General features: G+C 36.3%; 1 pseudogene; it reads right to left on the reverse strand.

Moving 5' to 3' along the window:
• Window positions 1-98,064: 98,064 nt before the first annotated feature.
• LOC111750984 (cytochrome c oxidase subunit 6A1, mitochondrial-like) lies at window positions 98,065-99,542 on the reverse strand (annotated as a pseudogene).
• Window positions 99,543-144,179: the final 44,637 nt, after the last annotated feature.

A 144,179-nucleotide genomic window follows, 5' to 3' on the forward strand; every position in this document is an offset into this window, starting at 1 on the left:
AATGTAAACAACGATAGTGAAGTCAGACCCTTTGATTTATTAACCAAAAACCAAACAAACCCACTGCCGTCGAGTTGATTCTGACTCATAGTGACTCTATAGGACAGAGTAGAACTGCCCTGTAGAGTTTCCAAGGAGTGCCTGGTGGATTTGAACTGCCGACCTCTTGGTTAGCAGCTGTAGCACTTAACCACTACATCGCCAGGGTTTCCGATTTATTAACATTTATCATAAATATCTAACAACAGTAAAAAGCTTGAATGAATGTAAAAGAAATATTCTTGAGCCATGAATACCAATTTTTGGAGGACATAACAACACAGAATAATACCATGATATTAAGGGGAAAATATATATATATTTATTCTTTGTCATTATATATGATATAAAATGCTTGCATATATATAGATAGATATATATAGACCCTTTATATGACCATAATAATAACCTTTACTATCTTGGGTATTGAGATTATAGGCCATTTTTATATTTTTTTAAGAATAAACTATTCTATTTTGGAATAAAAAGTGTTATTTTCAAAGATAAATTTTATAATGTTAAGGATGGAAGAGATATGACTTGGGGTGAAGTAGTTAAAAAAAAAATTCCCGTTAACTAAATAATAGTCAGCAATCACCCAATAGCTAACAGTCTGTGGTGGCCCTTTAAAAATGAATATAATTTTAGTACACATTAATAGGGAAATATTTGTGGTGATTATAAATAATAATAATAAGGCCAGTTATATTGCTCTGGCTCATTGCTGTGGAGTTTGAATATCTGGATATCACGGGATCAGAGTCATTTTCACAAATATATGTTCGCTGAAAGCCTAGATTGAAAATAAAGCACATGGCAAGCATATCCTCGAAGGAATGACTGATGGAGCTGTCTATGATATTTTAGGTATACAAGAATAAATTCAAGGAATATTAAAAGACCTAGTTGGAAAATTTTAAGGATACAAAGTTTTCAGAAAGAGAGGAGAAGAAATCTGTTTTTTGCTATATTTTATTTTCTTGTATTTGCCTATATTTTGCTGAAATTTGCGTATATTTTCATTTTCACTTAGAGGTAGCTAAAACAGTGATTAAGAGTATGAGGATTTGAAACCAAGTTTGGTACAAAAATTAGAAAGACAGAGATATCAACAACGTACATTTCTAGTACAATTCTCAAGACAGGGAAAAATCATCTGAAGTAGAAGTCTATCATCTTCTTGATCTATAACATAATGATGTGTCTATATGTAGTTATTAATTTATCATATGCTACATAATTCCAGACTTAGGCATAAATCCCTTCAAGTCTAATTCAGCTGTCTGGATTTCCTTAAACAAATCTAAATCTCCTATCTAAATGTTATACTAAGAAGCAATTCCAATTCTACGTTATTTGTGTTAGGATACAATGGTGTTATGAGATTTTAGCTTAATAACACATATACCCGTATGTATATATTCAACTTCCTATTCCTGCTTCTGCATCTTTCTTATGTATCCTAATACCTTTTTGTCATGTATGGCATTAGAGGCAGAACAAAATCTTTTTTTTCTTTAATTTTTTTAAGAACTATTGCAATAAAAATTAATCCACCTTAGGTTTCCCCAGTCTATAGCCATAAAGGAATTTACCAGAATTTTGTGAGCTTTTTATTTTTTGAAATACATAACGTGTTCTGCGGACCACACCCTCTACATAAAATTATCATCTGAACATATAAAAAAGATGTAAGCTAAGAACATATAAATTCTATCTCAATGAAAAATAGTATCTATGACAAATATACAACAAACATACCATCTACTTAAAATCTATGTGCAAATTGTATGAATCATGAAATATAAGACATGACAATATGTTTGATTCTAATTTATTAATCCTATTTTTTATATTTAAGACTTTATAAAATCTATAATAGCTAAAATTTTTCCCCATGACTCAAAATTGGCAAAATATGGGATTATACTAAGAAGAAACATTTCTTATTTAAAAAAAAAAAAAAGTTTCTTTTATTTCCTTCCCCCCACCTTGAGGATATAAGGGGATCGTCATTAGATGATTTATTTTATGGAGCTGGTAGCAATGACCTGATAGAACATAATCATTAAATTCTGGTTCACCTTTAAATATTTCAATTGACTTGCCATTCGTATTTTTCATAAAATATTGTATAATAGATTAAACTCAATTGGGAATTTTAATACATATTTCAGAAGTACCAATAGCTACAGGAGACAGAAATGGATGAGCAATTCAAATTCAGAGCATTCTAAATCATTTGCGGGGGGAGGTTGGAGTCCCTAGGAGATGTACATGGTTTAAGTACTTGACAACCAGAAAAAGGCTTGGCAGTTCAAACCCACCCAGAGGAAGACAGGCCAAGCAATCTGCTTTTGAAAGGTCACAACCTTAAAAACCATATGCAGTGGTTATACTCTGCCCACACTAAGTCACTATGAGTCGAAATTGACTAGACAGCAACTAACAACAACAGGTACGAACATACGCAATGTATTTAGCATGCACTGAATAATGAGACTGGATGATGTCAAAATCAGAATGGGCATCAACTCAAAACCACCTGCATACATGAACCAGTGTAGCTGGCAGAATATCAGCCTTTTCATTTAGGCAATATTTTCACATTGTTATTCACCAAACTCTCCCCACAGTAACAGACAATACAACAAAACCAATTAATTTCAAGTTCATGGAATACTAAACGAGATGATTAAGTTGGAGGTGGAGCCAGGAAAGAGAATTAAGGGGCTGCTGATTATGACAAATGCCCAGATAGCTACAGTTCAGTCTAAATTTCAACACAAAAATGACTCATCATTAATTTTGATTTTGTTGTATTTTTACCATTCTTTTAGCTTTCATTTTTTTCTCTCTTTCTTGTATTTGGTCTGTATTTTCAATAAAATATTATTTTGCTCTGCATTATTTCTGCAAAGAGGTTGTAAGATGTAGTTAATCTTTTTTTTTTTTCTCTTACCCAAGAAGAAAAAAAATTCAACATAGCTGTTGTTAAATCTAAAATAAATAGTTCCACAAACCTCTTGCATGAATGTACTTCTTATATGGTATTGTATTACATTTGTGCAAAGAAATAAGAATCTAAATGAAAATTAGTAAGTTACTTCTTTTTAATTTAGGTTTTCAAATTGTCAGTGGGAGCACTGTGTGAAATCTTTTAGCTAACTAAGAACAAGTAGCAATGATTGATGAAGTTGTCTTGGTGGCAATGGGGTAAAATAAATTTACATATTTTCTTTGTTGCTTTAGTTTATTGACTACAAAGGAAAATAAAACTGGAAATTTGAATCGTCATAATCCCACCATCACTGTTCCATTAATGCCTTCAGACTGTAGCACTTTAACACATTACTTAGAAATAGCTACGCCCTGGACAAAACTAGCCTTGCTTTGCTTGTCTTCAACAACGTTGCTACTCTAAATGTGGTCTGTAGCCCAGCTGAATAGAAATGCAAACACCCAGGCCTCATTAAAAAAATATATATATATATATATTTTTTTTTTATGTAGGATCTGAATTTCTACAAGATCCACAGGTGGTTCACAAGAACGAAAAAAAAAATGTTAAATTGAAAAGGGCTCAGTTTAGAAGAACTGTTCTACGATAACAACACTAATTAAATTTTCATGAGCAAGTCTAAAATGCTTAAAAGTTGTCACTTTTTTTTGTGTTACATTCAAAATAATATTTGCAAAGTAAACTAGTATCCCTCATGTAGTAAGGAGAAATGTAACTGTGAACACGTCCACCCCTCATATTTCAGTGCCCACAAACGGAATTGCCTGTCCATGGCCCTTTCCCCTTTTTCTATATGTGGCTCTGTCCTTATCCATGAAGGTTATTTGCACTTCCTTGTGGACTCCTCAGTGTGAATGTCCAAGCTCCATCCATAACAGCCCAATGGCCACCTTTGCAAGTACAGGTGCATGGTCCAATGGAAAGGCAAGATGCAACTCTGGAAAATAGCTCTGGTCTCTCCTTCTGGAACTGAGTGTATGGATCCAGACAAGTATGAGGTCTAGAGGAGATATGCTCCTGGCTTCATAGACTAAACAGTTAAGAGAGGATCAGAGCAGGGTCCTGGATTTTTGTGAAAATTGTGTAACATTTTGAACCAATGCCTTAGTGTTTATTTGGGGGAAAAAAAAAAAAGAAATCCTTCTCTATCTGGAAGAGATTCAAGGGGGGGGGAACTTTCCCAAGTGTATGCAAGTTAGTGTTACAATTTTACAAAGAAATCATGAGCAAATTATTTTTCTAAGAGAAAAGGAAAGAAAATTCCCTTTAGCGTAGAGCAGTATTAAGTCTACATGGTACACCTTTTAATTTGGATAGAACCTAGGTATCTTCTTCCCTTGTTAAAACCAAAAAAAGCCAAACCCACTGCCGTCGAGTTGATTCCGACTCATAGCGACCCTATAGGACAGAGTAGAACTGCCTCATAGAGTTTCCAAGGAACGCCTGGTGGATTCAAACCGCGGACTTCTCAGAAGCTATAGCACTTAACCACTACACCACCAGGGTGTCCCTCTTGCCTTGTTAGTTTTGGTAATTTACAAAAGCTCTTAAATCCTTTTATTTATTTTTATTTTAAAAATTATTTTAACCTGAGTTTCCTTTTCCACAAACATCCTGGTCTATACTGTGTTTCACATTTATATTAACAGATACCCCTCATACCTAACAACCATGGTTTGCATAAATATACTTTTAATCTTAAAGTTTGTAGTTAAACACTGGAATCTAAGCATAAGAGAAGCAATCACTGAGGAAAATAAACGATGTTTCATAAAAGAACAATAACACAACAATAACAGAACACCAAAAACCTCTTCTCCCTTAGATAAAAAAAAAAAAAATAGGATACTTTAATTCTGAGCTCAACGTTTATCATTTCTTTCCTAGAACGTTAGGATAAAACACACACCCATCTAGATCTGAATATTAACATTCAGTAAATATTTAAATTAGTGCTGAAGAGAGGGTATTCTGCAAACCCAATAGATTGTGATCACTCATTCATAACTACTTTCAGCTCTTTGCTTTGCGTCTTAAGTCTGAACACCAATTTCTATAACTATTAATATATTTACAATAAATGAAAAACCTGGGTAAATAATTCTCTTTTTCTACAGGGCTGAAATTAATTTTAGTTTGCCAGAAGGAATATGAAGTGTTTTAGACTTTTTTGAAAAAGCATGCAAAGGCATAATGCTAATCAAAATTTTAACTGTATCAAAACACAAAACAGCTATTTTCATAATATATTCAATTGGTAATTGAAACTGAACATCTTTAAAATATTATAAATTTTAGACTCTGTGATTGCTTAAATGACCTTTTATACATTATACGTTAAATATTTGCATTAAAATTTTAACTGATTTGTTTTAAACCACTTAGACACATACTCAGCAAATATCTTCATAAGCCAAATAAGAAACTTACAAAATATTGTATCGACAAGTAAAAATCACCTGTAGAAATTCTTGGGAGCAGTATCTGACCTCCTCTAACTTCACAAGGGGAGAGAAGAATCAAGATCAACAGCCCAAGGCTGATACCTAGGAGGCGGAGGTCAGACCTGCTTCTTCTCTCCACCACCTTTACCAATTCTGACACCAACCATCCCTCCCACAGCACTCTCTCCTTCTCTGTTGGGTTCTACCATTCATTGCATTGTCCACATAGAACTCCCAGACCATACTCACGGTTATGAGGTTTTTTAGGGAAGTAACAGGTTGCAATTCAGGTTCAAGAACACTGAAGTATACAGTTTTTCCATCACGACAGCCTTTTCCCAGCTGTGCTAGCAGGCACACCTCTCCCTGGTCCTAGGTCTCTGGCCAAAGGCACTCAGCTTTCTGGCTCTATCTTCCACCTCCGGGTCTCTGCCTCTGGGTCTCTTCTTCCTTGGTGGTGGTGGGCTCTTCTCTTTTCCTACCTTTGGGGTGGCTTATTTCAAGCCCAACAAGAAGGCAAAACTGACCAATTTCCTTAGTAGGCCACAATTACCCTATCACACATTCCCACCCAATCACCTGGGTGGGAGTTACAAAATCATGGCTAGAAAGGCCACACAAAAGGAAGCAATCACACAAGACCATCAGTATCTCCACAGGCATCATCATCCCTCCACTTCAAAAGTTAATAACTCAAATATTTTGGTTGATACTTTAAATCCTCCCTACCTTTTCCCCAAGCCTTTCATATAGTGGAAATCTTTAATCTCATGAATATTTACCACTGAGTCCCTTAACTGTGCTCTTTCTACCTGTCTAATTTATGGTCTAAACATATGCACCTTGATTATAGAACTAGGTTATGGCCTCGAGTCCTTAAGGGTCAAGTTCATGGTTGATAGTTGTTCCTTGAAAGTGTGTTAGTCATACTGATACAGGATTACAAGAAGTTCTTTCCACAGTATTGTTAGACTTTGACTGTGAGCATGTTCATTTTTTAATAACCATTTATTTTAGAGCAGTTTTAGATTTATAGACAAATTGCAAGGACATTGCAGAGTTTCTATATACCTTTGACCCAATTTCTCCTATTTTTATAAAAAAAATAGGATTATTTCTTACAACCAATAAACCAGTATTATTTACTAAATTCATACCTTATTTAGATTTTCTTAGCTTTTACCTAATGTCCTTTTTCCTTTTTTTTTCCTCTCTTACCCTTCACCAAAGCTACCACTTATCTATTGTCTATTTAGTGTCCTTTTTCCATTACAGAGTCCCATCCAGTATGCCACATTAGATTGACTAGTCATGTCTCCTTAGTCCCCTCTTAACTGACATTTTCTCAGACTTGCCTTGTTTTTTACAAGTATTGAGGAGTCTTTGGGTGACACGAAGGGTTAAGCTCTTGACTACCAACCAAAAATTTGGCTGTTCAAATCCACCTAGAGTCACCTCGGAAGAAAGACCTGGCAATTTGCTACCAAAAAAAGTCACAGACTTGAAAACCCTATGGAGCACAGTTCTACTCGGAAACACATGGAGTCACCATGAGTTGTAATGGACTAGACAGCAACTGGATTGTTTTTAACTGGTTTTGCAGTTTTGTGAAGTACTTGGAACACTGGTGGCGCAGGGGTTAAGAGGTATGGTTGCTGACCAAAAGATCTAAAGTTTGAATTCACCAAACACTCCTTGGAAAACCTATGGGGAAATTCTACTCTGTCCTATAGGGTCGCTAGGAGTCAGAATCAACTCAACGGCAACAGGTTTGGTTTTGGTTTTTGGTTTAGCCAAGTATTTTGCAGAATGTGATTCAGCTGACATTTACCTGATGTTTTCCTCATAATTAGGTTAAGGTTATGGGAGGAAGATCGCAGAGGCAAAGTGCCACTTAATCACTTCGTAACAAAGGTACAAACTATCAGCCTGACTTATCACTGTTAAATTGATCTTAATCACCTGGCTGATGTAGTGTTTGTCAGGTTTCTCCACTATAACGTTATTTATTTCTGTCTTTTAATGCTGTGCTCTTTGGAGGGAAGACACTATATGCATCCCACACTTATGGATGGGGAGTTATGCTCAATCTCCTTGAGGACAGAACATCAACATAAATTATTTGGGATTCTTCTGCACAGGGGATTTATTGCTTCTCCCCATTTATTTATTCAACCTTTTACTTATATCAATATGGACTCATAGATATTTCTTTTAAACTTCTTATCTTATTATCCAATACTACTTTATTTTGTTGATTTTAATTATTTCATATGTGGTCATTGGGAACCCTTTCAGTTGACCCCGTGTCCCTTTGACATACCCCCATCAATGTGCTGTTGTTTTGTTTTTGTTTTTTAAGCAGCTTCCTACTTTCTGTCACAACAAGATGTCCCAGGCTCATCTTCTATGTTCTTGTCTCAGTCCCAGAATCAGCCACTTCTCCAGGGAGCCCTGGCTTCTTTTATTGGAGAATAGTCTTAGAAACCAAGACCTGGGTGTTAGGTGTACTAGTGTTACTGGAGTTTTATTGCTTCCGGGCCTTCTCAGCTGACAGAGCAAAGAATTAAATGTGTGCATGCTAACTGGTGCATGTTCATGTATCTATAAATATTTCTGAATATAGCAACCTGTCTATAACAAGCTAACCATGAGTTAATGTTGATGTCTCTGATTGTAACCCATCACCATGTGGATTTTTTAGCCTCTTCCTCTTGCTTATCTGTAAAGTCTCACTCCAATTGTGGGATAAACCTGGTTACCACTATTCACCATCTACCACCCATTTAGTTAGTTGTTTAATTCCAATACTGATGTATAGCAGTATCAGAATGTGTAACCCCTACCTCTGTGGGAAATAATTTTATCACCTACAGTTCAGTGCGTAAATACAGTTACTTTTGCCTTTTGCCCTGCAACCTCAGTTTTCCAATCATTCCAGTAAAAGTCACTGATTTACAGTTTTTTTCATCTTTTTTCTTTTTGTAGGGATAGGTGTGACAAGGCCCATGTAAGAGCTGAAAAGACCATTTAAAAAATTATATTTATTTTCTTTCCAAATCAAATGTTAGAAAGAATGGAAGATTTCATGGGACATGCCCGCACTCAGAGTATGTGCATTTTAACTAACATTCATTCCAAGGTGAAGAGAATGAACCTACAGTGTGGAAATTTAGACATACACATTATAACGGAGGAATTTTTAAGTAGCCTGAAAACAGGCACTGAAATAATTTCTTTGAACTGTGTCTAGATGGCAGAAAAAAAATGCTGGGGTGTATTAATTAAATTATTCAATTAATCAATTATTCATTGTTTATTAAATGCTTATTTACTCCTCATAACTCACAAATTGAAATATGGAATTTCCTGTGAACTTACTTCTTTTTCTCTTTCTATATTAAAGGAAGTTATTTGATAAGATGTTTCTGTTTTCTAATTAACGGGAATAGTTTTCTTAGAAAAAATACACACCCTTTGGGGGGAAGAAAAATTATTTTTCATGATATGATGATCCAAGGTTAAGGATAGAAAGCTATGGATGCAAGAATTCCAAAGAGAGAAAGGGTGAACTTCATTTCAGGCAATTTATACTCGAAACAGTCAAGCCAACTGGCCATAGGAAACACTAAGGAATAAATATACTTTGGCCAAACCACACAGTAAAACATGGGAATTACATATGAAGAAAGACTTGTAGAATATGTCTTATTACATAATGGGTACTCTCTATTTAAACATGTATGTGAGTGTATGTGTGTGTATTTGTGTGTGTTTAATTGAATTAAATTCTGTGCCTCAACCTTAGAGAAAATTTAGAACAAATTTAAATGTGGACCATATTCCTATTATACCAGTATTTCTACTTTGTGAGCACAATCAGACTCTTTCCAGCACCATAATGTCAAACGAGCAGGCAGTTAATGAATTTATACCAGATAAAGCAGAAATCTAAAAAAAAAAGCAGAAATCTCTAAGATCTAAAATATTCAATGGCCAATCCATCATGGCCATTTTCAAGATTTCCCAAATATTAATAAAGACTAAACTCCATATTCTGTTGCTTGTATTTCAAGAGTCTTAAAGAACTAGAAATATCTGAGCTTTAGAAATATTTCAATCAAACTGATTCTGCCATGATCAAGTACAGCAAACAATGAACGTGGAATATTTCACAAAGACATTGAGGGACGTGATGACGTGAGTTGTCATGTTGATATGGTTTTGGTTTTCTATTCTCCTTCAATTTTTCTCAGTTTATAAACACTAAACCTTTCTAAGTAATGATGACAAGAATGTTTAACATATTATTATTGCAAGAGTATTTGTGGCAAAGTATATAGAATTGAATATTTTAAAAATTGAAATAAAAGTAAATGTATTTTTGAGGATTATCAAAGGTACAGCAAAGTTCAAAGGTTACAATTTGGTGACAGAACATACTGCTTCAAAGTGAAAGTAATAGACTTTTCATTTATGGCTGTATTAATGGTTTCATTCTTTTCCAACATATTTCTATTCACTTTAGAAAAGAAGGTAACAGTGAGAGCCAGAGATATAGGGGAGAGTTTCCTCATAATATAACACTAAGAAACTTGGTCTTTAGTGCGGTTTATGAAAAAGTTGAGAGATTTTTGTCTTTTTTTTTTTTTACTTCAGGGAATTTAGCTTTAAGTTAAAAGCCTTTTTCACTGGTGAAAATTGATTTTTTCTTAATCTAGAGGAAACAGAATACATGTGGCCCAGCAGAGGAGGGAGAGGGGGGAGAGGAGGTCAAGGGGTAAACAGTTTGATGTGGCACATCTTCTTGAGCTCAGTCCTGGGCATATGATCTCTAACACTTATGTCCTCCCAACAGGGAGAATCCAGCAGTGGCTTAGGCTTAAAATGCTTGAGAGAAACTTCAAACAAATATCTGAGAGACTCTCTAGAACATTTAGACTTTTCTGTCACAGTCTTTGCTGTTCAATTATTTTTCTTTTTAACAGGACAGAAGGATCTGGCAACACAGCTAAAATTTCCTTTCAGGGTAACTCCATCTTTGTGGATTGAGGCGGTCTTTAATTAAACTCTGTATGTGATCAAGTCATACTTTTCCATTTGAGAGGGCACCAAATACCAAGTGGAGAAACCTTTCCTTTATTTTATTCCTGTCCAAAGATTAAAGTGGACACCATGGCTCTATAAGCCCTACATAGCCCTTCATGGCTAAAAGTTAATATTTCAAACTGATTGCTTTGAGATTCCATATATGTGCTCTAGAAATGGAGCCCTTCTCCCCATGTTGAAAAATGTTCACGTTAAAAAATTAATTATAGCCCTCTCCCTAGGATTTAGAATTTTAAAACAGGATGCAGATTAGTCCTCTTTGTTTGCTTTTCCCCCAATTTGTTGCTATCCTAATACTGTGTTATCTGCATTGGCGGTTATAATTTTGGAGGGACCTCACATTAGGCATAATTCTGAAATTAAGGTGACATTAATGTTGACTGGAAACATTTCGTTTTGCCCAAAATTATCCTGTTTATCACTTTTAAAATGTGTATTTTGTCACTGTTATTGTTTTCATTTTAGTCCATTGGAGTTAACATCTGCCAGAAAAAGCCAAAGGTTCTGCCATTCAACATCTGACCACAAACAAACAAAAATCAAGCATTAAACAATTCTTCTAGGTGACATCCTCTCTCTGGTTTTCTAAAATGCTAGGTTGTCAGAAAAAAAATTTCCAATTTCCATCCAGATGTTTTGCACTTTTTTTGCCTATAGATGAAGGTTACTTAAAAGCATTTACTACCAAATATAGATTGCTGAAATTTCAAGTAGGAAACTGCTGTAAACACTTTAATCAACAAACCCCTTGTAGTAAAATGAATTAAGATATTTAATTAAAAGAGACTCACTGGGCAAAATGCATCCTAGGTTTGTCTTTGTGAATTATTATAAGTCAACATAGGTTCTTTCACAGTTTTTCTCTCCAGCTTTTTTTTCCCCTAAGTCTATGAATTAACATATTAATGGCTAAAACTATGTCTGAGGTTTATTCTTGCTTTCTCCCTGAAACCATTATCTTTTGTTGGCTCTTCTCGTCTCCTTTCCCATTTTTATTACTGATTTTTCTTCATCATTATAAGCAATATTTGTGTATTCCATCATTTATTCTTCCACAGTGTTAGAAAATCAAAATTGATTTTATAGAAATCATGTAATGCAGAGGTGTTAAATAGAAATGCAAATAACCAATATGTTTCAGTTTGCATCAATTGTGCCTCCACGTAGCCTAGGCGTCAGTTGGCTCACAGTCTCAGTGATGTTTTCCTATCACTAATCCAAGGAGTTATAACACAGTTCTTCTTACCCCTTCTACTATTTTAGTATTTGGGGGTCTAGGAGTGCAGATGGAAAATTAATGTAAAAGGATTCTATAAAGCATAAATATTCATTATTGTTCCCAATATGCTGCTTATTTTTCAGATCCTGCTGGGTCCTGCCAGAAGAACAGAGGGCGTTCACTGAGGGCACACACTTAACGGAAAATTCGTTGCATTTTTACTAATGCTCAAGTTGGCAGTCTGAAATTCATATACATGCATAGGGCAGTTCAACACAATCTGGGAAAATTCCATAAATTTGATTTTCATATGTATTTAATATCTGATAGGCAAGAACAAAGGGAATACATCTTTTCATAAATAATTGGATCCAGTAAGATTAATGATGTGTGCATGTTACATATTTATATATACACGCACATACATATGTATTTGTAAATTGTGTGAATATATTCCATTTGTTTAATAGGACATTTATTTAGAATCTAAAAATAAGCTGAAGCATATATTAATAATCAAACACATTTCTAAAAATTTTTATTCAATTTTTACTTAGATTTTAAATAGAATAAGTATGTTTGACCAACTTACTATTCTCATAATACAGCTTTGACTATTGTTCTCTACTAATAATAATAAATACAAGAAACGTTTTACTTCTCCTTTATAATTGGCCTCAATTATATGCTGAGCTACAAGCTTAAACTACCTTACAAACCAAAAGATGAATTTTTACATACAGAAAAGAAATACTTATTTCTGAGAAAATTAGTGCTATTACTATAGAATTAAAGAGCTAAAAAAATGTTACCAAGACTGAGTTCAGCTTCATTAAATATCATTACCTGTTGCATATGTTTCACAAATACATCTCACATACATTATTCTACTTATTGAGAAACAGAAATGAGAAAGATAAACTGCTACTTCATTCTGAATATCTCATTTTTGATAGCTTTGATTAGACAGTAATCAAGTGTGTATGAAAATCTCAATACAGAGTTTCTTCTTGAATCTCATCTTCAGTAAAGATGTGTAAAATGGATAAAAAAATTGCAGGAGGTTAATTCAGAATGCATATTTTTTAAGTGTAAAAGAAAATACCAAGAAAATGTGAAATCTAAAAGAAAAAGAAGTCAAATAAATATCAAAATCAAGGGAAGCTAATAAGTACCTTTCAATAAGAAGCTTCTGTCAATGACTTATGGTTAAACAGTGGCTCTCAATGGCAAGGAGAGAGAGATTTGCCCCCCTCCCCCAGTGGATATTTGGCAACATCTGGAGCTATTTTTAGTTATAACTGAGGACAGGTGCTACTGAAATCTAGTAGGTAGATGCTGGTAACCATTCTACAATGCCAAGACAGTCTCCCATAACAAAGAACTATCCAGCTCAAAATGTTATTAGTGACAAGACTGAGAAACCATAGTTTAAAGTAAGAGATGACTACGGTGATGAAATTTGATATTGAAATTAGAGTGAAGATTTTGATTGTGTTAAACCAAAGAGGGGTTACAAATCTGATTTAGACTATGGCATTTGAATCTGGTTTGATAAGTAAGGGATGCCCACATTCCTGAATATTTTAACAATTACCTGAAAATAGATACTAAGAAAAACTCCTTTTGTAGCTAAATGTCAGTTGGACTATTGCAGGAGAAATAAGAGTTAAGAAGGCAGGAAAGATATTGCTGTAAAAAATTAGTGCAAAAGTGATAGATAAACTCTGGGTTAAAATGTTCGAAAAAATTAAATATGATATTTAAGGAAAGGAAGGAATTAATAAATTTAAGAACAAAATGTATAGATACGCCAAATGAATATAAAATTCCTAAGCTCTTTGTAGTTTTCTTGGATCATAGTAGGGCCAAGTTGGTAATAATGACTAATTGCAGCAGAATATGATCGATTTTTGCCTCTCTAAGACTTTCATGTGGAGAACCTAGACTGAAGAGATGATAGGAGATAGAATGTAATATGTCCACATATTAAACGAAAATTATAAGTCATCTTTCTGAAAAAAAAAAAAAAAAAAACGGGGGTGATATTAAGCCCTAAGTCGAGACTTTAAGTCACAATACAGAAGACTAAAAAATAAAAGGAGTTTCAGCAAGGAAGAGATCAACAGGATCAAATGTAACAAAGAGTCAGGATAGAAGGGAAGCACAGAAAAGCACACAGGCACCCGCAGGGTGGACTTAGGTAGATCCTGAAGCTTACACAATTTGAAGGGCAGACCCTTAAGAAAAAAAAATAGATATAAATTAGACGCAGGGTTCGAAGGGGCCCTGTGAGAGCCTTGACATTTATTATTTATTTATTTATAATAAATATGCCTCTACTTTTGAAATAATTCCAATTTACTAAATAAATAATAAATTCCAATTTACTATCGGGGGAAAAAGTGCAATTCCAGGGTCGGAGTAGAAGGAATCATATTTTCCTAATGAAAAGTCAGAGCACATGGTTTTTGATAGAAAGGAATATCTGATGCTCTAGATTTATACCGTTTCAGAAAATACGGTATATATAATTATTCATGATATTTGAACATGGGAGTTAAGAGAAAACTAGACAATTACTAGAAAGGGTTGTAAGATAAAGGGAACAGAGAAAGTCTTTTCAGGAAGAGTCAGAATTGAAAACTATCAGCAATCACACATCAGAGTGGGATTACTGATGTGGGAGCTCTTTCTCAGTGAGGAGAGAAACATTTGGGGCACTGTCGACTTAACAGGTCAAGATGAGTACCACAACTGGGGGAGGGTTTCTGAGCCAGCAGGGTCAAATTAAAGAAAGCAGTTAGCTGAAAAGATGAAAGCTAAGAAAGGTATGGTAGGACAAGGGAGACAAAATAATTTCATAATTTTAATCGTAATTAATCCTGATAGCAATTGAGAAATAATGATGCTCAATCACTATTTTAATTGGTAAAGATGCTTCTTAGTTAATCGCACAGATATTCAGTACGTCTACTACCTGTTAGATACAGTGCTTACCACTGGAAATACTGTAAAGAATAAGCACAAGCCCAGCTGTCAGGGAGAGTAGAGTAGAATAGATCTAGACATAAACATGTAACCAAGTATAAGATACAAAGTATTAGAAGAAAAGATGAGAATATTTGTACAACTTTGGAATGAGAGAGAACCCTTAAACAAGACAGAAGTTCTCAGAGCCATAAAGAGGAACACAGCATATTTACATATTGCCATGGATTGAGTTGTGTCCCCCCAAAATATCTGTCGACTTGGCTAGGTCATAATTCCCTTGTATGAGCGTACAATTGTCTACCATTTTACCTTCTGATACGGTTTCCCTATATGTTGTAAATTCCATCAATATGACGTAATAAAATGGATTAGCAGCAATTATACTGATGAGGTCTACATGATTAAAAAAAACATGATTAGGTAGTGTCTTAAGCCAATCTCTTCTGAGATATAAAAGAAAGAAGCGAGGAGAGAAAATGGGGACTTCATATTACCACAAAAGCCGTGCCGGGAGCAGTGCACAACATTTGGACCTGAGGTTCCTGTGCTGAGATGCTCCAGGACCAGGGTAAGACTGATCACAAGGACCTTCCTCCAGAGCGGACAGAGAGAGATAGCCTTCCCTTGGAGCTGGCATCACGAATTTGGACTTCTAGCCTACCGTCCTGTGAAAAAATAAATTTCTCTTCGTTAAAGCCATCTACTTGCGGAATTTCTGTTAAAGCAGCGCTAGATGACTGGGACACATGTTATTTTTTAAAAAGAACACCAAAACAAGAGTAAAATAATTACAGGTGATTTTTAGAAAAAAACTACCCAAATGGCTAATAAACATTTTTTTTTAAGTACAATATTCACCAGGGAATATGCATGAAAATGGTGGAATACAATTTTTTTGTTCCATTAAGTTATACAACGAAATAAATAAGGACACTGAAATCATCCAGTGATGGCAGAAATGTGATGGCAGACATGTTGGGATATGACTATTCTTTTATACTCTTGGTGGGATTATAATTTACCATATTTCTGGGGCAAATTCTGCCAATACATATTAAAATAAAAAGCAGCCATCCTTTAAGTCAGATTTTCTACTTTTAGGAATTCAATCATAAAATATAAAAAAAGATAAATGTCCAAGGATATTTATTGCAGCAATCAGCTAGAAACAACATGAATTCCTGTCAACAATTGAGTGATTAAATTAATATTGGTATGCTCATGCTTTGAAATACAATGCCACTATAAAATATAGTACATGTACTAACTGGGAAGGACATCCACAAAATACTACAATGCAAAATAAAAATACAAAATAACATACTTACATATGTGAGTATAACATTTCTCTTTTGTTAAAACAAAAGCTTCTCAATATGCATGTATAGTTTTAAATTAAAACTAAAATTAGAAACTGTAAAAAATCAAATTGTTACCAATGATTAATTCAAGGAATAGGATTGAAAGAGGGAAGAGGAAGTTATTACTTTTGATTACATTCTTCATTAATAATTGAATTTACCCAAAGCATTTATTTTATTTAGTAATTGAAGTTATTGAAAAGAGAAGAGTAAGTTCATGAGGTAAGTTATTGGTGTGAGTACAGATGATCTTAACCATGCTTGTGGGTTGGCCTATCCTTCCCTGAGCAAGTTAGTGGGAAGCTCAATCTGGAGAATGTGTAGTGGTTACTGAGCAGAAGGGGGCTATAGGGGGCTATAGGGACAGAGGGAGAGAGGAATAGTCCATTGTTCAGGCAAGGAGCCCTGGTGGTGCAATGGTTAAGTGTTCGGCTGATAATCAAACGTTGAAGGTTGGAACCCACCCTGCAGCTCCATGGGAGAAAGATCTGGCAATGTGCTCCCATAAAGATTAAAGCCTAGGAAATCCTATTGGGCAGTTCTACTCTGTCACATGGACTATCAGTTAAAATTGATACAAGGGTACCTAACTGGAGTGTTCAGGCAGGTTCCAATTTCTGTTTTTTTTCAAGTGCGTAGTAGAAAAGAATTCAGCATGGATGGAATGGGGATAGAAAGAAAAAATGGGGATAGGAGGGGTGCAAATAAGAAAACGTGATAAGAGGACACATTAGAGGACAGAAGACACAACAAGTGAGAACTGATTTAGGAGTTGTCAAAAAAAATCAAATCCACAGCTGTTTTGAGTTCGATTCTTGACTCTGCCACATTAGATATTTTTTAAAACCTCTCTAGGCTTCAATTTTCTCATCTACAAAATGAGTGTTATAACGCCTGTCTCACTGTTTTTGTGAGGAGTAAATTATGTAAATTAAGTAAGTAACGTGATGCCTTTTTGATATTAGACACTTAGTTGGTAGCAGCGAATATTAGAATTTTCTTTGTTGCAGATCATTGTTAAGATTGCATTGGATTTGATGTTAGGTTATTTATCACGTATTTTGGTTGGTCTACTTCATGAAGCAACTTATAATGGGGTGTTTGTGTTTAGCAATAGGCACCATCCATGAAACTAGGTGCTCTGTTTCAACCTCAGCTAACTGAACAAGGCAGAAACAAAACAGAAGCAATGCCAGTGATTGCTAAAATGTTACAAGGAGACATTTTTCCTAATTCTTGCAATAGTTCAATAAAGGCAGACAAATAAGCAATGCAAGAAATGTCACTAAATCTAAACTGAGAAAAAAAAATGAGAGTTTACTGCAAATCAGGGTTTGCAGAATCTTTCTATTGATTGCTGTGCAATTGCTATACATTGTTCCCCTTAACAACATCCTTTAAAGAACAGCTAATTTTTTTTTTTTTTTTCTGGATGAACTATACATTTTAGAAACTAAAAAGTGCAAGGCAGAAAAATCCTTTCTTTCGACTGAGGGAAAATCGCAGAGGATGATATAAATATTTCTATATCTTCCACTGCACATATAGAAATGTGTCAGTATCTTGGAGGCCTTGACAGTCCAGACAAAGACCTTCCCTGTGATGAGCTTGAATAGCCAAAGCAGGATGAATACAATGCTTGTGCTCAAACCAGAAGCCAAACAAACAATATAAGGCTAAACATAGTTTATTAAATTTAGAGAGATGGTCATTGGTGATCTTTCCTGGAGAAGCTATGTTCGAAAATTGCAGAAGCCATAATGGAATGGTGTAGTAGACACTGAGAATTGCTGTCCAGATCTCCTTTCAAGGAAGGATTTTCTACCCAGCAATGGGAAGTGCAGTCAGCAGATAGCCTCAAGCTGTCAGTCCCTTCAGGGTGAGCCTTAACTTCAGGGAGATGCCTAGCCCAAGGCCACACCCTTCCAGGGCTGAGCAATCCCAGGCATTCAACCCAATGTGGAATATCTACAAGGGCAATAAAACCCATTGCAGTCATGGAGTCAATTTCAACTCATAGTGACCCTGTAGGACAGAGTAGAACTGCCCCATAGGGTTTCGAAGGCTGTAAATATTTGTGGAAAAAGATTGACACATCTTTCTCCTGTAGAGCCACTGGCGGTTCCAACTGCTGACCTTTCAGTTAGCAGCCAAGTGCTTAACCACTGTGGCACCAGGGCTCTGCAAGGGCAATAGGTCTTCCAATTTTCCCCTGTTTGGCTGAGGTTTCGGCAGGCCAGCATCCAGTTCAATTTCTCCCTGTGCCCAATACTGCTTTTTCTCCTTTCTTTTCCCTGGTTTTAATCCCTAACTGATATCTTATATCACAAACTTCATCTCAGCATCACCTCTGGAGGTCCCAAACCATGATAAATAGGTTGAAGAATGAGTGAGTTAGTGAAGAAAAGGGAGATGAGTTTAGAAATCTATTTCATTTCAAAGTTTTTCTATAATTGGAAAGATCTGGAATGTAGTAGTTGCAGGATGAAATGGCATTGAGAGAGAGATTTTATTATTTTAATTTTTTTGAAGGATATGGTATGTGTTTAAAGATGGAAAAGACTTGAGAGGCTATAAACGTTAATGGAAAATATTCAATATATGGAAGTAGATAAACTAGCATATTTAAATTAGCTGACTCTTTTTTGTGGGGAGAGGTCAGATTTTGGAGAAGAGAGAACAGTGCTTATTTAATGGATTGGAATTGAGAATGAGATCTACAGATTTTTTTTTTTTTTTACCCATTCTGTTGACTTTTAATATCTGTGATTCATGCGTGTGTGTGCAGAATCCCTTGAAGGTGATGGGAATTCCAGCTATCAGGTTCACAAACAAAAATAAACATTCCACTTTACTTTCAAAAAAAGGATTTGTTTGATTTCCTCTAGAAGGAAAATTCAATTCAAAATGGAAATATCAGAATTAATGTCATTTATAAATTTTTGTTCAGTCTTTTTTTATAAAAGAGAATTAACTTCCTAAAGTATTATTCATGAATAATGATACAACTAGAAGAAAACCTAGGACAATATGGCGTCACTAAAAGGATAAAAAAATGTGGTACATACATATAATGGAATACTATGCATGAGTTCTCAAAATATAATGTGGATGAATCTGGAAGACATTATGTTGAGTGAAATAAGTCAATCACAAAAGGACAAATATTGTATGATCACACTTATTAGAAGACAAGAATAGGTATACATACAGAAATAATGTTCACTGGTGGTTATTGGGGATGAGATGGGGAGAAAAGGGGAATCACTCTCTAGACAGTATTCATCTGTTATTTTTGGTGATGGGAAAGGCAATATTTAATATGGGTGAAGTCTGCACAACTTGACCAAGGTAAATGATGACACTAAGAAGCAATGATGGTGAGACTCTGAATCATATACTTTTGACATGTTATCAGGAGGGACCAGTCCCTGGAGAAAGTCATCATGCTGGTTAAAGTGGAGAGTCAGAGAAAAACAGGAAGAACCTCGATGAAATAGATTGACACAGTGGTTGCAACATTGAGCTAAAGCATAGCAAAGATTGTGAGGATGGCACAGGACCGGGCAGTGTTTCATCCTGCTGTACATAGGGTCACTATGACTTGGAACCAACTCGATGGCACCTAACAACAACAATAATAAGTATATAAGAATAAGGGACATTTTTCTAAATGCTATAATATATACAATTTTGTAATAACAAACAAAAATATGTTCATGGTTACACAGGTAGGTATGTATACATATATCTGTGTGTATATATGGGTGCACATATAGGCATATCTGTAGGCATATGAATATACCCGCATGTGTATGCTGCATCTATATTCATACGTATGATAAAACACACAGCAGGCACAGTTACAAATACTTCCTAAACATAACCAAACAGCTGGAGGATTGGTCTACGGAATTTGAAGGCTTATGATCATTGTCTTGGGCAACAACTCAGTCAATTTGCATGACATAGTTCCTAAAGTTTATGCTCTACATCTTAGTTTGATGAGTTGTGTCTGGGGTCTTAAAAGCTGGTGAGCAGCCATCTAAGATACAACTATTGGTCTCTACTCATCTGGAGCAAAAGAGAAAGAAGGAAACCAAAGACTCAAAGTGGAAACTAGTCTATAGGTTTAATAGCCTAGTCTATATGAACCATGGCCTCATCTATCCTGAGACCAGAAGAACTAGATGGTTTCCGGCTACCACTACTGACCTTTCTGACCAGGGGAGAGTAGAGAGTAGAAGAAAAATGTAGTACAAAACTCAAGTTCTTAAAAAAAGGCCAGACATACTGGACTGATAGAAGCTAGAGAAACCCCCAAGACTACTCCCCTGAGATACCTTTTAAACTATATACTGAAACCACACCAGGAGGTCACCATTCAGCTAAATAACAGATAGGTGCATAAAATAAACAATATCACCTGTGAGTACTGCGTGCCTTTAAAAAAATCACCCATGCGAGATCAAATGGTTACTGTTTACCCTAAGGCAATAATGAGAAGGTGGGGGGCGGGGGGAGAGGCAGGGAAGCTAGACTAATGGAAACAAAACAACCAGAAGGGCAATAATGAGAATGTTGACATATTGTGAAAAATGTAACCAACGTCACAGAACAATGTGCATAAAAATTGTTAAATGGAAGCCTAATTTACTGTCTAAACTTTCACCGAAACACAATAAAATACTATAATTAAGCAATATAGCATTACTAATTGTTTTATGCCCCTTAATAACAGTATTCTGATAATGATGCTGTTGAATTGTCAACTTTTTGGTTAGCAGCCATAGTTCCTAACCACTGCACCACCAGGGCTGCTTGATGTTGTTAGACAATCTAAAATAATTGATTCTTGACCTGGAGGTTAAAATAGGTTCCTTTTGAGTAGAAGTCAAATAGGCAATAGATAAAATGCTTTTTTCCAATAATAAGAAAATCACCTACTCAATGACAAATATACGTAATGTTAAAAAGGCATTGTGAGCATGAACACAAGTGATAAGAAATTAGCACTTCATGAAAAAAAGTTTTTATTTATGTGTGCTTTTGCGAAAGTCAATAAAATTTTAGCTTTGTTAGGAACTTTTGCTGTGATGTAGGTATCATGTTTCTCTTTTTATTTCATTTTTAGCGATCCCTAGGAAATTGCCTAGAAAATAGAAAGCCTAGACATTTTGTACTTATTTCTTGAAACTGAAGCATCATCTCATGCTAATATCATTAATGAATGTAATTTACTAACAATACCTCTGTTCTAATGATCTAATTGATTATTATAATGGAGGCTAGAATTGGAGCCAGGGTTCTATTTAACACTTCTTTCAAACTTAAGTCCTGAGTTCTGCTTCAGTCCTGAAAATAAACATATGCGTGCATGTAGAGCTGGCACATAACTGGCTGTTTCCCTCTAGTATTTCACAGCAATATTATTTCTACCTTTGCTCTTATAGCCAGGCTAGAGCACCTTGTCATTACTTACAGAGCATATAATTGGTTAACAGGGGCAGGCTATGATTCAGGGACTCTGCAAAGAATACCACTTTGGGACTAGCTACGTGCACTGCTACCCTGTTGCATGAATCCATAAAAGCCATTAAAAAGTTGAGCATTTTCATAAATTCACAAGTCTGGGGAAATATTGAAAACAGGTTGGCATTTTTCAGACACGTTATTGCAATTGACAATTAATCTGATATAGCACATGAAGATGGAAAAAAAAATGACAAGTCCCTAGCTGTTGCAGTCTATCAAGTTTTTATTTGTATAGCATGATGACAGTAAAATAATCTACATCATAAACACATTAAAATGCCTTGCATCATATTCACTGTTTGTAGTAACCCCAAATTCCTTATTTACCGATGTATAGACAAGGATGCTTTCATCAGTGCACATGTTAGTAGTAGCAGATAAACAGAGGATCAAATATTCTAGAACTAGTAACATCATCAACAGCTACCTAAGCATCTTTTTTCCCCTAGCAGGGCTTTTCGCAGAGCTGTGGCAAAGAATCCATATGCTGTATGTGAGTATACATACCATATGCATGTGTATATGTATGTATACAAATTCCCATTTACGTCTATCTGCACCTATAGAGTATGAATCATTTTCTTATTATATACAGCCACATTGCCATCCTCCCACTGTGTACTTCAGGAAGATTCTTCTCTGGCTTATGAAAGCAGATGTTATTTACGTATTCTGCTTGTGTTTGCAGCTCTGCGTCAGAGGCCACCACAGCCACTAAATCTACTATGTTCATGATATTTTCATTGCTATTTACACTTCTACTTTCTTCACAATTGATTAGATCGGCTGTGAAATGAATCCAAAGAGTTCCTTAAGGTGTCAGCAACACTTGTATTTTTTTAATTCAGTGTTCAAATATGGTGTTTTTGATTATATACATACAAAAGCCAACTTATTTCATTGACTTTACTTAAAAGAAAAATTATATTTGATTAACATCAGTAGGTTGAATTTTGGCTCCTTCTTGCAGATTAGAAAAATGAACACAATATGTGAAACTTTGCATTTGTGTGGTTTGTATATGCTGAGATCTCTAACATTAGATCATGAGCATTTTTAGAATTTCAGCTCCTTGACATTTTCTCCTATTGTCATTTACCCACTTGTTATGTGGCTATATTTTACTTTTTGTTTCTTCTTATTATTTCTTTGCTTTTTTTTTAAATCAGTGGTAAACAAAACCACTATATCCTTGAGGCCTAGCACATTGATTTGGCATATAATATCCTCAGTAAATGTTTGTTGATTAAATAGTTATATTGTCAATCTACAGTCTTAAATATCTTACCTGCTTTATTATCAACATTCTAGGTAAATTTCATGATTGATTTCAAAATATTTACTTAGACTCATCTTTCTGGACATAGTTACTTTTCTACCTTTCTATTGTTAGACTGGAATTCCCAACTGAAAAACCTTAACCTTACTTATGAACACGTGAAAAGAATATAGAAGCAGGAAGGGAGAAGATCCATAATCTTTTTTTTGTGAACTCGGAATTTTCTAACCTGGAAACATGTAGATTCTTGGCAACCTAACCACTTCCTTTCACTTAGGTCAATGATTTCATGTGATATGGGATCAAACTCAGTTTCAGAGATAAAACTACCACAAACAGCCAACTTGATCTTGTAGACACATATAGAACACTTCACGCAAGGGCAGAAAATACACATTCTTTTCCAATGCACACGGAACATTCTCCAGAACAGACCACATTAGGCCACAAAACAACCCTCAAAAAAATCCAAAGCCTTGAGATAATACAAAGTATCTCTTCTGATCACAATATCATAAAAGTAGAAATTAATAACAGAAAGAGAAAGGAAAAAATCAAATACATGGGAACGAAATAATACTTTGCTTAAAAACCACTGGGTAATAGAAGAAATCAAAGGTGGAATAAAAAATTTCCTAGAATCAAACTGGAAAAATACAACATACCAAAACCTTTGGAACACATCAAAGGCAGTGCTCAGAGGTCAATTTATAGCAATAGATGCACACATCGAAAAAGAAGACAGGGACAAAATCAAAACATTAGCTATACAACTCAAACTAATAGAAAGAGAACAGCAAAGGAAGCCGACAGCTACCAGAAGAGAGGAAATAATAATAATCAGAGAACTCAGTGAAATAGAGAGTAGAAAAACAACAGAAAATCAACAAAATCAAAGGATCAACAAAGTCGACAAACCATTGACCAAAATGACAAAGGAAAAACAGGAGAGGATACCAAACCCAAAAAACCAAACCCATTACTGTTGAGTCAATTCTGACTCATAGCCACCCTAAAGGACAGAGTAGAACTGCCCCATATGATTCCCAAGAAGTGCCTTGTGGATTCGAACTGCTGGCCTTTTGGTTAGCAGCCATAGCTCTTAACCATTATTTCACCAGGTTTCTTGAACAAGACAGATGCTCTTTATCATCACTCCTATTTGACATTGTGCTGGAAGTCCTAGCTAGAGCAGTAAGGCAAGAAAGAGAAATAAAGGGCATACAAATTGGCAAGGAAGAAGTAAAACTATCCCTATTTGCAGATGACATAATACTGTACATCGAGAACCCAAAATACTCCACCAAGAAAACTACTGGAACTAATAGAAAGATTCAACAGATTAGCAGGATACAAGATAAGCATACCATAATCATTTGTATTCCTATACACTCATAAAGTGAATGATGAAAAAAAAAAAAAAAGATCAGGAAAGGAATACCATCTATAATAGCCCCTAAAAAAATAAAATACGAATAAATCTAACCAGGGACATAAAGACCTATACAAAAAAACTACAAAACACTGCTGCAAGAAACCAAAAGAGACCTACATAAAAGGAAAAACATTCCATGCTTATGGATAGGTAGATGCAACATTGTGAAAATGACAATTCTACTCAAACCAATCTACAAATACAATGCAATCTCCATCCAAATACCAACAGCATTCTTTAATGAGACACAAAAACTAATCACTAACTTTATATGGAAAGGAAAGAGCCCCTGGATAAGTAAAGCACTATTGAAAAAGAATAAAGTAGGAGGACCTGTACTACCTGACCTAAGAATATACTACACAGCTACCACAGTCAAAACAGCCTGGCACTGGTACAATGACAGACACAGTGACCAATGGAATAGAGAATACAGATGTAAATCTACCCACTTATTGTCACCTGATCTTTGACAAAGGCCCAAAGTCCATTAAAAAGGGAAAAGATGGTCTTTTTTAACAAATGGTGCTAGCAAAACTGGATGTCCATATGTGAAAAAATGAAACAGGGCCATACCTTACACTATACACAAAAATTAACTCAAAATGAATCAAAGACCTAAATATAAAGCCAAAAACTATAAAGATCAAGGAGAAAAAATAGGGTCAAAACCAGAAGCCCTAAGACACAGCATAAATAGGACACAAGCTGTAACTAACAACACACAAAAACCAGAAGATAAGATCAATAACTGGAATCTTCTAAAAATTAAACACTTAAGCTCCTCAAAAGATTTCACCAAAAGAGTAAAAAGAGAAACTACAGACCAGGAAAAAAATTTTGGCTATAACAAATCTGACAAAGTTCTAATCTCTAAAATCTATTGGAAAATACAATCCCTCTACAACAAAAGACAAATAACCCAATTAAAGAATGGGCAAAGGATATGAACAGACACATCATCAAGGAAGACATTCAAGCAGCTAACAGATGCATGAGGAAATGTTCTCGATCACTAGCTGTTAGAGAAATGCAAATCAAAACCACAGTGAGATACCATCTCACCCTGACATTGCTGGCAGAATCAAAAAAACAAAGTAACAGATGTTGGAGAAGCTACAGAGAGTTTAGAATTCTTATGTACTGCTGGTGGGAATGTAAAATGTTACAACCATTTTGGAAAACGATATGGCGCTTCCTTAAAAAGCTAGAAATAGAAATACCATACTATCCAGCAATCCCACTCCTAGGAATATATTCCAGAGATATAAAGCCATTGCACAGATAAGCATATGCACATCCATGTTCATTACAGCATTATTCACAATAGCAAAAAGATGGAAACAACTCAGGTGCTCATAAACAGATGAATGGATAAACAAATTATGGTACATACACACAATGGAATACTATGCACTGATAATGAACAATGGTGAATCTGGGAAATATCTCACAACATAGATGAATCTGGAGGGTAATATGCTGAGTGAAATAAGTCAGTCACAAAAGGGCAAATAATGTATGAGGCCACTATTATAAAAACTCATGAAAAGGTTTACACACAGAAAGAAACAATCTTTGAAGGTTAGGAGGGAAGAGAGGGATAGGGAGGGAAAAACACTAACTAGACCATAGGTAAGTGGTAACTTTGTTGAAGGCTAAGACAGTACACAATACGGGGGAAGCCAGCACAGCTTGACCAAGGCAAGGTCACGGAAGCTTCCCAGACACATCCAAACTCCCTGAGGTGCCAAATTACTGGGCTGAGGGTTGTGGGACCATGGTCTCTGGGGACATCCAACTCAACTGGCATAACATAGGTGATAAAGAAAATGTTCTACATCCTACTTTGGTGAGTAGCATCTGGAGTCTTAAGAGCTTGTAAGCGGCCATCTAAGATACTCCACTGGTCACACCACCTGGAACAAAGGAGAATGAACAAAACCAAAGACACAAGGGAAAGATTAGTCCAAAGGACTAGTGGACCACAACTACCACAGCCTCCACCAGACTGAGTCCAACACAACTAGATGGGGCCCTACTACCACCACAGACGGCTCTGACAGGGATCACAATAGAGGGTCCCAGACAGAGCTGGAGAAAAATGTAGAACAAAATCCTAACTCACACAAAAAAAGACAAGTCTTACTGGTCTGATAGACACTGGAGAAACCCTGAGAGTATGGCCCCCGGACATGCTTTTAAAGCAGTAGTGAAGTCACTCCTGAGGTTCACACTTTAGCTAAAGATTAGACAGGCCCATAAAACAAAATGAGACGAAAGGGGCACACACCAGCCCAGGGACAAGGACTAGAAGGCAAGAGGGGACAGGGAAGCTGGTAATAGGGAGCCCAAGGTCAAGAAGGGGAGAGTGTTGATATGTCGTGGGGTTAGCAACCTATGTCACAAAAGAATATGTAAAAAAATGAATGAAAGATAAAACCAGAACTAATAGGCAAGAATTTAAGGATAAATATTGTGCTTATCATATCAAAGATGTTCTAAGAATTAGATCTTTCTGAAAATGAAATGTAATGCATTAGTAAATAATTTGTTCCCCACTCATATTATCAGTTGGTAGAAATGTTTCAGAGAAGAATAAAATATTAGCTGTGGGTTGGATGAGAAGGCAACTCCAGAAAGACCCATCAAAACTTTTATTGAAATTAATCATGTTTCTTTGCCCTGCAAAGACAATAACTGCTACATGTGCTGTTCAAAACTCACTACTCCCTGCCTAAAACAGCATTGATTATTTCAGCTCACCTTTTTATGGTCTTATCCAATTCTTCCTAGACTATTGGACAAAGAGAGCAGTCAGCAATGATTTTACCTGGTAAATTAGTAAATTTTACAGCCTCTCTTATCATTTATTTTAAGAATTTCTTGAAGTTAATCATCAGCTTTCTCATCAGCACTCCCCTAACTTATACCCTTAAAATCACAAGACAAGCAAGCACATTCCTCTATTAGCTATCTTCTCCCTGACTTCCCTGAAGACAGTTTTCCATCCATCTGCTGTTGCATGTTGTTTGGCCCACACATTGGTTAACTTCTTTAAAAAAAAAAAAAAAAAAATCAATTTAGATGAACATCATCTAGTACCCTCATAGTGCTGACAACTACTCATTTGTTATACGTGACTCATATCACTAATATATGTTGCTCCTTAGTTTCTGGAGTTACCTGAGCTGCAAGAACATGCTTAAAACTGGGTAAGAGCCAGAGAACATAGTAGCAATGTCTTTTGCTTTTTTCCATTTGTACTTTTTAGTTTTTGAGTTAGAGGTGTTTTCGAGTTATTGTGGCTATGGGCTTTATTGTTGACACTTTACTGAAGATTTTATTTGCATAAGATGGTGGAAACCAAATGAACTTGGGAGAGAGTGTAGTTTATTTTCAGTCCCGATGTTTGCAATATGATACTGTACAAACAAAATTTCATGAAAGCTCAAATTTTGTGTTGTGAAGAAAGGGATACAATATAGTTTCAAAATTTTTTCACAAGGTTAACATTGAATTTATACTAGAGAATTGAAAAACAGTGTTATGTGATAATTAGTTGTTATTACTATTAGCATTAGCAATGCTACCAGAACAATGAATGATGTCCTCTAGTTGAAATTTCTGATCCAAGACTTTTATATTATTGTTTATTTTATGTGAACATCATCAGACCTTTTCATAAAGTCCTTCTGCAACAGAAGCCGACAGCCATTCAAGGATTGAGTCTTTCCTTAAAGCCATTTGAAGGATAGAGAAAAAATTCTAGTCCCCTCTCCACCTAGGAAATTCACTGTAGAGACAGAAGATTTGGTCAATATTTGTAAAAAAAACATTTTGTTATATTTGAAATAAAGGGCACTGAGGAGATAACCAAATATTAATTTGATTCACATTAGAGAAAACACCCAGAAGCAGAGAGAATTCAACTGAATAAACCAGGGAATTAGAAATTAATCATGAACTCTTTTGCTATTTTTTATTTAGAAATAGCCTATAAATATAAAATATTGACAATATTTCAGTACCGTGGTAAGGTGATTACTCACCTATGCATCATCTTCTTGCAAGGCTATCTGGTTTAAAAAATATGCTATTTTTAATTTTAAAAGTAAAGATTATTGTAAAAAGCCTTACAGAGTATGATTTTCATAATTTTTGCAATCGTATATGTAAAGTTTTTAGGTGAATAGAAATATTCTTCTCCTAATAGTTTTTTTTTTTTTTTTTAATAGTTAATCGGAAACCCTGGTGGCCTAGGGGTTAAGAGCTACGGCTGCTAGCCAAAAGGTCAGCAGTTCAAATCCACCAGGGGCTCCTTGGAAACTCTACGGAGCAGCTCTACTCTGTACTATAGGGTTGCTATAAGTCGGAATCTACTTGACAGCAGCGGGTGGGTTAATAATTAATTCCCCTGAGATAAAAAGGAGAACATTTATATGGGAATCTTATTGTTTTCCATGAAATGGGCCTAAATTGTCAAAGGTAAGGGTGTCTACTACTTTTTTCAATAAACGGTCGAGATTCTCATAAAACTCTAATTTTGTTTTGGTTTGTACTGCTAATTGTAGCATAGGTAATGCAGAATTTTTTAGAACTCAACTGCAAGAAGATAAAGAAGAAATCCTGAGCAATAAATGTTTTGTTTATCAATGCAAAAAATAAGGTGGTTAAATCAAATATGGATTTAATCATAATACTAGATTTTTCTGTTTATGGAAACAATCAGTTTAACGGTGAGAGGCAGCTCTGCAGGACCAACACTAAGGAGTGTGCCCTGTAGCTGTGATTCCATTACTTTGTATGTTTATTTTGAGGGAATATTGAAGATTATTCAATTATCAGCATTCCTCACTAAGCCGAGCAATTTCCTGGCACAGTCTCTTTAAGAATATTAATTTTTGTTTTAAATTCTGACTCTATAGATCAACACAGAAAAAGAGTTTTATAACATGTTTTAAAGTCAGACAGGTCACATACATCTTAGAGCACCTAAAGAGTGGACATCATATTTATTTTGTAGACTTTTTTTTTTTTTGAGGGTTTAAGAATTTTTATTTCAATATAATTAAGAAGTTTGTAGGACACAAAAGTGTCCATTGATAAAAGCCAAATAAAACACAAAACCCTCCAATCTAAAAAAGACAGATGAAATACAAAAAGGTTTAAAGAGCATTGGGTGTCATGAGAACATTAGAAAGCTGTTGAGGCAGCCAGGACTTGAGGAACTGAGATCCCAAAAGAAGTTAACTCACTGAAGTGAACCCAGATATCTTTAGATTGTGTTTTTCTTTGCAACGTTTACTAATTATTGCCTCTGTGCAAGAGACTGAGAAGCCAGGCAAAGCACAGGTACTAACAGGCTGAGAAGGTAGACAACAGAATTTCAGATATTGTATGTGACTGGTGAGATAAAAATTGGAGTTCAAAACTGCCAAAATAACTAGGATATGAGGTCAAGATCTTACAATTCCTCTTAGGGGATTTGCTGTTTTATGAGCTACATAGGGTATAAAGCGAGTGATTTAAGTTGAAAGTAGTTTAAAAGTAGCACAAAGTGTTTGGTAGTTTTACAACACTGAGATACAAAAATCTGAGTTCAGGACATGCCAAGGAGATGAGGCCCAGCACACCTAGGTCATCAGTCCGACTTCTAGAGATCTACATTTTAGGAATAAAGCTGATATTGATGAAGATTCAAACTTAGAAAAGCCACAACACTGCCTCTAGTCATTTAAATCTCAGGTTGGATTGAGGCAATCTGTCCCACTGGGAACTGCCAGAAGTTAAGGTAGGAATGCCCACTCTTTAGAGAGATAACACTGTCACAACCTCAACATTTTCTCTTACAAAAGACATGGTGTTCAATAAAAAATTGCCAAGCATATCAAAAAATGAGATGAAGAAAAAAACAAAAAATTGAAATTAGAGTCAACACGTGAAAATTAAAATAACTGTTACTTAATAGAATCAGAAAAAATAGATGTCAAAATAGAGATTGTAATCAGGAAACTAATTTATCAAAAAATAATAACAATAAATCAAATGAAATTCTAGGAATTAAAAAATACAATAGTAGAAATCAGAAATTTATGAGTTTAAAAGCAAATGAACATAGAAGGTTAATAAATTGGATGAAAATGTCCTGACAGAAGCACAGAAAGAAAAAAAAGAAAACAAAAAGGATAAAAAAAAAAAGAGAGAAAAAAGTGAAAATGTCTAACAAGTATGTTAGAGGCTCATGAGGTGAGGAGACATAGAATGGAGCAGAATTAATATCTGAAGATAATAACTGAGAATTTTCCAAAATTGACAAAATATATCAAACAACAGATGTAAGAAACCTAAATAAAAAAAGCTAACCATAAAAACACAACTAGGTACACTAAAAAGAAAAAAAAAAAAGAAAAAAAATTAACCCCCCCACCCCAAGGAAGAGACACATTATTCTCAAAGAAACAATACGACTGGAAGCTGTTTTCAATAGAAACTACGAAAGCTGGAAAATAATGGAATGACATCTTTAATATACCGAAAGGAAAAAATAAATATAAAAAATAAAATAAATAAATAAACCTGCTAACATAGAGTTCAAAACTCATCTAAAACATTCTCAGCAGTGAAATAAAAACTTTTCCAAAACATCAAAAACAGAGAATTTATCACCAGCAAACCCATATTAAAATGAATATGAACGAGAGCTTATAAGAAAGAAAGCAAATGACCTCACAGGAAACATAAAAACAGAAAAAAGACATGAAGTACAACAGAATGGTTAAATATGTGGACAAATACATATTAATAGTAATTATACAAAATAATAAAATAACATCTTGTGCGGGGTAAAATACATGTAGAATTAAAATGCATGACAATGAAAATACAAAAGACAAGAGAGGTTACTAGTGCTTACGAGTTTTAAAGGCTCCTAGAATTGCCTTTTTTTTTTTTTTTAGAATTGCCTTTGGAAGCCCATGGAAGCAGCAGTCAAGAAATCAAACTATGCATTGCACTGGGCAAATCTGCTACAAAAGACCTCTTTAAAGTGTTAAAAAACAAGGATGTCACTTTAAGGACTAAGGTGCGCCTGACCCAAGCCATGGTGTTTTTGATCGCCTTATATGCATATGAAAGCTGGACAATGAATAAGGAAGAACTGATGCCTTTGAATTATGGTGCTGGCAAAGCATACTGAGCATACCATGCACTGCCAGAAGAATGAACAAATCTGTCTTGGAAGAAGTACAGCCAGTATCTCTTTAGAAGCAGGGATGGCGAGACTTCATCATGTTATCAGGAAGGACCAGTCCCTAGAGAAGGCTTGGTAAATAGAGAATCAGGGAAAAAGAGGTGGATTGACACAGTAGCTTCAACAATGAGCTGAAGCATAACAATGATTGTGAGGTTGTGCAGAACTGGGCGGTGTTTCGTTCTGTTGTACACAGGGTCGCTGTGAGTCGGAACTGCTTCCATGGCACCTAACAACAACAGCATTGCCTGGCTAGTGGAAAGTACTAATTTGTAACATAAATTACTTATTTGTAATATATTCTAAAAAAATAAAAGATGTATGTTTTAAGAGCTAAGGCAACACCAAAATGTAATAAAGGCTTATATAAATAAGAAAATGGAAGGAAAAATGGATAATAATAAAAATATTAATCCAAAGAAATGCAAGGAAATAAAAGAAACATGAAACAAGCAGAAAAAATAAAAAACAAATATTTAGATGGTAGATATGCTTCCGTATTATAAGCAGTTACATTAAATTTAAATTGACCCAATACTCCAAGTAAAAGTCTAAGACTATCATACAGGAAAAAGCAAACAGACATAAAATAAATATATGTCGCTTACAAGAGAAACACTTTAAATATAAGACCATTGGAATATAGAAGGTAAAGGATGGAAAACGACACACAGTGCAAATAATCACCAAAAGAAAGCTGACATACGTGTACTAAATCCAGGAAGTGGCCCTCTAAATTATAAGCATTACTAGCGACGATAGCCACAAAACGTCAATTCATTATGAAGATACAATCATAAAATGGACCTCTATTGTATATTTTCAATTTATTTAAAGCAAAAATTGGCAAAACTAAAAGGAGATACAGATACATCCACAATCAGTGTGGTAGGTTTCAACATGTCTTTCTTAATAACTAATAGAATAAAACAGAAAATAATCAGTAAGATATAGAAGACTTACACTGATTAACATGATTAACAAAACTGGTCTGTTGGATACATAACGTTTCACCTAACGATAGCATGATACATATTCCTTTCCAAGGTATATGAGAAATTTGCCACAATTGACAATATTCTGAATCATAGAACAAGGACCAACACATTTAAAAAGATTTTCTGTCAACAATAGAATGAATGAATAAAGCTTGGAATACTCTTGCAAGGGAATACAATACAGAAATGAAAAAGAGGAAACTACTGTTACATGCAACAATATAGACAGGAACTTCACAAAAACAATCTTGACTAAAACAAGCCAGGCAATAAAGAGTCCATACAGTTTGATTGCATATATGTAAAATTAAAAAACAAAAAAAAACACCCAATGGATTGTGTTAAAAGTCAGGATTGTGGTAACTTTTGCACTTTAGTGGGCAGAAATGGACATTAAGGAGGCCACTGGGATAATGACAAAGATCTATTTTTGAACCACATAGTAGTTACATAGGTGTGTTCACTTTGTGAATTTTCAGTAATCCGTATTCTCATAATTAGGGCACTTTTAAACACATACACAGATTCTTCGATACAAATACCTTTACTTGAAGGTGCTCGTGGAACACCACTTCCCACCTGCGCTGACACTGTATCTCATGTGAGACTCCTACAAACAATGTATGGTCTCTATACATCCTATATACACCCTAATTTTATTCCAGAGATCACCTTTCATTGCTATAAACCAAAACCAAACCAAACCTGTTGCAGTTGAGTCAATTCCCACTCATAGTGACCCTATAGGGTAGAGTGAACTTTTCAGAGGGTTTCCAAGGAGTGGCTGATGGATTTGAAAGGCCAACCTTTTGGTTAGCAGTCAAGCCTTTAACCACCACACCACCAGGGCTGCTCATTGCTATGAGATTGATAAATACTGCACAGATCTCCCAACACTGATCTTTCTCTGAATGTGTTGTGTCTACCATGATACTCCATTTGCTGCTTTTGGTGTTGGGTACTCTGTACTTGTCATCTGTTCTTCCAAAGCTTGAGAGGCCTGGGAAAGCTAATTGTGCATACTGGTGACATCTGTGATAATCCACACACTGGCACTCTAACTGTGCCAAAAGAATTATAAAATTGTTTTAGGATTAAATTATACATTTTTCAGGTTTAAACAAGAAAAAATGTTTTGTATGTACATATACTTTTTTTATACATGTCAAAGATATTTTTCACCCTGAATCAGTCATAGTTTATTTATACATGGTATTTCGAAAATGGGTAATAAACTAGAGATTCCAAATATTTAATCTTAGAAGTAAAAAAAAAAAATCAGTCTCATTTTGACTATGAATTGGGACAAAACGGTTAACTGTAATATAATGGAAAGTAATTTTTCCACCCTTTATGTTTATATTTAAGTTGCCAAATATTTATATACGCTAAAATAGATGAACTACTTCTACACAAGAAAATAAGGGCCTTTGCAAAAGGAAAAAAAAAAAAGTTTTGCTGTTACCTTTTCTTCTAGTGTCATGTTATAATTCTTAATACTAACAGCAAAAGCTAAATTTTCTTTTCAAATATAAAGTCCACAAGTTTCTTGCCACAAATTGAAAAAAAAATGAACATTGTCAATTGTTTACTTTTCTTTATTAAGTAAACCATTTCTTTGCAAACACAGCCCTAAGTAGCTAATTAGATTTCCTAATAGCACTAGAAACCATCAAGGGGATAATGTACAAGAATTGTTCCATCAGCAAAATTAAAAGGGGAAACCAACTAATCATTTTTTTTTTTTTTTTTTTGCTTTGCAATTTAAACTTCGATGGCTTTTTTTCATATATATTTTTTAATATGGCAAATCACTGCTGTCTCTAGAGACTACATTAATGGGCAGAAGACCAAATTGCAATAGTAGGCTAATTTGCACCCAAGCATTTCATATTAATGAAATAGATTTTTCAGATATCAGGGAACATACTCCCCTTACAAGTTTTTCTGTTTCTATTCCTAGTACAGAAAACCCTTGTGGCGGTAGTGCTTAAGACCTATGGCTGCTAACAAAAAGGTTGGCAGTTCAAATCCATCAGGCGCTCCTTGGAAACCCTATGGGGCAATTCTACTTTGTCCTGTAGGGTCGCTATGAGTCGGAGCCAACTCAAAGGCAATGGGTATTTCTAGTACACTGGGAAGTCCTATGGACCAAATAGTTCCTTCAAAACTCCTCTCCAGATATAAAGAAGAACTTCCCATGAGATGAATGGTGCCAGCAGCTGCTGTGAATATTTCTAGAGGGTTCTTGTGGGTAGAGAAGGAGGATAACAAAGAAGGCATGGTAAATATAATGATAAATATATATATATAAATATAATGATAAATAAATATATATAAATATAATGATAGAGGAAGAGAAATTAGGAAGCCTGCCTAAAGGATATCTCTATATTCCCATACCAAAGTGAAGAGAACTTCATCACATGTAAATTGTTTACTTTGATTTAAAAGGGTAACATGTTTTCACGTTGTAGTTGAAAAATCATACAATCGTTATCAGCCACCAGAATGGCTTTGTTCATATACACAAGCTGCTTACTGAGAAGCAGGCAATGGGGGGTGGGCAGTGTGGAAGAAAAGAGATGAAAAAGATAGATGAATCTGATTGAGGATCCCCTGCAACTGTGCACAGACAGAATGCTAAGACAAATTGTTACATGTAAGGTATGGATATTCATTTATTTTCCTAAGCAAGAACTTAAAACATTATAGATCAGAGAAATCCTATCAGGGTTTAGCCTAATGCTTAACTGAACCAAAAAAGGATTCTGTTTCTCCCTAGTATTAATAAATATTTTTGTTCATGGACAGTATAAAATGACATTATAGTTTTGCTTATGAATACTTTTTAATCTCTTTTCCACAAATTATATTTTCAGCCGAAAAGTTTTACTGAATGCTGTATTAATCCATTCAGAGGTTTAATAGTAGACATAACAGCTGTACTCTTTATTTGATCTTTGCCACAAAACTGAGTTCTGGCAGGTCTTCCTTATTCAGTGGCTATTGCCATTACAATTTTCCTGTTTGGGAATGCTAACCAAAATTTGAAAATTAATATGATTTTTCTGAACTGTTTACTTCTTTTCCTGCTTGCAAACCAGGCAACTTTTTTAGGATTTCATGTTTTTCTTATACTACTTTGTCAACACAGCCATTATTAAACACCATATGCTACTGTGTTCTGTTTTCCTTCCTCTTCTGTGGGGTGTGTGTGTATACACATATACGTGTAAGGGTGTGTGTGTGTAATATGTATCATATGTGTTGTTAGATGCATTACCTGCATTGCGAGTTATCATAGGTAACAGTCTTACCAAATGCTTTGCCACTGCATAACATAATCACATGAATTTACATCATTCTGCCATTCAGTATCAGTTTCCTTATCACCTTTTACTGAACTTCTAAACAAATACCACACATGTGAAGATTTTCTACAGTAGCGTTTCATTTCTAGGTAACAATTTGTGTATAGGTCAGAATAAATAGTCTAGGTTATATTGCAATAATAAATAAATACTCTTTTCTTGCTTGTGCTACAAGTCCTTCCAGGTCAACAAGAACATCCTATTCAACATAGTCCTACAGGTATATAGATTGATGGAACAGTAACCATCTCCTATGTTGCTAGTCTCTGTGTCAAAATGGAAACAGAGCTTTGGAGGTCTCATACAAGTAACTGAATGCTCCAGTCGGGAAACGACACATATCATTTCCCCTGGATACTCATTGGTCATAACCATTACTTGATCCCACCCAACCTTAAGGGGGCCAGGAAATTCAAATCTCCTAAATATCCAGAATGGAAGTGATCTGGGAATATTTCCTAAACAGCTCAGCTTTGTAGAGTTTAAATAACTTAGAAAGCTGTTCTATTTATCTACTCACTTTTTTTCCTCCGGTCCCAATCAAATTTCCTTTGTTATACAAGATGAAAACCCCCACATAAAGTTTCTTCATTATTCTGAAAATTGTTGCTTCCTTAATTATTTTCAGTCTTATAATTCCAACTATAATTGCATATGGGATAACCACCAACCCCTTTGTTATTTCAATCTAATAACAATTAACTTTAACCCAAAATATTAAGGATTTTAACTGCAATGTGTCACCATACATAGATCAAGAGGTTAGGATGACTATCAAAGTAAATTTGTGGAATGTTGTGACATCTAGGCCTTTGGAAAACAACTGCAAAATACAGTTTTAAGTTGGATTTATTTCATACCTACAAAGCCAAACAAGTGATCTATTTCTGGAAAGCTTAAGGAATTCCTTCATGAATATAACTAACGGGTATATTAGGTATATTAGTTTTAGCTAAGAGAAGCCCTTAACTTCTCTTAGGTAAAACTAACAGATTGATATTGTCTTTAGTACTCTTCTGAATCATGCTGTAGATATAATCCTGACTCTACAACATCTAGGGCTATAGTGTTTATTTCATATAACATTCAATTCCACCTGTTGAGGTTTAATCTTATTTCTCTAGTTGCTATTGCCTTCATACCGACAAATCATATATACTCTACAGAAGCATTATAAATTATTAATTGAATGAAATCTAAACAATCAGAATAAGAAAAGATGAGAGGTAGTCAATAGGTCTTTGACATTTTAAATGTCTTAAATTGACTTCAAGATTATATTTTGATTTTACATTAAGTTTCTGGACAATTATTTTTGGTCAAATGAGTTGGTTAAGAAATTGTTTATGTATAAGTTCACTACTATAAAAAATCATGTAAAGGTTTACCTACAAAAAGAAACAATCTTTGATGGTTACAACAGAGGGTAGGGGTGGGGGTGGAAAAACACTTAAGAGACAATAGACAAGTAGTAACTTTAGTGAAGGTTAAGACAGTACACAATACTGGGGAAGCCAGCACAACTTGTACGAGGCAAGGTCATTGTAGTTCCGTATACGCAAATCCAAAGTCCCCAAGGGACCGAGTTGCTCGGCTGAGGGTTGTGGGGGTCATGGTCTCGGGGAATATCTACATCAATTGGCATAACAGAGTTTATAAACAAAATATTCTACATTCTGCTTTGGTGAGTAGTGTCTGGGGTCTTAAAAGCCTGTAAGCAGCCATCTAGGATACTCCACTTCTCTCACCTCTTTGGAAGCAAGGAAGAATGAAGAAAACTAAAGACACAAGGGAAAGATTAGTCCAAAAGACTAATGGACCACATCTACCAAGGTCTCTACCAGGCTGAGTCCAGAACAATGAGATGGTGCCTGGCTACCACCACTGACTGCCCTGACAGGGATCACAATAGAGGGTCCCAGTCAGAGTTGGAGAAAAATGCAGAACAAAATTCCTACTCAAAAGGAAAGACCATACTTGCTGGCCTGACAGAGACTGGAGAAACCCTGAGAGTATGGCCTCCAGGCACAGTTTCAGCTCAGTAATGAGGTCACTCCTGAGGTTCACACTTCAGCCAAAATTGAACAGGCCCATGGAACAAAACAAGATTAAGGGGCGCACCAACCCTGGGGCGAGGACTGGAAAGTAGGAGGGAACAGGAAAGCTGGTAAAAGGAAACCCAGGGTTGAGAAGGGAGAGAGTTGACATGATGTGGGGCTGTTAACTAATGTCACACAACAATGTGTGTACTGTCTGATGAGAAACTAGTTTGTTCTGTAAACCTTCATATAAAGTTCAATAAAGAAAATAAATTGTTTATAAATAGATATAATATAGGCAATGCCTAAAAGCTTGTAGAAAAAAAGGGTGCGATATTTAACATTTTTGAGAAATTCATTACCAGGAAATGTGCGCACAATTTATGATACAATTTACACTACTTAATTTTTTCTTGGTGCATTTTCTGCAATGCTTTTAGGGAGCTTCCTTTTTACTGAGAATGAAAGAGAAGAAAAACGGCAATTTTTGTTCTAAAATTGGTTGCCTTAATAAGAGTCATTCACACTAATGCTTTATTTAGTTCAATTAAACATATTGGAACAATCACACAAAGCATCTTAGACATTCCTGTTAAATATAGCATTTTCCCACAGAATAAATTTATACCAGTTATAATGGGGAGAGGAGATAAACATGTGATGTTTAAAATATCAGACACTTTCTTTTAGAGTTGAAAAGGCAATATTTTCTAGTGAAAAACAATTATTTTCAGTGAGAAACTTTGGAAAATTCTGGATCTCATCTCAACTTTCAATCAGATGGAGAAAATGGGAAGGCTTGAACTGAAAAAAATGCGAAAGTTGAAACAAAACATGAAATTTGGAGACAGAGTTTACCTAGCAGTTTACTAGCTATGTGATCTGAGAAATTAATCTGTCTGATTCTGTTTCTATCTCTGTAAACTGAGGACAATAAATCTACCTCAAAGAGTTCTTACGATGTGTGCTATTTAAAATCACATGCTAAAATATTGGGTAAAGTGTATACAACATATTATGCACACATACCTTATTTCACCTTCTTTCTTTTCTTGCTTTCACCAATGTTGTTGTTGTTGTTGTTGTTAGGTGCCCTTGAGTCGGTTCCAATGCATAGCGACCCTATGCACAACAGAATGAAACACTGCCCGGTCCTGCGCCATCCTTAAAATCGTTATGCTTGAGCTCATTATTGCAGCCACTGTGTCAATCCATCTCGTTGAGAGTCTTCCTCTTTTCCGCTGACCCTGTGCTTTGCCAAGCACGATGTCCTTCTCCAGGGACTGATCCCCCCTGACAACATGTGCAAAGTATGTAAGATGTAGTCTTGCCACTCTTGCTTCTAAGGAGCATTCTGGTTGTACTTCTTCCAAGACAGATTTGTACGTTCTTTTGGCAGTCCATGGTATAGTCAATATTCTTCACCAACACCACAATTAAAAGGCGTCAACTCTTCTTCGCTCTTCCATATTCATTGCCCAGCTTTCAAACGCATATGATGCAATTGCAAGTAACACAGCTTGGGTCAGGCACACCTTAGTCTTCAAGGTGACATCTTTCCACTTCCACACTTTAAAGAAGTCCTTTGCAGCAGATTTACCTAATGCAATGCATCTTTTGATTTCTTGACTGGTATTTCCATGGCTGTTGATTATGGATCCAAGTAAAACGAAACCCTTGACAACTTCAATCTTTTCTCCGTTTATCATGCTATTGCTCATTGGTCCAGTTGTGAGGATTTTTGTTTTCTTTATGTTGAGGTGCAATCAGTATTGAAGGCTGTGGTCTTTGATCTTCATTAGTAAGTGCTTCAAGTCCTTTTCACTTTCAGCAAGCAAGGTTGTGTCATCTGCATAACGCAGGCTGATAATGAGTCTTCCTCCAATCTTGATGCCCCATTCTTCATGTAGTCCAGCTTTTTGGATTATTTGCTCAGCATACAGATTGAATAGGTATGGTGAAAGGATACAAACCTGACACACACCTTTCCTGACTTTAAACCAATCAGTATCCTCTTGTTCTATCAGAACAACTGCCTCTTGATCTATGTACAGGTGCCTCATGAGCACAATTAAGTGTTCCTGAATTCCCATTCCTTGCAATGTTATCCATAATTTGTTATGATCCACACAGTCAAATGCCTTTACATAGTCAATAAAACACAGGTAAGTATCCCTCTGGTATTCTCTGCTTCCAGCCAGGATCCATCAGACATCAGCAATGATATCCCTGGTTTCACATCCTCTTCTGAAAGCAGCCTGAATTTCTGGCAGTTCCCTGTTGATGTACTGCTGTAGCCATTTTTAAATGATCTTCAGCAAAATCTTGCCTACGTGTGATATTAATGGTACTGCTCCATAATTTCTGCATTCGCTTGGATCACCTTTCTTGGGAATAGGCATAAATATCGATATCTTCCAGTCAGTTGGCCAGGAAGCTGTCTTTCATATTTCCTGGCATAGATGAGTGATCACCTTCAGCACTCCATTCATTTGTTGAAGCATCTCAATTGATATTTCATCAATTCCTGAAGGCTTGTTTTTTGCCAATGCCTTCAGAGCAGCTTGCACTTCTTCCTTCAGTACCATTGGTTCCTGATCATATGCTACCTTTTTAAATGTTTGAACATTGACTAATTCTTTTTGGTATAATGACTCTGTGTATTTCTTGATCTTCTTTTGATGTTTCGTGCATCGTTATTCACCAATAGTTACAAAGAAATAATCATAAATGATTCCCCATTTTCAACCAATATCATTTAATATATAACATTGAGAAGGTAGAAGAAACTACTTTGAGTCCTTGCCTTAGTATTCACTGCTATAACCTTTCAAATTTCATTTAGCAGATCCTAACAAAACTCAGGAAACTCTGGTGGTGTAGTGGTTAAGTGCTACGGCAGCTAACCAAGAAGTCGGTAGTTCAAATCCACCAGGCACTCCTTGGAAACTCTATGGGGCAGTTCTACTCTGTCCTATAGGGTTGCTATGAATCAGAATCGACTCGATGGCAACAGGTATTTTTTTTTTTTAAATAATACTCAAAAATATGAACTTTAGGTATATAGCCTGATTTAGATTACAATACAATGAGTGCCAGAGGAAGTTGCATACACTTGAAAATGGTTAGAATGGGTTTGTAAATATACTATATGTGCATTTTAACAAATATATAAACTGTCTATCTATCTACTATCGATCATCTATCTTTCTATCCCTCCATCTCTCTATTTTACTTACCTACTTGCATAAATATGCATATATATACATATACATATGTTACTGTTAGTTGCCATAGAATAGACTCTGACTCATAGAGACCCTATGTATAACAGAACAAAACATTGCCCATTCCAGCGCCATCCTTACCATCATTGCTATGTTTGAGACTATTGCTGCAGCCACCATGTCAATCGATCTCTTTGAGCATCTTCCTCTTTTTTGCTGACCCTCTGCTTTACCACGTATGATGTCCTTTTCCAGGGATTGGTCCCTCCTGATAACATGTCCAATATACATGAGATGAAGTCTCACCATCCTCACTTCTAAAGAGCATTCTGGCTGTACTTCCTCCAAGACAGGCTTGTTCATTTTTTGGCAGTCCATGGTATATTCAATATTCTCCACCAACACCATAATTTAAAGGCAACATTTCGCTTCTTCAGTCTTCCTTTTTCATTGTCCAGCTTTGCATGCATATGAAAAAAAAATTTTTTTTTTTTATGAGACGATTAAAAATACCATGGCTTGCAGCACAACTTGTAGAAGGCAAGGTCATGGGAGCTATAGACACATGCAAACTCCCTGAGGGATGAAATTGCTATTATAAGGGCTGTGGGGACTATGGTTTCAGGGAACATCTAGCTCAGTTGGCATAATATAGTTTATAAAGAAAATATTCTACATTCTACTTTGGTGAGTAGTGTCCAGGGGTCTTAAAAGCCTGTGAGCTGCCATCTAAGATAATCTACTGGTCTCATCGCTTGGGGAGAGCAAGGGAGAATGAAGAAAACTAAAGATATAAGGGAAAGATTTGTCCAAAGGACTAATGGAACACAGCTACCACGGCCTCCACCAAACTGAGTCCAGTACAACAAGTTGGTGCCCGGCTACCACTACTGGCTTTTCTGACAGGGATCACAATAGAGGGTCCCAGAAACAGCTGGAGAAAATATAAAACAAAACTCTCACAAAAAAAGACCAGACTTACTGGCCTGACAAAGACTGGAGAAATCCCAAGAGTATGGCCGCTGGACAGCATTTTAGCTCAGTGAAATTACTCTCAAGGTTCACCCTTCAGCCATAAAACAAAACAAGACTAGAGGGACACATCAGCGCAGGGACAAGGACTAGAAGTCAGGAAGGGACAGGAAAGCTGGTAATAGGGAACCCAAGATTGAGAAAGGAAAGTATTGTTATGTCGTGGGTTATTAACCAATGTCAGAAAACCATATGTGCACTAACGTTTAACGAGAAGCTAGTTTGCTCTATAAACCTTCACCTAAAGTACTAAAAAAAAAATCTAGACAACAATTCAACAACAGAAAAAAAATGGCTTGAGTCGCTGTAAGTCAGAATCAACTCAACAGCAATGGGTTTGTTTTTTTGGTTTTGGGTCAGGTGAACCTTAGTCATCAAAGTGATATCTTTGCTTTTAGTACTTTAAAGAGGTCTTTTGCAGCAGATTTGCCCAATGTAATACGTCTTTTGATTTCTTGACTGCTGTTTCCATGGGCACAGATTATTGATCCAAGAAGAATTAAATGCTTGGCAACTTCAACTTCTTTGCCATTTACCATGATGTTGTTTATTGGTCCAGTTGTAAGGATTTCCATTGTCTTTATGTTCGTGTGTAATCCATATTGAAGGCTGTAGTCTTTGGCCTTCATAAGTAAGTGCTTCAAGTCTTCTTCATGTCAGCAAGCAAGGTTGTTTCATCTGCATGTCTCAGGTTGTTAATGAGTCTTCCACCAAATCTAATGCTGCATTCTTCTTCATATAGCTCAGCTTCTCCGATTATTTGTTTGGCATATAGATTAAATAAGTATGGTGAAAATATACAACCCTGCCTTACATTTTTTAAATTTTAAACCACGCTGTATTCCCTTGTTTTGTTCGAATGACTGCTTTTTGATCTGTGTAAAAGAGCAAATGACTGCTTCTTGATCTGTGTGAAAGAGCCGCATGAGCACAATGAAGTATTCTGGAATTGCCATTCTTGCAATATTACAAATAATCTTTTATGATCCACACAGTCAAACGCCTTTTGATAATCAATAAATATATGCACCCACACATATCTATATGCATACACGCATGTGCTTGTATGTGTGCAAATGTACACACACACACACACACACACAAATATGGGCAGTAGCATAAAGTAACAGTGTGCTAAGAGTAGTAACTTTGGAGTAAAGTGACCTGGGCTTGAATGCCAGCTCTCTACTAGTTGTGTGACCTCAGGGAAGTTACTTAACCTGTTCATTTTTTAGTGTCTTCACTAGTAGAATAAAGGAAATAACAGGACCTACTTTATATGGTTGCTGTGATGATTTAAGATTGGATAAGTTAATATTTGTAAAGTGCTTAGAACAGTGAATATCATATAGTAAAAAAAAAAATAAGAATATGTTAAATAAATAAACATCTTTAAAAAATGATGCCATAATGTTAGAAAACCTGTTTTTTCTTTTAACATTTTACTTAATGTGTCATGAAATGGTAATGACATTATTTTTTTCTGCAACACTATTTTGATGGTTGTATGACATTCAATTGAACTACATTCAAGTGTATCTACTAATAACTTGCAGTTGAATACACATACTTTAGAATATTATTTAAATAATGGTGCCCTTAAAGTTGAATTCTTACATATAGTTTTCTTAAGATAACTTGAGATAAATTCCCAGTATTGCTGGATCAAATTATATACACATTGAAAAGTTTTGAAATATATTGTCAAGTACCCTTTTTTAAAGACAGTGCCAATTTGTAATCCATCAACTATGTGAAAGCGTATTATTGCTAAGAAGTTATACACACTAGATTTAAAGTCTACTGAATATATCCTGGGCTGTGTTAATAAAATGACAAGTTAAAGTTTAAAAATAAGGGCTTTTATAAGACCAGAAATTTTGTCTTTTTTTTTTTCTTACCTCCCTTCATTTTTACTCTTTCTTCCTTAAATTATTCTAAGAATCTAAAATTCCTTTTCCTTTTTATAAAAAAATTATTATGTAATTTATTATACATTGTATTATATAATTTCAATAATTATATAAATGTATTACTTATAAGCAACAGTCTTTCATTAGTCTTTTTTTTTTTTAATCTAACTATCTAAAAGACCTAATAATTATCAGCAAAAACAAATGGATTGTAAGTTTCTCCTCTAATAGGGCAGCTCTCAGGTATCTGAAGCCTGCAGATAAAAATCCTGAGCGAGCAAATTTTCTGAGATCACAAACCTGAGAATCCCTCATTCTTGAGTTGGCTATGAATGACAAATTACTGTGTATAATAGTTGACAATTTTATTCAAGTTTACAATATTGTTTCTTTAGAAATGGCCATTATATAGGTGAACAGTAAGGCTGCTTCAGTTACATCGAATGTAATTATTTAATTCTGATATCTCACTATCTGTATGTCGACATACTTGGCTATATGTTGTTGCTGCTGTCATTTTGGTAATTTGGTAGGATTATCTAGTATAAGTCTTTTTTTTTTTTTTTTTTTCAATACTATACCAAATCTTAGTGATTATTTCTGCTAATTATCTTATCTTGGCCTTGGCGGTCAATATTTAGTATTGATGTTTATCTGTTTAATTGGTTTTAGGGATAAAAATGTAGTAATGACTTCGTTCTGTTTCAGCGTGTAATGCTCTAGAATTTTCAATCTCTGAGGCATACCTTAGAGATGACAGACTTGCCCTGGTGGTGTAGTGACAGGTCACATTAATATATATTGCTACAAGAAGTATTTCTCTCTATATACTGGATATCTTTTTTTTTTTTTTTTTCACTGTCTCTGCTCATGCTTCCATTTCCCTGTAAATACACCTCTCAGATTTCAAAGAGTTGCTTCTCTCTTTCTTTCTTTTTATGTATGTTTATACAGAATGCTAGCTCAACTCAAAATACTTGACCACAATTTATTCCCTTGACTACAGGTGGGCTACTTAAGATATCTTCCCATTTAGACCCTTTCAGTTAATTATGTATAGCGCAAACATGGGGAGGTATTTTTAACATTACTGAGCACATAAAAGGTGCCTGTTACTGTGTCAGGCACTTCTGCGTGTTATCTAAACTAAGGTGTCATTAAGAATGCTATTTTTGAAAAAAAAAAAAAATCCACCACGTTATAATTTTCTGTTGCCTTGCAACGTCATTTGACAACTCTATTATTCTCTCCTGGTTTAACTTTGGTGGAATTCCGTGTCAGCAGGAAAATATTTTGTTGGTTTTTATTTCCCAAAGTACATATTAAGCCTGTTTGGAGGAAACTGCAGCATGATATTCTTTCAGCTCATCCATAAAACAAATGATTCTCACACTTTCTGTGAGAGAAAGTGAAAAGCAATATCTGTTGTTGCTGTTTTTCCTTTTTTTTTTTCCCTAGGATCATACAATCTTTTTCTGCATAAGCAGAAGAGTGATGTTTTATATCCACAATTTGGTGAAAACCCTCTAAAGTCATTTATGGATTTAATTTCGTAGTTGATATGGTTAGTCTATCTCAATAAATGTACCTATGTTTAGATGTGATTAACAAAGAAAATGTGCAGATAAAACCCAGTAAGGTAACACACGCTCATTTTTAATGAACAGTTTATATGGTGTAGGATCATTTTGGCTCTAGCCCCATCACTCGATATAAATAATCAACACATAAGAGAAGAGTTTAAAATACCAATAGTAGTATATGTAAAGCAGAGCCCTGGTGGTGCAGTGGTTAACTGCTCGGGTGCTAGACGAAAGGTTGACAGCTTGAATCCACTAGCCACTCCTTGGAAACCCTATGGGGCAGTTCTACTCTATCCTTTAAAAAAAAGGGTCGCTATAATTTGGAATTGACTTGACAGCAACAGCTTTTTTGTTTTTTTTTTTTTCAGTTTTTATATGTAAAGAATCCACTTACTTGGCTCTACTGGCCAAAAATTTTGCTGCAGTTATCACAAACTGTCATATTTGTGAAACTATCTCCTTAGATATCTCAAGGAAGTAATTTAATTTCTGCACATTGGGCTATGTCCACATATGACATTAATGTTGGTTGAAATTTAACGAGGCAGCATGGTTGATGGAAAAGCAATATATGGTTTTGAGTCAGTCAGATCTGGTTGGAATTCCATCTTCACTACTTTTATTTTCATATTTTAGGCTCTTTAAACTTGAGTTTTCTGAACTGTAAAATGGGTTAAAATAATATCTAATTTACAGGAATGCTGGAAAATGTAACTCAATTTATAATGCAAGATGCCTTATACTTAGTAGCCACTAAATCATATTAGTTTCTGTCTTGTCTTTCCTTATCTTCAGCTACCAAAAAAAAAAACTTTATATGGTCACAGTCATTGTGATATACTGATGGAGTGATTACTTTATAATGTTAAAGGAGGGGTCTGCAGAACTTTTCATGCTTTTTCCGCCTACAGTATATAGTTAAATAAAATAAAAATAAATGTAAGCCAATAATCTTGACAAACAGCAATCAAAAAATCATATATTAAGTTTACACATATAAAAACATCTTTTGGGAAAAAATTCTTAATTTTTTAACATAAAAATGATATTAAAACTAGATATTCCTTGAATTCATGTATTTTTTTTTATGCCCCCAATCTTATTATTCAGTGTAAACATTGTTCCAGGAACTAATCTGGGTATTGCTGTATAAACTGAAGAGGAATTCAACAACTATATCACCTTTATTCCCAAAGGTATATTTGAGTATATTTTCTTCAGCTATTTTCATAGTTACTTAGTGCTGTCATCACAAAGTAATACAAGTGGGCAGCTTTAAAGAACAAGAACTTATTTTTTGACAGTCCTGGAGGCTAAAAGCCCAAAGCAGATTTTCATCCATGCTGGTTCCTTCTGTAAGCCTCTCTCCTTGTTTCTAATGTCTTCTGCCATTCCTTGGCATTCCTTTGCTTGCAAATGGGTCCTCCCATGGAGTCTGTCTTCTCCCTGTGTGTCTCTGTGCCAGTTCTGATCATTTTACCAGATAGCACTTAAAAGTAATTAGGTTTAAGACCCACCCTACCTGGTATGGTCTCAGTAACGTAAGAAACCCAGTATTTCCAAAAAGGGTCATATTTACAGAGTTAGGATATTTCAGGGTTTCCTAGGCTGTGGAATCTTTACAGAAACAGATCATATAGTCTTTTCTCCCACTGAGCCACTGGTGGTTTGAAGCCAACCTTTTGGTGAGCAGCTGAGCCCTTAACCATTGCACCACTGAGGTTCCTTTTACATATATGATACCTCTAACTAATTTGGACTTCGCCCTATTGGACCTGCCCCACACTTTCCTGCACATACCATTTTATGAATACAGTCCACTTTCTAGATTACACTGCTCAGTATGTATTATTAACTTCTTCCCTTGTTTAGTCGTAGCCACAAATCTTTTTTAATGAAATCTCTGATCCCTTTAACTAAGGCAAAAGTAACCAACATTTTTTTTGCACATACTAGGTACTTAGAAGTATACACAAACTCGTTTCATCATTAATATAGTCCTTCATTTTATTGATGAAAACACTAAATTTCAGGAATGTAAGCTAATTGACCTTAGTAAAAGGGAGATATGGTGCTAGAAACTTGATGGTGAACAAATTTTATATGATCCAAGTTCCTTTCTTCTTTTTTGTGCTCTCTATTTTTCAAGGAAATCCCACTTAATATTTTCTTACAGTTAATATTTTAGTTTGTCATCTGTAATGCCTTTTTTTTTAATCACCCCATTAAAATGTAAATTCTTTGAAGGCAGCAATAGGAACTAAACATGTTGAAGAATAAAGAAACCTAAAAATTATCACAAATTTTAAGTCAGCCCCAGGAAATAAGAATAACAGGCCACATTTCTGTCAGATTTCTGCAGACTTGAGAAAACTACCAAAATCAAGGATTGCTGACATTAAAAAAAGAAAAAAAAAGACACACACACAAACAACAACGATGGAATATTTGTTTAATAGAATCTTAAAATATAGTTTAAAAATATGTCAGCATCATTTCAAGAAGTAAGTCTGTAAACATGCATCTAGATGCTAAACATATCAGAGAATAAAGACAGAAAAAAGGTCAGCTAACCACAAAGCTGAAAGTATAAGGCCAAACAGAGAGAGGAAAGCTGTTTGATTCAACAGGCATTGTGCAAGCTACTTTTGTTGTTGTCATTTGATTTAGAGGAATGTGGAGAGCTGCAAGTGTTCCCTGTGTTTTTATTCCTTAATTTGTTATAGGTCCTAATCTTCTAAAAGATTTAAGGGTGATTCTCCGTTGCTATTTTCCTGGGGCTGCTATGTAACCTTTATGAAGTGTCCCATGAGCAGATCTTTGACTTTTTTTTTCCCCTATTTTATTTGCTGAAATGTTTCTGCTGTCTCTCTGCTGACTCTGACTTTTACTCTTTGGTTGTGCTCACTTCAATTATTTTGATGATTTCCACTAAAGGCCTGGAAATCTTTTTAAGAATTCATTTTTTAAAAATGTAAGATTTAAGCGGAATAAATTTATACTTTGTCCAAATAAATCACCACTCCTCCTATTTTCAAGAATCTTTTTTTCATGTTGTAGATCTCAAAAAAGTCATGTATACTACATAAGTTGGACAAGTAAACTATAATTTTATTTGAAGCTTATATACCACTGCTCAACTAAACCTTGTCCCAGATCAGAAATCATTCATCTATATACCTTGTTGTGTAACAACCCAGCAGCACCTTAACCCAAGGTTGGCTGTGTCTCCGAGACACTGAAGAAAGACTCCAGAACCAGCGACCATGACATATGGTTCATTCGAAAGCTTGCTTATGGGACCATTGGTCCAGGGCAGTGGCTGGGACAGTTTAGCACTCCACAACCGCCTAACAAGGGACACAAGCTTATATACTGTTCCAACTGGGACTAAGGCTTTTCTCCCAAGTCCTTGGGCAGCCAGTGTTTTTTTTTTCTTGTTCCTAAGGCATTCCTCAGCCTTGGCCACCAGTCTAGTCGTGCCACTCCCGGCCTTGTCCCTTAGCCCAAGTCCATCCGGAGTTCATCCCCAGCATGCTACAGGGAAGAGTAAAACTGACTCCATTAGGAGGGGATGCATATAGCTGAATAGTGTTACCCTACACACCCCCAGTATAACTTGAGTAATCACATTACTCATCATTCATGGAAAAATACAGTAATGCTACTACACTCTTGTGGGGACTACATTTTTTTTTAAAGGTCAAATTAAAAAGGGTTGTTCTTACTAAATATGATTGGAAAATCCATATAGAAAGAAATCTATATTTATTTAACTATAAACTCCTCCTCTATAAGTATTTGTGGCTTAAGAATCAGTATATTTGTTAGAATGCCTGCTTTTAGTTCAAAATACCTTCTATCTTTCCATTCTGTTTGCATGTAGGCCTTATGTAGAACTCCTACCTATCCTTTGCTGGCATTCTCTCAGGAGCTTTCTGTGCTGACTGCTGAAAAATATTCTATTCTACCATTGTATTTTTCTTAAGGGATCAAGGACAGACTTTAAGAATGCTTGGAGAGATTGTTTGACAAGCTTAATTTTTTTATAGGTATAAAGAGTTAAAAAGCAAACTTCTGCTTCAAGCTAAGATAAAGTAGAACAGACAGGATTTACCCTTTCGCCTGAAACAACCAAAAAATGGAAATAAAATTATATATATATATGAAACAATGGTTTTCAAGACACTGGATGTCAGGCAATGAAGGACAACCATCCCAAAAAATGGGAAATAAATGAGATGAGCTCTGTGATTCAGGCAGCTTAATACCTTAAAGAGAATTTCTAGGCTACAGAACAGAGAAGAAGCAGCCAGGGCCCAGTGGACTCAGAGTCCAGGGATACCAACAAAGCAGGTAAAACATGGAGGACAGAATATGGAGGAGAGATTTGTACAGAGAGAGGACACTGGATACGTGTATATGTACTCTCTCAAGTACTCTGTTAAGCACTAATTACCACATAAATGTGAACACATTACCTGAGGCCAGAAAAAGAACCAATCAAAAAGATTAGAAGAAATAGTACCTGGCATACACATAGGACAAGGAATACTGCCTGTTCCCACGAAACCCAAAAAACTAAACCCACTGCCGTGGAGTCGATTCCAACTCATAGTGACCCTATAGGACAGAGTAGAACTGCCCCATAAGTTTCTAAGGAGTGCCTGGTGGATCTGAACTGCCGACCTCTTGGTTAGCAGCTGTAGCACTTAACCACTATGCCACCAGGGTTCCCACCAGCCAATCTCAAAAATCCTCATAGTTCACAAAGCATTGGATGGAGTACTCAGGAGGCTCTTGCCTCAGTAGTAGGGAATCGTTAGTCCTAAGCTAAACACAGCTCTGAACCATCTAATAAATCTTAAAATTGTTCCCAAGTAATTTAATGGTGAACCGGAATAAAGATCAAGAATATTTAAAAGGAATGGAAAATATCCATCACTCAACAAGGTAAAATTCACAATGTCTTGCATCCAATTAAAAAAAAAAAAAAAGCCAGACATGCAAAGAAGCAGAAAAACATGACCCATAATGAGAGAATAAATCAATTGTTCGATGCAGACTAAGAACTGATAAAGATGTAACAATTACCAGACAGGGACATTAAAACAAGTACTAAAGCTCTTTTATGTGTATTAAACACGTGTATGTATTCCATATTTTCAAATGAAGACATGAAAAATATCAAAAAGAAAAATTGACGTTGAACTTCTAGAGAGGCAAAGTACAGCTTTAAAAGACAACAAAATATACACTGATGAGGCTACTGGATTAAATATTTTAGAAAAAAAGATTAGTGAATGTCTTAGTTTCTTAGTGCTGCTGCAACAGAAATGCCACAGGAGGGTGACTTTAAGAAGCAGAAATGTATTTCCTCACAGCTTAGGAGGCTAGCAGTTCGAACTTAGGGCACTAGCTCTAAGGGAGAGTGAAAAGTAAGGCTCTCTTTATCCTCTGTGGGAAAATCCTACTCTCAGCTTCTGTAATGGTCTTCTCAGTGTTCCGTGGAGACCTTCACATGGCATCTGTCTTTCCCTCAATATTGCTTGCTTCTCCCTGTGCCTAGTTTGCTCTTTTTATGTCTCAAAAAATGATATGCTGAAGACCCACGCTATACTGACATGGCCTCATTAACATAACAAAGAATACCCTATTCTTAAGTGTGATTAAATCCACAGGTGCAGGGGTGAGGATTTTCATTGTGTATTTGGGCTAAAAAATAAAATTATTACTAAATGCCCCGTATGGGGCACAACTTAGTGTTACCTCTATCTCTCATTGTCTTTGAGCTATTTTGCCATCCTGTAAAAATCTGATAATACTGCAACTGATTCTCGTCCATAGATATGGAAATGAACTGTACCTGACAGAATGCAATTGATCATTGACTGTGGACCTTGATTTGTTTTTTATCTTGTGAATTTATTTCAGCATTTCTGATGGCCTGTATATGTCTGGAAATTTGAATTCTTTGAACCAATTTCTCACTGGTTCTCTACTTAATTCATTCATTAAATAAAGTCATTGCACATATTCATTTTATAATTGGAGAATTATGATTTTAATTTTTAAAATATTATGCTTTCACACTGCATAACTACTAAAAAAACAATAACTACTAGAAAACAAAATTAAAAAAGAGAATTGACTAGAGGATGGAGTTGATAAGCAGGAAGCATAGAAAGTATTATTTTCCCCAGAAAGATAATGGCTGCTTTAAAATAAAGTTAACTGATTTGCATCAATTTTTATGAGTATAGCATTTTTTTTTTTAATTATGCTTTAGGTGAAAGTTTACAGCTCGTTAGTTTCTCATACAAATATTTGTACACATATTGTTATGTGACCCTAGTTACAATCCTTATAATGTGACAAGCACACTCCCACTTTCCACCCTGGGTTTCCTGTGTCCGTTCAACAAGCTCCTATGCCTTTTTGCCTTCTCATCCCACCTCGGACAGGAGCTGCCCATTTAGTTTCCTGTATCTACTTGAACTAAGAAACACACTCTTCATGAGTAGCATTTTATTTTTTAAAATCCAGTCTTATTTTTGTCTGAAGAGTTGGCTTCGGGAATGGTTTTAGTTCTGGGTTAACAGAGAGTCTGGGGGACATGTCTTCTGGCATTCCTCTAGTCTCAGTCAGACCATTAAGTCTGGTCTTCTTATGCGAATTTTGAGTTCTGCACCCCACTTTTCTCCTGCTCCATCAGGGACTCTGTGTGGTGTTCCCTGCCCGGGCAGTCATTGCTGGTAGCCAGGCACCATCTAGTTCTTCTGGTCTCAGGCTGATGGACCCTCTGGTTTATGTGGCCCTTTTTTTTTTTTTTTTTTTGTCTCTTGGGCTAATATTTTCTTGTGTCTTTGGTGTTCTTCATTCTCCTTTGTTCCAGGTGGGTTGGGACAAACTGATGTGTCTTAGATGGCTGCTGGCAAGCTTTTAAGACACTGGACACCACTCACCAAAGTGGGATGTGGAACATTTTCTTAATAAACTTTGTTATGCCAGTTGACCTAGATGTCCCCTGAAACCATGATCCCCAGACACCTGCCCCTACTACTCTGTCCCTAGAAGTGTTTAGTTGTGTTCAGGAAACTTCTTAGCTTTTGGTTCAGTCCAGTTCTGCTGACCTCCCCTGTATTGTGTGTTGTCCCTTCCCTTCACCTAAGATAATTCTTGTCTACTATCTAGTTAGTGAATTCCCCTCTCCCTCCCTCCCCACCCTCTTAAATATCAAAGAATGTTTTCTTCTGTTTAACCTTTTTTTTTTTTGTATTTTCTTTTTATTGTACTTTAAGTGAAAGTTTACAAATCAAGTCAGTCTCTCATACAAAAACCTACATACACCTTGCTATGTACTCCAAGTTGCTCTCTCCCGAATGAGACAGGACACCCTTCCTCTCCACCCTGTATTCCCTATGTCCATTCAGCCAGCTCTTTTGTCAGTTTGGCCAATGGTTTATCAATTTTGTTGATCTTTTCAGAGAACCTACTTTTGGTCTTGTTAACACTTTCAATTGTTTTTCTATTCTCCATTACATTTATTTCTTCTCTAAATTTTATTATTTTCTTTCTTCTGGTGCCCTTGGCTTCTTTTGCTGCTCTCTATTTGTTTTAGTTGTAGGGTTAATGTTTTGATTTTGGTCCTTTCTTCTTTTTGAATGTGTGCATTTATTGCTATAAATTGACCTCTGAGCATTGCTTTTGCTATGTCCCAAAAGGTCTTGTAGGAGGTGTTTACATTCTCATTTGAGTCTGTGTTTTTTTTATCCCGTGTTTCTTGTATAACCCAGTAGTTTTTGAGTAACGTGTTGTTCAGTTTCCATGTATTTGATTTTTTTTTTTTTCCTTGTTTTTTTTTCTGTTACTGATTTCTACTTTCATGGCTTTATGGTCAGAAAAGATGCTTTGCAATATTTCAAGGTTTTGGAGTCTGTTAAGGCTTGCTTTGTGGTCTAATAAGTGGTCTATTCTGGAGAATGTTCCCTGTGTGTTGGAAATGAAAGTATACTTGGCTGTTGTTGGTTGGAGGGCTCTTCTATGTCTGTGAGATCAAGTTGGTTGATTGTGGCATTTAGATCTTTCATGTCTTTATTAAGCTTCTTTCTGGATGTTCTTTCACTGAAAGTGGCGTGTCGAAGTCTCCTGCTATTATTGTGGAGCTGTCTATTTCTCTTTTCAATGCTCTTAGGATTTGTTTCATGTATTTTGGAGCCCTGCTGTTGGGTGTGTAAATATTTATTATGTTTATGTCCTCCTGGTACATTGGACCTTTAATCATTATATATTGTTTATTTATTATATATTGCCCTTCCTTACCCTCTGTGGTAGATTTTGCTTTAAAGTCTATTTTGCCAGAGATTAATATTGCTACTCCTGGTCTTTTTTTGATTGCTTTTGCTTGATATATATTTTTCCATCCTTTGAGTTTTTGTTTGTTTGTGTCTTTGAGTCTAAGATGTGTCTCTTGTAGGTAGCGTATAGACAGATTGTGTTTTTTTATCCATTCTGCCACTCTCTCTTTATTGGTGCTTTTAGTCCATTTACATTTAGGGTAATTATTGATAGGTGTGAGTTAAGTGCTGTCATTTTGATGTATTTTTGTGTGTGTGTTTGACAGTTTCTTTATTCCACTTAAATTTCTGTGCTGAGTCATTTTTCTTTATTTTCTTCACATGTTTTTCATTTTTTTTTTTTTGTATTTGCTGAGTCTTTATGTTTTTCTGTTTTTTTTTTTTGACTTGTAGGATTGTTGGTTTCCATTGTGGTTACCTTAATATTTACCACTATTTCTCTAAGTTTATACCAATCTTTTATTTCTCGGTATCACCTTGACTTCCTCTCCATATGAGAGATCTATAACTACACTATTTAGTCCCTCTTTTTTGTTTTAATCTTTTGCATATTGATGTCTCTGTTTCCCTATTTTCAGTGTTTTAGGTTTGATTTATATTTGTGACTTTTCTATCTGGGTTGATATCTGGTTGTTCTGTCCTGTGTTCTAGTCTTGGGTTGTCATCTGATGTTATTGATTTTCTAACTGGAGGACTTCTTATAATTTTGGTTTGGTTTTTACAGATTCCTTTAAACTTCTGTTTATCTGGAAATGCCCTAATTTCACCCTCATACTTCAGAGAAAGTTTTACTGAATATATAATTCTTGGCTGGCAAATTTTTTCCTTCAAGACTTTATATGTGTCATCCCATTGCCTTCTTGACTGCATGGCTTCTGCTGAGTAGTCAGAGCTCAGTCTTATTGACCCTCCTTTGTAGATGACTTTTCGTTTATCCCTTGCTGCTCTTAAAATTCTCACTTTATCTTTGATTTTGGCAAGTATGATTGTCATGGATTGAATTGTGTCCCCCCAAAATATTTGTCAACTTAGCTAGGTCATGATTCCCAGTATTGTAAGATTGTCTACCATTTTGTCATCTTATGTGATTTTGCTATGTATTGTAAATCCTATCACTATGATAAAATGAGATGGAGTAGTGATAGTTATATTGATGAGATCTACAAGATTAGATAGTATCTTAAGCCAATCTCTTCTGAAATATAAAAGAGAGAAGGAGCAGAGAGACATGGGGATTTCATGCCACCAAGAAAGTAGTGCTGGGAGCAGAGTGTATCCTTCAGACCCGAGGTTTCTGTGCTAAGATACTCCCAGACCAAGGGAATAGTGATGACAAGAACCTTCCTCCAGAGCTGCCACAGAGAGAAAGACTTTCCCTGGAGCCAGGGCCCCGAATTTGGACTTCTAGCATACTGTACTATGAGAGAATAAGCTTCCCTTTGTTAAAGCCATCCACTTGTGGTATTTCTGTTATCACAGCATTAGATGACCAAAACATTGATTATAATACGTCTTGGTGACTTTCTTTTGGGATCTACCCTGTGTGGGGTTCAATGAGCTTCTTGGATAGATACCTTCTTGTCTTTCACTATATCAGGGAAGTTTTCTGCCAACAAATCTTCAACAATTCTCTCTGTACTTTCTGTTATTCCCCCTGTTCTAGTACTCCAATCACTCATAGGTTATTCCTCTTGATAGAGTCCCACATAATTCTTAGGGTCTCTTCAGTTTTTTAAATTCTTTTATATGATTTTTCCTCAAATAAATTGGTGTCAAGTGCTTTATGTTTAATCTCACTAATTCTGACTTCCATTGCCTCAATTCTGTTCCTATGACTTTCTATTGAGTTGTCTAATTCTGAAATGTTGTGTTGCTAGTTTTTTGGATTTCTGTTTGCTCCCTCTATGGATTCTTTCAGCCTGTTAAATCTGCCATTATTCTCTTGTATAAGATTCTTAGGTTCCTTTGTTGCTTTGTCTTTGTGTTCTTTGGTTTGCATTTTGCTGGATCTCCTTCCTAATCTCTTGAAGAGCTCTGTATATTACTCTTTTGAATTCTACCTCCTGTAATTCCAAGAAGGTATCTTACTCTGGGGGGTTTCGTGGCTCTTTTCTTGGCCGTTTGCTGAAGCCATCATGGTCTGCCTCTTTATGTAATTTGATACTGAGTGTTGTCTCTGAGCCATCAATAAGTTATTATATATATTTATTTTATGTTTGCTTATTGTGTCCTAGTTTCTCGTTTTGCTTTGTTTTGATATGTCCAAATAGGCCGTTGAGAGAGCTAGTTTGATTATTGGCATCTTTGAAGTGCTCACGTCCTGTCACCAGGTGGTTAAAGCTGTTACTAGGTATGTGAGCCCAGGAGTCCTTTTATTTTTCTTGTAGGGATTCAGCTCAGGTGTCCAGGTCTCTGGTCATCAAGTGTGCAGTGCAGCCTCTCAACTACAGTCCTAGACAGACAAGGGTGACTGGAACAGGCACAAGTGTCTGGGTGCAATAGGGGGTCATGTCTTAAGCAAGGCAGGGGGCTGAAGGCTGCCCCTGAGTGCCCAGGTGGAAGACAAGTCCCTGTTCCCTAAAGTGCTCAGGTGGGTGGGTTTTGCAGCTGGACTTTGGGCACCAAATGATGTTGCCTCTAGGAAATAGGAGGCACCACTTATTCCTGGACCCCTTTTGCCGTTGGCTAGGTGGCATAGGTGGAGCCACCGGTCCTCAGGTTCCTGATGTGGGTAGGTGAGGACCCTGTTTAATGGGCAGGGTGGTGTCAAATGTCACAAATCTGCAACTTCAGCTTACCTACTGCAGTTGAAAATAGGCTTCAGTCATATACCTTGTTGTACTGTGCTAATGAGGACCTACAACATCAAAATGTGACCACACAGGCCTAGGCAGGGGTGAAAGGCAGTCAAAGTCTGTGAACCGCTTATGCCTGTGCCTAGGCAAAGACAGTTTGCCTTTGCCTGCCCTGAGTTCCCAGCTAAGGGGAGGTGGCAGATTATTTTTTCCTGTTTGTTAATTTGTTACCTCTCTAAAGCCAGGAGATTGGCTCGGGGCCTGTGAAGGGTCCTACTTCTGGCCTGGAGCGGGGGGAGCAATTGTTGAAGGTGGACCGGGATTGGAGCAGAGCAGGGAGGAGGAGGTAGATGGGAAGGAGGTATTTCCCAAAGAGAGGAAGGGATTTTTTTATGATCCTACATGATACGTTAGATTCTTGTATTTAATTTTGGTTGATTCGGAGCTATTTCTCCCTGCTTCCAGAGGACCGAGCAGTTGTTCCACTGTTCAGCCTCTCCAGATGTAGAAAATGTGTCCTGAGCACCACCACTTGCCTCAGCCCACACGCTTCAGCCAATCCAATCTGCAGGTTGCTGGCCAGGTAAGGCCTGTCAAATCCTCACGGCTTCTGAACTGTCTCTCCCTTCCCTGCCCCTCGATCTAACTCTTCAACTTGGTCTTTGATGTTCACGGCTCCTATACTCATTGCCATCGAGTCTATTTCAACTCATAGTGACCTATAGGACACAGTAGAACTGCCTCATCAACTTTCCAAGGAGCACTGGGTAGATTTGAACTTCCAACCTTTTGGTTAGCAGCCGTAGCTCTTAACCACTATGCCACCAGGGTTTCCTTCAGGGCTCTTAGATTGTCATATAAAATTGATTCACTTGTTTTTTTCAGGTCTTTGTTGTAAAAGGGACCACAGGAAGCATCTGCTTACTCCTCCATCTTGGCCCCACCCCCAATCGATGTATTTCTTTTTCTTTAAATTTCTAAAATTTAAAATTTTTTTTTTTTCTTTAAAGCCATCCAGTGACCGTGGCTTTCAGGTTATGTTATTCATAGAATTCTGCTTCATCCATAATGGTATACCAGGTTTCCCAAGCTCTTATTGGCTGCTTTCTGAATACCCTTCTCACAACACACACAGAAAGCTTGAGGTTTATAAATAGATAAGGCCTCTCTAGACTGCATCTTGTGACTACCAAACCTCAGGAATGTTCTGGGTCAGCCTGAATGATGCTCTTCAGGAACTAACTCCCCGTAATCCAGTCAGAGGATGCATGATTAGTAGTGACTTTGAATAAAAAGTCAGTGAGATCCAACACTCATAAAGACATATTTTAATGTTCCTATGTGACTGAGGAAACCCTGGTGGCGTAGTGGTTAAGTGCTATGGCTATTAACCAAGAGGCCAGCAGTTCAAATCCACCAGGCACTCCTTGGAAACTCTATGGGGCAGTTCTACTCTGTCCTATAAGGTCGCTATGAGTCGGAATCGACTTTAGTGTGTTGTGTGATTGACATCACTGTGGGCATTGCTTATATTTGTACTTCTCAACACTTAATGGATTCTAATGTTTAATTATGCACAGTTTTGAAAAAGATTAATAGATAAAACAATGGCTTATCTTTGCATTTCATAAGCCTTCTTCTTCTTGTAAAATGAGTTATTGAAATCTCTTCAAGTAAGTCCTCCAATGTATTAATGGTTTTTAAAATAAATTACTTGATGATTTGATGATAAGTTGAGACAAGATACTTAAAGTTCACACGTATGAAGATGCTATTCAACATGATAATAAAAATGAAAAAAAAATAAAGCATTTGAAAAATTCTAGTGTTAATCAATAGAAAATGTTATTCAATATGAAATGTTACCAAGGAAGGAAGGAAGAAAGGAAGGAAAGAAGGACTGGCAGAAAGATGGATGGACTGATGAAAATTAGGAAGGAAGGAAGGAAGGAAGGAAGGGAGGAAGGGAGGGAGGGAGGGAGGAAGGAAAGAAAGGAACGAATGCAGAGAGGATAAAAGAAGGGAGGGAGGGAAGAGGGGAGTGACAGATGGAAGAGATTCAATATGAGCTAAGGAATATGTGAGAATTTTAAAACAGTGAGACTTGGCAAGATCCAAAACTTTAGAAAAAGCTTTGTTTATACGTCTGGTGTCCTATCCCCAAGTAAGTCATAGATTTGAGACCTTTCTGAGCTACTTGTTAACTTAACGCGTGTTAGCCCTGTGTGTCTGAGAAAACTCACTCCAAGTTCCAAATAAATGGTACACAAATAAATGTTTAAAGCGCAGTACATTCCTAACTTGATAAATGCCTTTATTAGTTTTCTTGAAGGGAAAAAGTTTGCTCCTTGTTTATCTTACTTCATCTTAGTGATGTGAAACAGGCTTCTTATTTTTCATTTCATAAATCAATATTTAACTACTTTGTGTGTGATCTCCTTATCAAACATTATTTTATTTCTCTTTTATAGATATAAATATTTCTGGTAACACGTTTCAGCTGCCTCATCTTGATAACATAACGTGACGGTAAAAGTTGTAGTTTTAAGCTCTTCTGTTTTATTGTGACAATTTAAGATAAACTCTAACAAGATCAGTCCCTATATGTAAACTCAGGTATAAACGAGTCATTTCTATAGAGGGTACAGGACCCAACACATATTATTAAATCACCTCTTCTACATGATTAATATTGTTAAAAAAAAATTGCTGTCAATTCAATTTCATCTCATAGCAACCCTATAGGACAGAGTAGAACCACCTCATTGGGTTTCCAAGGAGCAGCTGGTGGATTTGAACTGCCAACCTTTTGGTTAGCAGACGTAGCTCACTGTAGCTCTTAACCACTGTACCACCAGGGCTCCTTAATATCTTTATACACGTTAACTTGGAAATTTGGTTAATACTTTAATGAATACTTAGTAACCACAGACAACAGTTATAGCAGTTGGTCAGCAGGCAGATGATTTGAGGAAAAAGGTATCACAGAAGACCAAAGAGAGCTGAAGCAGACCTAGGGAGCAGATTGCAAGCTGACGCTAATTGTATTTTACATATTGACACTAATTATATTTTAGCCACCAGCTGCTAGCTGCCTTTTTTTCCCTCCCTTCATAGATCGTGAAGGTCTGTGGGCAATTGCATCAATTTACCTTTCCAAGAGGACAACCTTGCATAAAATTAAAGTCCCTAATAATCAAGAAAAGTAAGTTTCAAACTAAAATATGGATACGTATTCTATGTAAAATCTATAAACTAAATCAACCTTTGACATTTTTAACTGGAATTGTGTGAAGAACTGACCAAAAGACAAACTTAAATCTTTCTCCTCCTAGTACAAAACAAGTTAAAAAGTCACTAGTGCTGTCCATGGTTGTTTTATTAAGTGCAATTTAAAATCAGAACTGATTTGATTGGCTGTTTTCACATTATGTAAACACAATGGAAAGGGACATAATTTTAATCACTCCCCTCTGGAATGTTTTATGGTAAGTGTTTCTTCTTATGACAATGTATTTTCCCACTAGGAAACATTACCTATACCTCCTATCAGTACTTACTCTCTCAAGTTTTATTTTCCTTATTTAATACTGCCAAAAACAGTCTTTTAAATGCTTTGGTGGACAATGAATCCTGAATAATGGGTCCTGAGTAACTGTAGAATTTCCACTTGCTATTTTAAATTAATTACTTTGATAGTAAAATAACTTTAAAGACTGCTTTAAAATTTTCGGCGTAAAATAAAATTATTATGGTTTGATTTCTCTGTCTTTCCGACTCATTTTCTGTCAGCAGCATTACTGCAGTTCAGAGCAAAATATTAATGTGTGGAAATGAAACAATTGTCTTTGGCTGTTGTGCAGGGAAATGCTGTCATTAGAATTCATTTGGTGACAATGCTGCTACTTTTAAGCATCTTTAGAGCCTCTTTCCTCCTAAATGCCCCGTCATTTTTCAAACATGTATTTTATTCAACGTGTAGTCCTTGGAGCCATGGTGGCAGAGTGGTTAAGAGATCAGCTGTTAACCAAAAGGTCAGCAGTTCAAATCCACCAGCTGCTCCTTGGAAACCCCATAGGGCAGCTCTACTTTGTTCTGTAGCGTTGCTATGAGTCGGAATTGACTCTATAGCAATGGATTGAGAATCCTAAGCTCTTAGCATAACATTGCCAGATATACCATAAATATATCATATATCATAAATGTTCATTGAATAAATAAATGACATTGCAGATGAATACGTTAGAAGGTTTTCATATTTATTCCAACTCATCAACTGGTGTCTTGGGGAAATCTCAAGAATATAAGGATAGCTGCTATAGAAACTGGTCTGTTCTTGGCTTGGTTTTCACAGATCTAGTTTAAGGAAGTATTAATGATGAGGTCTTGGTTGTTCCTTCATACAAAGCCTCACTTATATTCACATGTCTACCTTCTAACAAATGAAAAAGAGAAAAAAAAATTCACTAATTCCTCTGAACTTTCTCCTTGATGCAAGCTCTACAACTCACCTAAACACTTAAAAAGATGCCAGGGCACAGAAAGAGTGTCCAGAGGGATGCTGGGGAAAAGGGGGACTGGCATTGATTGAGGAGCCCTGGTGGTGCAGTGGGGTCTAGCTCCACATAATCCCAACTAAATATGTTAAATATACCTGAAGACCTGACACAGCACTGAGTACGTCTTCTTAATGATCATGAAGAAGTTACCAGCATCTATGAGCACCCAAGAGTAAGTCAGCAGTGAAAGGCACTTCTTCCTCTCAAAGTTTCCTTCCACTGCTGCCCTTTGGCACTTAAACTCACACGATTAAGGTCATCACTTCATAAAAAGTACCAGATGTCCATAAATCTTATTTAAAATGCAAATGTTGCCTCATTAAACTATCAGTTGCAAAAGTAACACAGAGTTTAAACTATAAGTTTCAAAATGTTAGTGGGTTGTAAAATCAATGTAGTGAGACACCTAGTATTCCTAGATGGAATGAGATAGAAGGGGCCTGCAGTTGATGAAAAATATCATATTTCATTTCACGGAGGAAGGGTAAGTATTAAGTCAGGAAAACTTCATTCCAATTGTGTGTGTGAGTGTATGTGTGGACTGAATCACAAGGTAAATATATATTTCTTACTGTGTGTAATAAATAAGTTTGAATGCTTCTGCATCAACACATTTGAAGCGTGGAGGTGAGTCCTCCTGGGTTGGAAGGATATCTGAAGCAAGAGAGGGAACTGTTAAAGAAAAGAGCAAAGGGCTTGGGGAGCACAACGCTACCCAGTGTTTTTTGCCTAGATAATTAGGATAATATCGAAGTGAAAACTAGTAGGAAAAGAGAATGAGATGGAATTACAATATAGTTGGAAGTTAGCATATAAAGTAGTCTAGCATAAACACCCCATTTAATAGATGAGGGAAATGAGTCAGAGATATTATAACTTGAACAGAATTAATACATTGTCTGCTTTTTTTTAGTTCAGTTAATACCCCTTCAAATAAAACAGAAGTGGCTCCAGAAAAAGTACTTTCTTTGGCGGGGGGGGGCAGTGGGAGGGCAAGCAGGGGGATCAGGTATGTCTGGACTGTGTCAAAGGAGGTGATCATTAGGATAGTAGAGTGAAAAGGTGAATTCTTCCTCTCTAGGTCCCTGTATCTCATACACAAAGTGACACATTTAGACAAGGGGATTTCTAAAGGGCTTTTTTTCCATCTCAGTTTGCTTTTAGTATCAATGAATGGAAATTCTTCCTTAATATTTCATGCAAGGTTCTTTTGACCTTTAATTTGTACTTACTATATTTCTTTTGGAAACCCTGGTGGCATAGTGGTTAAGTACTACAGCCGCTAGCCAAAAATATTGGTAATTGGAACCCACCAAGTGCTCCTTGGAAACTCTACTCTGTCCTATAGGGCCGCTATGAGTTGGAATCGACTTGTTGGCAGTGGGTTTGTTTTTTTTATATTTCTTTTAGAAGCTCTGATGGTGCAGGGGTTAAGCGCTCGGCTGTTAACCTAAAGGTCAGTGGTTCAAACCCACCAGCCTCTGCGGGAGAAAGTTGTGGCAGTTTGCTCCTGTAAAGATTACATCTGGAAACCCTATTGGGTAGTTCTACTCTGCTATAGGGTCACTATGAGTTGAAATTGACTCAACAGCAACAGGTTTTTCTTTTGGTATATTTATTTTGTTGTGGTTTATAATTGTTAAATTTACAGGGCAGAGGAAATTGACTGCCTCTTCATGAATGCTTATTAAATTCATTAACATCAAAATAGAATTTAAAAGTATAGGAAGAGTTTACATTATACTTTGCAACTCAAATATGCAAACTTTGCTCAGGAGCAAGTGGAGTAGAATCAATCAAAGTTATTCTTCTGTTAGTAGGCCAGGGCACTTTTTTCAACAAGAGCTCTTAAACAAGCAACTATCTGAAGATTTCTTTCTTCCATTATCTTAATTTTTCTGTGTGTGAGCATCTATAGTTCCTGAAGCCCTGAACCAGCTCTTCGTTTAAACTCTTCCTTTTACCCTACAGGCACAAGGCAGCTAGATCTCAAACAGGTAAAGTTCCTAGTGAAGTCACCTGGAGTGTTGACTGCCTGAGGGCTGCAGCATCAGGCCCCAAGTCATCTATTATAAATATTTTTGACACATCAGATTCATACACATTCAACTCCTGCTGAAAAGGTAAAAAGGTACAGATTTTCACCAGTTATTTCATGCCTCGAAGGAAAGCAACTCATTTTAAATGATATTCTTTGCTTGCCTCAGGTCCACTTGGGGAATAAGATGGCCACCAAAGACCCTGTCTCCAAACTACTAAGGGATGAGGTATTTCTCAGTAAAGAGGAATTATTTTTCAGCTTAGATAGGCTGTGGCGCAGCAAATGTATTTCTACTCCTTACCATTTCTCTCTCCCCTTATAAGAGTATTTTCAGGAAATGAGTACAGCATATAGTGTATGTGTGCGTGCGCTTTGATATAATTTTGACAGAACAACTACAAAAGTTTTCGGCATTTCTTGATGATTTACAGAAAAAGGACAACAAGAAAAACAAAAAAGAAATACAAAACCCAAAATTGCATAATAGCTCTTCTTGTGTTTTTAATTGGACTTTTTATGGCCTGGAACTTCCTTTCCTCTTTTAAATTTCTTTTGAAGCAAGTTAATGTATAACTGATCTTTAAAACTATATGATTTCTCATGTAAGCCCTTGATAAAGGGAAAATTCCTTTCTGATTTTGTATATATGGTATTACAGCTTATACCACAAAACATCAGAATAATTTGAAGATGGTAGAAATAGTTGCATATTGATTCCAGTGGTGAGGCTAACTGTACTTCAAAATAAATATGAATTAATTAGTTGTAAACATTTAAATTGTTAGTTGTAAGTTTTATCGTAGAAAATTAAATTCTCTATAAATTGCTTTTTATGTATTTATATTTCCTCATTGATTATTACTGTACTATTTGTATAATTCTTAAAGATATAATATTACAATGCCATGCTATTTAAAGAAGAAAATACTGACCTTTGCCTTTTGAGTATTTAAAAATATCTTCACAGGATAGATAGGCAGGCTATAGTGCAGTGAGCAAATTTCACTGTAATTTCAGGTATAGAGACATATATGTACACTATTTTGGAAATAGCATATATAGTACATACTGTGTGTATACATATAGTCTTCAAAATGGAATAATCAATTTCAAGAAATCCATGTTGTATTTTCATGGATGAAGTATAATTAGATACAACAACAAAATGTTCTCTCTGTTGAAATATTCTGCAACCTAACTACATGGTTTTGTGAGTGGCAGGAAACCAGAAATTATTCTGTTGCTACTTATGGTTAATGAGTCATGACAAATTTAAACAACCAAATCATTCAGTAACGTCAAATTTGACCATTCTAGGCTGTATCTACCCAAAGTCCAATTATTTGAGCAATTAAGTAAAAATGTGGCCAAACTAAATGCCTGGTACTATGTAAACAGACAATTGGAATGAATAATTATATTTTTAATTTGAATTGGCTTTTTGTGTGTGTGTGTATGGCAAGTTGACACCATCGTAAGTCTATCAAATACCTGGGTATTTTCTCCATGTCACGTTAAGCAACCAGTCAAATTTAATGAATCGGTTTAAATCTTTATTTGATTTATGAGTTTTTAAACAGAATATCTTGAGTAACTTTGTATTACATAAACATAACTTGATAGCAGAGTCTGTATGTTCATGTAGGTAGACACACACATGCAATTATGATGATAAAACAATAGTCAATAGGCTTATTTAATGCTGGGAACTGTTCATGTCTATAAGAAGTATTATCTAAGTCAATTCTCACAATAACCCTAAGAGATAGGTACCATTATAATCTCCATTTTACATATAGAAAAACTGAGACAAAATATGATAACAGTTTTCTAGAAGAGGGAGAATATGAGCTGAAGAAGTCTGACTGTAAGGCCCATGTTGACTAACTATGCTACAGTTGTCTGTATACAAGCAAATTTACAAGAGCGGTCAGTGCATTTAATCAATGTCCTGAAAGAAGGCAAAACTCAAATTTGTTGTTGGATCAAATTGATCAGTCAATTCAATGAGAATAATCAATCTTGTATTTATACACAGCCAAAAGTCTGTTCCTTTTAACAAGGCAGAGGGACTCACCTTTGACTTTTCCTTTGTGTTCAACCTATATGACATTACAAAGAACTAGGAAACCCCAAATAGCTCATCATGTTGCAAAAAGAAGCTAGGAAAGCCTACAGATTTTCCTAACTCCATAGAACTCTTTCATATCACAAGGCCATAGCAGATATGATGAAACACAGCAATCAATCATTCTGACAACTTTACTTCACCTTTAGCCATAAAACCCACAAAAATTCCAAAAGATATCTCTGTAGTACCAGTAGTTGTTTCACATTTTCTTCACAATGATATTAAGCATTTTACAACAAATATTAGTTGACAGCAATCTCTGTGTTCCAGCTGTTAAATATTCTCTTACCATCCTGCAACTGTCCCAATAGTTTAGCTCAGAGAACTTTTTGATACCACATTCAAAAAAAAAAAATGACATTTTGCATTTACCAAGGGAATTCAGTTCACTATTGTGATGAATCCAGATGTATAGCATTAATTTCCATTTCCTTCTATCTGTTCTCATAGGAGCTGACCAACTAAATCCTAATACATAAGTCTGTGTATACAGAATAAGGTCATTTATTTAAATCAATATGACAGTTACATAAAATAATATTGATTTTTGACCTTTGGATTCTTATCTCACAACTCCAAGCATTTGTAAAGTTTCATATATTTTGCTATGAAATGTTGGTGTCATCTTCACCTACAAATTTACATACACTCAGAATCAAGCTAAATATTTGATTAACTTTATAAGGTCATACTATAAATTGGTGACAGGATCAGTGCTAAAATTGTCTTCTCCATCTTGTGAATTAGTGTTCTATTCCCAGTTAAATTTAATCAAAAGAGATGAAGGGAAAATAAGAAAGGCTGATTCTGGTCATAGTGGAAGGGCTCCTTTAATTGTATGGAAAGAATTATATTGGGGGAGATTAGACAATTCTAACTACATACCACAGCTATAGAAAGATACAGACTACTTGATCAACTCAGTAAATGAGATTCTCAGGCACGTTCTTTGCTGTCTTAATTTAAGAATGTTGACCAACCACATGCCATTGAATAAGACTAGACCGGAGAAGGTCAGGATGACCTAAGGGAAGGTACATCAATAACCTGAGAGGTACAAGCTGACAATTCATTGAAATGCTGAAATGTATTTTAGCTTCAGTTACAATAGAAACGCTTACAGCATTGGCAAATCTGCTCCAAAAGACCTCTTTAAAGTATTAAAAACAAAGATGTCACTTTGAGAACTAAAGTGCGCCTGTCCCAAGCCATGGTGTTTCAAATGCCTCATATGCATGCAAAAGCTGGACAACGGAAAATGAATAAGGAAGACCAAGAAGAATTGATGCATTTGGATTATGGTATTGGCAAAGAATACTGAATAAATCATGGATTGCCAGAAGAACAAAGAAATCTGTCTTGAAAGAAGTACAACCAGAATGCTCCTCAGAAGTGAGGAAGGCAAGACTCCGTCTCGTGTACTTTGTACATGTTGTCAGATCATCCCCTGGAGAAGAACATCATGCTTGGTAAAGTAGAGAGAGTCAGCAAAAAAGAGGAAGACCCTCGACAAGATGGATTAGTACAGTAGCTGCAACAATAGGGTCAAACATAGCAGTAATTGTGAGGATGGCACAGAACTGGGCAGTATTTTGTTCTGTTGTACACAGGGTTGCTATGAGTCTGAATCAACTCAACAGCACCTAACAACACAGTAGAAAAGGAATCAAAATAATGTGGAAGTTTGAAATCAAATAGGCCCTTGAAAAGGTTAATTGAAATTTTGGGGCCTATTTTTCTTATTTAAAAAATTATAGAAGGCGATATTTTCAGTATTGTGATGTAGAATAAATGAGAAAATTAGAATATGGCATGTAATATGTCAGGTATAATGAAAACTTAACAAATAATGACTATTCATACATTGTTATATACTATAATAAAGATGAGAAATCACTTAAAAATGAAGAGGAAAAACTATGACATTGTTTTAGTGCTCAAGTTTCAGAAATTACCAGTTTTAAGTAAGTGAGTATGCCCATGGCTGGTAAGGAAACCCTGGTGGTGTAGAGGTTAAGTGTTACAGCTGCTAACCAAAAGGTTGGCAGTTTCAATCCACCAGGTGCTCCTTGGAAACCTTGTAGGACAGTTCTACCCTGTCCTATAGGGTTGCTGTGAGTCAGAATTAACTCAACAGCAAAGGATTTTTTCTTTTTTTTTTTTTGGTTTATCAAATACAGACTTCTTTAGGCACTGTACTTTACTATATACTGCCAATATATTACTAAATCAAAGAAACACCTGTTTTTTTGTACACTGGTGGAGTTATCATATAACCTTTAAAGGTTTTGATAAAAGAAGTGCATGAACACCAATAAGGGAAATGTCACCACCTTCAAAGGAACCAAGCTATAATTGTAGGCACTGGCACCATTAACATCTGCCTGTTCTTGTATTCCATATATGTCACTGTAGATTTTTCTGACCAAAGATCACACATGGGTCTCCATACAGATTTTTCTGTCACAGCTGTAAAGGCTTTTTCCAACCTCCTGCCTGAGAAACATTTATAAATTTTATGAACAGTAAAAATAACTCAATATCATTAATATTACACATAAGTAAATTTTGCTGAAGATCATTTGAAAGAGGTACAGCAGTACATTGACAGGGAACTGCCAGGAATTCAAGCCAGATTCAGCAGAGGAAATGGAACTAGGGATATCACTGCTGTTGTCAGATGGATTCCAGCTGAAAGCAGAGAACACCAGAAAATGTTTACCTGTATTTTATTGACTATACAAAGACATTAGACTGTGTGGATCAGAACAAATTATGGATAATATTACAAAAAATGGGAATTCCAGAACCCTTAATTGTGCTCATGAGGAACCTATACATAGACCAAGAGGCAGCTCTTCAAACAGAAAAAGGGGATACTGAAGTCAGGAAAAGTGTGTGTCAGGATTGTGTCCTTTCATCATATTTATTGAATCTGTATGCTATTTTTTTTTTATGCTAAGCAAATAATCCGAGAAGTTTGACTATATGAAGAAAAACAGGGCATCAGGATTGAAGGGAGACTCATTTACAACCTGAGTTATGCAGATGACACAACCTTGCTTGCTGAAAGTAAAGAGTACTGGTTGCCCTTACTAATGAAGATCAAACACTACAGCCTTCAGTATGGATTACACCTTAACATAAAGATAACAAAAATCCTCACAACTGGACCAGTAAGTAACATCATGATAAATGGTGAAAAGATTGAAGCTGTCCAGAATTTCATTTTACTTGGCTCCACAATCAACGCCCATGGAAACAGAAGTCAATAAATCAAACAACTTATTGCATTGGGCAAATCTGCTGCAAAAGAACTCTTTAAAGTTTTAAAAACCAAAGATGTCACCTTGAAGATTAAGGCACATCTGACCCAAGCCATAGCATTTTCAGTCACCTCATACGCATGTGAAACCTGGATAATGAATAAGGAAGATGGAAGAAGAATTGACGTCTTTGAATTGGTGTTGATGAAGAATATTGAATATACCTTGGAGTGTCAAAAGAAGGGACAAATCTGTCTTGGAAAAAGTGCAATCGGAATGCTTCTTAGAAGAAAGGATGGCAAAACTTCTCATGTACTTTGGACATGTTATCAGGAGGGATCAGTCCCTGGCATCATGCTTGGCAAATTAGAGGGTTAGTGAAAAAGAGGAAGACCCTCAACAAGATGGATCGACAGTGGCTTCAACAACACGTTTAAGTATACCAGTTGTGAAGATGATGCAGGACTGGGCAATGTTTCCTTCTGCTGTGCTTAGGAAGCGACTCAAGGACACCTAACAACAATAAAAATAGCTCAAATAACTCTCTTCTAGTTCACACATTTTTGTCTAACTTTCCAATAACTAGTTTAAATTCCACATTTAATCTGTGAATCAATTTGAACCAGGGAGCATATCTGACTTGAAGAAGGTCTCATAGTTAAAATAAAGTGACAGAATTTGAAGTAGAAACCAGGTTCTTAGACTCCTAGTCCATTCAGTACTGTTTCCACTACGTCATACTGTACGTGTGTCACAGGATTATCACCGAACAATCCCAATATTTCACATTAGGACTTTTCCCTTATTTCCTCCAAATTGTATTACATTTTCCTGATTTGTGTATTTTCTAGATATATCCATTTTATATTTACTTTATTATTTTACTTTATGCTTCTTTCTCATCTTACTACCCTTTTCTACCATAACCCAGGAATCAAAAATACAAATTGCTTTATCTGAGATAAAGAGAAGTCATATTTTTCATTCACATCTATATAATACACACAACAGATAAAGAGAACACTTATATGGGTGGTCTCATTATCAGAGATTAAATGCTTCCAGATGCAAAGAAGCTTGGCCCACCTCTAATTCTGCTCTAAGAGTCTTGACAGCAGCACATCTGGTTAACAGCCTCCCAGACTCTTTCAGCATTGCCATCAATGTGTGCCCATGCTATGCATGTACTGGACAATCTCCTCTCTCTTCTATGCATGCCCCTGCTCTGGTCCCAGTTCAGGTGTGCATATGCACGAGGAGACGCCTAAACACATGCACGCACACACAGACACACACCTGCAACAGTGAAATATTGTCTTATTTTCCTTCTTTCTTTACTTTTTTCTCTTCCTCTTTTCCCCATTCTCTCCTCCTTCTCTAACCTATTTAGTAACTCAACCACTGACTGTCTTTTCCAATTTATATAAAAGCCTCCTGATCTAAAGAGACAGCCTGGGAAAAATATTCTAGTCAATGTGCTTGTTTACATATCTTATGGCTTGGATGTAAGAGACATGGGTAAATTTAAGAGAGTGACACTCAGGTGAAAGGAATACACAAATTTGGCTTATCCTGTGGCCCTGTGGGCTATATCTGAAATCACAAATGTGTGTGTATGTGCCCACACATGTTTAGAAATATATATGCATATGTATGTTTGCATGCATGTATGCTTGTGAATTACATGTAACCTCCTACTGACTAAAAATTAGACTGCTTTTGTAGAAAACCGCAACTTTGTCAGCGAACACTTGTTATCCATATAGACTTTGTCGATTGACTGGCCAAGTCAACTCAATGTAATAAGACTGTTGTTAGTTGCTGCCAAGTAGATTTTAACTCATGGTAATCCCACATGTGCAGAGTAGAACTGCTCCAAGGGGTTTTCAAGGCTGTGGCTTTTCTGGAGATCACCAGGCCTGTCTTCTGAGGCACTTCTGGGTGGGTTCAAACTTTTGGCTAGTAGTTGATTTTGAAAGATCCTATGCAAAACATCATGAAGGATTAAATATGAATACATCAGAAGTAGAGTAATCAATGTAGTTACAACTGATTTAAGGAAACACACAAGCAGCAAACTCCAACAACTTCTCCAAATGTGCACTGAATCCTTTACACTCAGCTTTGTCAGGACCTTGATGCACAATTCTTCCCTCAGGTCTCTGAGTCTTTAAACTCCCTTTTTCTAGCGGTACTTTCTCCTGAATGCAGAAATTTGCATAACAGACAAACGCTGGCCTATATTTCCTCCAATTACTCTTTTTTTTTTTTTTCCTGGCTTTTAAATTATTAACAAATATCTTTAAAGTTGGGTTGGGATAGTGTACTATAACTAATTTTATTTTGTCTTCTCTTTCTTTTAACCCGTTTCATGGTAGCTTCAATTCCTACCACGCTAACGAGGATCTTCTCATGATGGTTTCATGTGATCTCCTGACTGCCATGTCTAATCCTATTTTGGTCTACACTGAACGTAGAAGAATTCAACAATGCTGACTACCCACACTTCAATTTATCTATTAAAATAATGTTGAGTTTTCTGGATTATAATACACCCTCATTTGTAGAAGAAAATTGGATTCTAATACCATAATTACCATAATTTTATCACACTCTGAAATAAGTAGTCTTTATGATATATATTTATTTTTCTAGGAACATTTATTTAAATGGGGTTATGAATTTTATAGAGTTTGTATTCCATTTTATTTTGTTATATGGTTAGATTTTCCCACGTAATTATAAATTCTGCAAAAATATCGTTTTGATAACTATATATTATTATATAGACTAACCATGAACTTACATAACCATTCTCCTACTTGGGGACACTTGGTTTGTGTTTAATATAACAAATTGTGCTATGAGAAAATCTTTGTACAAAATATTTTTAATTAAATCTCTTATTTATTCCTAGCAATAGACTTTGCATGTGAAAGGATGTAAATATTTTGATGGTATTCCAATATATGCTATATTCCTTCTCAGAAAGTTTTAAAATATATATATTCCTCCAGCAGTAAAAGAGAAGGTTCTTCTCACCATATACAGATATTCCTGCCAGCTTTAAAAAAAAAAAAAAAAAAGGTAACTAAGTTGTGCTATATATTGAGCTCTTTCTTTGATCTCTGAGATGGCACTTTGCTATTTCTTTTCCTCTTACCATTCTTTCTTGGTACAGTGGACTTGCTGTTGCCTGGAGTCCCTGGGTGCAAAAGGTTAAAATGCTCTGCTGGCAAGCAGAAGGTGGAAGGTTCGAGTCTACCCAGAGGTGCCTCAAAAGAAAGGACTGACAATCTACTTCTGAAAATTCAGCTACGGAAAACCCTATGGAGCACTGTTCAACTCTGACATACTCAGGGCCACCATAAGTCATAGCTGACACCGTGGCAACTGGTTTATTGTTCTCTAGCATTCCATCTAGGATCTCCTCTCTTCTGGTTTTATTCTAAATCCATGAGTTATCTCTTTCTCACCCGCAGCTTTAATTACCACCCTGATATGGCATACCTCTTCGCTCATTCTGAAAGCCAGAGCTATATCTACAACTAGCACTTGCCCACCTATACCTTTTAGAAAATTTCTCCACTAACTAGTACTTTGCATTTTCCTGTGGCAGCCACACCCTATTCAAAGAGGCTTAAATTTTCCTCCTATGACACTCTTTTTGGTTCCTAGTTTTTCCGTGTTTACTCTCCCTCAGCCAAAATCTTTCTGCACTTGCAATGCTCTTAGGACTTTCGGGAATTTACAACCTTTTTAACTTAAATACTTTTTACATTAAAATTTCCCCTTAGACTAGTCCAAGGGACAAATGGACCACATCTACCATGGCCTGTACCAGACTGAGTCCAGTACAACTAGATGGTACCTGGCTACCACCACTGACTGCTCTGATAGGGATCACAATAGAGGTTACTGGACAGAACTGGAGAAAAATGTAGAACAAAATTCTAACTCAAAAAGAAAGACCAGACTTGCTGGCCTGACAGAGACTGGAGAAACCCTGAGAATATGGCCCCCGGACATCCTTTCAGCACAGTAATGAAGTCGCTCCTTAGGTTCACCCTTCAGCCAAAGGTTGGACATAAAACAAAACAAGACTAAAGGGACACACCAGCCTTGGGGCAAGGACTGGAAGGCAGGAGGGGACAGGAAAGCTGGTAATAGGGAATCTAAAGTTGAGAAGGGAGAGTGTTGATATGTCATGGGGTTGTTAATCAATGTCATAAAACAATATGTGTACTAACTGTTTAATGAGAAATCAGTTTGCTCTGTAAACCTTCATCTAAAGTACAATAAAAGTTAAAAAAAATATATATCCTTAAATTACTTTTGTGGTTTCCTTCTCCTGATTGATACACCAGCTTTCTTAAGATCGCTTTTGACACATGTATCTTTTATTTATCCTTTTACTTTCAACCAGTTTCTGAAAGTAGAGTGCTTCTACTCAAGGTTCGCCTGTGTATGATTTACCCCTCTATTGAATGCATTGTTGTTTCTGTTAGGTGCCATTCAATCAGTTAAGACTCATACAGACATGATGTACAACAGAATGAAACATTGCCCTGTCCTGTGCTCTCGAGGCCATTGATGCAGCCAATTTATCAATCCATCTCATTGAGGGTTTGCCTCTTTTTCAATGACTCTCTACTTTACCAAGCCTGATGTCCTTCTGCAGGAACTAATCCCTCCTGATAACATGTCCAAAGTATGTGAGATGTAGTCTTACCATCTTTGTTTCTAAGGAACATTCCCGTTGTACTTCTTCCAAGACAGATTTGTTCATTCCTTTGTCAGTCCATGGTATGTTCAATATTTTTCCCCAACACCATAATTCAAAGGCGTCAATTCTTCAGTCCTCCTCATTCACTGATCAAATTTCACATACATATGAGGCACTTGAAAACACCATGGCTTGGGTCAGGCTCACCCAAGTCTTCACGGTGACATCTTTGCTTTTTAACACTTTAAATAGGTCTTTTGCAGCAGATTTACCCAATGCAATGCGTCTTTTGATTTCTCGATGCTGTTTTCATGGTTGTTGATTAAAGATCCAAGTAAAAAAAAATCATTGACAATTTCAATTTTTTTCCCCATTTTTTCATGGTGTTGCTTATTGGTCCAGTTGTGAGGACTTTTGTTTCCTTAATGCTGAGATGTAATCCATACCAAAGGCTGTGGTCTTTGATTTTCATCAGTGTTTCAAGTCCTCCTCACTTTCAGAAAGCAAGGTTGTATCATCTGTATAATGCAGGTTGTTAATAAGTCTTCCTCCAATCCAGATGCCCCATTCTTCTTCATATAGTCCAGGTTCTCAGATTATTTGTTCAGCATATAGATTGAATAAGTATGGTGAAAGGATACAACCTTGACTCTCACCTTTCCTGAATTTAAACCATGCAGTATTCCCTTGCTCTGTTCGAACAGCTGCCTCTTGATCTATGTACAAGTTCCTCTTGAGTACAATTAAGTGTTCTGAAGTTCCCAATCTTTGTAATGTTATCCATAATGTGTTATGATCCACACAGTCAAATGCCTTTGCATAGTCAATAAATCACAGATAAACATTTTTCTGGTATTCTTCCCTTTCAACCATGATCCATCTGACATCAGCAATGATATCCCTGGTTCCACATCCTCTTCTGAATCCAGCTTGAATTTCTGGCAGTTTTCTGTCAACGTGCTGCTACAGTCACTTTGGGATAATCTTCAGCAAATTTTAATTTGATGTGATATTAGTTAGATAATTTTCACATTCGTTTGGATCACCTTTCTTTGGAAAAGACATAAGTATGGATCTCTTCCTGTTGGCCGGCCAGGTTGCTGTCTTCCAAATTTCTTGGCATAGACAAATGAGCATTTCCAGCACTGCATCCATTTCTTGAAACATCTCAATTGGTATTCTGTCAGTTCCTGACACCCTGTTTTTCACGGGTGCCTTCAGTGCAGCTGACTTCTTACTTCAGTGTCATAGGTTCCTGATCATATGCTACCTCCTGAAATAGTTGAACGTTGACTAGTTCTTTTTGGTATAGCTACTCTGTGTATTCCTTCTATCTTCTTTTGATGCTTCCTGCATTACTTAATAGTTTCCCCACAGAATCCTTCAATATTGAAACTCAAGGCTTGAATTTTTTCTTCAGTTCTTTCAGCTTGAGAAATGCCAAGTGTGTTCTTCACTTTTGGTTTTCTATCTCCACCTCTTTGCACATTTCATTGTAATACTTTGTATTCTCGAGCTGCTCTTTGAAATCTTCCATTTAGTTCTTTTAATCAATCATTCCTTCCATTTGCTTTAGCTACTAGACATTCAAGAGCAAGTTTCAGGGTCTCTTGTGACTTAAATTTTGTTTTATTCTTTCTTTTCTGTCTTTTTAATGACCTCTTGCTTTCTTCAGGTATAATGGATGTCCTTGATGTCATACCACAACTTGTCTGGTCTTCTGTCATTAATGTTCAACATGTCAAATCTGTTCTTGAGATAGTCTTTAAATTCAGGTGGGATATACTCAAAGTTATACTTTTGGTTTCATGGGCTTGTTTTAATTTTCTTCATCTTCAACTTGAACTTGCATATAAGTAATTGATGGTCTGTTCGGCAGTAGGTCCCTGGCCTTGTTCTGACTGATCTTCTTCATTGTGTCTTTGCCCAGATGTAGTTGATTTGATTCCTGGGTATTCCATCTGGTGAAGTCCACATGCATAGTCACCACCGATGTTGTTGAAAAAAAAGATATTTGCAATGAAGTCGTTGGTCTTGCAAAATTCCATCATGCAATCTCCGGCACTATTTTTTATCAGCAAAGCTATATTTTCTAACAATTGATGCCTATTCTTTGTTTCCAACTGCACATTCCAATCACCAGTTATTTTCAATGCACACAGATAGCATGTTTGATCAATTTCAGACTACGGAAGTTTGTAAAAATCTTCATCTTTGGCCGTAGTGGTTGCTGTATAAATTTGAATAATATTAGTATTAACTAGTCTTTCTTATAGACATATTAAATGTATTCGTTTTAAATTTGTTTATGTCTATCCTTCTTTTAGCATCTTTTGACATTTTCAACATAGTAACTAGAAGGAGACCTCCTCTCTCATATGTTAATTGGCCACAATGTTTTTATTGTTGTTGTCAGGTGCCTTTGAGTCAGTTCCAACTCATAGCAATCCAATGTATAAGACAACGAAATGCTGCCCAATCCTGCACCATCCTCACAATAGCTATGTTTGATTCCATTTTTGCCACCACTGTTTCAATCCATCTTGTTGAGGTCTTCCTCTTTTTCGCAGACTCTCTATTTTACCTAGCATGATATCCTTCTCCAAGTACTGGTCCCTCCTGATAACATGTCCAAAATATGTGAGATGAAGTATTGTTATCTTCCATTCTAAGAAACACTCTGGATATATTCCTTCCAAGACATATTTGTTCTTTTTTCTAGCAATCCATGGTATATTCAATATTCTTCTCCAACATCATAATTCAAATACACTAATGCTTCTTCAGTCTTCCTTACTCATTGTACAACTTTTGCATGCATGTGAGGTGATTGAATATACCATGGCTTGGGGCAGGCACACCTTACTCATCAAAGTGGCGTCTTTGCATAACACTATCTCATAAATCGCTGTCAAACAATCTCCTTTTCTCCATCCTGTCTACCATAACCATAATGAAAATCTCATCATCTCTCAGTTTGATATTGCAATAACTGCTTAACTTTTTTTTTCTCAAGCTTATACAGCTCGATCCAAGATACTTCTACCAAAGTTAAGTTCCTAGAAAGCAAATATGATGATGTCATTCTCCTGTTGACAACCTCTGATGATTTTTCTCTGAGATGATGATATCTATAGAGATCATTTTATAAGGTGAGCCAAACAACCTCTCCACGCTCCCTTACTGCTTCCCACTAAGTAGCTCTGTTCTTTAACCACTCAGGTTTTCTCCTCATGCCCCAAACACGCAACGCTTTCCTGTAAGAGCCCGATGTTTTTTCAATCTCCATACTCTTGTCTCAACAAAATCCTCCTCAACTTTTAATAGGTGTTTTTTGAAGTTTTTTAAATTCTATCTCCTTTGTGAAGGCATTTTTGATCGTCTTGGTGATAGCTAACTTTTCAATTCTTGCCCCACTACGATTGTTCAGATTTCTATTTACAGTTTACTCTAATGCAGTAGTCCTTGCACTTTGACTTGTATTACAATCATCTGAAAAAGACTAGTTAAAATACAGAGTGCTGGGTTCCACGTCAGGTTTTCTAATTCAGTAGGCCTGGGCTGGTGCCATATTCTTGACTGGTACAAACAGTTTGCACTTGACTGCTAACTTCAAGATTGGCAGTTAAAACCTACCCACTGACACTGCAGGAGAAAGGCCTGGTAATCTGCTTCTGTAAAGTTTGCAGCCAAGGAAACCCTGTGAAGAAGTTCTACTCTGTAACTCACAGGGTCACCATGAGTCAGAGTTAGCTCCATGCTAATAGGGTTGGTTTTCTGGAGTGGTGCCTAAGAATTTCCATTTCTAACAAGTTTCAAGGTGATGACACAGATGATGGTCCTGGGGCCGTATTTTGAGAAACACTGGTCTAATGAGTTTACGAGTCTTTTTCAGTAAGTGAGTACAAGATTACAGCATTCTCAATGAAAGGATTTGCTACAGAAATGGAAAAGGTTATTCTGGCAATGTAACTAATGCTGTTTTCCACCCAAAGAATTTTACTTACATTTATTAAAATGTTACTCAAGAGGAGGGGGCCAAGATGGCTGACTAGGTAGATGCTACCTCGGATCCCTTTTGCAACAAAGACTCAGAAAAACAAGTGAATCGATCACATACATGACAATCTACGAACCCTGACCAACAAACACAGATTTAAAGAGTTGACCTGAGTGACAGAGACAGAGAACAAACAACTACGGGGAAGCAGAGACTGTTTTCAGAGCCTGGAGCCAGCGTCCCAGTCAGGTAACCTTGGCGCCGGGCTTAGGACTGGGCATAGGGGAGCTGAACACAACGTCCTGTGATGGCGCAAATGCAGGGCATGGCCCTACCCCCCTGAACTGACCTCAGGAGGGGGGCCAGCCAGTCAGCGCAGGTGGCGCGGCAACGCAGCTGGCAGGAGGAGAAGTCGCCGGGAGGCAGCCACTGGTTTTAGAGCCCAGAGTGCAGCGTCCCAGCTGGGGAACCTTGGTGCGGGGCTTTGGTCTGGGTGCAGGGGAGCTGAGCAGGACATCCTGTGAAGGTGCAACACGGGGCGCAGCCCTAACCCCCTGAACTGACCCCGGGAGGGGGCCCAGCTGGTCCGTGTGGGCTGCATGGAGACGCGGCTGACGGGAGAAGTCCTCAGGAGGCAGCGACTGGTTTTGGACCCGGGAGTGCAGCGTCCCAGCCGGGGAACCTTGACGCTGGGCTTTGGACTGGCAGTTGAGGAACTGACCACGGCTTCTGCAGGCCTGACCCTCGGAGGCAATCTCTACCCAGCCAGCACACATAGGCAACACGCCCCTCGGGAATCTCAGATAAAATAGTCATCCCAAGCAAGATAAGTAACTTTGTCTATATTCCGGGGTGCTACTCTCTCCTGTTTTTCTGAACCGTCCCCTCCTCTTCCCAGGTGGCTTCACTAACATTGGAATTTCCTGAGCGAGAGGGAGAACTGCTCCGCGTTTTTTTCTTTTCTCTTTTTTTTTTTTTTTTTGGTCTTTTCCTAAGCCACTCTTCCGGCCTGAGAGAAGCAACCACAAAAAAAACAGGGACCAAAAATCCTTCCCTAATTGGACTAAAAACACAGAACCAGCTCCAGCCAAGCATATGTGATCCACAGTCTCCGGCTTTCATCCCTACAGAGAACAAGGTGGCTATTATAATGCAAAGGCATTTCTGATAGGGATCTCACTGCATTTTTTTTTTAGCAGATTTACTGGATAGAGAAGTTTCCTAGGTGTGATATCTCTGCGTATTCAACAGAGCCCTCACTGACCCACAACAGGGAACTGAGGGCTGAAGCTCACCCCAGACCACCTAGCCTCCTGCCTCAGGGGTCTAAGGAGGGTGACACCTACCAATCTGTAGAGGTACTTGCACTGGGGGCCTAAGGTACAGCTGCAGAGCCCACCCACAAAGGTGCTTTAGGAATAGAGACACATCTACCTCACTGACACTTGGGGAAGCCTGTCAGCATCCTACCCCCCCTCCCGGAGTGTGAACCCCAGCTGCTACTAGAATCTGGTGCACACAACTATCACCACTACTTCTCAAGGTGGATAGGTGATAGGGTGCATCACACACTTGATGACCCAAAATCAGATTCTACTCAAGAATAGTGAACGACTCAGGCATATATATCTGGTAACAGTCCAAACCAGCTGGTAATAGGTCATAAGTAAGTCAAGGGCTACAACAATCAAGAAAGCACAATCTAGTAGCCCATCCACGCGTACTGAAAGAAAACAAAACAAGATAAGACTCAGTGAGCAAATATAGAATAAATCACTACAATATCTTAGTGATGGCTCGGAGACAGCAGTCGATATCAAACCACATAAAGAAGCAGACCATGACTGCTTCTACAACCCCCCAAACAAAAGAATCAAAATCTTTCCCAAATGATTTTACAATCCTGGAATTATCAGATACAGAATATAAAAAACTAATTTACAGAATGCTTCAAGACTTTTTTTTTTCCAAGACATCAGGGATGACCTCAGAAATGAAATAAGGCAATCTGCAGAAAAAGCCAAGGAACACACTGATAAAACAGTGGAAGAACTCAAAAAGATTATTCAAGAACATAGTGGAAAAATTAATAAGTTGCAAGAATCCATAGAGAGACAGCATTCAGAAATCCAAAAGATTAACAATAAAATTACAGAATTAGACAACGCAATAAGAAGTCAGAGGAGCAGACTCGAGCAATTAGAATGCAGACTGCGAAATCTGGAGGACCAGGGAATTAACACCAACATAGGTGAAAAAAAATCAGGTAAAAGAATTAAAAAAAATTAAGAAACCCTAAGAATCATGTGGGACTCTATCAAGAAGGATAACTTGCGTGTGATTGGAGTCCCAGAACAGGGAGGGATAACAGAAAACACAGAGAGAATAGTTGAAGATCTGCTGACAGAAAACTTTCCTGACATCATGAAAGATGAAAGGATATCTATCCAAGATGCTCATTGAACCCCATTTAAGATTGATCCAAAAAGAAAAACACCAAGACATATTATCATCAAACTTGCCAAAACCAAAGATAAACAGAAAATTTTAAAAGCAGCCAAGGAGAAAAGAAAGGTCCCCTACGAGAGAGAATCAATAAGAATAAGTTCAGACTACTCAGCAGAAACCATGCAGGCAAGAAGGCAATGGGATGACATATACAAGGCACTGAAGGAGAAAAACTGCCAGCCAAGGATCATATATCCAGCAAAACTCTCTCTGAAATATGAAGGCGAAATTAAGATATTTACAGATAAACACAAGCTTAGAGAATTTGCAAAAACCAAACCAAAGCTACAAGAAATACTAAAAGAAATTGGCCAGAAAACCAATAATATCAGATACCAGCGCAACTCAAGGTCACAGAACAGAACATCCTGATATCAACTCAAACAGGGAAATCACAAAAACAAATTAAGATTAATTAAAAAAAAAAATGCTCAAAACAGGGAATCATTGAAGTCAATATGTAAAAGATCACAATAATCAAAAAGAGGGACTAAATACAGGAGGCACAGAACTGCCATATGGAGAGGGATACAAAGCGATATAGGACAATACAAGTTAGGTTTTTACTTAGAAAAATAGGCGTAAATATTAAGGCAACCACAAAGAGGTATAACAACTCCATAAGTCAAAATAAAAAGCAAGAAAAACGTAATGACTCAGCAAACATAAAGTCAAATACTATGAAAATGAGGAACACACAATTTACAAAGAAAAACGTCTCAGCACAAAAAAAGGAAGTGGAAAAATGAAATTGTCAACAACACACATAAAAAGGCATCAAAATGACAACACTAAACACATACTTATCTATAATTACGCTGAATGTAAATGGACTAAATGCACCAATAAAGAGACAGAGAGTCTCAGACTGGAAAAAGACACACGATCCGTCTATATGCTGCCTACAAGAGACATACCTTAGATACACAAACAAACTAAAACTCAAAGGATGGAAAAAAATATATCAAGCAAACAATAAGCAAAAAAGAAGAGGAGTAGCAATATTAATTTCTGACAAAATAGACTTTAAACTTAAATCCACCACAAAGGATAAAGAAGGACACCACATAATGAAAAAAGGGACAATTGACCAGGAAGATATAACCATATTAAATATTTATGCACCCAATGACAGGTCTGCAAGATACATAAATCAAATTTTAACAGAACTGAAAAGTGAGATAGACACCTCCACAATTATAGTAGGAGACTTCAACACACCACTTTCGGAGAAGGACAGGACATCCAGTAAGAAGCTCAATAGAGACACGGAAGACCTACTTACAACAATCAACCAACTTGACCTCATTGACTTATACAGAACTCTCCACCCAACTGCTGCAAAATATACTTTTTTTTCTAGTGCACATGGAACATTCTCTAGAATAGACCACATATTAGGTCATAAAACAAACCTTTGCAGAATCCAAAACATCGAAATATTAGAAAGCATCTTCTCAGACCACAAGGCAATAAAAGTGGAAAGCAATAACAGCAAAATTAGGGAAAAGAAATCAAATACTTGGAAACTGAACAATACCCTCCTGAAAAAAGACTGGGTTATAGAAGACATCAAGGAGGGAATAAGGAAATTCATAGAATGCAACGAGAATGAAAATACTTCCTATCAAAACCTCTGGGACACAGCAAAAGCAGTGCTCAGAGGCCAGTTTATATCGATAAATGCACACATACAAAAAGAAGAAAGAGCCAAAAGCAGAGAACTGTCCCTATAACTTGAACAATTAGAAAGTGAGCAACAAAAGCATCCATCAGGCACCAGAAGAAAACAAATAATAAAAATTAGAGCTGAACTAAATGAATTAGAGAACAGAAAAACAATTGAAAGAATTAACAAAGCCAAAAGCTGGTTCTTTGAAAAAATTAACAAAATTGATAAACCATTGGCCAGACTGACTAAAGAAATACAGGAAAGGAAACAAATAACCCAAATAAGAAACAAGAAGGGCCACATCACAACAGACCCAACTGAAATTAAAAGAATCATATCAGATTTTACAAAAAATTGTACTCTAACAAATTTGCAAACCTAGAAGAAATGGATGAATTCCTAGAAAAACACTACCTACCTAAACTAACACAATCAGAAGTAGAACAACTAAATAGACCCGTAACAAAAAAAAGAGATTGAAACGGTAATCAAAAAACTCCCAACAAAAAAAAGCCCTGGCCTGGATGGCTTTACTGCAGAGTTCTACAAAACTTTCAGAGAAGAGTTAACACCACTACTACTAAAGGTATTTCAAAGCATAGAAAATGACGGAATACTACCCAACTCATTCTGTGAAGCCACCATCTCCCTGATACCAAAACCAGGTAAAGACATCACAAAAAAAGAAAATTACAGACCTATATCCCTCATGAACATAGATGCAAAAATCCTCAACAAAATTCTAGGCAATAGAATTCAACAACATACCAAAAAATTAATCCACCACAACCAAGTGGGATTTATACCAGGTATGCAAGGCTGGTTTAATATTAGAAAAACCATTAATGTAATCCACCATATAAATAAAACAAAAGGCAAAAACCACATGATCTTATCAATTGATGCAGAAAAGGCATTTGACAAAGTCCAACACCCATTCATGATAAAAACTCTCACCAAAATAGGAATTGAAGGAAAATTCCTCAACATAATAAAGGGCATCTATGCAAAGCCAACAGCCAACATCGCTCTAAATGGAGAGAGCCTGAAAGCATTTCCCTTGAGAACGGGAACCAGACAAGGATGCCCTTTATCACCGCTCTTATTCAACATTGTGCTAGAGGTACTAGCCAGAGCAATTAGGCTAGACAAAGAAATAAAGGGCATCCGGATTGGCAAGGAGGAAGTAAAGTTATCACTATTTGCAGATGACATGATCTTATACACAGAAAACCCTAAGGAATCCTCCAGAAAACTACTGAAACTAATAGAAGAGTTTGGCAGAGTCTCAGGTTATAAGATAAACATACAAAAATCACTTGGATTCCTCTACATCAACAAAAAGAACATCGAAGAGGAAATCACCAAATCAATACCATTCACAGTAGCCCCCAAGAAGATAAAATCCTTAGGAATAAATCTTACCAAAGATGTAAAAGACCTATACAAAGAAAACTACGAAGTACTAGTAAAAGAAACTAAAAAGGACCTACTTAAGTGGAAAAACATACCTTACTCATGGATAGGAAGACTTAACATAGTAAAAATGTCTATTCTACCAAAAGCCATCTATACATACAATGCACTTCCGATCCAAATTCCAATGTCATTTTTTAATGTGATGGAGAAACAAATCACCAACTTCATATGGAAGGAAAGAAGCCTCGGATAAGCAAAGCATTACTGAAAAAGAAGAAGAAAGTGGGAGGCCTCACTCTACCTGATTTCAGAACCTATTATACAGCCACAGTAGTCAAAACAGCCTGGTACTGGTACAACAACAGGCACATAGACCAATGGAACAGAATTGAGAACCCAGATGTAAATGCATCCACATATGAGCAGCTGATATTTGACAAAGGACCAGTGTCAGTTAAATGGGGAAAAGGTAGTCTTTTTAACAAATGGTGCCGGCATAACTGGATATCCATTTGCAAAAAAATCAAACAGGACCCATACCTCGCACCATGCACAAAAACTAATTCCAAGTGGATCAAAGACCTAAACATAAAGACTAAAACAATAAAGGTCATGGAAGAAAAAATAGGGACAACCTTAGGAGCCCTAATACAAGGCATAAACAGAATACAAAACATTACCAAAAATGACAAAGAGAAACCAGATAACTGGGAGCTCCTAAAAATCAAACACCTATGCTCATCTAAAGACTTCACCAAAAGAATAAAAAGACCACCTACAGACTGGGAAAGAATTTTCAGCTATGACATCTCCAACCAGCGCCTGATCTCTAAAATCTATATGATTCTGTCAAAACTCAACCACAAAAAGACAAACAACCCAATCAAGAAGTGGGCAAAGGATATGAACACGCACTTCACTAAAGAAGATATTCAGGCAGCTAACAGATACATGAGAAAATGCTCTCGATCATTAGCCATTAGAGAAATGCAAATTAAAACTACGATGAGATTCCATCTCACTCCAACAAGGCTGGCATTAATCCAAAAAACACAAAATAATAAATGTTGGAGAGGCTGCAGAGAGATTGGAACTCTTATACACTGCTGGTGGAAATGTAAAATGTTACAACCACTTTGGAAATCTATCTGGCGTTTTCTTAAAAAGTTAGAAATAGAACTACCATACAACCCAGGAATCCCATTCCTTGGAATATACCCTAGAGAAATAAGAGCCTTCACACAAACAGATATATGCACACCCATGTTTATTGCAGGTCTGTTTACAAAGCAAAAAGTTGGAAGCAACCGAGGTGTCCGTCAACGGATGAATGGGTAAATAAATTGTGGTATATTCGCACAATGGAATACTACGCATCGATAAAGAACAGTGACGAATCTGTGAAACATTTCATAACATGGAGGAACCTGGAAGGCATTATGCTGAGCGAAATTAGTCAAAGGGAAAAGGACAAATACTGTATAAGACCACTATTATAAGATCTTGAGAAATAGTATAAAACGAGAAGAACACATACTTTTGTGGTTACGAGGGGGGGAGGGAGGAAGGGTGGCAGAGGGATTTTTACTGATTAGTTAGTAGATAAGAACTGCTTTAGGTGAAGGGAAGGACAATACTCAATACATGGAAGGTCAGCTCAACTGGACTGGACCAAAAGCAAAGAAGTTTCCGGGATAAACTGAATGCTTCAAAGGTCAGCGGAGCAAGGGCGGGGGTTTGGGGACCATCGTTTAAGGGGACTTCTAAGTCAATTGGCAAAATAATTCTATTATGAAAACATTCTGCATCTCACTTTGAAATGTGACGTCTGGGGTCTTAAATGCTAACAAGCGGCCATCTGGATCAAAGGAGAATGAGGAACACCAAGGTCACATGATAACTAAGAGCCCAAGAGACAGAAAGGGCCACATGAACCAGAGACCTACATCATCCTGAGACCAGAAGAACTAGTTGGTGCCCGGCCACAGCCGATGACTGCCCTGACAGGGAGCACAACAGAGAACCCCTGAGGGAGCAGGAGATCAGTGGGATGCAGACCCTAAATTCTCACAAAAAGACCATACTTAATGGTCTGGCTGAGACTAGAGGAATCCCGGCGGTCATGGTCCCCAAACCTTCTGTTGGCCCAGGACAGGAACCATTCCCGAAGACAACTCATCAGACATGAAAGGGACTGGACAGTGGGTAGGAGAGAGATGCTGATGAAGAGCGAGCTATTTGTATCAGGTGGACACTTGAGACTGTGTTGGCATCTCCTGTCTGGAGGGGGGATGGGAGGGTAGAGAGGGTTGGAAGCTGGCAAAAATTGTCACGAAAGGAGAGACTGGAAGGGCTGACTCATTAGGGGGAGAGCAAGTGGGAGTACGGAGTAAGGTGTATATAAACTTATACGTGACAGTTTGACTTGATTTGTAAATGTTCACTTGAAGCTCAATAAAAGTTAATAAAAAAAAAAAATGTTACTCGAAACAAAAGAAAACCAAAAAACCCAAACGGAACATTTGAGGTAGGTATGGATAAGAGTAACAAATGAAAGCAGTCTCACTTTTCCAGCTATTACCACTTGCCTTCAAGTGGATTCCAACTCATGGTGACCCCATGTGTACAGAGTAGAACTGCACTCTACGGGATTTTCAAAGCTGTGACTTTTGAGAAGCAGTTTGGCAGACCTTTATTCCGAGGCATCTCTGGGTGTGTTTGAACCACCAACCTTTAGAAATTGAGTGGTTATTTTTTTGCACTACCAAGGGACACCTTTTTCAGCTATAGGCCCCTGAAATATCTCCTTGTATCTAATCCTCAAGGTTTGTAACAACAGAAACACATACAATTTCAAAAGGAAATTTTTGTAAAATAAAGTTCCTTCTCAGTAATTAAGTTGATTCCTTGTGCCACAAAGCGAGAGTGTTTTACAAATTGTATCACTGTTATGTCTGTGTAAAACCTTGCATATAGGTGTTGGGATAATTATGTTCATTGTCAGGAATACAAAAGCTTTTCAGATAAAGCCAATCCACAGACAGATTTCAGAGTCTGTCACATTTCAGTTGCCTAGCGTGGCTCTTTGAAAAGCTAAGCTTATTAGGAAATGGCCATATGTATAGCATTAAGAACATCTGGAAACACCATCAAAGCAAGAAATTTTTTACTTTCCACTGGCATGAAGAAGCCATTGGAAATTTCACAGATGTTTGAATCTCAGGATCCCTGGATAGTAGGAAATTGAAGCAGACTGCTGGCATTGACCAAGCGATTTCTCCTAGGAAATTCTCTGCTACTCCACAGAGGAAAATGAGAAGTTGTTCCTAATGGGAATAAGTTTCTTCCTAAATAAAGTTATGAGTGAATAATCTCATTTGTCGTTGAATGTCACTGTAATGTATATCAGGCTAAAATCATTAACTACCCACAGTGCTTACAATTAGAATCACATGAACAATGGAGTATTAGTGAAATTCATGCATTCCTTGGGCTTAATACAATTTGGCATTTATCTTGATGATTTGGGGCATTTCACTCTATTCCAAGAAGCCTATTTCCAATTTGTCATTCTATCAAAATCAAAATTACCCACTCTATATTCATCCCAAATTTAGTACAGCCATTTTTAACTTGATGTTTCCATAATTACAGGTTCACATCTAGAATTTGTGGCTTTTGTACATATTTCTTCTGATTACCAAGCAATGATTCTAACCTCCCCGCCCCACCACTGGTGAGAATGAGTTATATTAGAATAATCTAGCCATTTGTACCCATTTGATTTTGCTGAAAATACTTATGACCACAACACCAACTCTGATGGCACTGATAAGCCCTCAGCTCTGTCTGGAGAAGCTAGGGAGAAAAGAAAGATGTGATTAAACAAACAAAATCCATTGCCAACTCCTAGCGACCCCATAGGACAGAGTAAAACTGCCCCATAGGATTTCTAAAGAGTGGCTGGTGAATTCAAACTGTCATCCTTATGGTTAGCAGCCAGACTCTTAACTATTGTTCCACCAGGGCTCCAAGATGGGATTAGCCCTGTGCATTTAGAAATAACTCCTTAGGTGATTCTGATATCATTATTTAGTTAGAACCACCTGCCATAAAGCCTCATTACTTAAAGTGTGGTCCATAGACCAGTAGCACCAGTGTCACCAGCAAACGTTTTAGAAATGCAGATTATTGGGCCCTGAAGCATAATCTGCGTTTTAACAAGATGCACAGGTAATCCGTTTGCACTTACAAGTTTGCACGTTAAAGCACTGCTATAAAAATTATTTTCTTTAACATGAAGCTAGTTATTTCTTATTTGTTCTCACCCTCTCCTCCCCAAAAGGTAATGTACTAGAATTAAATAAATATGACAGCAATATCCACAAGGATCATTATTATTTTTGTGGTGAAAAAGTCACTGTTTCACAGAAAGTGTTTCTTCTAAATTTTGAGAGCACAGTATTACTCGGGTACGGATTTTACCTCACAGTACAATTCATAGAAACAGCTCTTTTGTGTTCTCTATTCTGATCAACTGTAGGTCACAACAATCATCTGCCTGATGAGAGAAGAAAAAAATAACTAAACACCCAATACGAGTTATAGGTCATTCTTTAATAAGTTAAAGTACGTTAAGGGAATGTTTATTCTCCTTTGGCAAAAATGCACAGTCTTTTGCATAGCTTGGCTCACTTCATGCTTCTCTCCTTAGATAGCACCATTCTTGTCATGAGTGGAGGGAGATCGTGAATCCACATGGATGTCCGCAGGTGGTAGGGTTCTGGACTTCAATGTCTTCTGCCTCCACTAGTCTCTAAGATGAAGGTTTTTTTTGTTTTGTTTTGTTTTGTTTTACCTCCTGGGGCTGCTTGCTCACCTAGTTCTTATACTTGAGGTTAAAACCTAAGCATAACTCAATTTCTTTTCCATTTTTTCAGGGTCCAGTAGCCTTTTTTGGTGTCTCACATTCACCTCAGTTTTCCCTGGTTACAGATTCCTGAATCTGCTTATTATCTCCAAAGAATATTCTATAGAGAGATTGTTTTGACAGTGAGTTTAATCAAGCAAAAACTTCAATTATATCATGTATTAAAAAAAAAATTGAATCTATCAAATTCATCTTGTAATACAACGAAAACCCTGATGTTAAAATCTGACATATATAGCACAAAAATAGTAATTTCACTTCTCAGTACTGATTTAAAAAAAAAAAAAATTCAGGTAAACTATTAGTAAAGAAAGTTGAACATTATCTTAGAAGAATTACCTACCATGACCAAGCAGGGTATAACCCAAGAAGGCAATAATAATTAATATTAGTCAAAGTATTTCTAAAAAATCCACTCCAAGACAAATAACTCAATTAAAAAATAGACACAGAATCTGAATAGGCATTGTTTCAAAGATGATATACAAATAGCCAATTAGCACAAAAAAGATGCTCAACATCATTAGCATTTAGGGAAATGCAAATCAAAACAACTTAATCAAAAAATGGACCTGAATAGACATTTCACCAAAGAAGAAATACAAATGGTCAATAAACACATGAAAAGATGCTCAACATCATTACTCATTTGGAAAATGGAAGTTAAAACCACATTGAGATATCAGTTCATTCCCACAAAGATTGCTATGATTAAAAAAGAAAACACAACAGGGTGCTGGCAAGGATGTGGAGGAATAGGAATTCTTCTCATTCATTGCTGGTGGGATTGTAAAATGGTACAGCTGCTATGTAGAACAGTCTGGCAGTTCTTTCAAAAGTTAAATATAGAATTGTCATGTAATCTAGCAATTCTACTTCTATTGGCTCCCTGGGGGTGGTTGGGATGGGGGAGGGGAATGGGGAGTGACTGCTAATGGGTATGGGGTTTGTTTATGGAGTGATAAAAATGTTCTAAAATTGATTATGGCTATGTCTGCACAACTCTATGAATATACGAAACATATTATGGATATACTAAAAACCATTAAATAATGTCCAATGAGTTAATTATTTGGTATGTGAATTATATCTCGATAAAGCTATTAAAAAAAATCCACTTAAAGATCAAAGGAGAAAAATCTACATGATAATTTCCATAGATTAGCAAAAAGCACTTTATAAAATCCACAACTCATTTCTTATCAATATTTAAAAACTATTACTAAAAGGCAGTTTCCTTAACACAGTAAGATTATCTAATAGCCACTGATATTTCAAACATCATCAGGGTCACCCATGGTGGACAGGTTTCAGCAAAACTTTCAGACAAAAACAGACAAGAAAGAAGGACCAGCAGTCTACTTCTGAAAAAATTGGCCAGTGAAAAATCTTATGAATAGCAGTGGAACATTGTCTGATATACTGTGGAAAGATGAGCCCTCAGATTGGAAGGCACTCAAAATATGACTAGGGAAGAGCGCCATCCTCAAAGTACAGCTGAACTTAATGATGTAGATGGAATCAAGCTTTCAGGACCTTCATTTGCGGATGTGACACGACTAGACTCCAATTAAGAAGAAACACCTGCAAACATCCATTAGTAATCAGGACATGGAATGTACAAAGTATGAATCTAGGAAAATTGGAAGTTGTTAAAAATGAAATGGAATGCATAGACCTCAATACCCTAGGCATTAATGAGCTGAAATGGACTGGTATTGGGCATTTTGATTTGGATAATCATATGGTCTACTATGCTGAGAGTGACAAATTGAAGAGGAATGGCATCATATTCATCATCAAAAAGAACTTTTCAAGATCTATCCTGAAGTACAATGCTGTCACTGATAGGATAGTATCGGAATACCTACAAGGAAGAAAAGTTAATATGACTATTATTCAAATTTACACATCGATCACTAACGCCAAAGATGAAGAAATTGAAGATTTTTACCAACTTCTACAGTCTGAAATTGATCAAACATGCAATCAAGATGCATTGATAATTACTGGTGATTGAAATTCGGAAGTTGGAAACAAAAAAGGATCTGTAGGCAGAAAATATAGCCTTGGTGATAGAAAAGATGCCAGAGATGCACAATAGAATTTTGCAAGACAAATGACCTATTCATTGCAAATACCTTTTTTCAGCAACATAAGTGGTGACTGTACACATGGACCTGGCCTTCAGTATGGATTTCACATCAACATAAAGAAAACAGAAGTCCTTACAACTAGACCAATAAGCAACATCATGATAAACAGAGAAAAGATTTAAGTCGTCAAGGATTTCATTTTACTTGGATCCATATCAATGCCCATGGAAGCAGCAGTCAAGAAATCAAATGATGTATTACATTGGGCAAATCTGCTGCAAAAGACCTCTTTAAAATATTAAAAGGTAAAGATGTCACTTTGAGGACTAAGGTGAACCTAACCCAAGCCACGGTATTTTCAATCGCATTATATACATGTGAAACCTGGACAATGAATAAGGGAGGCCTAAGAAGAATTGACGCCTTTGAATTACGGTGTTGGAGAAGAATATCAAATATAGTATGGACTACCAGAAGAACAAACAAATTTGTCTTAGAAGAAGTAGAGCCAGAATGCTCCTTAGAATGGAGGATGGTGAGACTTCTCATGTACTTTGGATATGTCATCAAAAGGGATCAGTTCCTGGAGAAGGACATCATTCTTGGAAAAGTACAGGCTCTGCACAAAAGAGGAAGGCCCTCAATGAAGTGGATTGACCCAGTGGCTGCAACAAAGGGCTCGAACATAGCAATGATTATGAGGATGGTGTAAGACTGGACAGTGTTTTGTTCTGCTGTACATAGGGTTACCGTGAGTCAGAACCAGCTCAATGGAACCTAACAACAACATTTGTAAAAATACAAAATATGAAAAGATAATTTAATTCATCATTGGTATGATATAAATTTTGATGTGGAACATGTTCTCAATTTTAATGTATAGATAGATACATAAATAGTCTGTACGTTGTTGTTAGGGGCCTTCAAGTCATTTCCGACTCATAGTGACCCTATGTACAACACAACAAAACACTGCCCAGTCCTGTGTCATCCTCACAATTGTTTTTATGCTTGAGCCCATTGTTGCAGCCAGTGTGTCAATCCATCTCACTGAGGGTCTTCCTCTTTTTCGATGACCCGGTACCAAGTATGATGTCCTTCTCCAGGGATTAACCCCTCCTGATAACACGTCCAAAGTATGTGAGTTGTAGTCTCTCTATTCTCGCTTCTAAGGAGCATTCTGGTTGTACTACTTTTGGCAGCCCATGGACCTAATGTTACAATGGCCCTTTTTCTACTGAGTGACCTACTTTACAAAATTGTTTTTACAATTAGACATGGCCATTGACTGAGATCCAACTTTGAGAAACAGAATGTTTGTCCATCTTTGTCAAATTGAAACAACATTCTACTGCAAAAGTTTAAGTCTTTATCTCTCCTTTAGATTATTTCCAGTTTTAATGTAAATATTGACAGGGATAAAGAAGGAAAATGTTTAAAACAGTGAAATGTAATTGTATTTGCTGAAGGGTTTTATACTTTACAGATAGATATCAACAACAACAACAAATCCAGAGGTCAGAGTATTTTATCATGATGGAATTTGAACATCTCTAGCTTTTGTCTAGAATTTAATAAATTTCCTATTTTATTAAAACAATTTAAATTCATATTTTCCTGTGGTAATTATTGAAAGGACACTCCCTCTTATACTTGATGGCATATACTGCATTACTTTGAGTTGACAAACACTAGTTTCATGAAAAATCTTTCTATGAAGAGAGCCTATACAGTATGCCCCAAAATTTTAGTACAATTTTAAGCTTTAAACATCACAAGTATAGAAATTACAAACTTAAAAAAACATAATTTGTAATTTTAACTATTTAAACCTCTATGACAATATTTAATTTTGTAAATTTTTCATTATAGGTTTTTAGTGTTAATTGTTTGTATATGTGCAACATTTTTGAGTGGTCCTTTATCAAGCCAATGGATGGTAAAGAAGACCCGCCTGCTCGGCCTCCTCAGTTCTGTGACCTGTCTCCATTAGACATTTTCTTATGGGGCAACATCAAAACTGCTGTATATTTACAAAAATATCATTTTCAGATGATCTGAAAGCTGGGATCACAAATGCCATCCTTTCAATTACTGTGAGGTAGCTGGTAAAATTTAACCACGGGTGAAAATCGATTACACATTATATACAAAGAAACGTTGCCTGTTATATTGAATGTTAACAAGAAACAGTTTTTTTAATTATAGAAAATTAACCTTTCAAATGTTTTTTTTTATTATCATTTATATTTACAAAGTTATTGAACCTTAAACTGCGCTAATACTTTTGGGAGACTGTGTTGTGTAGGAACAGAAATGTACTACCAATGAAATTCCTCAGAGAAATGTAAGAGAGCGATAACTAGAAGAATGTGGTGGAAGAGGAAAAGTTGTAGCAGTGGTGGAGAGGGGGACAGGGGAGAAGAGAAGAAGACTAAAAGACAACAAATAGGAAAAGAAGGGGAAGATGAGCTAACATTTATTGAATACTCATTTATTATATATCAGGCATTTTTTTAAGCACATAACCCGTGTTAATAATAAAATACTTCCAATAAGCCGATAAGGGATACACTATCCTTATACCCATCTGACACTTAAGAAAACTGAGATACAGTACATAAATCACCTAACATGTTTTCATAATGGATACAGAATAAATTACCTTCATATAAATATCCTATAGAATAACTCTATATAGGAAAATTACCTGTCCTTTTTAATTTAAATGCCTATAATTTTGTGAGAAATAATACTGAGGCTTTTTAAGTTAAAGAGTACAAATAAATCTAACTCTTTTAATCTTCGAAAAAGTTTAAGTAAAAATTTCAAGGGACTTAACCCTTTTTTAACCCTTACGGAGTTATATTTCAAACTGTTACTCAAAATAAAATTTAGGAATTATTAATTCATCCATATTAAAATGACAATGGCAAATTGACAGGAACTTACTAATTACCAATGGATATTAGATGCTCAGCCTCCTGAATCATGAGTATTGGCCATAGGTCATAGCTGAGAAACACTTGAGTTTTTCAGAGATCTTAAGACTTTCCTAATTTCCCCTATTACTTGGAATGATTCTAAAGTTCTAGCAACAATGAAATAATTTTTTCATATTTAATATATCCAATTAATGTTTACTCAATATTTATTGAAGTATTAAAGTAAAATATTCATTTAAAATTTACCTCTAAGTCAATATTCATGAGAATTTAGCAATTTAGTTTTGAGGATTTTTTCACTTTTTTGATATGATGTTTACTAGTTTTCATTGACAAAGCAGTACCATGGGTATTCTATACCCAAATTTTTAAAAATAAATTTTGCTTTTCTGATGACAGTAATAAAAACCGGACACATTTAATGATGTATCTGGTAGTTGAATATAAAAGACTCTACCACAAACCAAAAGGAAAAATCTGACGCTTAATTTGTTGTAAACATAATTACTTTTGTTCAAACATATGATGAACAAAAGCAGAGGAATTGATGCATTGCCAAATACTATTTTTCCCCAAGATGAGAATAATTTTTTAGTAAAAGAAATTGCATATTCTAGGCTGCTCAACTCTAGCTGTGATAATATCAGTTACACATATGGGATAGACCAGAAAGAAATGTGTTTTGTCTTTTGTTGTTGTTGTTTCTAATTTGAATGATAAAAGTTCTCTCATAACGTAAAGGGCATATGCCACTTGGGAAAAGCCAAGGCTGTGACTTTTCAATGCCAAACAATTGGATAAAAATAAATAATGGATTCAATTAACTAGTTGTTTCATTTGTATGATCCCAAACTACTCGTCAGATAGTATGACTCAACATACTGCCTTTTTCCCCCTGTATAAGTTAAAAAAAAAAAAAAAAAAATTTATAAGTAAAACTTGTGAAAAAAGCCACTGGGTGCTATAATGAAGGCATTTCTACCCACTGGCATAGCTAAATTAAAGGAGAAGGCAGAGTTGTTTGTCTCTATAGCCAGTCAAGCTACCCAGCAGTAATGGATTTTGTCAAACTATACACAACTTTCTCTAAGACAGAGGCTTAATAACTCATTTCCAATTCTTCCATCGTATATTATCCATCATAGAGTTAGACAGGGAAGCTAGAAGAGAAAAAAAGAAACAGGAATTTAGATGTAAAATACAAGCAGATTTATTTCTTCAGTGTAAAATTTTCCATTAATAACTTGAGTCTTAAGCATGGGAAGAGGGTTAAAGAAGTAGGTATAAATAGGGGATGAGAGGAGAAAATTGATGAATGAATGTGTGGGCCATATGCATGTCTGGCCTTAATGTACCCACACATTTAAAATTTAAAAATCACCTTTGAAGAATATAATTAGGAAAAATGTGAGAGTTAAGGAAATCATCCAGCTGTGGGAAGTGGTGGGAATTGTCCATTTGGAAGATCACAAATGAGAAAAAAGAATCATCCCAAATCCAATTACCCGCTGGTTTTTTTAAACAAGAAGTCCCGGTGGTGAAACGGTTAAACCCTTGGCCGCTGCCCTGGCAATTTGTTCCCTGAAAGATTCCAGCCTAGGAAACTCTGTGAGGGGGTTTTACTCTGTCATATAGGGTCGCTGGGAGTAGGAATTGACTCGATGGCAAACAACCACATTGGCAAACAATGAAGGCAGGATGATACTGAAACACCCACATACATACACACTTTTAATAAATGGAGATCATGGTATATTATGTGTTTTTTTTACATATAAATATCTTACATGTCATCAAATAATGTTAAAGTTAGTATGTTGACATGAAGATATAATTTATGTAACCAAAGCCCTGTTACCATGAGTAATATTTAAAAGTACTCATAAATTACGTTGTGTCTTTATTGAAGAATACCTGTGCAATTATATTTTCCTTTCGGATAAAGCTCTTAGGAAGAATAACTAGGTAAAGAGATTGAGCAATTTCAAGGAATTTGGTCCATATTGTTAACTGACCTTCCATGAAGTGTGTATTTCTTTACCTTCCCACTAGTGTGATAGATTACTGTCCAAAATTATTCTCTGCCTCCTATGTTAAAAAAAAAAAAAAAATTACAACCCCCCCCCCCATTGTCATGTGATGTGCAGTATCTCTTCCTGTGGGAGGGCTTTGCTTTTTGACGCCTAGACTTCAGGCTTAGCCAATAGAATGTGAATGCTAATGACTGAGAAAAACTTATGGAGCCATTGCATAGTTCCTCTGTCACTTGTGCCCTCTAGCTCAAGAACATGTCTCAGATAAGGCTTATAACAACTTCATTCTGTATCCCAAGAATGAAGAAGACTAGAACTTTAGGTCAGATATGAGTTTTGTAAGCCACTTAGTTTTGTGGTTTTTTGTTCATACAGCACAAACTAGAAAAAAACTATTACGCAAAAATGATGTGACAGTTTTTATTTTGTAATGCCCTTGCCAATACCGGACATTAACATTTTAAAAGAAAAAAATTGCTTGAGTTGTTATTGGCCATCTTTGTACTGACCTCCATTTTATTTTTCTTTCCAATTTTTTTTTTTTTAAACCAAATCTGACTCTTACTTTGGATAATTTATGGAATTTTAATTTCTTTTATATATTCTGATTTTTGTGCATCAGCATAGGGCCTTTTAACCTTTTCTCACTTGGTTCTAGTTATCAATCGTCTTTCCTTTTTTCTTTGATCTTTTTTTTTTAAATTTTGGGGAGGTATTTATCTTTACTTATATAATTCCATTAGTGACTTTCTTTATAAATTTTATAAACAAAGCATACTCATGTATATATCTTTACTTATATAATTCCATTAGTGACTTTCTTTATAAATTTTATAAACAAAGCATACTCATGTATATTTCTGTAATTACCAACCTCAAAACATAAATGCTATCTGCTAATTTCCTCCTATTAATTCTGAGACTATATGTGAGTTTTGCATTTATCCAATTTTCTGTATTTCAGATGTTTGTAGCTAAAATCTGGAAGAGTATAATGCCCAGCTAATTCTAAGTATTTATTATATTTACGCAATTCCTTAGTTATCTAGTGCTGCTATAACAGAAATAAAACAAGTGGATGACTTTAACAAATAGAAGTTTATTTTCTCACAGTAAACTAAGCTAACAGTCCAAATTCAGGGCGTCAGCTCCAGGGGAAGTCTTTCTCTCTCTGTCGGCCTTCTCATCAATCTTCCCCCCAGGCTAGGAGCTTCTCTACACAGGGACCCCGGGTCCAAAGGACGCACTCTGCTCCTGGCACTGCTTTCTTGGTAGTATGACGTCCCCCTGTCTCTTTCCTTGCTTCTTTCTTTTATATCTCAAGAGACTGCCTCAAGACACAATCCAATCTTATAGACTGAGACCTGTCTCACTAACAGAACTGCTGCCCATCCTCCCTCATTAACATCATGAAGGCAGGATTTAAAACATATAGGAAAATCACAGAATACCAGGAATCATCGCCTGGCCCAATTGATACACACATTTTGAGGGGGACAGAATTCAATCTATGACATGCAGTAAGTACAATCACTCTCTGATAATTTAAATCTGTTTTTATTCATACTATTATAACAATAATTTGATTTAATCCCTTGTGAAATAATTTTAATGCTGCTTGCTGGTTCTATTATACCAGGATTCATCTACTAATAGCTTTGTTTTAATTTTCCTTGACTGAAAATATGCTTTTGATTCAATACATTCTGTGTGAGTTCAAGTTTACTTTTCAGCCCTTGTACATTTATTACTACCTTTCTTTTGCTTTCCTACATGAATGACAATTGTTTGTCAAATAACTCTTGGATTTCAAAACTTTTTCACTCAAGTGGTATTTAATATCCTGGAGAAAAAGACTGAAGTCAGACTGATTTTTATACTCTGTTAGGTAACTTGATTGAAATATTTCACTCTCTTGTGTCTAAATTCCTGTCTCATTTAACTTCACTTGATGAATATATTGTGAAGGATTTATATCTGATCATTCAATTTTCTGTGTGTGTGTGTGTGTGTGTGTGTGTTTACAGTGTTGTTAGGTACTGTCAAGTCAGTTCTGACTCAAAGGGATCCTATGTATAGCAGAGCAAAACACTGCTCAGTCCTACACCATCCTCACAATAGTTGCTATGTTTGAGCCCATTGCAAGTTATTTGTTTAAGCCACTCTTGCCACAAGCAAAGAGATCAAAGAGTAGTATACCAGACATCGTGTGATACAAGTAAAGAAAGTGAGTTTAAGGTCCCATTGGCATCACTAGAGGGGTGCAGGAGAGCTGACCACACCAGATAATACTGCAAGTGAGAGCAACACCAAAATAAATGTCTATAAAATTTTCATGTAATGCTTCAGTAGACATTTATTATTTTTTATAAAAATATCACCATAGTTAGATATATATAACAACAAAAACATTTTTTGTAAGCACAGCTTACACATGTCAATATATCTACAAGGCTAAAACCCTACGCTCGTTTACTTTTTGAATCTTCTAATCTGCTCCAGTCAGAGCTGCCATTATCACCCTGTTACAATGATGCTTCAAATCACATGGTTTCCTCTGAATGCGCTACAAGCACACGCTGTTGTTTTTGTTGCTTCCAGTATTTTTATTGTCACCAATTTTGTCAAATTTTCTGGTGTTTTAGATACAATATTCTGGTAAGTAGTATTTGTGAACCTGTATAAATAACATTTTTGAGAACGAAGTAGTAATTAAAGGAAAAGGAGAAAAATCAAAAAAGGCTTCTGCTCAGTTACTAACAGTGTTGTAACTAATAATGTTGTAATTCAATGTAGAAAGATTTTATGAAACATTTTGTTGTTAGTATTTTTATAACCTAAGAAATATTAAATTTAAGCGATTTACAACTATATCACATATAATTCTATGCTTAAAATTGATAATAAACAATAAACATTACTAGGGATTCTATATGATCTGATATGGGAGATCTATGTGGGGGCTGACATCATGAGTTACTGTACTAGGTGACACCAACCCTAGTGATGACATTGTAAGGTCCAGTACACTTTTCTGTTTCACATGCAGAGCAATGGTCCAAACTATAGCTGTAGTCCCCATTAGTGGTCCAGGTTCTCTTTATTCATCTTCCTATCCGGTTAGAAGCTGAGTCAAATTAGGGTTATGAAATAGAGTATGGTTACCTTCTTCCCAGGGAAAGGGTTTGTAACAGATACTGAGGTGGGGGTAGGCAATGAGCTCTTGTGCGCCTCTGTGGCCAATACAGGAAGGTGTTCAGCAAGCTCACTCCTACCCTAGGAGCTCCATGAAGTAGTTGGGCCTTCCACATTTAAGCTGGTCCCTTCTCCCTGTGAGCACTGCTAGATATAGGCCACCCCAGCTGTGGTTGGGACCGAATCAGCAGCCCAGAAACCAGGGCCTACCCACTGCAGCCATTTTCTTCCACAACTCAGAAGTCTCCTGTGTTATCTTGTCACTTCTCTTGTGTTTGTTTCTGTCATTTCTTTAAGAATACCAACAATCCTTATGTTGATTATTCTCTGTGGGCATCATGCTCTGTACTTTGTTCTCATTCCTGTGTCCCAGTGTCTCTCAGAGGTCTTATATTGCTTCTGAGTTTTCTGCTTTTTGTTTTTCTTTTACTCATTCTTAAACATTTAGAATCTAACCAGTTTTGGTATTTTTACCAATAGCTTTGACCTCCAACCCTGCTTCCTGAGAAAATAATAACGGCATAATAGAAAGTAAATAGAACAGAACTTGATTCCACTAAATTGTTTGAAAATAAACTAAACCCATTGCAGTCATGTTGATTCCAATTCAAAGGAACTCTATAGGACAGAATAGAACTTCCCCAGAGGGCTTCCAAGGCTGTAATCTTTACAAAAGCAGACTGCCACATCTTTCTCCCACAGCGTTGCTGGAGGTTTAGAACCACTGATCTGTCAGTTAGCAGCCAACTACTTTACCACTGCATTGCCAGGGCCCCTTTGTTTGAAAATAGTAAGAGATGAAGGCCAAGAAAGGGATAGTAGCAATGAGCGATGTTACTACCTCAGATTAAAAAAAAAGAAAATTTGTAAATGCTGAGCTCAGAACTCAAGTGTAAAAGTTACTACCCCAAACAAATGGGTAGCAGGTATGTTTACCAATAGCTGTAAGAACCTGGAAGACTTCATTACAGTTAAATTGATGGCTCTCAGGGTAGGTAGACCGTGTAAACACATTATCGTTATTAATTAGTGCCTTCTTTGTACACAAAATGTTCTTCTCCCTTTATACATTTAAGGTTTTAACTTTGGCTCGCTCCACCCCCTGCCTTAGACTGTATTTCTTTGCTTTGTCTACCTTTTCGGGCCCCCTTGCTTTGAGTGTATTTTCTTAAATCTCTGTCTGATATCAAGGACTTGAAAATATTAGACTCTTCATATCTTCCTGGGGCTGCTTTAATTAGAACCTAAACTTCCTCTGCTTTTGCTGTTATCATTTCTTTTTTTGCTCCATGGCCAAAACCAAAGGACAGCACTGCTCTGCCTCTTGAACACAGCATCACCCCTTGAGATCAAAGCAGGAGCCAGAACATTCTGACCTCTTTTTGAAGGGAAGTATGAACACTTTTAGGCAAGTATATTTCCACACAGATTAATACAGGTTTCAGGGCTATATCTGAAGGATTATGATGTAAAATAAGCCCCAAAGAGAACAAGAACATAATAATGGGAAATTATATTTGAAGCTTTAATATTGGGGATACTTTCTATTTTAAAATAACTGATACAATAAAAACAGAAAGAAAGAATAGCCTTTCTTGTAAGACATCATGCCTCTTGTCCCTGTAAATATTACACTGCAATCATCTGTCAAAAAATGTTTTAGAAAAGAGCCTGAACAGATTGGGTCAATTAGCCAGATCAATGGTCATCAGACTGCTTTGGGAAATTTCAGAGCTCTGCTACAGGGGATGAGGCCAAGCTTGCTTCTTTCTCTTAAACCAGAGCTGCTACACTTTCCATCTGGTTTGTATTTTGGGGTTCCACATGCGAATTTATTTGAAAAAATGTTCTGCTGGTAAAATAAATTTATAACCCAGTGGACTTGATGACTTTTAAATGCCCTCCCATCTCAATAATTCTACGATACAACTTTAAGTGCCTATAATTCAATGTACAATGTGAAAATATAAAGTTAAGGAAACAATTAAAAAGGTAGGCTTGCCATTCTTTTCCATTTATTATTTAATAACTCTTCATTTCATTACTATAATATAATAAAGATAGTTAATATTGAATTTTGAGACACTGTAGCAAATGTACTATCTAGGACAAAGGAGGCTTAGCCTAAAGTATGCTTATGTGTCGGGAGATAAATTAAAAGGAGGCTTAGTAAGAGGTCACCAAATCTATAGAGTACAAGAAACGATTCCCTAGGTATAAATTTATGTGCAATATACCCTGTAAGCACTCATTATATTACTTAAAATCTCCGTTATAAATATTTAGATGCATTAATATTTATTTTTAAAATAATGTGCTTATTTTCAAAGGAACCATCAAACTACTTGTGGTAAATAATTTTCCTTACACTCTGAAATGCTTGTAAATGATGCCGTTTACAGTATGTAACAGCAAGATTTGATCCCTCCTTACAAAGTTTGGAGTAATAAAAACCTGTAGCATAATCCTTCATAAACAGAAAACTAGATTGTTATGCTGGTATACTGGAGGAATAGAAATTTCCATATGAGAAGCCATGACTGTGAATCTCAATGTGAGTAAAATTCCCAGTTCCATAAAAAGGAACCATCCAATTGCTTAAGTATATTTTTGTCATAAGGAAAAAATAACGTAAGAATTCGACTCAGTATTTATTGAGTGCAGATGATATAGAGGAAGTATGGATGCTGGTTTCCATTTTCCTATTTTCTATTGGTAACACGAAACATTCTCAGTGGAATTTCAGCTTCTGTGTGTTGTAGAATTTATATCACTCTGAGGCTTCAGGTAACTCTGAGTATCCTGTAGTGACAATAGCCTGTGTTCTTACATGATGTTCTTTCATTAACATTCTTTCTTTATGATTCTGGCACTATCCTTGCATACTTGGAAGAAATGGAGAATGGATTAAGGAATCAGGAAGTAACCACGTGTCTATAGAAATAAAATTCTGTCCTGTGACATGACTATGATTAAAGTATTGCTGTAGCAATGAAAGAATATGTCCAAAATGGAAATCTCATTATACCATTTCAGTATAATCCTTGAAAACTCAGTATTGAAATTTGCACAGTCTTATGTAAGTTTAAAGTAGACTGTCTTTAAGTAAAAATCCATAACTTCCAGGAAGTAAGGTCGTATCACAGTACTCATGAAAAAAATAATTCAGGTATTTCACATTCGTGTTTGTTTGTTTATTTTTCTATTTATGCGAAACCCTTGCAGATTTTTGGTCAGGTCAAATAGCATAGTTGACATAAGACTAAACATAATAACTACTTCATGATTCATTCGGCATAGGCTATTTGCAGCCTATTCCTGAAATATGGCAAGCTTGACAAGATGGAATTTTAGTGTTGAGTATGTTTTCCCTTTTTAAACACACTTAGACTCAGTTTTGGAACTATTACTATGAATAAAATGCCCATATGACAGTTAGTTAGTAATTATATCAGCCACAACGAGCAAACTAAATAACTACAGAGCTGATCCAGTCATTAATGCCTATTTGTGCTCTAACTGATTATTTAGTTACATTCAAACTTGTAATTAGTTTTCATTATTAATTTATTATTAAATATAGGATAATGCCATATCCAAGCAACATCTCTGAAACATGTACTTATTGAGTGCCTCCTATATGCAAGGTACTGGAGCCTTTCCCGCTCCCGAGGATTACACTCTCATGAGAGCTTATAATTGCTTTAAGGCAATCAGTTGTTGAGTCCGATAGGCATTTTAAGGGAGGTAGTGAGAAGTTCTTATGAATAAAGGAAATAAATATATATTACTAGAGTAAGTTAAAATAACTTTTGTGAAACAGGTGACTCTGAAATTTGGTTCTTAAGAATGAACGACTTTGAGGAACGAGAGAGAAATGGTGAGGGAGGAGCTGGCAGAGTAAAGCATACTAAATGGAAGGTATACCATGAAAAATAAAATTGTAGAAGCAGTTATAAGATGTTAAGGTTCATACCAAATGCTTTGATCGTATCACCACGAACCCAAATTCAATGATAGGGTAGATAGGGAATTTTCAATCTAGAATTTTTAAATATGTATGCTTTCCAGGACCATTCTATACCCTTTGAAAGGAACATAATTACAATGTTTCCAAGACATGGTTTTTTGAAAATACCCCTTTCTAAATATAGCACCAAAAACTAATGCAACACCACAAATCTGCCACAAATACAAAAATAGAAATATTAAATTACTTTTTCACCATCAAAATGAAACAACATTCTGTTTAAAAGAGGAATTTCATAAAGCTAAGGCTATCACTGCTAATAAAGAAAGAAAAAAAGAAGGCAAGGCACAAAGCCTGCTATGCAACAGATAAGAGCTTTTTAACAACTCTGTTTCCAAATGCTCTAATTTCTTCTGGGGCAAAAGTACTTCCGAGCATAAAGTTTAATTTAGCGGTGGTTAAGAGCTCAGAGCTAACAAAAAGGTCAGTAGTTCGAATCCACCGTCTGCTCCTTGGAAACTCTATAGGGCAGTTCTACTCTGTCCTATGGGGTCACTATGAGTTGGAATGGACTCGACCACAACGAGTTTGGTTTTTGGTTTTTTAAACTTGATTATTCTTGTTGTGAGGGGAGTAAAGGCTTTAAGTGATGACATAAGCATCTTATTTTAAAGAGTTTATTTATTTTGTTTTTGAAATTGCTATTTTCATTCAAACACAAACACTGCCATTTATTTGAATTATACAGTCAAGTAGCTTTATGACCCACCTGCTTTGTTCCTGTTCAACTTTTGTCTGCTCTAAAAGTACTTTAGACAATTTCAAACTGTATAATCAAGGTCACCTTATCAACATATCTGTCCTTTCACTTATTTAGCTATAATCAAAACTTGTTCTGACACATGAAAAATGTTCTCATTATGCCAAAAAAATCTAGACTGACATGTTAATTTGCAAGCTACCCAAGAATCTTACTTCCATGAGAAGAACTGCAGTATCATCACTTATCTCCTTACTGATCAACTCCATATACCCCAACTTGTGACATTTACACCCTCAATCCTTTTGTTTTTCTATGTTGCTTTTCTCACCAGGAGTTCACCAGTAACTAGTTCAAACCAATGCATTCTTTATAAAGAATTATATTTTTCTGTCAGAGAATGAACTTAAAAGTCATTAGAGTAACACTGTGTATACTTATATTTGAATTGTTTGAAAACTCTACAAAAATTGGCAATTTGTCTTTTTTTTACAATTGCTGAGCTATGAGGATTTTAAAAAGAAAGGAAAAAATAAGGAAATGTAGAAGTACAAGACGACAAGAGAGGAAAAGAATAAAACAAAAGATGTTACAGGGGGAAAATATCCTCAAATAATGATGTCTCATGTATGATTTTCTTAACAGCTTCTAGTGACTCCTGGTTTACCGTTGTTGTTAGGAGCTGTCCAGTGGATTCCAACTCATAGTGACACTATTTGACAAAGTAGAACTGCTCCATAGGATTTTCTAGGCTGTAATCTTTATGGGAAGCATGGAAGCAGTAGTCAAGAAATCAAAGGATGCATTTCATTGGGCAAATCTGCTGTAAAAGACTGCCTTAAAGTATGAAAAAGCAAAGATGTCACTTTGAGGGCTAAGGTGCTACCAACAAGCCATGATATTTTCAATTGCCTCATATGCATGCAAAAGCTGGACAACGAATAGGGAAGACCAAAGAAGAACTGATGCCCTAGAATTATGGTGTTGGTGAAGAATATTGTGTATACCATGGACCACCCGAAGAATGAACAAATCTGTCTTGGATGAAGTATAGGCAGTATGCTCATTAGAATGGAGCATGGCAAGGCTTCTTCTCATGTACTTTGGACAGGTTATCATGAGGGATCAGTCCCTGGAGAAGGACATCATGCTTGGTAAAGTACAGGGTCAGTAGAAAAGAGGAAGACCCTCAATGAGATGAATTGACACAGTGGCTGCAAAAATGGGCTCAAATATAACAATGATTGTGAGGATGGCACAGGACTGGGCAGTGTTTCATTCTGTTGTACATAGGGTCACTATGAGTGGGAACTGACTCAATGACACCTAACAACAACAACAATCTTTATGGGAGCAGATAACCAGGTCTTTTCTTCTGGAGCCACTGGTGGGTTTGAACCATCAAACTTTAAGTTAGCAGCTGAACACTTAACTGTTGTGCTATCAGGGCTCACTGCTAATTTACTAAGTCCTTTCATTTCCCTTGCATTTAATGTAGAAATAATATTTGCCAAATTACATATTATCATAACTATCAGTAGATATTTATAAATGCATCAAAAATAGCTATGAAATGGTAATTCAAAGAAGTTCATCCACTTTTGAATTTTGACTCATTCTAAGACATTATAATACCACCCCCACAAATTTGGTAGATTATAGACTTAATAACCTTAATAGCTGCTTTTCTAAACAATAATGAATGTAAAAGAATGCAGAAATTTTTCACGTGAAATGACTTTCTGGTGACAATTTTTTAAACCACATAAAAAGTAAATAAGTAAATTTTTTTGTAACTGCTTTTGAAGGACAGAAACCAAACATAATCAGAATTAGTCAACTGCAGTTAAATTACAGATGTTCCACACAATAGTAATCATATGTTTATGTATTTAAAAAAAAAATGCTAAACAGGATTTGGTTCTAACTTATGTTTCCTTTTAGTGAAAAAAAAAAATATGTTTCTGCTTTGGGTGGAAATATACAAAAGGTAACAATCTTTTTTAAAACAATTTCCAGTGCAACTATCCTAAATTTAAGGAATGACTCTTGCCATTTGTTCGCAATTTATATTATAACACAAAACAAAAAACTATATAAATTGTGTAGTTTCTGGATCATTGGCCTGAAGAAGATCAAAGTGGGAGGGTAACATCGATAAGAACTACTGAGGTAGGGCCTTTATTCTGCCAGAAGAAGAAAGTACCTATGATTTATTGAATCCTTACTCTCAGCTAGACACAATACTGAGAATTTTACATCCACGACATCATTTCTTCTCTACAACACTACAAGGAAGTTACTATTATTATCTCTGTTTTATAAATTATGCAACTTGAGGTCAGAGAGGGCAAATGATGCTCTGGGTGCCACAGCCAGTAAGTGAAAAAGTAGGGACAAAATCATACACACAGTCTGTTCATTCAGAACCATCTGGCTATGCTTGCTCAGAGCAACCCTTACCGAGTAGAATCCCAGAGGGGCAAAAGGGTAGATATTGGATTTAAGTGCCGCACAGGCAAGTCTGGCTTGCAGCAGGCCCCAAAGTTTGGAGAATATTTGGAATGAGAGTAAGGTAGTGGGGCTAGGAAACTGAAATCAATTGTATTCCTAGTGGTTAACAACATATTGTTTTATTGGTCATGTAAATAGATCAGAGGTATATTGCTGGGATTAGGGACACCTGAGTCCCAACAGAAGTTAGAAGGCACAAGTTCCTTACTCCCAGCTCTACCCCAAACAGTATACCAACCAGAGAAGCAGGGCTTTGTCAGTACCTATGACCAGGAAATACAAAAGTATGTAAAACACTCTGACCACACATGACCACACAATCTCTATACAATGCCAAACTTAGATGAATTGATTACCCTACAGTCATATTTCCTTTATTATCTATGTGTATAATGCTTAAATATGTTTCTCCAAAGTTCAGTGGGCATGATTTTCACTTGGCCACATCAGACATTGGGTGTACATGCTGCCAGTTGTCACTTCACAGCTCTGCCTGTTAATATACCAACTGACAGGTAAGTAATGTCTGTCTCTGAGTGTATATTCCATCAATCTTTTAAAAGTAAACTTAGAATTTTCTAATTAAACATATATAACATACTTTGAATTCACCAGTGTATATTAAAATAATTGTTAGTAAGGCAGGGCCAAGATGGAGGAGTAGTCAGATGCTTCCTGTGATCCCTCTTACAACAAAGACCCCAAAAAACAAGAGAATCCCTCATATATGACAACCTAGGAGCCCTGGATATCAAAGAAAAAGTTGAGGAGTTGGACTGAGCAGCAAGGGGAAGGACAGACAGTTCAGAAGCAGCAAGGATTTGCCAGACCTAACCCAGCCAGCACCCTGAAGGCTGGACCAAGCAAACGACAATCAAAAAAGCAGGAGTGACAATATTAATCTCCTACAAAATAGACTTTAAAGCAAAATTCATCACAAAGCATAAGGAAGAAAACTTTATAATGATGAAAGGGTCAATACGCAAGGGGGACACAACCATAATAAATATTTAAGCACCCAATGACAGGGCTGCAAAGTACATAAAAGCATCTTGACCAGCATTGAAAGGAAACACACAACTCCATGATAACAGTAGGACACTTCAACACATCATTTTTGGTAAAGGACAGAAAACACAGAAAGAAGCTCAATAAAGATAAAAAAAGAAAAAAAAGGAAGTCTAAATGTCACAATCAACCAACTTGATCTCATAGACATATACAGAACACTCTACCCAGCAGCAGCCAGTGTATACTTCCTTTTCCAATGCACATGGAACATTCTCCAGAATAGAACACATATTAGGTCATTATGCAAGCCTTAACAGAATCCAAAACATCAAAATATTACAAAGCATCTTTTCTGACAATAAAAGTAGAAATCAATAACTGAAAAAAAAAAGAAAAAAATCAAACACGTGGAAATTGAACACCTGCTTCAAAAAACTACTGGGTTATAGAAGAAATTAAGGATGGAATAAAGAACTTTGCAGAATCAAATGAGAACGAAAACACATCTTACCAGAACCTTTGAGACACAGCTAAACCAGTGCTCAGAGGTCAATTTACAGCAATAAATACACACATTCAAATAGAGGAAAGGGTCAAAATCAAAACATTAATCCTACAACTCAAACAAATAGAAAGAGAGCAGTAAAATAAGCCCATGGGCACAAGAAGAAAGGAGAAAATAAAAAAAAATTAGAGCAGAAATAAATGAAATAGACAATAGAAAAACAATTGAAAGAGTTAACAAGACCAAAAGCTGATTCTCTGAAAAGATCAACATAATTGATAAACCATTGATCAAACTGACAAAAGAAAAACAGGAAAGGAAGCAAACATCACAAATAAAAAATGAGATGGGTGATATAACAACAGACCCAACTGAAGATAAAAGAATTATAACAGAATACTATGAAAAGTTATACTGCAACAAGTTTGAAAACCTAGAGGAAATGGACAAATTTCTAGAAACATACTACCTAACTAAACTAGCACAAGCAAAGGTAGAACAACTAAATACACCTATGACAAAAGAAGAGATTGAAGGTGTAATTAAAAAATCCCAACAACAACAAAAAAGCCCTGGACTTTTTTTTTTTTGATACCTTCACTGAAGAATTCTACCAAACTTTCAGAGAAGAGTTAACACTACTACTACTAAAGGTCCTTTGGAGCGTAGGAAAGGATGGAATACTCCCAAACTTATTCTATGAAGCCAGTATAAACCTGATACCAAAACCAGGTAAAGACATCACAAAAAAAAAAAAAAAAAGAAAGAAAATTACATACCTATACCTCTAATGAATTTAGATGCAAAAATCCTCAAAAAAAAATTCTAGCCAATAGAATTCAAAAACATATCAAAAAAAAAAAAAATTCACCATCTCCAAGTGGGACTCATACCAGGTATGCAGGGATGGTTCTACATTAGAAAAACAATCAATGTAACCCATCAAATAAATAAAACAAAAGACAAGAATGATATGATTTTATCAATTGATGCAGAAAAGGCATTTGACAAAGTCCAAAACCCATTCATGATAAAAACTCTCTGCAAAATAGGAATAGAAAGAAAATTCCTCAACATAGTAAAGAGCATTAACACAAAGCCAACACCCAACATCATCCTAAATGGAGACAGTCTGAAAGCATTCCTCTTGAGAATGAGAACCAGGCAAACATTCCCTTTATCACCACTTTTATTCAGCATTGTGCTGGAGGTCATAGCTGGAGCAATAAGGCTAGATGAAGAAATAAAGGGCATCCAAATTGTTAAGGAAGAAGTAAAAGTATTCCTATTTCTAGATGATACGATCTTACCCACAGAAAATCCCAAAGAATCTACAAGAAAACTACTGGAACTAATAGAAGAGTTTAGCAAAGTATCAGGATACAAGATAAACATACAAAAATCAGTTGAATTCCTCTACAACAACAAAGACAACTTTGAAGGGGAAATTATCAAATCAATGCCATTTACAATAGCCTCCAAGAAGGTAAAACACTTAGTAATAAATCTAACCAGAGATGTAAAAGACTTAAGCAAAGAATACTATAAGACACTACTGCAAGAGACCAGAAGAGAGCAACGTAAGTGGAAAAACATACCTTGCTCATGGATAGGAAGACTCAACATTGTGAAAATGTCATTTCTACCCAAAGCAATCTACAGATACAATGCAATCCCAATCCAAATTCAAACAACATTTTTTAACAAGATGGAGAAACAAATCACCAACTTGATATGGAAAGGAAGAGGTCCAGGATAAGTAAAGCATTACTGAAGAAGAACAAAGTGGAAGGCCTCACACTATCTGATTTTAGAACATATTATACAGCCATAGTAGTCAAAACAGCCTGGTACTGGTACAACAACAGATACACAGACCAATGGAACAGAATTGAGAATCCAGATGTAAATTCATCCACCTATAGCAGCTGATATTTGATAAAGGCACTAAGTCCGTTAAATGGGGAAAAGACAGTCTCTTTAACAAATGGTGTCGGCATAGCTGTATATCCACCTGCAAAAAATGAAGAAAGACCCATTCCTCACACCATGGACAAAAACTAAATCAAAATGGCTCAAAGACCTAAATATAAAATCTAAAACGATAAAGATCATGGAAGAAAAAATAGGGACAATGCTAGAACCCTAACGAATGGCATAAATAGAATTCAAATCATAACTAACAATGCACAAACACCAGAAGAGGAGCTAGATAACTGAAAAAACTGAGAGCTCCTAAAAAACCGAACACTTATGCTCATCCAAAGACTTCACCAAAAGAGTAAAAAGACAACATACAGGCTGGGAAAAAATTTTGGGTAGGACATGTCTGATCAGAGTCTAATCTCTAATATCTACAAGATACTGTAAAACACCAACCACAAAAAGACCAATGGGTTATTTACTCAATTAAAAAACAGGCAAAGGATATGAACAGACGCTTCAGCAAAGAAGACATTCAGGCAGCTCACAGATACATGAGGAAATGCTCATGATCATTAGCCATTAGAGAAATGCAAATCAAAACAAAAATGAGATACCATCTCACCGCAACAAAGCTAGCATTAACCCAAAAAACACAAAATAATAAATGCTGGAGAGGTTGTGGAGAGACTGGAACACTTATCCACTGCTGGCGGGAATGTAAAATGGTACAGCCACTTCGGAAATCGATTTGGTGCTTCCCTAAAAAGCTAGAAATAGAAGTAGTATATGAACCAGCAATCCCACTCCTTAGAATACATCCTAGAGACATGAGAGCCATCACATGAATACATATATGCACACCCATGTTCATTGCAGCACTGTTCACAAAAAGATGAAAACAACCTAGCTGCCCATCAACAGTCAAATGGATAAATTATGGTATATTTATACAATGAAATACTATGCAACGATAAAGAACAATAATGAATTTGTAAAACATATTACAACACGGATGAATCTGGAAGGCGTTATGCTGAGTGAGATTAGTCAGTCACAAAAGGACAAATATTACATGAGACTTCTATTATAAGAACTCAAGAAAAGGTTTAAACGCAGAAGAAAACATTCTTTAATGGTTATGAGAATGGGGAGGGAGGAGAGGTGTATTCACTAACGAGAGAGCAGATAAGAATTACCGTGGGTGAAGGGAAGAACAACACACAGTACAGGGGAACTCAGCACAACTGGACCAAGCCAAAAGCTAAATAGTTTCCTGAACACAACCCAACATTTTGAGGGACAGAGTAGCAGGGGATGGGGCCTGGGTACCATGGTTTCAGGGGACATCTAGGTCAACTGGTATAACAAAGTTTATTAAGAAAACATTCTGTATCCCACTTTGGTGAGTGGTGTCTGGGATCTTAAAAGCTTATGAATGGCCATCAAAGATGCATCAATTGTCCCCAATTCACCTAGAGCAAAACACCAAAAACAGAAGGCAAATATTAGTCAAAGGAACAAAAGGACAACATAAACCAGAGACTCCATCAGCCTAAGACTAGAAGAACTAAATAGTGCCCAGCTACCACCAATGACCACTCTGACAGAGAACACAACAGAGAGTCCTTGATGGAGCAGGAGAAAAGTGGGGTGCAGAACTCAAGTTCATGTAAAAAGATCAGACTTAATGGTCTGACTGAGACTAGAAGGCATGCCCCAGAAGGCATGGCCCCTAGACCATCTGTTAACCCAGAACTGAAATTGTTCTTGAAGCCAACAATTCAGACAAAGATTAGATTGGACTACAAACATCAACTAATACTCATGAAGAGTGTGCTTCTTAGTTCGAGTAGATAAACAGGAGATTAAATGGGCAGCTCCTGTCCGGAGGCAGGATGAGGAGGCAGAAAGGAATAGGAGCTGGTTGAATGGACACGGGAAACCCAGGGTAGAAAGGGGGAGTATGCTGTCATATTATAGGGATTGCAACTAGGGTCACATAATAACATGTGTGTAAATTTTTGCATGAGAAATTAACTTGAGCTGTAAACTTTCACCTAAAGCACAAATAAATAAGTAAATAAATAATTGATAGTATTATTTTCACAGATGAATGTGGCAAACACCTCAGTGAGACAGTATCTGCTTATACCATCCCAAATCTTTATTTAGCCATTAAATCTTTCTTTCTTTCTGAAGAGTATGTTTATGTAATTCAGCCCCATTTTGCAAAGGAGGCAATTGAAACAGAGATGAAGGGATTTGTCAAATGAGCCCCACTGTTTCTCTTGGCTTCCCTGTGAAGTCTGGAATGTGAAGAGTTTGTATGTGCTTGAGGGGGATGCTAGGGCAGTGGAGCAAGATAATCCATTGCCGCATGGAGCAGCCCGGGATTAAAGAGACAGCACCTTTGGAGTAGGCCCCAAACTGACAGTGGCAACACACATTTTGTAAAGCAGATTACAGAACTGCACATCCTATTTACGTTTACTTCCTTTTATATATCTGAAGTTTTAAATACTCCAGTTTTATTTAAACTATGAAATAGGAAATGAAGGGAAAAACCACAAGTGCACGTTTGGGTAAGGACTGTACCCACATGAGGTCAACACTTGTGGAACAGTATTGGTTATCAAAAAGTGTCGACAGAAGTTGAACCTTTATGGGATGAGAGCTGGCACTCAGATACCACTCCTCTTGTGAGGAGAGTGTCTCCTAAGTAGGAAAATATTTGAATCTTGTTATTATTAAGAGAAACAGCTGTAGTGATCCACAGTCAGACTTTTTGTATGCTCAGTGAAACAGCAGAAGATAGGACCCAGAAATCTCCAGTCTCAGGGGAGTAAGAATTTCCTTATGTGGTACTGAGGTAGCCCCTGAGTGCTAGCGTTACCTTCTCCAGCCCAGCGGCAGCAAGTCTCATATCTCTTTGCTCTTCCCAGCTGTAGATTGAGAGCTGAATCTAAGACACTCCTTCATAAGAAAGATGAGGGCATCAAGAAAGGTGACTATTTTTTAATCCTCAATTTGGGGTTTATGCCTTGAACAAGCAAATGGAGAAGTTGAGAGAAATTAACCTTAAAATGAGTTCTTGCTAATAGTTGAACCAGTGGCTAGACTTTGTAGTCTGTTTTACCTTATCAGCAATTTCCCTTTAAATCATATTTAAGCAATCTGGATTACATCCAAGTTCAGTATTTTATTATCTCACCACTATTTTGGCACTAATCTCTTGGCTTCTGATTTGGCGATAAATCAATTTAGTTCACACCTGATTCTCATTCAAAAAAAAATTTTTTTTTCACTTGGGTATTATGAAGAAACATAACTAAACAAACCTTACTCTGGAGGAAGAGAGGCAGTATTTTCTCTATTCATTAAAGCATCGTTAATTCATACTCAGTCTTTCTTACAAAGCTATCGTTTATTATCAGTACTTGAAGCCTCTGTGATCCAATCCATATACACCCCATTAATAACTTCCCTAAGTCCAAGAGTGCCTCATACTTAAGGCTTCTCTGCCACAGCTTTCCATAGTTTCAGACCAGCTGGCATGTTACTTTTCTAATTACATCAGAGGCAGAAGAATTACATATTTAGGAAGATATTTTGTCATTTGCTTTTCTAGCAGAACTAAATTCTCAAGTTATTGAAGGAATAAATAAATTTTATTTTCTGTTACTATAGTCATATCATGAAAAATAAAAAATTGTATCAATTTAACACTTAATGGCAAACACAGAGAAAAAGCAGACTTGCTCTTAGGTGAGGCAACTGTTACTTATATTAGGGCAATGTTTGAGAGCAATTAAGCATTTCATAAATTCCTACCTTAAGTCCCAGTGAAGTTTTAATTCTTTGATTTAATACTAAAATGGGTGTCTTCCTCTCAAACCGAAGTTTACTCAGCATTGGGTTTAGATCAAGAAATGAAAAGTATGTTTTACTGCTGGTATCCAGTTTGAGGATTTATAAAGAATCTGCTAATAATGTAGCTTAAAAACACATTTGGGTAAGATGTTATACTTATTAATTTTCATCTACATTTTCAAGTCTAAACTTTTCCCTGGTTATTTATTTTGTTTGATGTAGTACTGTCATTGTTGTCAGTTGCCATTGAGTCAATTCTGACTCATGTCAACCCCATGTATGCAGAGTAGAATTGCTCCACAGGTTTCCCAAGGTGTGTTTGGGTAGGCTTGGACTGCCATCCTTTTGGCTAGTAGTTCAGTGCTTAACGATTTGTGCTGCCCAGAGACTCCTAAGTCGAAATTTTAATGTGTACTCTAGATAAGGAAACCCTGGTGGCTTAGTGGTTAAGTACTATTGCTGCTAGCCAAAAGGTCAGCAGTTCGAATCCACCAGGCGCTCCTTGGAAACTCTATGGGGCAGTTCTACTCTAACCTATAGGGTCGCTATGAGTCGGAATCAACTCGATGACAATGGGTTTGGTTTGGTTTTTACTCTAGATAAAGAAACAAAGACCACATAGTTCTTAATTTTCATCCTCAATAGCAGGTAAATCATTTTTAGATTAATTGCAACAGTACATGGTCACATGATGCAAGCTTTTCTTTGCATAAAAAAATAAATAAATAACACTTAAATTCATTCTTCAATCATATTGTAAAACATTTCATTTTGAACTTAAGAGAAAATTTTTAAAATGTTATATCTTGTGGAAAATGAACAAAAACTTATCCACACCAGTTTCTCAGTTGGAAGTCTGCTATCTGGTTAGTGAAAGCCTTCACCCAGACCTTTAATTGCTACTTAAGTGTCTAACATGATTTTTAGCTTTAGTTACCTATCATTGCTCCTTCGTTCCCCTATTGTAACCTTGTTGTTGTTAGTTGCTAAAGAGTTGGCTCTGGCTCATGGAGGCCTTATGTATAAAAGAACGAAATGTCGTCCAGGCCTGCCCCATCGTCACTGTGCTTGGTATGCTCAAGTCCATTGTCACTGCTATTGTGCAGTGCCTTCCAACCTAGGAGGCTCACCTTCCAACACTATATGAGGCAATGTTCTATTGTGATCCACAGAGTTTTCATTGGCTAATTTTTGGAAGTGAAACACCTGGCCTTCCGTTTCAATCTGTCATAGTCTGGAAGCTCTGTTGAAACGTGTCCATTACAGGTGACCTTAAATGGCATACTGGTGGCATAGCTTCCAACACCATAGCAATATGCAAGCCATCACAGTATGACAAACTGATAGATGGATGGTGGTATTGTAACCTAAACTTTGGCAAAGTAGTGGTAAAATAATAAAGAGTTCAGGACTGAATTGTCTGATGTGACGCTGGCTTTCAAGGGGTAGACAGTGAAGAGGAGGTAGAAGTCAGCTTGAAGTTAGGCTCAGCATAGTTATTTATTTTTTTTCTCTTCGAAAATAATAAGAGAAGGAAGTACAGATTTTATTCCAAATCTATCATCCTCGTATGAGTTGGTAGAACAGTATTGATAATTCATTGTGACTTAAGGAATCAGCAGAATCCAACATCTACAGAAGACACTTGGTAACTGTGTTCAAGAACCAAAAACGGAAAAGCAAGCATTTTTCCTCACCTAAATTTTTTTTTTTTTTTTTTAATCAGTCCGCAGGGAAAATGAGAAGAGAAAAGATAAGGTGAAAGTGGCATAATCTGCTTGCTTTTCTATCAGAAGGAGCAGGGAGGGAATTAAATGGTTTTTGTCTTTTTTTTTTCTTGCTATAGAGGCCACAAGAAATGATGAAAAGGTAATTTTACCTCCCACACACATAAAGGGCAATTAGGGCTTTTTTGGTTTTGAATTACCAGATCCCTGATCTTTGGTAGAGTAGGCTTCACCTGAATTTGAAGGATTCGACGTGTGGGAGAGGCCAGAAGTCTACCCAAAAGCCGACTCAAGAGAAGGCAGGAAGTCAGAGGTGATAGTTGTCCCATAAGGCATGTGGGCAGCAGCATGGATCTTTGCAGCAGTGTGAATCAGCTGCACAGCACTGCAGGGAATGGCTGCACCATTTCAAAGAAAGAACAGGAGCCATGCCAACCATTTTGGATGGCCAAGGTGGGCGGGGGGTGCACAGGGCAGGATGTGGTGGGAAAGAAGGGTCAAACAGGACTGATACCAGACTTCTCACTAACTCTCATAAGCAGAAACTCAGAGCCAGGTTTAATTAGATTCTAAAAAACAAAACAAAGGGCATTTCTTAAACCAAGTGTCCTGGAGCAATTCATACAGTTATACTGTTAACACCTCATTAAGCTGAGTCAGCTCTAATAACTAATTCAGAAAGCAGATCTACGCCCACCTTAGTTCCATGTGCTCCCCAAAAGTTACCACGGTTTTTTTTTTTTTTTAGAATGTTTTGTTAAGAGCTTCAAATACCTCAGGAATAGTTTCCAGACACCAGGGCTTCTAGTGACATACATGTCTCTAAGTTATGTTTGACATTATAGAACACAAAGAGCCTGTTGCCATAAGAACCAAAACAACATACATGTTCTGTAACCAGCTCTTTCCTTATTATTTCATCTGTGGATCATTGCTTCATTGTTCCAGGAGTCTTTTAAGATTGTAATTGTTTTATTTTTAACTGTGAAAACTTTTATTTTAAATACATAATGTGTATATTCTCCAGCAATTGAAATGATAGTCCCTTCAAAATTAAAATAAATCTAATAAAAGACTTAAAAGAAGGACTTTTATACTTGTTAAAACGACAGATGAGGACACAGAACAAAATAACCGACCCAGTGAAAACAAAATCCTGCTTCACACTAGACAACAAAAATTTTCCTAATAATATTAATTCTTCTAAAGATCTATAACTACATAATGCTGTCAAGGAAATGCCTAAGCCGTGCACACAGTTTTTCTCTTAGTGTACCCATTTATATGTAGACCTATTAAAATATGTGAATTGACAACAAATCTTCTCTTGATATATTTGTGAGCTACATAAAAAAAAAATAGTAGTGGTACAAGGTGGCAAATGAGCAAGATTAAAAGCACACTTTTCACTACACCAATAGAAATAAGGCAATCGTTGCTCCATGAAAGTTTAGAGAAAATAAGCGATTTTTCATTTTATTTATTCCTCTCTGTCCTTTGAAAAACATACAATTTATTATCATAAAATAATTGCAGGTTCCTATGCACTAAACACGGGGTCATCATGACTTGGAATTGACTCGATGGCAATTTTGTTATTTTTTTTTATGCGTCACATACATGACTATTAAAGTGTGTTAATTTGTTTAAGGAGCACTGGTGGTGCTTGTCTGCCAACTGAAAGTTTGGTGGTTCAAATGCACCAACCGCTCCGCAAAAGATGTGGCAGTCTGCTTCTGTAAAGATTTATAGCCTTAGAAACCCTGTGGGGCAGTTTTACTCTGTCCTATAGGGTCACTATGAGTCGGAATCAACTCGATGGCACTGGGTGGGTTGGGATAGGATCATTGGAGACCTGGTGGCATAGTGGTTAAGTGCTAAGGCTGTTAACCAAAAGGCTGGCAGTTCAAACCTACCCTGGTGCTCCTTGGAAACTCGCTGGGGCAGTTCTACTCTGTCCTATAGGGTCACTGTAAGTCAGAATCAACTGGAAGGTAGTTTTTGTTTTTGTTTTTTAATAGGGTCACTATGAGTCAGAATGGGTTCGAAGGCAATTTGTTTGGTTTTGGTTTGGTATATTCTGTATTTGGATATTAAAACAAAAATACATATATATAAGGTATATGAGTAACTTTTTACCAATATCTTTGAATATATTTAAAAATTAATTCTAACATAATCATCTTTTCAACACAAGTCATTAGATAATTAATCAGAGAATTAATAAAATAAAGACAATCAAATAAATGTTTGTTTTTTTCTAAAATTACAATAACAAATATTCCCTCAGTCTCATTTGTCAGAATGAAATAATTTATAAAAGGACATTTCTTTATGTATAACATTTATCTGCATGAAATGCTGAGCTCATGTCTGACTTTTAATAATTATTTATAAATTAATTTACTATATTCACAGAGAAGTTGTACACCTGGTGAATTAGGAAGTAAATTGTTCGCTTTGCCCCCTTATGGAGTGGTACACGGCATTCTGAGCAAGCAATTCAATTACGCTTTGGGGCTTCAGGTGAAAATAAAGATCCACTTGAGATGGTTTTCAAGTTTTGGCCCTGTGACAAAAAATAATCAAGATCTGCTATTCAACCTTTTTTCACTCAAACCGTATTTTTGAATCGAAATTGAATGCACAGAATGTGAAATCGTGTTGCCTTTTAAACTTTAAGAAAAGTATCATATTGCTGCCTATACAAACATGATATTGCCTGCTGGGTGGTGTTATGTTGGGATTCTATATGTGAAGTGACAAGCAAAGAAACATGACTCCATTGCACGTTATTACGTCCTATAAAATGCTACATACCGATTGAAAGAAAAACAGTTACTTTCAATCTTTATTCAGGTAACCACTGAAAGAAATTATTACTCACCTTCTGTTTTTCTGAAATAAGCTTGACGATCTTGGGTAACTTATACACAATTAAGGCATATTTTAACTTTATATAAATCATAGGTTAAAATTTAATATGCCCAAGTAGACAGATTCACATGTTGCCTCTAGTGTGTGTAATCATATACAGATACACATACACATATGATCTTGATTATTGTCAGAGAAAAGGAAAATTAAGGTAAAACTTTCCAGGTAAATAGTTTCAATATTGCCTAAGACAGAAACCACTGGTTTTTATTCTCTTGAGAAATGAATATTTGTAATCTCCCTAAAACTTTCACATCTTTGTTAATTGGTGTGTTCATGAACAAGGGAGGAGCAATAATCCAGTGCTAATTCTAGTAGATAGGTTCCTAAAGTGAAAACAAGTTTCAACTGAGAAAACGCCTACCCTTCCGGCTAGAGACCCTGGAAAAGGCAGCAAAAGCAGTTATGAGAATGGCATTAACTCCCAATAAATGTTCTTCTTCGAGAAACTAAATAACCTCCTAGCTATTCTTTAGGAAGCCCAGGTCTAAGGATATTCATATATACAAGAAGTATAATATAAACATTTTTAATTATTAATTTTTTACCTAAAACTTTTATGCTATAATCTATTTCCCGATATAAAAAAAAAAAAAGATAATGATATAAAATAAAAACATGTTTCTTATGACAATACCATATCCAATTTTCCAACTCACAGATTCACTCCTATTATTATTGTTGTTGTTGTTAGGTGACGTCGAGTCATTTCTGACTCATAGCGGCCCTATGCACAACAGAAAGAAACACTGCCCGGTCCTCAGCCATCTTTACAATCATTGTTATGCTTGAGCTCATTGTTGCAGCCACTGTGTCAATCCACCTCGTTGAGGGTCTTCCTCTTTTCCACTGACCCTGTACTCTGCCAAGCATGATGTCCTTCTCCTGGGACTGATCCCTCCTGACAACATGTCCAAAGTATGTAAGACACAGTCTCGCCATCCTTGCCTCTAAGGAGCATTCTGGCCGCACTTCTTCCAAGACAGATTTGTTCGTTCTTTTGGCAGTCCATGGTGTATGCAATATTCTTCGCCAACACCACAATTCAAAGGCGTCAACTCTTCTTTGGTCTTCATATTCATTGGCCAGCATTCAAATGCATATGATGTGACTGAAAATACCATGGCTTGGGTCAGGCACACCTTAGTCTTCAGGGCGACATCTTTGCTCTTCAACACTTTGAAGAGGTCCTTTGCGGCAGATTTACCCAAAGCAATGTGTCTTTTGAATTCTTGACTGCTGCTTCCATGGCTGTTGATTGTGGATCCAAGTGAAATGAAATCCTTGACAACTTCAATCTTTTCTCCGTTTATCATGATGTTGCTCATTAGCCCAGTTGTGAGGATTTTTGTTTTCTTTATATGGAGATGCAATCTATACCGAAGGCTGTGGTCTAGCATCTTTGAGAAGTCCAAAATATCCACTAATATTCCAAAAAGCTCCACAGTTTTAGATCTCCTATTAATACAGAACTGCCCATTGGGTCACTTCATGCAGTTGTCCCAAGGTCACCTCAAACTTGCTGGTCCCAAAGTGAATTTGTATTCTTTTATATGATATCTCCTTTTTCTCCTGAGTCCCTCTTTTTATTATTAGAATTCTTAGTCTCCTGGGAGTTCATCCTTATTCTTTCACCCAACTTGCCTCCCTCCCTGCCCCCAGCCTATTAACCATAGTTTTCTACTTTTTTCTTCAATGAGATCTTTCAAATTCATCTTTTTTCTCCATTATCATTATACTTATACTACTTTCCACTCTCTTATGAAAAATAAATTATATTCTTTTTTAAAATGATTAGAAAATTAGTGGATACTCCTCGTGAACACTTGGACCAAACAGAAATTCATAGGAATAAAAATTTTAAGAATTATGACAATCTTACCACTGATAACAATCATCGTTAAATACACACATTAGTTTTTCAATGTTTTTACCACCTACTGCCCAATAGAGTTTCCAAGGAGCAGCTGGTGGATTCAAACTGCCAACCTTTTGTTTAGCAGCCATAGCCCTTAACCACGGCTCTACCCAGGTTCCTTTGGATAGTTTCGATCATGTGAAATATAGTTCTGAATCCTACATTTTAGCATAATATTTTCCCATATCATTGAAATTATTCATAAGCATCACTTAATAGCTGGGTAATACCCTATTTTGGTGATGCACCATTATCTTGTAAACTATTACCTTCTTTTATCTATCAAACTTGTTCTAGTTAATTTTTTAATAATAATTTTATGATAAACAGTTTGTACAAAAACATGTCTCTTAATTTCTGATCAGTTCTTTAAAATAGCATCCTAGAAATGGAAACACCAGGCTGAACACTATGAATATGGCCAAGTTATAAAACCTAAAAATAACAACAATGTAATTAATATAGTAGTATGTTTCTTTAAAATTGCTAATGTTAGTGGGGAGACTGATTATAAGAACAATAGCAAGGAAAAACTTACAACCGTATGAATATGAATATTCACAGTTTTCATAAGAAAACAATTGCTCAGCAAATACATAATTTTTCAGCTAGTAAGTACTAAGTGAAGTCATCATTCTAATCTTCAAATTGGTAGCACTGGAATCTAGAGCCTGATGTCCCCGAAAAATATTCTTACAGTAAACAAAATTGTGAATGGTCGTTTCTTAGAACTTTCATCAATGTAGTAAAATTAAGACCTCAGGGCACATGAAAAAAAGCAAAAGAAGTCTTCAGTTCCGTATTGGCTTGTGTAATCCAAAGAGTGATACCAGACTAAAGTATGTCCTCAAACCATTCTCCATCAATGTCAGTTTTATAACCAGGCTTTCTACCAGATCAGCACAGCAGAGAAATATGGTTGTAATAATATGGAATGAAGATTGTTGTTGTTGTTAGGTGCTGGCATGTTGGTTATGTACAACACATAGCAAGGTTATGTACAACAGAAGGAACCACTGCCTGGCCCTGCTCCATCTTCACAATATTGGCTATATTTGAGTCCATTGTTGCAGCCACTGTATCAATCCATCTCCTTGAGGTTCTTCCTCTTTTTCACTGACCCTCTACTTTACCAAGCATAATAGCTTTCTCCAGGGACTGGTCACTCTTGATAACATGTCCAGTCTCACGAAGTCTCACCATCCTCCCTTCTAAGGAGCATTCAGGCTGTATATCTTCCAAGACAGACTTGTTCCTTCTGGCAGTCCATAATATATTCAATTTTCTTCACCAATACCATAATTCAAAAGCATCAATTCTTCTTTGGTCTTCCTTATTCATTGTCCAGCTTTCGTATGCATATGAGGTCACTCACTTTGAGGACAAAGGGGCCCCTTTGTCCTCAAAGTGAGTGACATTTTTGATTTTTAACACTTTAAAGAGGTCTTTTGCAGCAGATTTGCCCAATGCAATGTGTCATTTGATTTCCTGACTGCTGCTTCCATGGGCATTGATTGTGCATCCAAGTAAAATGAAATCCTTGATAATGTCAATCTTTTCTGTTTATCATGATGTTGCTTATTGGTCCAATTGTAAGGACTTCTGTTTCCCTTATGTTGAGGTGTAATCCATACTGAAGGCTGTTGTCTTTGATTTTCATCAGTAAGTGCTTCAAGTTCTTTTCACTGCCAGAAAGCAAGGTTGTGTCATCTGCATAACATAGGTTGTTAACGAGTCTTCTTCCAGTCCTGATGCCACATTCTTCTTCATATAGTACAGCTTCTCAGATTATTTGCTTAGCATACAGATTGAATATGTCTAAAGAAAGGTGATCCTACAGAATGCAGAAATTATCAAACAATATTATTAGTATCACTTGTAAGTAAAATTTTGCTGAAGGTAATTCAAAGATGGTTGCAGCAATACATTGACAGGGAACTGCTAGAAATTCAGGCTGGATTCAGAAGAGGACCAGAAATGAGGATATCATTGCAGGCATCAAATTAATCTTGGCTGAAAGCAGGAAATACCAAAAAGGTGTTAACCTGTGCTTTATTGACTATACAAAGGCATTCAACTGTGTGGATCATAACAAATTATCGACAACATGCTGAAGAATGGGAATTCCAGAACACTTAATTGTGCTTACATGGAACCTGTACATAGACCAAGAGGAAGTTGTTCTAACAGAACAAGGGGATACTGCATGGTTTAAAATCAGGAAAGGTGTCCATCAGGGTTGTATCCTCTCACCGTACTTATTCAATCTGTATGTATGGAATGAAGATAGCCTGTGCCATAGATTAAGAGCTAAATGGAGGGCAAAGTTAAGAGTTTTCCTTTGAAAATCACAGTATTTAACCACACAATGTACCTGAAAGGGCGATCACCCCGCTTGTACAGAGAGTCAAACCAAATTGGTACATACATGCAGGAATTAAGTTTCCACAGAATCTGTTAGAGCTACAGTAACCATTAGTATAGGGAAGAACAAAGCTCTAAAGTTGTGTTATTGGAAAATCCATAATAGTTCTAATCTAAAACATTATGCAATTGTGTTAACTACAGTCATAGAAAAATCTCAATTTGGCACTTACTCCATTTTTTATTTAATCACTGCAGCTTTTCTTAAACTCTGTAAGATTGTTCTCTAGGAAACTGAATTACTGAATCAGTTGAATAGCTTCCATTAAATATAATTTTGTATTAAGAGTAGTTGGTCTGAAGCCAATATGACAGAGTTCAATTCAGTAAAAGTGATTCAATAAGGGACATCACCCTTGGAAAAAAACTTCTGAGGCTCTTTGATGATTCAGGTTTGACTTTAGTGAGAATGGATTTAAGGATTCTCCTTGTGCCCCACAATAAAGCCATATCCCCGTACAAAGGAGAATTTTTTTTTTTTTTTTTTTTATCTTAAAGTCAGGAAGGAGAGTCCCCATGCTTATCAAGAGTAGTATTGAGGGGATAAACCTTGTCTCTCATGTTCTCCACTGTGTCCCGTATAACTTGACTAGTCCAGAAACATAACTTTTTTTTTTTTTTTTAAGTAACATTTTAACACAAAACTCAGGTTGAAAAAACTAGGGAATCTAAAATATTTCTATGACATTGTTACGTGGCCACTCCTACTAATCTTGACCCACACGTTGATATTTAACTTTAATTCTTTTAAAACCATCAACAGCCACAGGTTAGAACTGAGGTAATGCTCATCACCAATTCCTGGCCACGGTGTTAAAGTTCCAGAAAGTTCACCAAGTTCATTAAATCTTTAATGATTCCTATACAAGGTTTGGAGAGCTTGGGGATTATAAAATAAGAACATACCATGGTTTAATTTTGCCTGCTCCTCAAGAAAAATATTGACCCAGAACGTGATTAAAAATTTATCAAGAAGCTATAGGCTCAGATATATAAGTAAAATAAATTGATAGGACTTTTATAACCTATAAATAAAATCTTACCCATTAAATAACTCACACAGGCAGGATTATATACTCCCTAATAACAGGTGTAATGACTACCTTGTTCACCATTATATCCTCAGTACATGGGGCAGTTCCTGAAACTTAGTAGGCACTCAAAAAAATATTTGTTGAATAAATGACAAAATAAATGTTTCTATTATAAAGTTTACAAAGGATGAGTATCAAAAGAAATCTAAGCATTTAGAATTGCCTTGAGCAAATTGGTTTACAACATTTATTCTCTGAGTTTTAGAAGCATTGTGTTATCTTGAGTTTTCTTTGCATGCCTTTGACCACTTGTGTGGATAAATTTTATGTGTCTTAGCCATTTATGTTTCCTTTAGTTGGGAATTACTGTTCATAATCTTTGTCAATTTTCCTTACAAAGTTTTTGGTAGTTTTTTAAATCTATTTGTATGGCATCTTCATACAATTAAATTTTTATATTAATTAATATTTGTTTTTAGTTTATAGCACTTTTTTCTCAGTTTTGGTTTTGATATTAATTTGGTTTAAAAATTTTCACATGAGTACAATCTTTTGTCAGCTATAGCTCTCTTCCATTTAAAGTTTCTTTAAATAAAATGACTACCCGAGGCGAAACAAGAGGTCTTATTCTCCCGGAGCAATGGAGGAAGGAGAGTCAGGAATAGAGGAGGATATGGAATATGTGGCTAATTGCCTCCATGAACAACTTCCTCCTTTGCCATGAGACCAGAATAACTGGATGGTGCCTGGGTATCATTACTGAAAATTTTGATCAAAGATTCTGTAGAAGAATCTTGATTAAAAGGAGGAAAATGTAGAACAGAATTTCAAATTGTTATGGATTCCAGACACCTTGGAGCAATGCAGGTTGGGATGGACCCCTGAAACTATTACCCTGAGATAATTTTTAAAACTTAAACCAAAAATATTCCCTAAGTCTTCTTAAAGCTAAACAATAGTTTAGCTTAACTAGTAAAAAGCGTCTGTCTTGAGCATTATGCTCTTTTCAGAACTATCTATATGGGATCAAACTGACAACAGCAATTCAAAAGATTAGATACGAACCTTAGGGGGTACTGAATTTATGTTAATGAAGGTGGAACAGCTCAGAAAAGGAAGATGAGAATGGTTGCACAACTCAAAAAATGTAATCAATGTCACTGAATGGTACATGTAGAAACTGTTGAACTGGTGTGTGTTTTGCTGTGTACACTCTCAACAACAAAATAAAAAAAAAATAAATTCTTTAAATGCACACATGTTTAGAAAGTCAATTTCAGATAAAAAAATATTGCAAATATTTAACTTATATTATTTTTAGTTTCATTTATTTGGTTTTAAATATTTAATCCATCCTGAATTGATTTTGGTTTTTATTCATCATCACTTGCCTGGGCTATTAAAATAGCAACTCAACAAGTATTTCTGCTTCTCTTCTCCCTTTAAATTTATCCCCTGCCTTGATAGCAAAGTGAACTTTCTAGAGTATAGTACTGATCATTTCTCCCCATTCTATAACACAATTCTTAAAGGTTGAAGTTCAGGTGTCTTAAGATATAAGGCAAGCCCTTTCCTGAGCTGTTCCCTCCTAACTGCCAATCACATTTCTCTTAGTCCCCTTCTCATAAATATCTTTTGATAACATCGAGGGGTATTATTAAACATATCTTGCTGTTCTAAACTCTCATGTTTTCTCTACTTGTACAAAATGCAATGTTTCAATGTTTTTTGAATTTTTACCTAGCCTTGGCTAAAATTTGGGAAGAAAATACAGAGAGATAAAAATAGATTTGTCATTTTTAAAAATTTTGAACATTTAGGATGCACTTAGAGTAGAATCCACATTACCACATCTTAAAACCACAATCTTATATTCGATCATAGTTTTATTTGCTTTTAACCTGGATAAATCAGCTTTTACTAGAAAAATTAAATTAACTTGCGAGGCTAAAACACAAAATTTTAGGCCTAAGTAAAGAAACAAAGTCAATGCCACATTTCATTACTGTTGATTTGCAGAATGAATTTAAATTAACCTGGATCTGAGCACAGTCACATGGATAGCGAGCTGGCTAAACAAGTATAAACTGAGTTAATGATACATGGCAATATATCAAGATAGAAAGAACTACATATTGGACTACCATAGAGATAAGCTTTAGAGAGCCCTTAAATGAATTTGGATTTGGGCTGCTTAATGATGTTCAAAGTGGCTAGGTATTTTGATAAACAAATGATACCAAATTTCACAGGTTGGTTGCTATAAATTAGAATAAAGATGTTAAAAGAAAGAGCTCCATGGAGTGGAGATATATATATATACACACACACATATATATATATATACACACACATATATATATATCCTGTTGGCATAGTGGTTAAGTGCTAAGGCTGCTAACCAAAAGGTCAGCAGTTCAAATCCACCAGGCACTCCTTGGAAACTCTATGGGGCAGTTCTACTCTATCCTATACAGTTGCTATGAGTCGGAATCGACTCTGCGGCACTGGAACTGGGATATAGCCAGTTGTTGGATATAATAAAGGTGATTTGTTCCTAATTAAAAAAAAAAAAAAAGTAACAAAATTCTTAAAAGGATGGCACCTAAATAAGACTGATATAATAATTCACCTTGACAGTGCTTTACATAGCCCACTGAAAGCACATTGTTGTAATTGCTAGGTGTTGTTGAGTTGGTTCCCATTCATACCAACGCTATGTACAACTGAACAAAACACTGCCCAGTCCTGTGCCATCCGCACAATCATTATGCTTGAACCCATTGTTGCAGCCACTGTGTCAATCCATCTAATTGAGGGTCTTCCTCTTTTTCACTGACCCTCTACTTTACCAAACATGATGTCCTTCTCCAAGTACTGACCCCTCCTGATAACATGTTCAAAGTGTATGAGATGAAATCTCACTATCCTTGGTTCCAAGGAGAATTCTGGCTGTATTTCTTTCAAGACAGGTTTGTTTGTTTTTCTGGCAGTCCATGGTATATTCAATATATTTTGCCAGCGCCATAAATCAAAAACATCAACTCTTCTTTGGTCTTCTTTATTCACTGCCCAGCTTTCACACGCATGTTAGATGATTGAAAATACCATGGCTTCAGTCAGGTACACCTTAGTCCTCAAAGTGACATCTCTACTTTTTAACATTTGTCTTTTGCAGCAGATTTGTCCAATGCAATACATCGTCTGATATCTTGGCATCATGGGCATTGATTGTGGATCCAACTTAAAGCACAAGTAGAGAATAAATTCATGAGTTGCCGGGTCCAGAAAAGTGGCAGAAGACTTTAATCTGAGACTTCTGACCACAGAAGCTCTCAAGTTAAAAAGAAAGTCAGATCTTTATAGGTATCACGTAGATGAATTTACCACATTTCCTCTTCCTTAATGATCATTTCTCCCCAATCTATAATGCATTTTCTAAAGGTTGAAGTACAGATTCCTTAAGATAAGGCAAGCCCATTCTTGAATCTGTCTCTCCTAACTACCCAATCATATTGTCTTCACTTATTTTCTTAGTTAACCTATTTGTTTTACGGCTGAATCTTTATTTTTTATGGATTACATATGGACTGAATAAAACAGAAAAAGGTAACCGATATAAACCAGATGCATTCCTTTTAATCTTGTCTAGAGTTTATCCTTATAAGCCAGAAGTCATCATTTCTGAGTTGCCGAAGTTCTGAAACTAAATTTCACAAGTTTATTTTTGTTTTTACTAAGAAAAAGACTATGCTAATGTGCATTAAAAATGGGCACTAAAATGTACGTAATTACTACCTTTGTACTCATTACATTTCATCTCACCAATATATCTGAACTTCTAAACTTTCATATTTTGAAATCAACAATCTTATTTATAATGTGTAATATGAGTCAGAATCGACTCGACGGCACTGGGTTAATATTTCTGTTAGGTCAGTTTTTCTAAAAAATAAACATTCTAAGTTTGTCTTTTTTTTTTTTTTTTTTTTTACCCAGGATGCTTTTTCAGTGTAAATCTCTCAGATTTCAACCATCCACTTCACCTTTTCTACACAGTCACAGTCAGTTGAATATAACTTGGTTCTTACAAATTAGTGCATATGAAGATAAAGTAACAGTATTTTAAAACTTTTACAAAATAATGAACAAATCACTAGATGTGTCTCATTTTCACTATCAAACTCAATGAGTAGCACAATGAGAGAATGTGTTAAATGATAAAAAAAAAAAAATGGAACATATTTGTAATAATAACAGCTAGAATTTGTTTGGTCTTACCATCCTTAAAACCAAAACCAAACCCACTGTCTTCAAGTCAATTCTGACTCATAGCGACCCTTATAGGACAGAGTAGAACTGCCCCATAGGGTTTCCAAGGAGCGCCTGGTGGATTCGAACTGCCAACATTTTAGTTAGCAGCCATAGTATATAACCACTACACCACCAGTGTTTCCTTACTATCCATAAAAAAATATATATAGAATCTCTTTATTTGCTATGCATATATATTATAACATTTGACACTTCCAGGAGACCCAGTGGATTGTTGACATCTTTTTTTTGTATCATCTCAGGATCACACAGCTCCCAGATAGGGCACCCTACATTTGCACGCATATCTACTTCATTTTAAAACTTATGCTGTGTCTAATACATGCCATTCATTAATTCTGTTAAGTTGTCTATCCAGGTGAAACATTGCTGAAAAAAAACGAGACCAGACTCTCAGGTATATAATAAGCGAACAGCACATATTCCATCGGAAATTCTGGCTCAGAGAGGAGTGGGTGGACCAGTGCTAGTTATGGCAAAGTATTATTTATATTCCTCCTTCACGTAAGGATGCATCCTGACTTCAGACAGAGCTCTCTCAGAGATGGTGAGTAAAGTTGCCAAGTGGAGAAGGCACTATCCTGATTATTCTTCTAAAAGGTAACCTTTTCAGATTAGCTCAATGTAAGTACAAAGACGCAGGTAAAAATCTAAAGCCGCGGCCTAATGTGACTTCGCCAGAGACTGTTGGTCAAGGGCAGCCCACAATCGCTTTGCCTGCATTGAGTAGAACCCGAGCATGTGCTGTTTTTACTGTCAAAGAGTGACCGCATTTTCAACATTTCCATTGTATTCTCCTTTCTTCAACAGTGAGAGGCTATCAATTTGATAGTGTTCATTGAGATTTCAGTGGATTTAATCTCACAGTAAGGTTCAAAGAAAAATAAGCCGTTAAATATAATGAATGACATTCCTCAAGCTAGTATTCTAATTACTAATCAAAATATCCAGCCATACTATCTGAAATGCAGAAATGATACATGAGGCATTGATATATGAACATTAAGATTAAAAAAAAAAAAAAAAAACTGTATCCAGAGCAGGAAAAGATGTTTCTTGAAAATACAGAACAGCAGAAAACTAGCAGTCAAATATCTAAATAAAATTTAAAACTTAACAGTCAATAGTAAATAAAGTCATTCTAGCTCTGCAATGTTATTAACACCTTTACACCGAACCACAATTTAAAATTTATAGGAACTGATTTTAACAAAGTGTTTTAACTGAATAACTAGAGATAACTTTTCCATTTTTTTTTTTTTTTTTAAGTATGGATGTTACGGAAAATACTAAGTACACTTCAGTGAAAGGCAGTTAAAGGAAAGCAAATAAAAAATTCAAATATAGATTATGTTGTGTATATTTACATAACTAGAGAGGATGATAAAGTCATTTGATCTAAGCATGTCTGTAAAGTTAAGAGAAAATCTAGTTACACATTGTATTATGAGTAGTGCTGCCAATTATAAATACCCAAACTATTATTAAGTTTGGGAAACTATTAGGATTCCAATGCTGTTTTACAAAACCAAATAATCTAGAAAAGAAAAATTACTACTGCCTAGTATCCTTAAAGGCTATTTGTTTATGAAATAGAATCTTTAATAAACCACTAAGTCACTGACAACAACAAATCTTATTTATGAGTAATACTTTTAGGACACACTGGATTCATTTTGTAAATACAGGCTCTTCAAAACAGAATCCAATAATGATTAACTGTATAAGAACATGGTGCCCTGGTGGTGCAGTGATTAAGAGCTACAGCTGCTAACTAAAAGGTCAGAAGTTCGAATCCACCAGCCACTCCCTGGAAACTTTGTGGGGCAGTTCTACTCTGTCCTATAGGTTTGCTATGAGACAGAAGCGGCTTGAAAGCGACAGGTTTATACAAGAACACAAATAGTAGATCAATCCAATTCTAAAGCATTGATATTTTTCTATGTTTTCAATGAGCATTTTTTTCCAATTGAGAAATGTGAATTTAATATCACCTCTCACTTGTTCTCAGTAAAAATTGTAAATGATTTACAGCTATTACAATCTGAGTTTTCTTTCTAACAGGTGAAATTCTTGCCCTTCATGAGAAATATACACATTTTTGTTATTTATACATTTAGGAGTCCTGGTGGCACAGTGGTTAAGTGCTTGGTTGCTAACAGAAAAGTTGGTGGTTCAAATCTACTAGCCTCTTTGTGGGAGAAAGATGTGGCAATCTACTTCTGTAAAGATTCCCATTGGTGTCAAGTCAATTCTGACCCATAGAGACCCTATAGGATGAGCAGAACTGCCCAGTAGGGTTTCCAAGGAGTGGCTGGTGAATTGAGCTGCCAACCTTTTGGTTAGCAGCTGTATTGCTTGACCACTGCACAACCAGGGCCTTGGAAACCCTATGGTGCAGTTCTACTCTGTCTTACAAAGTCACTATATATGAATCAGCATCGATTCAATGGCAATGGGTGAAGGGGATACATTTTAGCATTGTTCTAGTAAATATATATATTACGCACACACACATTAGCACATATACACTTTTTGTTATAATAAAATAATTCGTTTCAGTTTTACAGAAATCAAGGGGTTCCGAAAGACATCTAAAGACCATAGCTACAATGTTCAAGAAAAGTAGTTGGTTTTAGTGTTCAGCTTTTTATTTTTCTCCATCAATAATAGATAATCAATTCCTGAACTGATTTTCTTATTTTCCAATGCATTTATTTTGCAGTGATTTATGTGCTCATTCCAAACAATTCGACCAAAGCAACTTTCACCCCTGAGCATTAAACATTTGATCAATATAAGAATTTCATTGTAGAAAGTAGTGTTAAAAGTTTATTCATTCAGTGCACTCTTTAGAGATGATTAACTGTCTTTATTATATTAAAGCAAACCCAAAGCCATCTGCCAAAGGCGATTGTGTCCAAGCACTGAAACCATTTCATGTGAAAACTCATTTTCAGGCTCCTAATTATTTTTCATTATAGTGGCAGTGTGGAATAGATTGGAATTGGACAGTAATTGCCAGGTCTGAGCAGTGTGGACCATTGCAATGTATCAGTTTAGATGAAGTGTGACAAGGATACATCTAGCTACTATATAACTTCCATTAACCAACTTCCATGTCCCCGATCATGTAACACTTCATAGAATGTGGTCAGCACAAGGTCATAATAATGGCTCTTTGACTAACTTCAAGTATTTTGTACAAGTGAAGGTGTTAACCCCCTGTTTTAGCATTGTTCTAGTAATGCCCAGTTATTACAGTTGTCAAAAACATCTATCTCTTCAAGAGGGACAAATAAACTTTTTTTTAAAAAGTACAAGTTTCAAATTCAAGTTTGATTTCTTTCATATGTGACATTCCAAAAACAAAAACATGCCTACAATTAAAACAATGATTTTATATAAGATGTATTTTAAATGATAATTACTCAATATTATCCAATCAACCTAATATACTGATCCTAAAAGTTCTATCCAAGCAGAAAGCAGTCTCAACTTACTTCTACATGTGCAACCAGATAGATCATTTTTAAGCAAGCTTACCAGGAAAATAATACACCCATACCTACAGATCAATCCTCTCCACGAAAAAGCCTTCTCTACAGTGGTAACAACAGTGGAATATATGAGTGGTTTTCAAGGTGATCTTGCCCTCCAGGAAACATTTGACAGTGTCTGGAGATATTTTTGGTTGACGCAGCTGGAGGATGCTACTGGCATCTAATGAGTAGAGTCTTACATTGCACAGGATAGTCCCCCACAACAAAGACAAAGAATTATCTGGCCCAATATGTCAACAGTGTCAAGACTGAGAAACCCTGGAGTATACTTACTAACTTACTGTCAATTTGTTTCCCTAATCCTTAAAATGTAAAAAAAAAAAAGTGTTATTTTTTTGACCGAAATATCTTGAAAATTTGCCCTCTGTGGAACATTAAACTTTCAACATCATTTATCGGTTAATTTTCCCATATATTATATTCTACTTTAATGCATTTAGAAAACTTTGACGTAACTTCATAGACACCACAGATTGTGAATTTTGACTCTTCTCATAGTCCAGTTGCCTTTCTAAAGTAATCATTTCATATGATCCTACATTATATGTGCACTGGCAAAAGCCCCCTAATAAAATGCTTTCTTTTCAAGGAAAAGCTAAATCAAACCTACCTGAAAGAGACAGGCATTCTAATTTGACCTGGATCTTTAAGAAGCTTTAGAAGTGATGGGGTGGAATAATCTCCATTCAAAATCTGGATGCGGTCATGGAAAGAGTCACCTAACTCAGATTTTATTTTTAAAATTTTCCATTTTATATATTCCTGTAATAGTCATATAGCCAAGATCACAATTAGCCAGCATTATAAGAGTTTCTTCAATATGCAAATGCTTGATATCCTAGTATGCTTATTTACTTTTTAAGTGGACAAAAAATTTATCTATTTTTCTTTTGAATGATTAAGCAGTCTCCACTATACTTCAAATAATTATAAAACATTAAAGGCATCTATATGTTTTTCTCTGAAAATTCATGGAAAAAAGCTAGCATGCTCCATATAGCTTTATGACTTAAACATGCTAAAAACTGAGAAATATTTGTTCAAAATTATAAAGGTAACATTTCTTTTCTCTTTTGCCAAAAAGCTTAACAGTGTGGTTGAATTTATGTAATTGCAACTATTTAGATAATTTTGTGAGCAATGAACTATTTGAACCACTAATTGAAGGAAACTTGAGTTTTGATCAACGGGATTGTCTAAGTTGCACAGTCATAAATCCCCACTTTCATTTAGTATTGCCAACTCTCTCCCCGACCTTGGCTCTCTTCTGTGCAGTCTATTATGAGTTTAATCACAGTTTATAAATATATGTCACAACTGAGCTGATTAACACGTGGATCTACCTATGTATAGCAGAAAGGAGCACGACCAAATGACCCAGCCAGAGTGCTGTAGTCCACAAAATGCACACAGTAGACCCTGAACACAATTCAGTCGTATTTAGTTCTGCTTTATTCATATAAATCTAGTCTAGTGTCTTATTCCATTTAAATTATCCTCATCCTATTAATGTATAGCTTAGGGATTCATCACCATTTTTACACACACACACACACATTTGTCAAGTGTCTATTTGTGTTTCGTACTATATTAAGAAGTTTTAAAAAACCGTTTCTGACCCCTAGAATTTTCCAATCCATAAGACACCAGTAATGTTGCTAAAAAGGATATGACAAATAAATACCAATAAGTAGAGACAAAGTAATGATATAAGGTAAAAAGGATTAATATCAGCATATTTATATAAAATATATAACTCCTATATGTAAACAGAAAATACAAACATGAAATAGAAAAATTAGTGTACAATATGAACAGTCATTTCTCTGTAAAATAGATATATATGACCAATAAAAAATGCAAATATATCCTCTAGTATATATAGTAGATATATAGTAATATATCACTAGTAACTAGTGGTTTATAAATTCTGATGAAGAAATAATCATTTTTATTCATAAGACTGATAATATTTAAAAGATGGATACTAGTTAGTGCTGAAAAAACAGTAGGGGGCTTGAATTGGTTAAATAGTAGAGGGAAGGCAATTTGGCAATATATCAACTTTTTAAAACATATAATATTTGATCTAGAGAGTCTAGTTCAAATATTATATTTAAATGATTCCTTACCCATTTCCACAGAGAATTATATTAAAGTATGTTCAGTAAAGCATTATCTTAGTAGCAAAGAAAAAAAAAAGAAAGAAGCTAAAATGTCTCATAGATAATAGATAAATTACAGTTCACCTTTCTGATGGGATGCTGTATATAAATCTTTTTCCAAAAGTATATATTTCAGCCAACTGTTAACAGCATTTTGTATGGTGAGGAGAAGAATATGGAATAAGAGGAAAAGAATAAAGAGGAATGTTTACTTTATAGTCCATTAACTGTCACTTTTAGATTCTTTCTTTTTTCACAATGAGATTGTCTTCTGTGCTTCATTTTGCAATCTGATGTAATAGATGGAAAGGGAAGAATGATGAAATTCTTTTATTTTACAAAAGGGGTATTATTGATCAGATCTACGTACAAGGGACAGCTTGTTTCCTCGTAGGTTTGTGGTTTTTCTGTACCCTTTAAAAGAAGGGTCTTTATGGAAGAGTCAAACCCCGTGTTCTCTACATTTCTGTGTCCTGAAATAGGCATAAGGAGCCCTGGTGGAGCAATGGTTAAGTTCTCGGCTCCTAATAAAAAAAAAAAAAGAGGTTGGCAGTTGAAGCCCACTAGCCGCTCTGTGGGACAAAGATGTGGCAGTCTGCTACCTAAAGATTAAAAAAAAAGATTACAGCCTTGAAAATCTTGACCTAGGGGTAGGTCTACTGAGTCCGATAGGGTTGCTATGAGTAGGAAGCAACTCGAGAGCAACAGGTTTAGATTTTTAAAGCAGGCATCTTTCACTGGCAAGGAGGTCAGCCTGCATTTCTTGCCTGATGTCTTTTGTTTTTGTTTTCTTTTTTTGCTTAAAAGCTCAATATAACCCTTCATATACAAAAATACAAAGTAAAACTGGAAGAGTATTTACCTAGATATGGACCTCTTTTGTCCATTTTAACTGTTATTAACCAAAGCTAGAATTCATCTTGGCTTTACATAGGCTTGACTAGAACGCTTCATTGTAGATTACCCTAAATCTTAATTTAAGATTAAAAGTTGTCTCTGTATCTACAGCCCTATCCTAGATAAAACTGCCATTGATGAAGATATTAAATTAGAACACAATGCTCCCTTAGCAACAGGATTTTGACAGCAAGGTTGTCTTACATTTAAGTTTTTTCAAAGGTTATTATACATACACATATAGGCTGAAAACACTAAACCAAACCAAACTCATTGCCAGAATGTCAATTGAGTGGAACTGTACCATAGGACCTGCAAGGCTGTAATCTTTACGGAAGCAGACTGCCACATCTTTCTCCTGCAGAGCGGCTGGTAGGTTCAAACTGCTGAACTTTTGGTTAGCTGCTGAGTGCTTAGCCACTGCTCCACCAGTGCTCCTTGAAAACACTAAAAGGATCAAATAAATAACTAAAAAAAAAAAAAAAACTCAAAATATTATCATAAGAGGAATATCTCTCAACTTTCAAAGATTAGTAGGCTGCTGAGGTCATCATAAGCATGTTGCATATAAAGCATTTTTTACAAAGCCTGAAATACTCAGTAATTAGGAAAATGACTTCCTGGATAAAACACCATTGATTCATATCCTTTCCCAGTCCTGGGCTAATTGAGTCACCCTGAACACAGGGAAGTCTTTAAGACTTGATTCGTCATTTGTCACGTTTAGGCATTGCTGGTGCATACCACATGGAGTATTAGGTCTAAAGTATTGTGGGTAATGTTTATTAATCATTATTCTTATTAACATGATTACTCTAAAACAGCTTAAATCTAGAATTAAATACATTTTCTAATGCAAATTTTTCTTAAAGCAATGAGAAAAAACTTACTTGGGAAGCAGTATTCTATTCCAAGAGTGCTATCCTCAAAATGGATGGGTCTGCACCAGAGGATAAGTCATATGAGAGAACCACAAACATTTTGCCAAAGTAATTTTCAAGGTTCATGTTTCATAATTATTTCAGCTTCATGGCAAAGTAAGACGATTCTTTCGAATAAATAAAAGTTTTAAATTAAATGTCTGGTTATTTATGTTTCCAAACTTTCCTAAAAGCACTTGAATCAGTGGATCAAAATAATCTCAAATTTGAGCAATACATTTTTTGAGAGATTAAACAGCAACAACAAAACCAACATAAAGAACAACAGCAGCAGCAGCAGACCGGGAGCACCAATATGGAAGCTGTTTTCACAGAGATAAAGAAATATCCTATAAAACTACTATTATCTTACTCTGCTGGGTAGCAAGGCTCTCCAGACACTTGATACCACTAAAGACAACTGGCCTTGCAGAAGTTCTGTCATAGTGTTGGGAGTTAAAAAGAACTATGTAGCTCAGATATCTGGGCCCAATTTGTCAGTTATTGAAACTTTAGCTCCCTGTTCATAAACCAAGGTGATAAAATTTACAGGAATGCTACGAAGAAGGGCAAAGGGTATATGTGCATGCATGTACACATATATACGTGTGTGCATATACAATCTTTTGAGATATAACATGGTCCTGAGCAGACTGGCAGAGATAAGAACCTCAATAAATTTTAAACTCTTTTCTCACACTGCCTCTCTTAAAACAGCATACAATTTGCCCTTCAAAGCCTGGCATAGTAAGTATTCTCCTTTGGAAGTGGCCTTTATCAGCATTAAAATGTGCGAACTTATCATATTCTTATTTAAAGAAAGTTTTTTTATACATAATTTTTCTACAATAATAACTAAAAATATATCGATTTTAAATTCAATTACCAATATATTCAATGTTTTTATGCTAGGGAAAGTACTGCAATGACTGACCAAAAAAAAGAAAATGCAGTTAATGAAATAATCAGTCACCAATGATCCTGAAAATTGCAAATACTCACAAATGTGCAAGACAGATTGTGAATTCATTAAGATAGTCTAAATCTAGGAGTCTACCATTTTCTCTGTAGTTTAAGTACTGCAGTACTTTCAAAAAACCTTTTTTAATAGGCAATTTCATCAACAAATATTGTTAAAAATTGTTATTTAAATGCAACTATAATTATAGTGTAGTTACTAATGAATCATTTATGAAAAATAGTATATGTCTAATTTAACCAAGATAAGAATAGAGGAGGCAGAGCCAAGATGGCAGAATAGACAGACGCTTCCATCAAGCCCTCTTTACAACAAAGACCCAAAAAAACAAGTGAAACGAATATATTTGTGACAAACTGGGAGCCCTGAGCATTAAAGGCAAGCTTAGACAATGAACTGAGGGGCAGGGGAAGGAAGAGGCCGTTCAGAAGTGGAGATGAGTTACCGGACCTGGATCACAGGGAGCCCTCAGGCACCATTCCTGGAGTGGTGGCGGCAGCTGCGGCAGCAGGCTGGTAATAGCATTCGGCCACAGTTTCCTCAGGAAGAAGCAGCCAGCCACACAGCCCACTCACACCTCCAGAACCTGAGGAGAACGGAGTTCTTGGCAAAAGCTAAGTACTTGCATATGTTTTACCGGGCCCTCCCCCCGACCCCAAACTGGCTTCAGCAGCTGAATCCCTGGGCGTAAGATAGACCCTGGTGAGCACCTACAGCCATCCTCCTGGCCCTGGGGAAGGAAAATATTTGCAACTGGGGGGAAAAGACAATTTGCTAGCTCCACTAACCAGGGGAGCTCAGGACAGAAGTGACTCCTGTCCAGTCATAAACCATCTGTGGACCTTGAGCACCTTTCCCTTCTGCATAGACCTGTGTGGGCCTATTTCAGGAGAATAGGCCCTTGTTGGCAGACTCCAACCATTTCAGCTGTGCAGTGGAGAGGTGGGTGTTTGACGCTTGACATTGCTTTGCCTATTAAACAAGGTCCTCACCTACCCACATCAGAGACCTAAGGACTGGTAGCTCCACTCAGGTCACCCAGCCACCCGCAACAGGGGTCCAAAGATAAATGGTACCTCCCAGTCCTTACAACCAAAAACTTTAGGTGTCCATGGTCCCTCTGCAGAGCCCACCCACCAGCACACTCTAGGGAACAGAGACGTGTATTCCTCAGAGACACTTTGGGGTCGGTTCTCAGCCCCCTGCCTTGTTCAGAGCGTGACCCCCTGCTGCAATCAGTTACTGGTATATACACCAATCACCCCTGCCCCTCTAAGACCATAGGACAGAGCCTGTACCACACACTTGATATCAGCTACCTGGACACCTAAGCTGAATTCATACAAGAAAACTGAATGGACACCTAGACCGATATACTTGATAACAGCTTTAGCCAGCTGGGGACAGGACACCAGAGCTCCAAAGGTGAAAATAATCAAGCTAGCTCACTCAAGCAATCCATAGGGGTATACCAAAACAAAACAAAGCAAGCAGCTATGACACAGTAAGCAAGCATAAACTAATACAATAACTTATAGATGGCTCAGAGACAACAGTCAATATCATGTCACATAAAGAAACAGACCATGATCACCTCAACAGGGTCTGAAAACAAAGAATCCAGGGATTTTCTAGGTGAAAGTGCATTCCTGGAATTACCAGAGGCAGAATACAAAAGTGTAATATACAGAACCCTTCAAGGCATCAGGAAGGAAATGAGTCAATACGCAGAACAAGCCAAGGAACACACAGATAAAGCAACTGAAGAAATTAGAAAGATTATTCAGGAACATAATGAAAAGTTTAATAAGCTGGGAAAATCCATAGGCAGACAGCAATCAGAAGTTCAGAAGATTAACAATAAAATTACAGAAGAAGACAACTCAATATAAAGTCAGAGGAGCAGAGCTGAGCAAGTAGAAGCTAGAATTTCTGAACTTGAAGATAAATCACTTGGCACTAATATATCTGAAGAAAAATCAGATAAAAGAATTTAAAAAAATGAAGAAACCTTAAGAATCATGTGGGACCCTATCAAGAGAAATAACCTACAAGTGATTGGAGTACCAGAACAGGGAGGGATAACAGAAAATACAGAGAAAATTGTTGAATATTTGTTGGCGGAAAACTTTCCTGATATTGTGAAAGATGACAATATATCTACCCAAGATGCTCATCAAACTCCACATAAGATAGATCTTAAAAGAAAGTCATCAAGACATATTATAATCAAGCTTGCCAAAACCAAAGATAAAGAGAGAATTAGGGAGCACAATAGAGAACTCCCGAGGGAGCAGGAGATAAGTGGGATGCAGACCCCAAATTCTCATAAAAAGACCATACTTAATGGTCTGGATGTGACTAGAGGAATCCCGGCGGTCACGCTCCCCATACCTTCTGTTGGCACAGGATGGGAACCATCCCCGAAGACAATTCATCAGACATGAAGGGGACTGGACAGTGGGTGGGAGAGGGATGCTGATGAAGAGTGAGCTAATAATATCAGGTGGACACTTGAGACTGTGTTGGCATCTCCTGTCTGGAGAGGGGATGGGAGGATAGAGAGAGTTGGAGGCTGCCAAAGTTTTCACGAAAGGAGAGACTGGAAGGGCTGACTCATTAGGGGGAGAGCAAATGCGAGTAAGGAGAAAGATGTATATTAACTTATATGTGACAGACTGACTTGATTTGTAAACGTTCACTTGAAGTTCAATAAAAGTTAATAAAAAAAACAAAAAGAGAGAATTATAAGAGCAGTCAGGGATAAACGAAAAGTCATCTACAAAGGCTAGCCAATAAGAATAAGCTTGGACTATTTGGCAAAAACCATGCAGGCAAGAAGGCAATGGGATGACATATTTAAAAAATTGAAGGAAAAAAAATTGCCTGCCAAGAATCATATATCCATCAAAACTCTCTTAAATATGAAAGTGAAACTAAGATATTTCCAGATAAACAAAAGTTGAGGGAATTTGTGAAAACCAAACCAAAGCTATAAGAAATACTAAAGGGGGTTCTTTGGTTAGAAAATCAATAAAATCAGGTATCAACCCAAGACTAGAACACTGGGCAGAGCAACCAGAAGTCAACCCCGACGGGGAAATCCAAAAAAACAAAGCAAGATTTAAAAAAAAAAAAAGCCCAACACAGGGTAACGGCGATGTTATATAAAGAAGACAACATTAAAATAATAAAGAGGGACTAAGAAATGTAATCATACACCTTCCATATGGAGAGGAAGATAAGGCTATACAAAGAAAGAAAATTAGGTTTAAATTTGGGAAAATAATAAAGTAACCACAAAGGAGACAAACTATCCTGCTCATCAAAACAAAATACAAGGGAAAAATATAGACTCAGCAGAAACAACAACAACAAATGTAAGGAAAGGACAATATATAAAGAAAATCTACTCAGCACATAAAATCAAATGGGAAAAAGAAACTGTCAACACACAAAAAAAGACATCAAAATGATAGCACTAAATTCATACCTAACCATAATTACTCTGAATGTCAATGGACTAAATGCACCAATAAAGAAACAGAGAGTGGCAGAATGAATTAAAAACAAGATCCATCTATATGCTGCCTACAAAAGACACACCTTAGACTTAGAGACACAAACAAACTAAAACTCAAAGGATGAAAAAAAATACATATCAAGCAAACAACAATCAAAAAAGAGCAGGAGTAGCAATATTAATTTCTGACAAAATAGACTTCAAAGTTAAATCCATCATAAAGGATAAGGAAGGACACTATATAATGATTAAAGGGACAATACAGCAAGAAGATATAACCATATTAAATATTTATGCACCCAATGACAGGGCTGCAAGATACATAAAACAAACTCTATCAGCACTGAAAAGTGAGATAGACAGCTCCACAATAATAGTAGGAGACTTCAACACACCATTTTCAGTGAAGGATAGGACATCTAGAAAGCTCGATAAAGACACAGAAGATCTAAATGCCACAATCAACCAACTTGACCTTGTAGACATATACAGAACACTCCACCCAACGGCAACCAAGTATACTTTCTTTTCTAGTGCACATGGAACATTCTCTAGAATAGACCACATATTAGGTCATAAAGCAAGCCTTAGCAGAATCCAAAATACTGAAATATTACAAAGCATCTTCTCTGACCATAAGGCCAGAAAAGTAGAAATCAATAACAGGAAAAGCAGAGAAAAGAAACCAAACTCTTGGAAACTGAACAATACCCTGCTCAGAAATGACTCGGTTATAGAAGACATCAAGGATGGAATAAAGAAATTCATAGAATCCAATGAGAATGAAAACACTTCCTATCAGAACCTTTGAGACACAGCACAAGTGGTGCTCAGAGGCAAATTTATATCAATAAATGCACACATCTACAAAGAAGAAAGGGCCAAAATCAAAGAATTATCCCTACAACTTGAACAAATAGAAAGAGAGCAACAAAAGAAACTCACAGGCACCATAAGAAAGCAAATAATAAAAATTAGAGCTGAACTAAATGAAATAGAAAACAGAAAAACAATTGAAAGAATTAACAAGGCCAAAAGCTGGTTTCTCAATGAAATTGATAAGCCACTGGCCAAACTGACAGAAGAAAAACAGGAGAGGAAGCAAATAACCCAAATAAGAAATGAGATGGGCGATATTACAACAGACTTAACTGAAATTAAAAGAACCATATCAGATTACTATGAAAAACTATACTCAAACAAATTTGAAAATCTAGAAGAAATGGTAGAAATACACTACCTACCTAAACTAACACAAACAGAGGTAGAAAAACTAAATAGACCTATAACAAAAGAAGAGATTGAAAAGGTAATCAAAAAACTCCCAACAAAAAAAAAGCCCTGGTCTGCATGGCTTCACTGCAGAGTCCTACCAAACTTTCAGAGAAGAGTTAACACCACTACTACTAAAGGTATTTCAGAGCATAGAAAAGGACGGAATACTATCAAACTCATTCTATGAAGCCACCATATCCCTGATGCCAAAACCAGATAAAGACACCACAAGAAAAGAAAATTATAGACCTATATCCCTCATGAATGTAGATGCAAAAATCCTCAACAAAATTCTAGCCAATAGAATTCAACAACATATCAAAAAAATAATTCACCATGACCAAGTGGGATCCATACCCGGCACGCAAGGATGGTTCAACATTAGAAAAACAACTAATGTGATCCACCACATAAATAAAACAAAAGACAAGAATCACATGATTTTATCAATTGATGCAGAAAAGGCATTTGACTATGTTCAACACACATTCATGATAAAAACTCTCAGCAAAATAGGAATAGAAGGAAAATCCCTCAACATAATAAAGGGCATTTATACAAAGCCAAATGCCAACTTCACTCTAAATGGAGAGAGTCTAAAAACATTCCCATTGAGGTCAGGAACCAGATAAGGATGCCCTTTATCACCACTCTTATTCAACATTGTGGTGGAAGTCCTAGCCAGAGCAATTAGGCTAGATAAAGAAATAAAGGGCATCCAGACTGGCAAGGAAGAAGTCAAAGTATCTCTATTTGCAGATGACATGATCTTATACAAAGAAAACCCTGAGGAATCCTCCAGAGAACTACTGAAACTAATAGAAGAGTTCAGCAGAGTACTGGGATACAAGATAAACATACAAAAATCAGCTGGATTCCTCTACACCAACAAAAAGAACATCAAAGAGGAAATCACCAAATCAACACCATTTACAGTAGCCCCCAAGAAGATAAAATACTTAGGAATAAATCTTACCAGAGATCTAAAAGACTTATATAAAGAAAACTACAGTACACTTTTGCAAGAAACCAAAAGAGACTCACATAAGTGGAAGAACATACCTTGCTCGTGTGTATTCTACCGAAAGCGATCTATACATTTAATGCAATTCTGATCCAAATCCTGACGACATTTTTTAATGAGATGGAGAAACAAATCACCATTTTCATATGGAAGGGAAACAGGCCCTGCATAAATAAGACATTATTGAAAAAAGAAGAATAAAGTGGGAGGCCTTATTTTACCTGATTTTAGAACCTTTTATACCGCCACAGTAGTCAAAACAGCCTGGCAATGGTACAACAGAGATACATGGACCAATGGAACAGAATTAAGAATCCAGACAGCTGATATTTGACAAAGGCCCCAAAACAGTTAAATGGGGAAAAGACAGTCTTTTTAACAAATGGTGCTGGCATAACTGGATATCCATCTGCAAAAAAATGAAACAAGACCCATACCTCACTACATGCACAAAAACTAACTCAAAATGGGTCAAAGACCTAAATATAAAATCTAAAACGATAAAGATCGTGGAAGAAAAAATAGGGACAATGTTAGGAGCCCTAATATATGGAATGAACAGTGTACAAAACATTATTAAGAATGCAGAAGAAAAACTAGATAACTGGGAGCTGCTAAAAATCAAACTCTTATACTCATCCAAAGACTTCACCAAAAGAGTAAAAAGACTACCTACAGACTGGGAAAAAGTTTTTAGCTATGACATTTCTAATCAGTGCCTGATCTCTAAAATCTACGTGACACTGCAAAAACTCAACTGCAAAAAGACAAATCACCCAATTAAAAAATGGGCAAAAGATATGAATAGACACTTCGCTAAAGAAAAGAAGACATTCAGGTAGCTAACAGATATATGAGGAAATGTTCACGATCATTAGCCATTAGCGAAATGTGAGTCAAAACTACAATGAGGTTTCATCTTACTCCAACAAGGCTGGCATTAATCCAAAAGACACAAAACAATAAATGTTGGAGAGGCTGTGGAGAGATTGGAATACTTCTACACTGCTGGTGGGAATGTCAAATTGTACGACCACTTTGGAAATCGATTTGGCACTTTCTTAAAAAGCTAGAAATAGAACTACCATACGATCCAGCAATCCCACTCCTTGGAATATATCCTAGAGAAATAAGAGCCCTTACACGAACAGATACACGCACACCCATGTTTATTGCAGCTCTGTTTACAACAGCAAAAAGATGGAAGCAACCGCGGTGTCCATCAATGGATGAATGGATAAATAAATTATGGTATATTCACACAATGGAATACGACGCATTGATAAAGAACAGTGAGGAATCTGTGAAACATTTCAAAACATGGAGGACCCTGGAAGGCATTTTGCTGAGTGAAATTAGTCAGTTGCAAAAGGACAAATATTGTATAAGACCACTATTACAGGAACTTGAGAAATAGTTTAAACTGAGAAGAAAATATTCTTTTGTGGTTACGAGATGGGGGAGGGAGAGAGGGTGGGAGAGGGGCATTCATTAATTAGATAGTAAGTAAGAACTACTTTAGGTGAAGGGAAAGACAGCACACAATACAGGGTAGGTCAGCACAATCGGACTAAACCAAAAGCAAAGGAGTTTTCTGAATAAACTGAATGCTTTGAAGGCCAGCGTAGTAGCGGCAGGGGTCTGGGGACCATGGTTTCAGGGGACATCTAAGTCAATTGGCGTAATAAAATCTATTAAGAAAACATTCTGCATCCCACTCTAAAGAGTGCCGTCTGGGGTCTTAAAGACTAGCAAGCAGCCATCTAAGATGCGTCAATTGGTCTCAACCCACCTGGATCAAAGGAGAATGAAGAACACCAAGGACACAAGGCAATTACAAGCCCAAGAGACAGAAAGGGCCACATGAACCAGAGACTACATCATCCTGAGACCAGAAGAACTAGATGGTGCCCGGCTACAACCGATGACTGCCCTGACAGGGAACACAAAAAAGAACCCCTGAGGGAGCATGAGAGCAGTGGGATGCAGACCCCAAATTTTCATAAGACCAGACTTAATAGTCCGAGACTGGAAGGACCCCGGTGGTCATGGCCCCCAGACCTTCTGCTGGCCCAGGACAGGAACCATTCCCAAAGCCAACTCTTCAGACAGGGATTGGACTGGACAATGGGTTGGAGAGGGATGCTGGTGAGGAATGAGCTTCTTGGATCAGGTGGACACTTGAGACTATGTTGGCATCTCCTGCCTGGAGGGGAGATGAGAGGGTGGAGGGGATTAGAAGCTGGTGAAATGGACACAAAAAGAGAAAGTGGATGGAGATTGAGGACTGTCTCATTAGGGGGGAGAGTAATTGGGAGTGTGTAGCAAGGTGTATATGGGTTTTTGTGTGAGAGACTGACTTGATTTGTAAACT

This window comes from Loxodonta africana, chromosome 1 (assembly GCF_030014295.1).
Source record: "Loxodonta africana isolate mLoxAfr1 chromosome 1, mLoxAfr1.hap2, whole genome shotgun sequence".
NCBI lineage: Eukaryota > Metazoa > Chordata > Mammalia > Proboscidea > Elephantidae > Loxodonta > Loxodonta africana.